This window comes from Rhinopithecus roxellana, chromosome 17 (assembly GCF_007565055.1).
Source record: "Rhinopithecus roxellana isolate Shanxi Qingling chromosome 17, ASM756505v1, whole genome shotgun sequence".
Classification (NCBI taxonomy): domain Eukaryota; kingdom Metazoa; phylum Chordata; class Mammalia; order Primates; family Cercopithecidae; genus Rhinopithecus; species Rhinopithecus roxellana.
This window is the reverse complement of record NC_044565.1, coordinates 111996014-112103891: the sequence shown is the minus strand read 5'-3', so window position 1 is coordinate 112103891 and position 107878 is coordinate 111996014. Positions and strand designations below refer to the sequence as shown.

General features: G+C 47.9%; 3 protein-coding genes and 1 long non-coding RNA gene across 6 annotated transcripts; 2 read left to right on the top strand and 2 right to left on the bottom strand.

The window, feature by feature from the left end:
* Window positions 1–15362: 15362 nt before the first annotated feature.
* On the bottom strand, window positions 15363–39738 carry STARD7 (StAR related lipid transfer domain containing 7). The gene is made up of 8 exons (XM_010362072.2): window positions 38905–39738; window positions 25476–25684; window positions 25103–25152; window positions 22751–22861; window positions 22587–22669; window positions 21905–22004; window positions 18507–18591; window positions 15363–17399 (listed from the first exon to the last, which is right to left on the bottom strand). Exons 1-8 carry the CDS (start codon window positions 39192–39194, stop codon window positions 17215–17217), a joined length of 1113 nt encoding a protein of 370 aa, XP_010360374.1. The 5' UTR covers window positions 39195–39738; the 3' UTR covers window positions 15363–17214.
* Window positions 39626–76409, top strand: LOC104661452. The gene is made up of 6 exons (XR_004054250.1): window positions 39626–39745; window positions 41616–41787; window positions 42032–42112; window positions 70489–71909; window positions 73527–74499; window positions 75670–76409. It is a non-coding gene; the product is annotated as an uncharacterized LOC104661452 (long non-coding RNA).
* Window positions 76410–83934: 7525 nt separating this feature from the next.
* TMEM127 (transmembrane protein 127) lies at window positions 83935–99302 on the bottom strand. 3 transcript variants are annotated; one of them, XM_010362074.2, is made up of 4 exons: window positions 99158–99302; window positions 98423–98797; window positions 88128–88292; window positions 83935–87415 (listed from the first exon to the last, which is right to left on the bottom strand). In XM_010362074.2, the coding sequence occupies exons 2-4, from the start codon at window positions 98664–98666 to the stop codon at window positions 87108–87110; spliced, it is 717 nt and encodes a 238-aa protein (XP_010360376.1). In that variant the 5' UTR covers window positions 98667–98797; window positions 99158–99302; the 3' UTR covers window positions 83935–87107. The 3 variants fall into 3 exon arrangements, with proteins under 3 accessions (XP_010360376.1, XP_010360377.1, XP_030776609.1); XM_010362075.2 differs by having other exon boundaries at window positions 98423–98774; window positions 99158–99293; XM_030920749.1 differs by lacking the exons at window positions 98423–98797; window positions 99158–99302 and adding an exon at window positions 92296–93595.
* Window positions 99303–99394: 92 nt separating this feature from the next.
* On the top strand, window positions 99395–105287 carry CIAO1 (cytosolic iron-sulfur assembly component 1). Its single transcript, XM_010362076.2, has 7 exons — window positions 99395–99779; window positions 100614–100762; window positions 100918–101029; window positions 101132–101220; window positions 101763–101964; window positions 102550–102637; window positions 104629–105287. The coding sequence occupies exons 1-7, from the start codon at window positions 99641–99643 to the stop codon at window positions 104867–104869; spliced, it is 1020 nt and encodes a 339-aa protein (XP_010360378.1). The 5' UTR covers window positions 99395–99640; the 3' UTR covers window positions 104870–105287.
* The last annotated feature ends 2591 nt before the right edge of the window (window positions 105288–107878 follow it).

The window sequence follows — 107878 nt, the reverse complement described above, 5'->3', positions numbered from 1 at the left end:
ATTTTTACAAATTAAGAAGAAAACCAGGGGAGCTATAGAAAAAATATCAACATAAAAATGGTTGTAGTCGACTGGACGCAGTGGCTTATGCTTGTAATCCCAGCACTTTGGGAGGCCAAGGCGAGTAGAACACCTGAGGTCAGGAGTTCAAGACCAGCCTGGCCAACATGGTGAAACCCCGTCTCTACCAAAAATACAAAAAATAAAAATAAAAAATTAACCGGGCATGGTGGCAAGTGCCTGTAGTCACTCCCAGCTATTCGGGAGGCTGAGGCAGGAGATCTGCTTGAACCCGGGAGGCAGAGGTTGCAGTGAGCCAAGATGGGGCCACTGCACTCCAGCCTGGGCAACGGAGTGAGACTTCGTCTCTAAGAAAGAAAAAAGAAAAAAAAAAAGGATTATAGTTATAATAGGCAATTCATGTAAGGGAAATCCCAATGGTTAACAAGTATGACAAGAAATATTTAACTCCCTAGTAATTACAGAAATCAAAATTATAACTGAGATATCCCTTGTATACCATCCAGATTGGAAAAACTAAATAAAAATAAAAAATAAAAGTCAGATAATATTGATCAAGCATGGTGGCTCACTCCTGTATTCACAGCACTTTGGGAGGCCAAGGCAGGCGGATCACATGAGGCCAGGAATTGAAGACTAGCCTGGCCAACATGGCAAAACCGTCTCTTCTAAGAATACAAAAATCAGCTGAAAGTGGTGGCACATGTCTTTAATCCCCTTACTTGGGAGGCTGAGGCAGGAGAATTGCTTGAGCCAGGGAGGCGGAGGTTGCAGTGAGACGAGATGGTGCCACTGCACTCCAGCCTGGGAGACAGAACAAGACTCTATCTGAAAAATAAAAAAAAGTCATGTAGGGAAAGCAACATGACACTATTGAGTAAAAAAGGAGTATACTGGCTACCCCCATATTAGCAAATCTTTCTGTCTCTTTACTCTTAAAAAACAAAACAAAAAAAAAAAACACATTTCCTATAAGGTATATGGAATAAGGCAAGGGAGAAAAAAAATAGGGGAGTGAGACTCCTATTCTGTCTCTTACGAAATAAGAAATAATGCTGGAAACATCCTAAATGTCATCCAAGACCCTTACCTCACACCATATATAAAAATTAACTAACTGGAACAGATCAAAGACCTAAATGTAAAATCTGAAATTATACAATGTATAGAAGAAAAACATAGGAGAAAATATTTATATCTTGAACTGGACGAAGTTTTCTTAGAACACAAAAAAGCACAGGCTGGGCGCGGTGGCTCACGCCTGTAATCCCAGCACTTTGGGAGGCCGAGGTGGGCAGATCATGAGGTCAGAAGATCGAGACCATCCTGGCCAACATGGTGAAACCCTGTCTCTACTAAAAATATAAAAATTAACTGGGTGTAGTGACACGTGCCTGTAATCCCAGCTACTCAGAAGGCTGAGGTACGAGATTTGTTTGAACCCAGGAGGTGGAGGTTGCAGTGAGCTGAGATTGTACCACTGCACTCCAGCCTGGCAATAGAGTGAGACTCCACCTCAAAAAAACAAACAAACAAAAAATCACACACACACAAAACATGAACAATTAATAAGCTGAACTTCATCAAAATTAAAACCTTTTACTCTTTGAAAGACATCATAAAAAAAACAAAAGGCCTGCTGGATGCAGTGACTCACGCCTGTAATCCCAGCACTTTGGGAAACCAAGGCAGTGGATCACGAGGTCAGAAGACCAGACTGGCCAACATAGTGAAACCCCATCTCTACTAAAAATACAAAAATTAGCCAGGCATGGTGGCACACGCCTGTAGTCCCAGCTACTCGGGAAGCTGAGGCGGGACAATCTCTTGAACCCGGAAGGCGGAGGTTGCGTTGAGCGCAGATCATGCCATTGCACTCCAGCCTGGGCAACAGATCGAGACTCCATCTCAAAAACAAAACAAAACAACAACAACAAAAAAAGGCAAGCCACAGACAGGGAAGAAAATACTACCAACACATATATCATACAAAGGACATATATCTACACATCTAAAGTATATAAATACACGATTCAACAATAAAAGGGCAAATAATCTGATTTTTAACTGAGTGAAAGTTTTGAATAACTATTCCCTCAAAGAAGATATGCAAATGGCCAATAAGCACATGAAAAGATGCTCAACATCATTAGTCATTGGAGAAATGCAATTCAAAACCACAATGAGATAATATTTCACACACACAGGGATGGCTAGAATAAAGAACAAGTGTTGTTGAGGATGTGGAGAAGGTGAAACCCTTATAAACTGCTGGTGTGAATGTCAAATGGTGCAGCCGCTTTGGAAAATAGTTTGGTGATTCCTCAAAAAGTTAAACATCCAGTAACCATGTTACAGGTAGTCAGACAGGCGTGAGCCAGGCAGAGAAGACTGCTCCCCCACCCAGTAGGAATGTCGGGTGGTGGTTCGGCAGTTATTGCATTGCCTCTCTAACAGTGATAAATTGGCAGCTGGCACCAGGGAGAGCCCATTTCCTGATGGTCCACACCTATTACACTAACGTATTAATTAAATGCAGGTGCCAGGGATAAGCAACTTCCGAGACATATGCATTAAGAGACAAAATGATGGACCTCCTGGGGGCCCCCCACCAGAAAAGGGAAGAAAGCCTCAGATAGGTATACGCACAGCTTCCTAAACACACTGCACGTGCTCACTTCCCAAGGGTAAGGAGGGCACTGCGCATGCGGGAAGCCGACCTGTGGGAAGAATCGTGGGAAAGGGGCACAAGGCACCAGAAGCGGGCGAGCCTGTAAAGTCCTCGGATAAAGGTTAAACATCACACTTGTTCTTTGAGTTGCCGGCTTGGGCCTCTTCGAAGCTTACTTTACTTTCTTTCCTGTTCTAAAGCCTTTTAAAATAAACTTCCATTCCTGCTCTGAAAATTTGCCTTGATCTCTTTTTTTGACCTCAGTCAGATTATTTCTTCTGAGGAGGCAAGAACTGAGGTTGCTGCAGACCCATATGGATTTGCTGGTAACTCTGATACCTTCCAGCAGTAATAACCACATGACCCAGCAATCCCACTCCTACTTATACCCAAGAGAATTATAAACATATATCTTTACAAAAGTGTGTACATGAGTGTTCATCAACGGTATTATTCATAATAGCCACAAAGTGGAAAACGACCCAAATGCCCAGCAATGAATGAATGGACAAAATGTGGTAATCTAGACAGTAGAATAGTATTCGGCCCAGTGGCTCTCGCCTATGATACCATACACACATACACACACACACACACACACACACACACACACAGAACCCTGGGAGACAGAGACTCCATCTCAAAAACAAAAAAAAAGAAACACACACAACCACAACAAGCTAAACAAATGAAAAGCCAAGTACCGGCTCTAGGAAAACAAAAAGTAGTGCTAGAAGACAGTGTAGGGTCTTGCCTGTGATATTTCCATGCTCATAATACTGTAAATGCTAAATAATGCTGTAACTAATTCAGTATGATCAAGTACTCTGGGAGAAAGAAGGGATAAGGGGTGGGGAGGGGAAGGAAGAGCTAAGTCATTGCGAGGGGCGGGGGTGGGAAGAAAGGGTCTTCATGTAATGCCTAAAATGAAAAAGCAAGGAGGGGCGATATAAGCACATTATTTAGAGACCTGGAGGTAAATATCAATATAATATGCTGGGAGAGGTGAAACTGGCTGTCCCAGGGAGGGGAAATGCTGGGAGGAGTTTTCATAACAAACTTTAAGAATGATATGATTTTTTTTTTTTTTTTTTTGAGACAGAGTCTCACTCTGTTGCCCAGGCAGAGGGAGTGCAATGGAGCCATCTTGGCTCACTGCAACCTCTGCCTCCCTGGTTCAAGCCTCCGGAGTAGCCGGGATTACAGGTGCCCACCACCACGCCCAGCTAATTTTTTCTATTTTTAGTAGAGACGGGTTTCACCATGTTGACCAGGCTGGTCTCAAACTCCAGACCTCAAGTGATCCACCTGCCCCAGCCTTCCAAAGTGCTGCAATTACAGGCATAAGCCATAGTGCCCGGCCATGACTTTTCAAACTACGTGCACAAATACTTGGATAAAAATGCAAGGAAGGAGAAAAAATATTTTTTAAGTTTTTTGGGTTTTTTTGAGATGGAGTCTTGCTCTGTTGCCCAGGCTGGAGTGCAATGGTGCGATCTCGGCTCACTATTATCTCTGCCTCCCAGGTTCAAGCAATTCTCGTGCCTCAGCCTCCCAAGTAGCTGGGATTACAGACGTGCACCACCACACCCAGCTTATTTTTGTATTTTTAGTAGAGAATACTAAGGAGTGCTGAGATTACAGGTGTGAGCCAACATGCCCAGCCAGAAAAAATGTTACATACAAATACAAGTGGAGAAAAATACACTGATGCTCTGGGTTGTACAGAGTACATAATTTTTCTTTATATTTTTATGTGTAAAAGAAATGCATAAGTCAGGCCAGGTGCAGTGGCTCATGCCTGTAATCCCAAACACTTTGGGAGGCCAAGGTGGGTGGATCACCTGAGGTCAGGAGTTCAAGACCAGACTGGCCAACATGGTGAAATGTCTGTACTAAAAATACAAAAATTAGCCGGGCCTAGTGGTGTGCACCTGCAGTCCCAGCTACTGGCAGGGGGCTGAGGCATGAGAGTTGCTTGAATCTGGTAGGTGAAGGTTGCAGTGAGCCGAGATTGTGCCACTGCACTCCATTCTGGGCGATGGAGTGAGAGTCTGTCTCAAAAAAAAAAAAAGAAAGAAAGAAATACATAAGTGCATTACCTTTTAGTCTCTTAATTCATACTGCAGAAAACAAAAGAATATGAAGGCAAGATCCAAAGGAGTATCCAGAACATTCTGGGCGATGAACCAGCAGGCCGCTGGTGTAACTATGTTCGAGACGGTTGGTCTCAGGAACAGAGTCACGGCTCACCCAGCCCTGCTCTGTCCCTGCTACACAGGACTGAGGCTTCGCCGGTTCTCGATGCCAGGCTGTGCAATTCTGTCTAGGCCGGGTCATCTCCCCAGCTGCTTTATAACTCCTTTGAAAGTCCTAAGGCACGCAGTGGGCCCTCAGTAAGTCCTTGCTGGTTATCACCTCATCACACCTTCTTTCCTAGGCACAGAAATACAGGAAGCAATCATGAGCTGTCATAAGAAGTGGAGGAGTCATAACAGGAGCATTGGAACATCAGGCAGCTGGGTCCTCCAAGTGGCCTGGCAGTCCTGGCTCATTCCGGAGTGACCAACCCACCTTCCTAGGCTGAACACTGGACTGGCCTCCAGGAGCAGGAGGGCGACGAGGAAAAAGGCAGCTCATCCAAGCTGCTGTCTAGTTATCTCCATCTGTCCATCTGTCTCCTCAGCAAACACATTCTTAGTCATCACCTGGAGCCTGTGACTCTCCCAGTTGTCTAAAGGGACAAAGCCTTGGCCTCCTCTTCCCACCGGTGCACTGCGATGCACACTGCACCGGCAGTGGTCGTCTGATCCGCTTCCTCCTTTCATTCATAGGACTTGGTGCAAATCAAGGCTCTGAGGGGATGATGGTGTCCATCTAGACCCACACTGAACTGTCAGTTGTCAGGAGCTGTAAAATCCTTCCAGCAGCCACCCGCAGGCTAAGACTCCTGGTGGGTGGCACAGCCCTGCCCCCTGCTGCTCACCACGGAAGCTGCAGGATAGGGCACACCAGATGGGCTGGGAGTCTTTCTGGACTCCACTGGGACAGCGGCCTCCAGACACTGATTTTGAAAATTCATCTCTTAAATTGAGTTCTCTGCAGATCTCCCCTTGTTCTAGATTGAATTGTATCCCTCTAAAATTCATGTGTGGAAGGTCTCATCCCCAGTATCTCAGAATGTGACCCTATTTGAAGATAGGGCGTTGCAGATATAGTTAAGATCAAGTCATAATGAAGGAGTGTGGTCCCTAATGCAATGTGACTGGTGTCCTTATCAAAAGGAAATGTGGGCAAGATGTGCACGCAGGGAACACAAAGGCAGGGACTGCGGTGATGCAGCTCACACGCCAGCAACCACGAAAAGCTGGGACAGAGTCCTAGAACCTTTTCCCTCACTGCCCTCAGAAGGGGCCAGCCCTGCTCACACCTTGCTCTGGGACTTCCAGCCTCCAAAAATGTGGGACAATAAATTTCTGTTGTTCAAGCCACTCAGTTTCTGGTACTTTGTTACAGCAGCTGATTATGACCAAACGAATACACTCCTCGTCCAGGGTGTTCTCAGGGTAGTTGGGAGTGGTTTTAAGGCTTTACAGCATGTGTAGGATCAATTCTAAAGATTTCTCCAAAAACTTCGTCAAGAAATTACACAGTGAAATGGAAAATGCATTGGATCCCAGAAGACCAAGGTTTTAGACCAGGGAAGACCTGTGTGACTTGGAAGAAATGCTCAGCTCTGAACATCATTGATAAATGAAAGATCTGTACCTGATGCCCTCTAAAGTGCCTTTCAGCATTAAACTACCTTTGTTTAAATATTGGGTTCAATCCTGTGTAGGAAAATGCAAACTGAAATATACACATACACCCTGAACAGTCCCAAGTCCCCAAAAGCAGAGAACATTTTAAGAAAAAAAAAAAAAAAAAAAAAAGGGCCAGGTGCTGTGGCTCACACCCGTAATCCCAGCACTTTGGGAGGCTGAGGCAGGCGGATCACCTGAGGTCAGGAGTTCGAGACCAGCCTGGACAATGTGGTGAAACCCCCATCTCTACCAAAAATATAAACATTAGCTGGGCGTGGTGGCAGGCGCCTGTAATCTCAGCTACTCAGGAGGCTGAGGCAGGAGCATTGCTTGAACCTGGGAGTCAGAACTTGCAGTGAGCCAAGATCATGCCATTGCACTCCAGCCTAGGCGACAGAGCAAGACTCCATCTCAAAAAAAGAAACAAAACAAAACAAAAACACCGGGCTGCCCAGGAGCTTGCTGACGAGCTCAGAAGGTGGTAGTGGGACAAATAGAGCCAAGCGAATGCCCACCTGCCTGCGTGATCACCTCGACACCCTGTGAGTGGGCTTCCCGTGTGTTTTGCTTACAGCGGAGATGACCCTGGTCAGGCTAGCAAGGCCTGACTCATCCTGCTGGCATGTATTTCTTGGAACGCTAAATGTGTCTTTCTCTTGGGAGCCTTGTTAGACACTGAGTTCAACCAACTCTGGTCTCTGACATGGTGGAGTTCCCCGGCCCACAGAACGGAGGTGCAGCTCCTGGGACACAGAAATGCACACAGCTGACCACTCTGGAGTCACCTGGGAACACCCCAACCCGCACCCACATAGTTTCCCACTTCTGTATCTTTTTTTTTTTTTTTGAGACGGAGTCTCACTCTGTCACCCAGGCTGGAGTGCAGTGGCGTGATCTCGGCTCACTGCAACCTCCACCTTCCGGGTTCAAGCGATTCTCCTGCCTCAGTCTCCCCAGTAGCTGGGACTACAGGGGTGCACCACCAAGCCCAGCTAATTTTTGTATTTTTGGTAGAGACAGGGTTTCACCATGTTGGCCAGGCTTGTTTTGAACTGCTGACCTCAGGTGATCCACCTGCCTCGGCCTCCCAAAGTGCTGGGATTACAGGTGTGAGCACCACGCCTGGCCCACTTCTATATCTCCTGATGGAAAGGGAAGATTGAACACATCGGAACAAAAGGAAACTGGATACCAAAATAGTACTTTCTTCCTCTCCCATCACCTAAACTTTCCAAATGAATCCTGACCTCCAGATGTAGAACCACAGCCCAAGCAACTACAATCACTTGCATATGGGAATGGGAAGTGTGCCAGATACTTGTGTTAACCTAGACAATACTTGTGTTCCAAGAGAGAAGCAAGTTAGACAACAAAAATATCAGACACAAGATGTTTAGAAAGTAGAAACAGAAAGATATAAGAAAAAAAAAAAAAAACCAAAACACACAAATAAGGGCAGGGACAGAAAGCGGATCTAGAAATGAAGAAAAATACAAGTGCAGCAAGGTGCTGCGGCTCACGCCTGTAATCCCAGCACTTTGGGAGGCCGAGGGGGGCGGATCACGAGGTCAGGAGATCAAGACCATCCTGGCCAACATGGGGAAACCCCGTCTCTACTAAAAATACAAAAATTAGCTGGATGTGGTGGCACACACCTGTATTTCCAGCTACTTGGGAGGCTGAGTCAGGAGAATCGCTTGAACCCAGGAGGTGGAGGTTGCAGTGCACCGAGATCACACCACTGCACTTCTAGCCTGGCAACACAGCAAGACTCTGTCTCAAAAAAAAAAAAAAAAAGCAAGCCTGAGAGTCCTATTCTGGACACTGAGGCCAAGTAGATTTCTTCAGAGGGTCCTCAACAAGAACTACATGTCTAAATTCCTGAGGAAAGAGGCACCACTGATTGGAGATGGGCAAAGGTTATTAGGGTTTTCAAAAAGGGGATGAATTACAGACCGATTGGCTTGATGTTGATGCCAAGTAAATTCTACATCTACTGAGTTCTAGACTAGTGAAAGTTCTAAAACATCGACTGGCAATTCTTTCCTTTTCAACTGAACTGTTTGGTCCTTTGAACAAGTGATTCATTTAAAGTTATTTTCGTCTGTAATTTGGCAAAGACTCCCAGCTGTCCTCCATTTCCATTCTCCCTGTCTTGTCCAGCAAATCACCTCTGAATTTTAACTGGGCATATAGCTGCTTAAAATCGAGACTATTGGGCCGGGCGCGGTGGCTCAAGCCTGTAATCCCAGCACTTTGGGAGGCCGAGACGGGCGGATCACGAGGTCAGGAGAAACCTCGTCTCTACTAAAAAATACAAAAACTAGCCGGGCGAGGTGGTGGGCGCCTATAGTCCCAGCTACTTGGGAGGCTGAGGCAGGAGAATGGCGGGAACCCAGGAGGCGGAGCTTGCAGTGAGCTGAGATCCGGCCACTGCACTCCAGCCCAGGGGACAGAACCAGACTCCGTCTCAAAAAAAAAGAAAAACAAAAAAAATCGAGACTATTTCCCAGCAGCTGGTGTTCTTTCAAAGTGTGGCCATTGGCTATAGGTAGAAATTGAAAGTGTCTTCAAAGGCAGAGGCCATCCTCTTCTCCCCTTGTTCCTTCCCAAGGGGAACATGATAGCTGGAGGTGAAGCCGGGCCCGCTGGGGCACTGGGAACACAGACACGGTCCCTTCCCCGGGGAGGCCTACCTCCCAGGGAACAGAATGGGGTCTAGCCCTGGGCTCTACATTTTAGGAAGGGCATTGACAAACTCTACTATTTCCAGAAACGTAATCAGGAGAAAAGACCATGAAAATGTACTGAATGCTATGTCTCAGACACCAGTCTAAGTACTTTCCATCTATTATGTAATCTTCACAGTAACCATACAAGGTAGGTACTCATTTTCCTTTTACAGATGAGGTCCAAAGTCACACAGCCTTTGACTCTAGCTACAGAGTCCTTATTTTGAAGCGCTTCACCAGTGCTTCTCAAACTTTACTGCACAGGAGGATCCCTGAAAACTTTAAAAAAAACAGGATGCTTGGGTTCCACCCTCAGATTCTGATGGAACTGTAATTCCACCTTGGTGGAGGCCATATGGAGAAGATAGCAGGAGCCTGGGACCAGCAGGACTGCAGAGCTGTCTGTCATAACAGTCCTGGACTGGCTACACTCACAAGAATCGAGGGTAAATTTGTTTCAGCCGCATGGTAGCCTCTATTCCTCGAGGCTGAACATAATCCTAAACTCCCATACACAGCAGAATTTTCAGATATGACAAAATGCATTTATTGAAAAACATCTACACATTATACTTTTTTTCTTTTTCTTTTTTTGAGACGGAGTTTAGCTGTTGTTGACAGGCTGGAGTGCAATGGTGCAATCTCAGCTCCCCGCAACCTCCACCCAACAAGTTCAGGCAATTCTACTGCCTCAGCCTCCCAAGCACCTGGGACTACTGGCATGCACCCACCACGCCCGGCTACATTTTGTATTTTTAATAGAGACGGGGTTTTGCTATGTTGGCCAGGCTGGTCTCAAACTCCTGACCTCAGGTGATCTGCCCGCCTTGGCCTCCCAAAATGCTGGAATTACAGGCGTGAGCCACCGCGCCCGGCCCACATATTCACTCAGCCTACCTTTTTAGGTACGGTTAGGCTCTTTAGAAGTGGATAACAGGCCAGGTGCGGTGGTTAACGCCTGTAATCTCAGCACTTTGGGAGGCTGAGGCAGGTAGATCATGAGTTCAGTTCAAGACCGGCGTGACCAAGATGATAAAACCCCGTCTCTACTAAAAATACAAAAATTAGCTGGGCGTGGTGGCAGGTGCCTGTCATCCCAGCTACTCGGGAGGCTGAGGCAGAGAATTGCTTGAACCCAGGAAGCAGAAGATGCAGTGAGCTGAGATCCAGCCATTGCACGCCAGCCTGGGCGGCAGAGAGACTCTGTGTTACCACCCCCCCGCAAAAAAAAGTGGGTAATCAAGTTGTCATTTATAAATTGTCTGTTTAAAAATGTTTTAAAGTGTATTTGTGGGCCACAATCAACGCTGAGGTTATTAAAGCAGCCGTGACAGTGGACAGCCTGGGGGCGCTATCTGAATAATGCCCTAACAAGTACCCACTGAGGCTTGTAGGGATGGTACCTTTGCATTAAGATGACTTTCATCCACACGTCACTGCTTGATTTTTAAAAGGTTTTCAAGTTTATTCATTAGAAATCATAGTGCTCAGATTTTATTGCTATTTTCACTTTGAGAAAAATATTTAGACTTCGGTCCTATCATGGTGGGTTCAGAGACTGGTAACCTTGAAATTAAATACCTTTAGAAGACGTTATTTCAAGATGTCCCTGCCCCCACTCCTTCATTACACAGTGTGGTACTGGGAGTGGTGTATATTCTGAAGTTTTCCAGAAAAAAATGATTCCAGATACTCATAGAAACAGAACTCAATTAGTGAAAGAGATAAAGTTCAAGCAACTGGCTATTATACTGGATGGAACTAGAGGGTAAGAAGTGTAAACCACATAAAATTTAACACAGAAAGCAAGCCTAGGCCAGGCACAGTGGCTCACGCCTGTAATTCCAGTGCTTTGGGAGGCCAAGGTGGGAAGATCACTTGAGGCCAGGAGTTCTGAGACCAGCCTGGGCAACATGGTGAAAGCCCACCTATACAATAAATAAATTATCCAGGTGTGGTGGCTTGCACCTGTAGTCCCAGCAGAGGCAGGAGGATGGCCTGAGCCCAGGGAGTTCAAGGCTGCAGTAAGCTGCTACCGTGCCACTGCAATCCAGCCTGGGTGACACAGTGGGACTCTCTGAGAAAACAAAAAGCAAGCAAGCAAGCCAGCCTAGGCCAGGCACAGTGGCTTACATCTGTAACTCCAATACTTTGGGAGATCTAGGCGGGAGGATCACTTGAGGTCAGGAGTCTGAGACCAGCCCGGGCAACACAGTGAGACCCCATCTCCACAAAATATTAGATGGGAATGGCAGTGCATGCCTGTGGTTAGTCCCAGCTACTCGGGAGGCTGATGTGGGAGTTCACTTGAGTCCAGGAGTTCAAAGCTGCAGTGAGATCTGATGGCACCACAACACTCCAGCCTGGGCGCCAGCGAGACTATCTCAAAAAATAAAATTTTTAAAACCCAAGCTCTGCCGGGCGCGGTGGCTCAAGCCTGTAATCCCAGCACTTTGGGAGGCCGAGACGGGTGGATCACGAGGTCAGGAGATCGAGACCATCCTGGCTAACATGGTGAAACCCCGTCTCTACTAAAAATACAAAAAACTAGCCGGGCGAGGTGGCGGGCGCCTGTAGTCCCAGCTACTTCGGAGGCTGAGGCAGGAGAATAGCGTAAGCCCAGGAGGCGGAGCTTGCAGTGAGCTGAGGTCCAGCCACTGCACTCCAGCCCGGGCGACAGAGCAAGACTCTGTCTCAAAAAAAAAAAAAAAAAAAAAAAACCAAGCTCATGGGACACATATTCTCAAGATTTCCTGAGGGCTGCGTCACCAGCCAAAAAATAAAAATAATAATAAAAAATAAAAAAATCAAGCAAGCTATGATCCAAGCTTCCAAACAAATCAACTACCCCCAGGGGTAAGAATCTGGCAGTATTTATAAACATTAAGCTTTAGGGGGAAAATAAAAATTTTTTAAAAACATAAGTTTTAAGCCAAGCTGCCAGCCGTCTCTGGAGATGTTAGAGCTAGGTCTGTATCCTGGCTGTCACTTCCTGTGTGACCCTGAGCAAGAAAATTACTTAACCTCTAAAGCCATCTCTTCATTTTGTAGCTGAGGCGCTAGCTATAGAATTAGATGAAGGCATGAAGCGTGGTGCCTGGCACAGATGCTCAGTAATGATGGCTATTATTGGCTAATCCCAAACTCAGCAGAAGCCAACAGTACAAGACTTACATCAGTAGTAGCGGATCTAGGGAGACTGTTACCTCTCTAGCCTATTTTGTCTCCCTTTGATCACATTCAACATTTGACACTTGTGGCCGGGCGCAGTGGCTCAAGCCTGTAATCCCAGCACTTTGGGAGGCCAAGGAGGGCGGATCACGAGGTCAGGAGATCGAGACCATCCTGGCTAACATGGTGAAACCCTGTCTCTACTAAAAATACAAAAAACTAGCCGGGCGTGGTGGCGGCGCCTGTAGTCCCAGCTACTCGGAGGCTGAGGCGGGAGAATGGCGTGAACCCGGGAGGCGGAGCTTGCGGTGAGCCGAGATCGCGCCACTGCACTCCAGCCTGGGTGACAGAGCCAGATTCCGTCTCAAAAAAAAAAACCAAAAAAACAAAAAAACATTTGACACTTGTTCATGTACACATAACGCTCGCCCCTAGAGGTTTCAACAGTCCGGGGGAGCGGGGGTCAGGGGCCAAAGCTTCCCAAGCGCAGCCAAGCTTGAAGACCACTGCTCTACTTCTGTTATATGAAGCACAGGTGAAGTTACAAAAGGCAGACGACTGTTCTAGACGAAAAGTGGCCACAGAAAGCCGGGCACAGTGGCTCACGCCTGTAATCCCGGCAGTTTGGGAGGCCAAGACAAGTGGATCACTTGAGGTCAAGCATTTGAGACCAGCCTGGCCAACATGGTGAAACACCATCTCTATTAAAAATATAAAAATTAGCTGGGTGTGGGGTAGGGAGGTGGTACGCACCTATAATCCCAGCTACTTGGGAGGCTGAGGCAGGAGGATTGCTTGAACCTGGGAGACGGAGGTTGCGGTGAGCTGAGATTGCATCAATGCACTCCAGCCTGGGTGACAGACCAACACTCTGTCTCAAAAAAAAAAAAAAAAAAAAAAAAGTGGCCAAAGAGACAAATGAAACACATGATAGTTAATTAATCTTGGGTTGGGGAGGCTATAAAAGTCATTTTGGAAATTTTAATATGAACTACATTATTAGATATTGTGACATTGTTATTTATCTTGTGTGCTCACGTATTGTGGCTACACAGAACATCTGTACTATAAAACGCATGCTCAACTATTTAGGGGTGAAATATCATGACGCTTGCATCTTTTTTTTTTTTTTTTTTTTTTTGAGATGGAGTCTTGCTCTGTTGCCCAGGCTGGAGTGCAGTGGCCGAATCTCAGCTCACTGTAAGCTCCGCCTCCCAGGTTACGCCATTCTCCTGCCTCAGCCTCCCGAGTAGCTGGGACTACGGACGCCCGCCACCTCGCCCGGCTAGCTTTTTGTATTTTTTAGTAGAGATGGGGTTTCACCATGTTAGCCAGGATGGTCTTGATCTCCTGACCTCGTGATCTGCCCGTCTCGGCCTCCCGAAGTGCTGGGATTACAGGTTTGAGCCACCGTGCCTGGCCGTATCCTACTTTCAAATGATCATGACACTGTGTATACAGTAAGAGAAAGCACACACAGCAGATGTTAAACACCAGCAAAGGGTATACAAAACAGTTGCTTACTCTTTTAACTTTTACATATATAGATATGTGTGTGTATATATATACACACTCACACACACATATATATTTTAAATAAAAACCTCATACTAACACTCAGCCCGCAGTCACCACGCTGTGAATTATGTGATGGCTAAGCCCACACTAGCTATTAAAGCATCACTACTTTCCTATTGTACGGTTCTCCTGTTCATAGAACACTCAGTGCTGTTGTCTCACAACATGTGTCTACACAAAACCACACAATAAAAACTGCAAGGCCTATAGAAAAAGGGGTTTAGGTGTTCAACACTCAAAATCTTTGTGACACATAAAAAGGCAGCAGTTTCACATACATCAATGGTTAAGAAATAAAGCAGTCTACCTTGACCTGCACTTTGCAGGCAGAAACCCACTGGACAGCCTACCCAGCTCCCACACCTACCACCCTGTGTGAAGAGGAAGAGAACAGAAGACAAAGTGAGATAAAAGACAGAGAAAACGAAAAAAGGTGAGGTTGGGCGCGAGGTTCATGCCTATCATCCCAGCACTTCGGGAGGCTGAGGCAGGCGGATCCCTTAAGGTCAGGAGTTCAAGACCAGCCTGGCTAACATGGTGAGAGCCCATCTCTACTAAAAATACAAAAATTAGCCAGGCTTGGTGGCACACACCTGTATGTAGTCCCAGATACTAGAGAGGCTGAGACAGGAGAATTGCTTGAACCCGGGAGGTAGAGGTTGCAGTGAGCCAAGGTCTCGTCACTGGACTCCAGCCTGGGCGAGAGTGAGACTCCTGTCTCAAAGAAGAAAAAAAAAATTAGAGAGGTAAAATACAAATGAGGTTGAAAGAGAATAAAGAGCAGAGTGTGAGGCAGAGCCAGGATGGCCAATGGAAGGGCTGCAGCTGGCAACCATGAGATGAGGTGCGCTGTTCTCTGGAATCAGATGGGGGAACACCACACAGGGACGCGTGCCTCGTGTTCCTATGCAGCTCAGTTCAACTGCGGTGCTTCTGTGTTCGCCTAGTGCTTCCCACAGGCAAAATTACACATAAATTCATGTTACACTCAGAGCATGCTAGCAGAACTGCCCCTCGGCCAAGGGCGCCGACTTGGCCCTCTCCTCAACCTTAGACCGCAGGCCTGCTTCTGTCCCGATTTCTACCACCTGCTAAGCTCTAGCACTGCTCCCTCCCAAGTGATCCTTCTTTAAAGGGAAAGGATATGGATCAGTGTATCAAGCTAAGGAAGCGGATATAGGTGGTTTATTTTCAGGTGCCAAGCAGGTCACCTGGAAAGGGCTCATGCTCCAGGCAAACTGTGCCAGCCACTATCTACCAAGAATGAACAAGCCCTGCCACTGCCACCTCCCAACTCTCAGAGTAAAAATTCTTTTCGACCTTGTGATCAGAAAGAAATAAGCCCAATATGCAAGATTCTTCCACCATTTGTCCAAAGACAAACACTTTTGTACCAATCTTTATGTATTATTTATTCACACATTTGGTAAAAATGTCACAGTTAGGAGTGAAATCATTACAATGACATGAGTAACTGTACAGACCCCAAGTGCAGAATCAAATTGCCGTTAAGTCAGAACATGGAGCAACTGCAACTCCTTTGTACCTGTGCATGTGTGCGCACACGCGGATGGACACACACACACATTCTCTCTCTTACGCACACATCCATCCACATCCCAACAATTGCAAGTGCTAAGTTTGGACACAACCCAGGGACTCTGCCCTGGCTTGTCAGGTCCTGGGGAAAAAACAGAAGTAATGAATGAAAAGCAGCTGGAACTGCTCGATGCATTTCTCTTCCCTTCCAACAATGATGCGGAGAAGTCAAGACACACGCTGGGGCAACCACTTCCTTGGCACAAAAATGAACAGTCAACAAGGTCAAGGAAGCGTTTAAGTTAGTCTCAGGTTTAAATCACTTCTCAACACCACAAAACAGTAGCAAGCAGGGGGAAAAAAAAACAAATAACTCTGGCCATCAAGACTCCAGAAAAAAGGGAGGGAGGAGGATTTAAAACTTGATCCCTATTATCCTAACAAATTGCAGCATGACCATCAGCGAAACCAGCTCAGTAAAACTGACAGCATCGGACTGTGACCTTATCTGAACAGTGTAGTCCACTTTTATTTTGGCTCTGAAGAGAGAAAGAAAAACTTTTTAGAGGAACATAATGGTAACATAAACCAAATCTCCACTGTATTAGTATCTGTGGCAAGATTACATCTATGCATCCACACAGCTTGTCTACAGATCTGAGAGCTCCAAGGGAGTGGCCCAGCCCCCATTCCTCTGCCTTTAGCCTTCTGAAAAGAACAAGTCAAACCTGAAATGTGAAAAATAATACCTGAATCAAAATCGTGTTTTCTATACAATGGGACTAAGGTAGAATCCTCAATTCCTCAACTGCTTCTGTTTGACACAAAAGTTAAAAATTTTTTAAACTAAATTTAAATGTGATGTTTTGAGCATCAAAAAGCTACTATGTAAAAGGATTAGTCTCCCAGTGTTCTTGGTTAAGTGGGGAAGGTTAGGAAGGAGGCAATGATCCAATGAATACAGAAGAACTGGCCGATTCAAAGGAAACTTGCTCTGGATAAGGTGAATAAATGGGTGCTATTGTGCAGGCAGGGAGGGAAATTTCTTGGTACAAATTTCATGTCCCTGGCCAGGTATGGCCCAGGAGTTCAAGACCAGTCTGGGAAACAGAGTGAAACTCCATCTCTACTTAAAACAAAAAAAAAATTAATAATAATTTCATGTCCCTAGAGATAAAAGCAAGGTGCGGACAAGGCACTTAACACAACCAAGTAGCGTTCACACCTATTCACAACATGATTGTTACCAAGAGCACTCCCAGCGGCCCCTCATCTGAGAGACTCAACCGGCCAACTACACTTTCCAGGTGGACCTGGAGAACTGAAGGAAATCCAAAGCGCTGCACAATCGATGGTGGGATTTGGAATGTCAGCAGAGGAAACTACTCAGAGAAGCAAATGGAGGTCATCCCCTTCTGGCCTGAGGTTAGCGGTTTGTTCCAGATTAGCTCAGTGAGACACCGAATTTCAAAGGAGTTGGCCTGAGAATATGACAACACTCGCACAAATGTAGCCTTCTTCTGTTTTGATAAGAGCAATAAGGGCTCTGAATGAAATGGGATATCAGTTATTGAATTATCTTGCACTGAAGTTACAGCAGACGCCTCCTAACACATGGGGCACGTCCCCCTTCTGGAGCAGAGTGGTAAAGGACTGAGACGGGGCTAGAAGCGCCGGTCCCTTCTTCTCCCAAAGCCTGTCAGGCATACTCAATCTGAGCAGGGCCACAGCTGCCCTCCTTCTTCCGCTCAGAGGACTGGCTGGTGGCCTTGGCTTCACTACTCATTTCCAGAGGTTGAGCCGAGATGTAGTCCTTTACTTTAATCTCCATATTCTTGGCTTTCAGAGTGGCCATGTGCAGCTTCTCCAGGAAATCTGGCATGCCTGTCAGGAAACGAGAATCAGGTGAAGCTGACATACAAACCAACAGTAGGCTCGAAATGAGAAGGTCCTATTTCTTGGATGGTAGGGAACCAGTTCTTCCTTACAAAGATCACAACCTGATTGACAGCCTGTGAACAGCTGCCTCCCAGAATGTGTTCCCAAACCATGATCTTTGCTCCTTCTTCGAAAGGGGGTACTAATCAGGCCACTTAAGTCCCAAAAAGGATCTTTTAATCTAAATATCACTCATCAGTGGCATGGCTGAAATACCTGCCAATTTTATTTAGATAAATGTCAAACAGAAATACCTAATCTTCTCTCTATTCTCCCCCTGAAGCAGGTAAGGAGCCGCCTATAGAGAACCAGAAGAGAGAAAATCACAAGGATGCTTTCTCAGACAAGAAGGTGGAAGGGAAAGCTGCAGTTACAGCCATGATGTGTAACTTGGTTAAGACAAATGCCCCTTTCCCCAGGTGACTGCCCTATAATCACCATATTTTCTATGTCAGATCTTATGGCCTTCAACTATTCAAGAAGCAAATACAAATACGTTAATCTACACAGTCCATATTTAAGGCATTGAAGCTAATGTTTTTAAAGCTCTCCTCTGGATACAAGTTCCTTTCTGGGACGCTATAATTCTCATCCCTTCAATCTCCACCTGGAGTCTCTGGTATCTTCATAGTAATTCAAGAATGAACCAGAAAAGGGTTGGGCGCGGTGGCTCATGCCTGTAATCCCAGCACTTTGGGAGGCTGAGGTGGGTGGATCACTTGAGGTCAGGAGTTCGAGACCAGCTTGGCCAACATGATGAAACCCTCTCTCTACTAAAAATACAAAGATTAGCCAGGCGTGGTGGGGGTGCCTGTAATCCCAGCTACTCAGGAGCCCGAGGCAGGAGAATGGGTTGAACCTGGGAGGTGGAGGTTGCAGTGACCCAAGATCATGCTGCTGAACTCCAGCCTAGGCGACAGTGAGACTGTCTCGGGGGAAAAATAAAAAAAAAAAAAAGGAACCAGAAGAGACGTTTTATTTCCCCAATAGGAAATAGAGAAAAACAAAATGCTCAACCCAAGTTCCAGGCCCTGTATACTTGCCCCTACTTACCACTGGAAACCATCCAACTAACACAGTAGCGAGGAAACACGGTCTGGGGATTGTCGCTGTATGTCAGTAAGTAGTCAAAGCCATTCTGGAAAAGAAAAACAGCAAAAATGAAGATCCCTAGATCACCCACCACGACCTCCATATCCAGCACCACAGAGTAACCATGATCTGATTCTGGAGCAGGGGGTGTCATTTTCTTTTTTCACCCTGTGCAGAAAAGAGTTAACACTGAAGGCCTGGGCTGGGCGCGGTGGCTCACGCCTGTAATCCCAGCACTTTGGGAGGCCGAGACGGGCGGATCACGAGGTCAGGAGATCGAGACCATCCCGGCTAACACGGTGAAACCCCGTCTCTACTAAAAAAATACAAAAAACTAGCAGGGCGAGGTGGCGGGCGCCTGTAGTCCCAGCTACTTGGGAAGCTGAGGCAGGAGAATGGCGTAAGCCCGGGAGGCGGAGCTTGCAGTGAGCTGAGATCCGGCCACTGGACTCCAGCCTGGGCGACAGAGCGAGACTGTCTCAACAACAACAACAAAAAAAACAAACACTGAAGGCCTGAGAGACTACTATCCATAGAAAGGCCTCCTTGCAATGTTGACCCTTGGTCAACTTGACTCCCAGTCAACAGTTAGCTGATAAGGGTGGCTCCCTGCGCGTAGACTATGCTAACAACGTGGTTTATGCTGAACACAGGCTTTGCTTTTAGGGGTTTGAAAATCTGGTATGTGCTAAGCAGACAGCACTAAGTGACCAGCTCCCAAGAAAAAGTTTGCGTGTTAGGCCGGGCATGGTGGCTCACGCCTATAATCCCAGCACTCTGGGAGGCCGAGGCAGGCAGATCACCTGAGGTCTAAGAGTTCAAGACAAGCCTGGCCAACCTGGTGAAACCCCATCTCTACCAAAAATACAAAAATTAGCCCGCCATGGTGGTATACACCTGTATACAGCTACTCGTGAGGTTGAGGCACAAGAATTGCTTGAACCTGGGAGGCAAAGGTTGCAGTGAGCCAAGATCAAGCCACTGCACTCCAACCTGGGCAACAGAGCGAGATTCCGTCTCAAAAAAAAAAAAAAAAAAAATTGGGTGTTGGCTGGGCACTGTGGCTCATGCCTTATCATCCCAGCACATTGGGAGCCCAAGGCAGGCAGATTACTTGAGGACCGGAATTCGAGACCAGCCTGGCCAGCACAGTGAAATCCCATCTCTACTAAAAGTTAAAAAAAATTAGCTGGGTGGTGGTGGTACGCGCCTGTAATCCCAGTTACTTGGGAGTCTGAGGCAGGAGAATCGTTTGAACCGGGAGGCAGAGGCTGCACTGAACACAGATGACGTTGCAGTGAGCACAGATTGAGCCACTGTACTCCAGACTGGGTGAGAGAGCAAGACCTTTTTTTTCCTTTTTTTTTCTTGAGATGGAGTTTCACTCTTGTCGCCCAGGCTGGAGTGCAATGGCGCAATCTCGGCTCACCACAACCTCCACCTCCCGGGTTCAAGCAATTCTCCTGCCTCAGCCTCCCAAGTGGCTGGGATTACAGACACGTGACACAATGCCTGAATAAAAATTTGTACTTTTAGTAGAGACAGGGTTTCACCATGTTGGCCAGGCTGGTCTTGAAATCCTGACCTCAAATAATCCGCACGCTTCAGCCTCCCAAAGTGCTGGGACTACAGGTGTAAGCCACTGCACCTAGCTGCTTTTTTTTTTTTGAGAAGGGTCTCACACTGTTGCCCAGGCTGGCGTGCTGTGGCACAAGCACAGCTTAATGCAGCCTTGACCTCCTGGGCTCAAGTGATTCTCCCAACCTCAGCTCCCCAAACAGCTAGGACTACAGGCACATGTCATCGTTTTTATTTTCTGTAGAGACCGGGTCTCTCCATGTTGCCTGGCCCAGAGCTGTTTTAAAAATTCCTTATTTGGGCTGGGCACGGTGGCTCACGCCTGTAATCCCAGCATTTTGGGAGGCTGACGTGGGAGGATCGCTTGAGCCCAGGAGTTCAAGACCAGCCTGGGCAGCATGGTGAGACCTCATCTCTACAAAAAATACAAAAATTAGCCAGACATGGTGCCACATGCCTATAATCTCAGCTACTTGGGAGGCTGAGGCAGGAGGATCACCTGAGCCCAGGAAGTCAAGGCTGCAGTGAGTTGTGACTGCGTCACTGCACACTAGCCTGGGTAACAGTGCGAGACCCTGTTTCCAAAAAAACCCAAAACCCTTATTTGAGATAAATACTGAAATATATAATAGAATAATTGGGTTCTCTTACAGTAAAGCTAGAATTTGCTTCAAAATAATCAGGGGAGTGGGAAAGGAAATGGGAAAGGGTATGGATAAAACAATTTTGGCCATGAGGTGATAACTGGAGCTGGAGACGGATACATAGGGTTCATTATACTCGTCTACTTCTGTATCTTTTGTATGTATTTCAAATTTTCCATGATAAAAACCCCCTACCTTGGATCAAAGATTTAGTTCCCATTTGGCAAATCCAAACGCAGCTACATGGTTTTTGAGTACCCTCAGTACACAGTCAATGCAATTTATCACTTCTCCCTAACTTCTACCTTCCTTTCTAAGCATGTGAGTCTCTGAGTGCATACCTGGCTCATTCCTATCTTTGTTTTTGCTTGAATCATGTCTTCTAACCCCAGTGCCCTTCCTGCTTTCCTCTCTCTATCATCTCCATTTTTTTTTTTTTTTTTTTAACAAGGACCAACTCAAGTCCTGGAGGTGGTATAAATAAAACAACCTGATGAGAATGAGAAAACTACACAAAAGAACACAGTCCATATAGCTCTAAATCAAACACAAGCAACAGGGAGAAACAGAGCCATCATAAAGTGAAGTGGAACTAAAACCAGAAGCTACTAGCATCAGTATCTATACTCTCAATGGAGATTTAGTTTAAAAAGATCAAAAATAAATACAAAACACCTCATTAGGCTGAAATAAATATTCTTTTCAAATAAAGTCACAGAATTTTAAAGAAGACAGACAGCAGAATCCAACCTTCCCATTTCTCTGGCAAGGAAGCAGAAATCCAGAGAAGCTTCCATCCAGTGCTCTGCCCACTGTGGTGAAATGCTGACAGAAGGTACTCACTCTAGTTCCTGAAGAATGCTGCTGATACAGGCTAACGCGTCAGTGGTTATGATTATTTTAACTGTCTCTCAGATACGAGGGAACCAATGGATTGCCACTACCTTGTCCTTGGGGATCTTCCAGGTACATCACCTACATCGGGAGTTCCCAAAAAATGGTTTCCAGACCACTAGCATCAGACTCCCCTGAGAACTGTTCCTGGGCCACACCCCCTCCTCCCTAGTTCAGGTAAGACATCGCTTGAGAATATTCCACAGTCATGACATATTATCTCTGGGATGAGGTAAAACTCACCTCGTCAAATGACTTGTGGGGACGGATAACCATTTGGGATTCATATGATCTGACCCTGACGAATTCTGGAGACTCTGGCACACTCGGATGCTCCACAGCACTGGTAAGCAGGAAAGGAGAAGCACTCTTAGTAATGTCTCCATATTAGAACAACAGGGGAGCTGTCTCCGATTTTTTTAAATACACAAAACAAAGGAGTCACTAAGACGAATAAATACCAACTAAGTTCTAAAAATGAAGTCAAGGCCAGACGTGGTGGCTCATGCCTGTAATCCCAACACTGGGAGGCCAAGACAGGAAGATCACTTGAGGCCAGGAGTCCACGACCAGCCTGGACCACATTGTGAAACCCTGCCTCTAAAATAAACAAATGAATTAATTAAAAATGAAGTGAGTTCCTTTGGTAATTTATGGCTCACTAGGCTGTGGGTCAAAAACAACAGCACTTCTTTTAATCACCAACATTAAAGAACCCAAAAACAGTTTAACTAAAAGCTTGTATCTCTCCATTCTTCCTAGACAGTCAGAGCCCCCTCATCTTCCAGCTGGGTGGAAGGGGCACTGGCTGCAGGGAAGCCTGTGGGAGACTCATCAGGGCACTAAGAATATGCAAACTCAGGTACGTAGGAATGAAGGCCACAGCTAAAGGAGCTCAGCAAGAGTCATAGGCAGCCATACATACCGCGACACCAACACCATCATGTTGTTTTCCTGATCCACACTATACCGCCGAACATAAACATAATCCCGTGAGTACATTGGATACTAAAGAAATGGAGGGGCAGGATTAGTGTTCTGCATCATACATACCTGGACAGAAATAAAATCAGAAGTAAAAATACTCACAGGAAAATGGGTTACCCAGTGAAGAACCTCGGAACCACTAACCACATCCCTCTCAATCACCTCCAGCTTGATCACCAGGGCATCCCATTTTTTTCTATACTCTGTGTCCAGCTGTAGAAAGAGAAAAGACCGTGAAGACCTAAGAAGACCCAAAACAAAAATGCAGAAAGCTTTCCAGATGCTTTGGTTTCTGATCCAGTAACCTTATTACAAGGAGAGGGTAATCTGACCTAACAGAGAGTGCCAGAGTGTGAGAGACATGGTTCTTATTACAGATGATTCTTTCAAAATCACTTTATACAGGCTAATGTCATTACACTGAATGTAAACCTTTTTTCTTTTTTTTTTTTTTTTTTGAGACGGAGTTTTGCTCTGTCGCCCAGGCTGGAGTGCAGTGGCCGGATCTCAACTCACTGCAAGCTCCGCCTCCCGGGTTCACGCCATTCTCCCGCCTCAGCCTCCCAAGTAGCTGGGACTACAGGTGCCCGCCACCTCGCCCGGCTAGTTTTTTGTATTTTTTAGTAGAGACGGGGTTTCACCGTGTTAGCCAGGATGGTCTCGATCTCCTGACCTCATGATCCGCCCGCCTCGGCCTCCCAAAGTGCTGGGATTACAGGCTTGAGCCACTGCACCCGGCCTGAATGTGAATCTTAAAAAGACAAACCGGCCGGGCGCAGTGGCTCAAGCCTGTAATCCCGGCACTTTGGGAGGCCGAGGCGGGCGGATCACGAGGTCAGGAGATCGAGACCATCCTGGCTAACACGGTGAAACCCCGTCTCTACTAAAAATACAAAAAATTAGCCGGGCGTGGTGGCGGGCACCTGTAGTCCCAGCTACTCGGAGGCTGAGGCGGGAGAATGGCGTGAACCCGGGAGGTGGAGCTTGCAGTGAGCCGAGATCGCGCCACTGCACTCCAGCCTGGGCGACACAGCCAGACTCCGTCTCAAAAAAAAAAAAAAAAGACAAACCAAGGAAAAGTGTAACAAAATATTTTAATAGACAATCTGGGGAAAAATAATATATAGTGATATAAATGTATAAAGGTAAGACAATTCTAAAATGTTTTAAACAATAAAAAGTCCAAAAGTGGTAGTAGACACCTCACATACACAAAAATGCAAGTAGCACATTTTTTTAAACTTCTGGCATCACTAGTAACTGAAGAATTTCAAATTAAGACAGATATACCATATGCATAAAACCAACAAAAATTCACTACAAATTAACAAGATCCAGGGTCTCAGGCAAAGTGCACTGGCATGTTAGAGTGAACGTTATAACCAACGAAGTAGTTATTGGAAGTCTGGCAAAACAAATGAAAATTCCAGAAAGAAAAAATTTTTCTTTTAGAACTCTGGGCGATCCCATCTCCCTGCTTCATTTTTAAAAACATCTTCCCCTACAAGGAGGAAAGTAGTCTTTGAACAGATACTCTTCATCTTTATGAAATAAACATTGGGCCAACACAGTGGCTCACACCTGTAATCCCAGCACTTTGGGAGACCAAGGTGGGAGGATCACTTGGGCCCAGGAGCTCAAGCCCAGCCTAGGAAACAAAGGGAGACCCTGTCTCTAGGAAAAAAAAATTTTAATTAGCCAAGTGTGGTGGTGCAAGCCTGTAGGCCTGGAAGCTGAGGTGGGAGGATCACTCAGGTCCAGGAAGCAAAGGCTGCAGCAAGACATGATCACACCACTGCACTCCAGCCTGGGTGACACAGCAGGACCCCGTCTCAGGGAGAGGAAAGGAAGAAAAGAAATTTCCACTGTGGAAATGTTCTTGATTTGAGGTTAAAGAGATGCGACAACTAAATATAATCCTGACTATTTCTGTACTGAAGCGGAAAATGCTATAAAGGACTTTACTGACTCAACTGATAAAACTGGAATACAAACAGAAGACTATATGAAGTGTTGCATCAGTGTTAAATTTACTGATTTCAATAATGGTATCATGGTTAGTTAAGAAAATATGGCATATGGCTAGTTTTAGGAAACACACACTGGAAGAATTTACTAATAAAGGGCTATGATGTATGTAACTTACTCTCAAGTTGTTTGGGGGAAAAACAATAAAGCCTCATAACATACATTAAAGTATTCATATCCATTCCTCTATCTGATATTCCCAATAGTCCTGTGAGAGGGTAAAATTGATCTCATCCCCATGGGCCAGATAAATAAAGTCTAAGTCAAATGTTTACCTAAACGCTATGCAATGTGGGATGACAGGTAGATAGGTAGGTAGATGGATGTATTGAAGCCAATGTCACCTGAGTCAGATAAATTATTCATGTAGACAGTAGCAATTGATATGCCAGGAGGCTCCAAACCTGGAGAGAAAAATTAACTCACCTGAACATTGAAGAACTGCCGAGGTGTCACATCTGTGTAAGTTCCAAAAACTAGAATGACAAGAAAGAATAAGAGATACTTGCCATACTCCAGTCACTTGCCTTGTTTCTATCACCTAGCGGCGTTTCAGTTCTAAAGTACTAAGAGATCTTAAGGCAGGTTCAGAAACTACAAGTCATAGTGGGGCAACAAAGAAAGACAAAGATGATCTAAGCAAAGACAACACTGTCATCTGGGAGAAGAAAAACAATAAACAAAAAACCATGGCAAATTTTCTGAGAAACAACCGGAACAGTTGAGAGAAGTATGAAGAACAGAAGTCTCATGCACCTGGGCAACTATGGAACCCAAAAGACAGCCAAACTGGGCTCACCTCGGTACTGGTAAAGGTGGGTGCCTGGAATTGGGCGCCGCCACAGCTTAAAGTGTTTCTTATCCATCACCATTTCCCAAGGTTGCTCTTTGCCCTCTGAATCTTCACTCCCTTCTGTGTGGGCTTTTGGTTCTGGAGGGTGGTGCTGGACTCCACAGCTCTGAAACATATTTGACATTTCTTCTAACCGCTTCATCTCATTAATGGATCTGGAAAGGGGAAAAAGAGCCATGGAGAGGTGGTTAGTCAGCCCTGTGAAATGAAGTGTCCACAAAAAGGCCTGTGCAAGAAGGCTATACAGTAAACCACAGTATGTAGTATATAAACAGGACACAGTACAGTGAATAAAAACTGAGTTCCTGAGTTTGAATCTTAGTCCAATGCTCACTAACTAGATTATTTAACCAGTTCCTATTTCTAAATCTATAAAATGGGAACAGTAATAGTATCTATCTCGAGGTTGGCTATAAAGATTCCAAACAAAGTATCAAGTACTGCAGGGCACGGTGGCTCATGCCTGTAATCTCAGCACTTTGGGAGGCTGAGGGTGAATCACGAGGTCAGGAGCTTGAAACCAGCCTGATCAACATGGTGAAATCCCATCTCTACTAAAAATATAAAAATTAGCCGGGCATGGTGGCGCACACCTGTAATCCCAGCTATTCAGGAGAATTGCTTGAACCTGGGAAGCAGAGGTTGTAGTGAGCCGAGATCACACTACTGCATTGGGTGACAAAGTGAGACTCTATCTCAAAAAAAAAAAAAGTAAGTGTCAAGTGCTTAGTATCTATGGCCAGGCACAGAGGCTCACTCCGGTAGTCCCAGCACTTTGGGAGCCCAAGGCAGGAGGATTGCTTGAGGCCAGGTTCAAGACTGGCCTGGGAAACACAGTGAGACCCTATCTCTAAGAAAAAATTTTAAAAATTAGCCAAGCAGGCCGGGCGCAGTGGCTCAAGCCTGTAATCCCAGTACTTTGGGAGGCCGAGACGGGTGGATCACGAGGTCAGGAGATCGAGACCATCCTGGCGAACATGGTGAAACCCCATCTCTACTAAAAAATACAAAAAACTAGCCGGGCGAGGTGGCGGGTGTCTGTAGTCCCAGCTACTGGGGAGGCTGAGGCAGGAGAATGGCGTGAACCCGGGAGGCGGAGCTGGCTGTGAGCTGAGATAGCGCCACTGCACTCCAGCCTGGGTGACAGAGACTCCGTCTCAAAAAAAAAAAAAAATTAGCCAAGCGTAGTGGCACGTGCCTGTACTTGAAGCTATAGGCTGAGGTGGGAAGATCACTTGAGTCCAGGAGTTTGAGGCTATAGTGAGCTACAATTCTGCCACTGTACTCCAGTCTGGGCGATACAGTAAGACTCTTTTTTTTTTTTTTTTTTTGCTTGATTTTTTTTTTTTTTTTTTTTTTTTTGAGACGGAGTCTCGCTCTGTCACCCAGGCTGGAGTGCAGTGGCCGGATCTCAGCTCACTGCAAGCTCCGCCTCCCGGGTTTACGCCATTCTCCTGCCTCAGCCTCCCGAGTAGCTGGGACTACAGGCGCCCGCCACCTCACCCGGCTAGGTTTTTGTATTTTTTAGTAGAGACGGGGTTTCACCGTGTTAGCCAGGATGGTCTCGATCTCCTGACCTCGTGATCCGCCCGTCTCGGCCTCCCAAAGTGCTGGGATTACAGGCTTCAGCCACCGCGCCTGGCTTTTGCTTGATTTTTTGAGACAGAGTCTTACTCTGTCACCCAGGCTGCAGTACAGTGCCGTGATATGGGCTTAACTGCAACCTCCACCTCCCGGGTTCAAGCGATTCTCCTGCCTCAGCCTCCCGAGTAGCTGGGACTACAGGTACGCACTATCACACCGGGCTGATTTTTTGTATTTTTAGTAGAGACACGGTTTCACTGTGTTAGCCAGGATGGTCTCAATCTCCCGACCTCATGATCCGCCCGCCTCGGCCTTCCAAAGTGCTGGGATTACAGGCGTGAACCACCGCACCCAGCGACTCTGTCTCTTAAAGACTAAAATAGACCAGGCGTGGTGGCTCACGCCTGTAATTCCAACACTTTGGGAGGATCAGGCAGGCGATCACCGGAGGTTGGGAGTTTGAGACCAGCCTAACTAACATGGAGAAACCCTGTCTCTACTAAAAATACAAAATTAGCTGGGCATGGTGGCACATACCTGTAACCCCAGCTACTCGGGAGACTGAGGCAGGAGAATCGCTTGAACACGGGAGGCGGAGGTTGCAGTGAGCCAAGATTGTGCCATTGCATTCTAGCCCGGATGTCAAGAGCAAAACTCCATCTCAAAATAAAATAAAATTAAGTTAAAATAAAATAGAGCCAGGCACGGTGGCTCATGCCTGTAATCCCAGACTTTGGGAATCCGAGGTGGGCGGACCACCTGAGGTCAGGAGTTCGAGACCAGCCTGGCCAACATGGTGAAACTCTATCTCTACTAAAAATACAAAAATTAGCTGGACATGGTGGTGGGCACCTGTAATCCCAGCTACTCGGGAGGCTGAGGCAGGAGAATCACTTGAACCCAGGAGGCTGAAGTTGCAGTAAGCCAAGATTGCACCATTGCATTCCAGCCTGGGCGACAGAGTGAGACTCCATCTGTAAAATAAACAAAAAGTAAAATAAAGTGTTATCTGGCACGTAAGTAGCCCTCAAATGTTAACTATGAAGGTTTATGGTTTTAAAATGTCAATTGATCTCTTTCGTCCGTTTTTTATCAGGTTGTCTTATTATAAGTATACACATATTTTCCCCTTTGTTTTTAAATTGATATATTCACATACCATAAGATTCATTCTTTTACAGTGTACAATTCTGTACTTGTAGTATATTCACAAGGTTGTACAACCATCACCCCTATCTAATTGCAGACATTTTTATCACCCCCAAAAGAAACCTCTATCCATCATTAGTCACTTCCCATTCCTGCCTTCTCCCAGTCCTAGACAGTCATAATCTACTTTCTGTCTCTATGGAGTTGCCAATTCTGGACATTTCAAGTAAATGGAATCATATGATATGTAACTTATTGTGTCTGGCTGCTTCCACTTAGCATACTTTCAAGTTCAGCCATGCTATACTTTATTCCTTTTTATAGCTGAGTAATATTCCATTGTATGGATAGATCCCATTTTGTTTATCCATTCATCAAACAAAATTTGTTTCCACTTTCTGGCTATGATAATACTGCTGGCTGGACGCAGTGGCTCACGCCTATAATCCTAGCACTTCGGGAGGCCAAGGCGGGTGGATCAATCACTCTGAGGTCAGGAGTTTGAGACCCAGCCTGGCCAACATGGCAAAACCCCATCTCTACTAAAAATACAAAAATTAGCCAGGTGTGATGGCGGGAGCCTGAAATCCCAGCTACTTGGGAGGTTGAGGCAGGAGAATCGCTTGAACCCAGGAGGCGGCGGTTGCAGTGAGCCAAGATTGTACCACTTCACTCCAGCCTGGGCAAAAAGGCAAAACTGTCAAAAAAAAAAAAAAAAAAAAAAAAAAGAAAAGAAAAAAGAAAGAAAGAAAAAGAATACTGCTATGGACATTTGTGTACAACTCTTCATATAGACATGTTTTCAGTTCTCTAGGGTAGATTCCTAGGAGCAAATTTGCTGGGTCATGGTAATTATGCTTAACTTTTTAAGCAACTGCCAAACTGTTTTCCAAACAATTGTACTATTTTATATTCACATCAGCAATGTTTGAGGATTCCAACTGCTCCACATCCTTGGTTCCAATTGCCCCACTTGTTACTGTCCCATCTTTCTTATTCCAGCCATCTTAGTGGGTGTGAAATGGTATCTCATTGCATCTTGACTGGTATTTCCCTAACCTTTTCATGTGCTTATACTATTCTTGATAGTATCCTCTGATGCATAAAAGTTTTTAATGTTGATGTTTTTCTCTGATTGCTTATGTTTTTGGTGATACAGCTAAGAAACCATTGCCTAATCCAAGGTCATAAGAACTTATGCCTATATTTTCTTCTAAGAGTTTTATAATTTTAGCTTACATTAGGTCTTTACCCCATTTTGAGTTAATGTTTGTGTGTGATAATGAGGTAGGAGTCTAAACTCATTCTCTTGCATCTGCTTCTCCAGGTGACCCAGTGCCATTTGTCGAAGACTATTCCTTCCCAGTGAGCTGTCCTGGCGCCCTTGTTGAAAACTGACCAAAAATGTACAGGTTTATTTCTAGACCCTCAATTTTATTCTAACAATCTAGATGTCTATCCTTATGCCACTACCACAGTGTCATTACTGTAGCTTTGTAGTAAGTTTTGAAATTGGGAACAGTGAGTCCTCCAAACTTTGTTTTCTTTTTTCAAGACTGTCTTGGCTATTCTGAGTTCCTTTCATTTCCATGTGAGTATCAGAATTGGCTTGCCAATTTCTGCAAAACTGCCTAGGATTTGGATAAGGACTACACTGAATTTGTAGATCATTTTAAGTGGTATTGCCATCTTAGCAATATTAAGTGTTCTAATCCATGAACACAGGATGTCTTTCCGTTTATTTATGTCTTTTTAAATTTCTTCCAAAGATGTTTTGTTTTTAGTGTTACAGTTTTAGTCATACACTTTTGTTAAATTTATTCCTATGTACTTATTCCTTTTGATGCTACTGTAAATGAAATTGTTCTTAATTTTATTTTCAGATTGTTCACTGTTAGTGTACATAAATATGACTTCCGTGTATTGATCTTGCATCCTGCAAACTTGCTGAACTCATTTATCAGCTCTAATAGTTTTCTGTGGATTCCTTACTATTTTCTATATATGATCGTCAGCTGCAAACAGAGAGTTTTATTTCTTCCTTTCCAATCTAAATGGCTTTCATTTCCTTATGTTGCCTAATTTCATTGGTTATGACCTCCAGTACAATGTTGAACAGAAGTGGTGAGAACAGAATCCTCATCTTGTTCCTGATCTTAGGAGAAAAGCACTAAGTCTTTTGCCATTAACTACGTTGTTAGCTATGTTTTTTGTAGATGCCTTTTATCAGTTGCAAGAAATTTCCTTCTATCCCCAGTCTGCTGAGTGTTTTCTTTTTTAATCACAAAAGGAGATTGGAATTCGTCAAATACTTTTTGTGTTTATTCAGATGATCACGTAGTTTTTGTCCTGTTTTCTATTAATATGGTGTAATAAATTGATTTTTATATGAACAACCAACCTTGGGCTCCTTACATATAAATCCTACTTTTGGTGGCATATAATCCATTTCATATATTGCTGAGTTCAGTTTGTTGGTATTTTGTTCAGGACTATGAAAAGTTGTGTGGTTTTGTTTGTTTTGAGCCCAGGCTAGAGTGCAGTGGCATAATCACAGCTCACTACAGCCATAACTTCCCAAGCTCAGGTGATTCTCCCACGTCAGCTTCCCAAGTAGCTGGGACTACAGACAAGCACCACCACACACAGCTAATTTGTTTTCTGTATTTTTAATAGAGATGGGGTTGCACCATGTTGCCCAGGCTGGTGTTGAACTCCTGGGCTCAAGCGATCCACTAGCCTGGGCCTCCCAAAGTGCTGGGATTATAGGCGGGATTCACTGGCTGCAAAAAGTTTTAAAACATGAAAAACAACCACCATATATTGTACTATCACTATGTATCATTCATGGGTATATACGTATGTATATATAAAAACATAGGGAATTATATACAACAAATTAGGATAATGGTGACATCTTGGAGAAAAATAAGAAAACAACTGGAAAAGGGTACAGATGAAGCCTAAATATACCTGTAATGTCTTATTTCTTAAAACAGCTGTATTTTAAGAAATGACCAACACTCGTGTTATTATTTGTAACATTCGTGTTATTATTTAAACCTTTTTTATATATCTGAAACATTTTATTATAATAATTTTTTTTAATTTGGCTTGTATTTTTCTCATAACCTCTTTTTTTTTGAGACAAAGTCTCACTATGTTGCCTAAACTGGCCTCAAACTCCTGGGCTTAAGAGATCCTTTCATTTCAGCCTCCCAGGTAGCTGGGACAATAGGCGTGTGCTACCATACCCAGCTTCTCCATGCCCCTACTTCACCCTACCTCCTGCAACCTTTAAAGAAAGGTTACAGATGAGAAACAAAATTGCTGGCTGGCTGTCTTGTACACTCTATTGCAATTCAAGACTGAAGAAGACCCAAATTACTGCTACACTGTCTGAAATGCCTTTTCACTCCTCAAGCTTCAAAAAACCACAAGGGTAACTGCTAGGCAGAGTTAACCATATATACTGATTTGTATTCCTTTACACAGGCATATTACACTATAATTAATCTATCTTTATATCTGCTTTCCTTACTAAACTATAAATTCCTTAATAGCCCAGAATCAGTCTCCTTCATATTTGTAGTTCCAGCTCCCAGCATGTACTGGTAAACATTACATGTCCCGGTAAACATTACATGAATAAATTTAGTAAATTAAAAAAAAATAATAAAATGAAAATAGGCTTCAATACTCCAAATTTTTATTAAAAGACTGCATTAAGGCCGGGCACAGTGGTTCACACCTCTAATCCCCAGCACTCTGGAAGGCTAAGGTGAGCAGATCACTTGAGCCCAGGACTTCAAGACTAGCCTGGGCAACACGCAAAACTCCACCTCTACAAAAAAAAAAAAAAAAAAAAAAAAAAAAAAAAAATTACAACAATTAGCTGGGCGTAGTGGCATGCAACTGCAGTCCCAGCTACTGAAGAGGCTGAGGTTGGAGAATCACCTGAGCCCTGGAGGTCGGGGCTGTAGTGAGCCAAAATCACATCACTGCACTCCAGCTTCGGCAACACAGTTAAGACTCTTAAAAAAAAAAAAAAAAGCTGGACGTGGTGGCTCAAGCCTGTAATCCCAGCACTTTGGGAGGCCGAGACGGGTGGATCACAAGGTCAGGAGATCGAGACCATCCTGGCTAACATGGTGAAACCCCGTCTCTACTAAAAAATACAAAAAAAACTAGCTGGGCGAGGTGGCGGGCGCCTATAGTCCCAGCTACACGAGAGGCTGAGGCAGGAGAATGGCGTAAACCTGGGAGGCGGAGCTTGCAGTGAGCTGACATCTGGCCACTGCACTCCAGCCCAGGTGACAGAGCAAGACTCCATCTCCAAAAAAAAAAAATAAAATAAATAAATATATATATATATATACACACATATATATAGCATTAATATATTGCTGCAGAAGCCAAAAATTCAAAGTTATAGTGGAAATCCAAGATTAAAAGTTTACAGCAATTCAAAATAATGATGAGTCTAAATATTTATGTTCTAGTCCTGGCTCTACAGCTGACCAGCTGTGTGATCTTATTTTATTTTACCTTTAAAGTCATTTTACCTTTAAAGTGAGGATGTTATTTCTTGAAGTCCTATTGGTTCTAAAATTGCAATATGCTGAATTTTAAGCTTTGGACTTAGATGAGAATATTTATATAGGGGAATATTTGTCATTATGACTGCCTGAAATCGCTTTCTATTTGGGGAGAACCCAAATAGGTGAATGCAGCCCCCCTCCCGTCCACTAGCAGTTAAAGCACAGCTCCTAATTTACGTGAGTTTAGAGAAGTCTAGAAGGGGCTTTGAATGTTGAAGGTAACACACAAAGGCACAGGATCTTGAGGGAGCTGAGAGTCCAGGAGTACAGTCAATCTGGGGGAAACAATGCCAGCAACACTGTCCTAAGTAGATTACTGCTGTTGCAGGTCTTGGTCAACCTACACCATGGCCTTCTTGTCAATACTGAGTGACCTAATATCCTTTTGATTAATTCCTTTTTGGCTTAAATTAACCAAGACCAGTTTCTTTGTTACGACCAAGAACACTGACCAGCTGTAAAACCATACAGAAATAGAGAAGGAACCTTAGGGTAGGCATTTAGATGTTGCAGAAGAGAAAGCAAAGGCAAAACCACAGCTAGATTTGCTCAGAGAACAATCAGGCACCACAGGGCATCAATTATAGCATTTTTGGGGACTATAAAGCATCCTTGAACAATAACTAAGCACAACTCCTGAGTGTCATTCTTTTAAAAAAAACAATTTTTTTTTTTCACTGCCCAAGCTGGCCTCGAATTCCTGGGCTCAAGTGATCCTCCAGCCTCCCAAGCACAGGCACATGCCACAACACCTGGCCCAAGTATCATTCTTGCCACATAATAAAGGGGAGCATGTTTCCATGGTGGAATGTCTTACTAAAACATCAGAGGCTCATAACAGAATTACATAGTTAAAAAAGTTTTAAGAAAATTATTAACTACAGGCAACATTTTTTCATGGCCTTCCAAGAATCAAGGTGGTTCAGAGTATCTGATCCACTGCTTAATCAAGCTCTCCTATATAATTAAAGGTTGCTAGGTGGCTTTGACTAAAATTATGAAGAGGGACGGAAATGTCTTGTGGAGACACAGTATGAATGCTAGAGCAAGACTGCTTCACAAAAATGTAAATGATTAAGTTATTTTGTCCCAAGGTTTAGGAATCCCTGAAGGGTCTGAACTTATAAATGCTAACATGCCAAGACCCAATTAACACACAGGAGCACAAAGTCACTCAGTATCATATATGTGGAGAAAAGGAAAGCCTCTCATGATACACCTCTTTAGCCTGCTGTGCCAAATCTTGTTTGGATGGGATGGCTGGCTAAACCTTCACATCTTAAGAGACTTAACAGAGCAAAGAAGGACAAAAGAGATTATTCCCAAAATAGTAAAATCAGCAGATTAGAAAAAGGATCAAGAAAAGAGAGACCATGTCTTTCTTTCTCCAAAACGAAAATCATTTCAATATCTGAAAAACGCTGGACTGAAAGCTATAGAAACTGAAGGCATACAACCATGAAAACAAAGTAAGTGCAACAATGGTTCATCTTGGGGTCCTGCCCCCAGCATGGAGTTTGGTATAAGGCTCCAAAATTACTTAAATGAAGCCATCCCCACAATTAGGAATTTCAGTAAGACAACAGCCTCACTTCACATAATCCTCCTCCTCCTCAAATTCCAAGTTATTGTCAAAAGTAGGGTCTACTGATATAGGACACACCTAGAAATAAAAGACATAGGAGTCAGGCGCAGTGGCTTATGCCTGTAATCCCAGCACTTTGGGAGGCCAAGGCAGGCGGATCACTTGAGATCAGGAGTTGGAGATCAGCCTGGCCAACATGGTGAAACCCTGTCTCTTCTAAAAATACACACACACAAAATTAGCTGGGTGTGGTGGGGCACACCTGTAGTCCCAGCTACTTGGGAGGCAGAGGCAGGAGAACTGCCTGAAACCAGGAGGTGGATGCTTCAGTGGACCGAGATCATGCCGCTGCACTCCAGCCTAGGCAACAGAGCGAGACTCCATCCCCCGCCAAAAAAAGACATAGGGCCAGGCGCCTGGCTCAGCCCTTTGTAAGGCCAAGGTATGAGGATTACCTGAGGTCAGGAGTGAGAGACCAGCCTGGCCAACATGGTGAAACCCCGTCTCTACTAAACATACAAAAATTAAACAGGCATGGTGGCGCCCCCGCTGTAGACCCAGCTGCTGGCAAGGATGAGACACGAGAATAGCTGGAACCAGGAAGGCGGAGATTGCAGTGAGGCGAGATCACACCACTGCACTCCAGCCTGGGTGACAGTAAGATTATGTCTCTCTTTGGGAGGCCGAGGCAGGCAGATCATGAAGTCAGGAGTTGGAGACCAGCCTGGCCAACATGATGAAACCCCATCTCTATTAAAGATACAAAAAATTAGCCGGGTGTGGTGGCAGGCACCTGTAATCCCAGCTACTCGGGAGGCTGAGGCAGGAGAATCGCTTGAAGCTGGGAGGTGGAGGTTGCAGTGAGCCGAGATCGCACCAATGCACTCCAGCCTGGGCGACAGAGACTCTGTCTGGGAACGGGGTGGGAGGGGAGCGGAGGGGAGGGGAGGGCAGGGCAGGGCAGGGCATCAATTACCTCACTGCAGTTCTGGGGCAACTAGTTAATGGTAAAATAATGAAGACCACCTCAAAAAACTGAGGTCTAATTTTATGCAGCTCTGAAGATCTAACAAGGGGTTTAAGGGTTTACCAGTAAGATATCCCAAAGTGACAATGGCCCAAAAAAAAAGTTTCTTTAAGATAAAAGGACTTTATGTTGATCATTTACCTAGTAAATAACACACTGGAGTTTAACGTATCCCAAATGCCCTGAAAGACAGAAAAGAGAAAATGGCCAATTTTCTTTATGCATCTTTAACGGCACTTATTTACTCAAATTTCTGGAGCAATGAACCGTAACTTTTAAAAAACTATGAGGAGATTAATGGAACATTTTCCCCTAGCCTTTCATTTCTTAACATCCTTCCTCTCTTTGTTCCTGTAACTTTTTTTTTTAACCGTTCCAAAGCAATCAAAAATATGACTACTGTATTTTTCCATTAGATTCGCCCTGGAATCACAGAATGCCAGCTAGCACCAAAAACAGCAATCCCAATATTGTTTTGTTGATTGTTTAATTTAAAACAACTGGGTACTAGAGCAAGTATTAAAAGATCTGATTTCTACATCTGGCCATAGCAGTCAGTCAAAATCACTTCTCAAATTTTCTTGCTGTTGCTTGATTAATAAGACCTATTTGGTAAGATGTTCTTAAGCACAAAAGACGAGAAGGCAAAGTTATGCTTTGTCATTCTGAATAGGACTCAAATAACGTAAGGAAAACACATGCCACTTTAAGGCACATGTTCAAAAAGACACCCTGCACATTCCACCCGCTTAACCAAAACAGCAATGTCAGAATTAGTTTGTGCCAGGACAAGTTGGTACAGAATCAGCACAGATAAGCCAAAGGCTGTGATTTAGGGGCCACGTGACAATCATGCTCTTCTTCCATTAACAATGAAAGAAACGCACTTGAGACACACTCCAACTGTGCTCCATCATGGAAGCTACCCAAAAATCATCTCACTAGAACAAACGAAATCCAAGACGTTCTAAGCTAGCTATGACAACCTCAGCAGTGCTTACCTTAAAGCAAATAGAATACTTAAACACAAAGCAAGTAAATTAATCTGTACCCAGAATATTTTTACAAAATATAAACATGACAAGCTACCAAAACAAAGACCTAAGGAACCACTGTGCAACCAAGATGTGGTTGTTGAATAGCATTATTTGCCTTCCTATCACATTAACAAATATTTTAAAAAGAAAAAACATCCTCAAGATGAACAACATGATCAAATTTTAATTATATGAAAAACCAAACTCAAGCATGAACCGAACAATGAAATGTTAAATGAGGGCCTTTACTACAACGACCTAAGGAGGGTCAAAGTGCAGCTTGCAAGCGTTCTGGAGTTCATCTGAACTCCTGAAATTCCAAAGCTGGTTAACTCAGAGCAGTCCCTCTTTAGGAGCTGGATTACAACCAAGAGTATTTCAATTGCCTCCAGGTTTCAGGGACAGTCTGACCAGAGAAAAATAGAATGAATACTCCTGGCTCAGTCATGAACTGGTCTGATCTCTCTGCCATGGTAAGTAGCGACTAACTCAAATGCTTACTATGTTCATTTCCTATCTTTTTTCCCCACTAACTCTGCTTAGCAGTGCGAGGCTCCAGGATCTATTAATACCATCCGTAAAAATGCATAAAATAAGCCAAAGAGTGTCATCTACTACGTAAGCCCCAACACTATTCAATCCCACCCCCAGACTCTCCTTTCCTCTTTTTCATACCCAGTAGCCTTTTTCTGGTCTTTCTCTTCTCTTTTTTTTTTTTTTTTTTTTTTGAGGCGGAGTCTGGCTCTGTTGCCCCGACTGGAGTGCAGTGGCCGGATCTCAGCTCACTGCAAGCTCCGCCTCCCAGGTTTATGCCATTCTCCTGCCTCAGCCTCCCCAGTAGCTGGGACTACAGGCGCCCGCCACCTCGCCCGGCTAGTTTTTGTATATTTTTTAGTAGAGAGGGGGGTTTCACCGTGTTAGCCAGGATGGTCTCGATCTCCTGACCTCGTGATCCGCCCGTCTCGGCCTCCCAAAGTGCTGGGATTACAGGCTTGGGCCACCGCCCCCAGCCTCTCTTCTCTTACCCCAGCAATTCCAATTGGAGATTTTCCTCTCAAGCTTAACTGTGTAACACAGATATTTCATCATCAATAACGAAAATTCCAAGTTAATGATAATTTTTCACCTTAAAATTTTTATTCCCATTCTTTTATTTCTCACACCCGAGACTTTGATTATAACCAAAGGCCAAGTAGCAAAAGAATACTAGTAGAAACTAGGCAAAATACATATCATGCTTTGATAGCTTAACTGTTTTTGCGAATAAGGTTGTTTACGGTTATGATTTTAAGTTGCATTTATAAAAGTTATCTTTCCTGCTAGGAAAAGTATTCCCAGTTCTTAAGATAGACCTCCATTTACCCACAATTCATAGTGTGGCACAAATAGCTGCATGGCATCTGGGTGTTACACCTCCCACACAGTCCATGGTATAAACTTTATTGCGGTTATTTCCATTTTTAACCTAACAAAAAATGTGGAATAACAGGTTGTTTCCCTGTGGAGGAAATATCAAGAATAAACAGGCGGGTGTGGAATCTGCGGAGGGAGGGGATTGTTTCTGGTTCCCGAAATCACAGTTTGAGTTTAGACGCAAAGTGCTTTCTGTGCAGGGAGGGCACAGTTTAAGAATATCTGTTGCAAAGAAAATACAGACACAAGGTAAACCAAGAGCCAAAGCAAAGATTCTCCATGACATTACCTGGAAACTATAGTCTCAGAACTACAGATTAACAAATGTAATCAATGGCATTGGGCTTTTTAGTTTTGATGACGACAGCATGACTTCAGAGTCTAATGGGACACTATTCCCAAAGTTCTGGTTAACATCGCAAAACTCTGACCTAATTCTTACAGGTTCAAATGTCTGGGCTGCTGGTTTGTGTAACGTGACAAAATGCCTTCCAGACTCTCATTCTGCCACGAGTCACGAATGACAGAGGGCTCTCCTGGCATTTCACACAGGCCTGAGTCCCACCTGGATCGAAGTCATTTTGCAAATAGCAGCCCACTACCCTCAGGCCAAATTTAAAATCTGTTTTGAATTTGCACCTTTTTGCGTGTGTTAAAGATTACAGATTACGTGAACAAGGGCCTCCATGCCTTCGGTATCTAATTTATTTCTACATTGTTGTTTCTTTACTGCCTTGCTCGCCCCACTCGGTCTCCCTCCTACATACCAGCCTACACTTTCAGTTCTATTTTATAACCCCACACATCAAATTGACACAAAGAAGCAAACAACAACGCGGTTTGCTCAAGCGGGTTCAATGGACTGCACCGACAATTAAAACATCCCGGGGTAAACAAGGGCCACCGACCACAGGGCAGGCCCCAGGGTTCACAAGTCCCCCCACCCCGCGGCCCAGGACGAGCTCGCCGCAGCGCCCACCTCTGCAGCTCCTCCTCCTGGATCCTCTCCTCGTCCCACACGAAGACGCCGGCGAACGCCGCCATCAAGGCAGAGGCATGGCCAGGACGGCCGTGCAGCCGGCGCCAGAGGCGGCCGAGAAGGACGCGGCGTGCGCGCTCGGAGTAGAGGCGGCCGTAGAGCTGCGCGATCTGCTGCGCGCGCCGCACGCGCAGGCCCGTGACGAAGCGGCACTGATTGGCCAGAAGCGCCAGCAGGCCCCCGCCCCGCGCCCCCGCCAACCAGGCGGCCAGCAGCCTCCGCGGGAACATGCCGCCTCCCGCGGGGCCCGCCACGAGTCCCCGGGGCCCTAGGAACCAGCCTGGCCGGGCGCAGGCGGTGGTCCGCAGCGTCCCCCTAACTGGCCGGCCACGAACCCGTCTCACGGTCCGGCGGCCAGGAGCCGCCGCTCGTCTCTCTCTGCAGCCACCGCTGAGGAAGCGTCCCCTCTAAGGGGAGAGTCGGTCATGGCAGCAGACGCCGGGATGGCTCCGCGACCGCTATGCCGCGCCCTCCTGGGCTGGGGCCGCAGACCAGTCGGTCCTCTGGCTCCTCGGCGACCTCCGGCGGGCGCCGGAGGCCGGCATGCAGGACGCGCGACAGAGAGGAGACGGACAGCTCAGGCCCCGCGGCAGGAAGGCTCCCGCGCGTTCCGCGACTGCCACACGCGCCGCCCGCACGCACCCTACCCTGTCTCCGCCGCCTGGGCCTTGATTGGGCGCGACCTGGACTCCTGGGTGCTTATTGGTGGCGCCAAGTGCTCGTCACTGCCACCTCCCGCCCTTGCATGCAACGGCGCGGAGTCCGCCTGCTAGCAAGGTAGGTGGCCCTGCAGCGAGAGCGGTCAAGGGCGCCTTGGAGAGAGTGACCCTCGGACCCCGCCGCCATCTTCCGGTCGTCCCAGTCCCGCCCCGCAGAGAAACGTGGCCGGGTTCCTGTTAGAATCCTGCCAGGTGTTCACTTGTTTGAAGAGGCGGGGGCGCCCGCCCCATTCTCTTATTAGAGTGCGGGTGGGGCGGGGCTCCGCATGTCTCTGCAGGGGCTGGGGGCTCCAGTGGTTACCGCCATTGCAGAATTGTAGCTGGGTGAAAGAGGTCTGACCTAACCAACTCCATCTTGCTTCTATCCCTGTTCATTCCTGAGCTTCTGTGAACTAATTTTGAGAGGAACTTAGTTTATAGTTTAAAACAAAGAGGATAACAGTCCTTTCCCAAAACAATTCTCCTTCTTGTCTGGAAACTAGACTGCCTTTGTAGGACTAATAAGTTAGCCATAAGACTAGAAATTACGGTTTAGGAGACATGCAGCTGGAGGCCACAAGATTATGATCCTCCTTAAACTGCTCTTAACATCAGTGCTTGAGGTATTTTGCTGACCCCACGCACTTGATGGATCCTGACACCACCCAGGTGGATAAAGTGACTTATCTGACCTTGTGGCCCCCACCCAGGGACCAACTCAGTGCAAGAAAACAGCTTCAATTCCTTATGATTTCATCTCCGACCCAAGCAGTCAACACTCTGGACTTACTGGCCTTCCCCCACCCACCAAATTATCCTTAAAAACTCTGATCCCCGAATGCTCAGGGAGGCTGATTTGAGTAATGTTGAAACTCCAGTCTTATAGTGGGCTCTGCGTGAATTACTCTTTATTGCAGTTCCCCTGTCTTGATAAATCAGCTCTGTCTAGGCAGTGGGCAAAATGAATCCATTGTATGGTTACAAAGTCGGGGGATCAGGCCGGGCGCGGTGGCTCAAGCCTGTAATCCCAGCGCTTTGGGAGGCCGAGACGGGCGGATCACGAGGTCAGAAGATCGAGACCATCCTGGCTAACATGGTGAAACCCCGTCTCTACTAAAAAAAAAAAATACAAAAAACTAGCCGGGTGAGGTGACAGCGCCTGTAGTCCCAGCTACTCGGGAGGCTGAGGCAGGAGAATGGCATAAACCCGGGAGGCGGAGCTTGCAGTGAGCTGAGATCCGGCCACTGCACTCCAGCCCGGGCGACAGAGCGAGACTCCGTCTCAAAAAAAAAAAAAAAAAAAAAAACAAAGTCGGGGGATCGTCTGGGATAGCCGTTGTGGCTACCTGTCCATGATTCGATAGCTCCCCCTCTGGTGACAGATCCAGAGGCCAGCCTAAGCGACCACATAGTTCTCTTGGACTAGGGGCTGACTCTGGCACTGTCTCTGCCAGTGGGGCGCTGCTAGCCCAATGTGCATGAACTTAATTGGAATGGAGAAATAGTCTTGGGGAGACATCCCATAACTGTAGCCCTATCACAGGGTGTCTGTAGCCAGGTCATGGAGTGTCTGTAGTTATAGCCCCATCATGGGGTTTCAGGTTGGTGAGTATCCTAGATGCTGCCAATGCCTCCTTCCTTCTCCAGACTGATTCTGTAGCTGCATGGTGGGGTGTCTGTAGCTACACCACGGGGTGTCTGTCTCAGTTTGGCTCCTGGGGCATCTCAGTTGGCTCTCCCTAACTAAGTAGGAAGAGGAGACATGCAGCTGGAGACCACAAGATTATGATCTTGGTTCGGGAGACTTCTCAGTCAGGAAGATTTCAGGGAGATTCGTCAGATGGAGAATAGGAGGATAGTTTGGAAGGGATACTCTTGGAGTTCTTGGTTAGGGATCTTAATTTGGAAGGCCTTGTCTGACTCATCTTTCTGTGTGTGTTTGTATATATGGAGGGGATCTCTGAAGGAATTGCTGATGGAAGTCCAGCAGGCCTAACTTGAAGAACACACCTTGTTTATCTGGTCACATTCAGTGAGACCTGAAAGAAGTTTCACAGGCCTGATTCAAGGTGACTGCTCAGAGACCACCCATTGAATTCAGGATCCGAGGTCACCCCTCCGCACTGTGAGTAGATCAAAGATGGCAGGGACCAACAGGAAAAATTTGAGCCTTGCCAAGTCAATGTTGGGTGCTGAACGAGGTGACTCGTGTTTTGTTATGTGTATTTTGCTTCTATTGGGATGGAAAATGTGAATTCGGCTCCCCATGCAGCCTATTGGGCAGCATCCTGCAAAATTGAGAATATTTTGCGTATGGTTCCATAAAACAGAAAAGACTGATCTTTTATAAAGTGGCTTGACCCCCACAGCTGTGGCACAGCGAGCAGGATCATCTGTTCTGGAAGCTGCAGAGAAAGGGAACCTGGAAACCTAGTATGCTGACAGAAAGGGTAAGAAATTCTTACCATACAGGTTTCTGCTCTGTGTGTGTGTGTGTGTATAAATGATAAATGTCACTGTTTGTCTTCTCTGCTAGAGTTTAATAGAAAAAAGGTATTTGTGAGACTGTTTTTAGGCTGTAGCAAATTTGGTGCACTTTGTGCTAGGAATTTATCTTTCTGTAACGGAGAGAAGGGTACCACAGGATAGAACGTGGGTTTAGGACTTCTATAAGCCCACTTTTCAAGCCAGCCCTGCAGGCTGGTCAGTTCCAAACTTCGCTGCAGGTCCCTGAAACCAATACCAGATGAAATTTCTCTGTCTTGTGTCCTTAAGAGCTTAACCTCGTGACTATGTGGGGATACATTCTCTTGGTCTCCACCATTCAGAGAACAGGAAATTTAGGGTTCATGTCATAGCCTTAAAAATTAACTTGAGCAGTTAAAAGCCTTTGCAAGTTTGAAATTGGCTGCTGTAGACTTCTCCTGGTAAAAGCAGTAGAAACTGATGAGTGCTGTGTAGCTCAGTTAACTAAGGCTTTATCTTTTGACATTATTGACCCGTGTTCAATTCTTGGCTTCGGGAATGATGCCTTTCTGATTTGTTACTTGTGTAACTTTGCCATTTATTGAAATTTTACCCCCCATGGCTGGTTTCTGATTTCCTGTCTTGACTGTCTTGAATTTTCCTTTCTCTGAAGTACCCTTGGAGAGATTCTAAATCTTGTAAAACAAAAAACTGCTCGCCATCTCTTTGAAGCACCTTATGCATCCATGGTTAAATTATAACCTTAGTTAAAACTTACAAATTTCTTGTGGAAAGTTACCTGTGGTAGAATTCAAAAGCCAGAAATATTGGCTGTCCTGGCTAGAGTCTGGTAATAAGAGATTTTAAAGGATTTTTTTTCTGAAACGGAATCTTGCTCTGTCGCTAGGCGGGAGTGCAGTGGCAAATATTGTGTCCGGAATTGTTGGGTTCTTGGTCTCACTGACTTAAAGAATGAAGCCATGGACCCTCATGGTGAGTGTTAGAGTTCTTAAAGATGGTGTGTCCAGAGTTTGTTCCTTCAGATGTTCAGCTGTGTCTGGAGCTTCTTCCTTCTGGTGGGTTCGTGGTCTCACTGTCAGGAGTGAAGCTGCAGACCTCCGTGGTGAGTGTTGCAGCTCTTAAAGGTAGCGTGTCTGGAGTTGTTCATTCTTTCCGGTGGGTTCGTGGTCTTGCTAGCTTCAGGAGTTAGACTGCAGACTTTCACGGTGAGTGTTACAGCTCATGAAGGCGGCGTGGACCCAAAGAGTGAGCAGCAGCAAGATTTATTGCAAAGAGTGAAAGAATAAAGCTTCCACAATGCAGAAGGGTACCCAAGCGGGTTGCTGCTGGCTGGCTCTGGCAGCCTGCTTTTATTCCCTTATCTGGCCCCACCCACGTCCTGCTGATTGGTTCATTGTACAGAGAGCTGATTGGTCTTTTTTACAGAGAGCTGATTGGTCCATTTTGACAGAGTGCTGATTGGTGCATTTACAATCCTTGAACTAGACACAGAGTCACAGAGTGCTAGTTAGCTAGCTACAGAGTTAGCTAGCTACAGAGTACCAATTGGTGTATGTACAAACCTTGAGCTAGATACAGAGTGCTGATTGGTGTATTTACAAACCCTGAGCTAGACACAGAGTGCTGATTGGTGCGTTTACAATCCTTGAGCTAGACACAGAGTCACAGAGTGCTAGTCCTCCAAGTCTCCACTAGGTTAGCTCGATAGAGTACAAATTGGTATATTCACAAACCCTGGGCTAGACACAGAGTGCTGATTGGTGTATTTACAAACCCTGAGCCAGACACAGAGTGCTGATTCGTGCACATACAATCCTCAGGCTAGATATAAAAGTTCTCCAAGTCCCCATCCAGTTTAGGAGAGCAGCTGGCTTCACCCAGTGGATCCTGCACCAGGGCTGCAGGTCGAGCTGCCCGCCAGTCCCAAGCCGTGCCTGCACTCCTCAGTCCTTGGTCTGTGGATGGGACCAGGCGCCAGGGAGCAGGGGGCGGTGCCCACAGGGGAGGCTCAGGGTGCGCTGGAGCCCACTGCAGTAGGGGAGCTCAGACATGGCGGACTGCAGGTCCCAAGCCCTGCCCCACAGGGAGGCAGCTAGGGCCCCGTGAGAATTTGAGTGCAGCACCGGCTGGCAGGCACTGCTGGGGGACCCGGCGCAACCTCCGCAGCTGCTGGCCCAGGTGCTAAGCCCCTCACTGCCCTGGGCCGGTGGCACCGACTGGCGGCTCCATGTGGGGGGCCTCCTGAGCCTGCGGCTGCTGGAACACACACTGGCCCACCAGCGCAGCCCTGGTTCCTGCCCGCGCCTCTACCTCCACACTTCCCTGCAAGCAGAGGGAGGCGGCTCCGGCCTCAGCCAGCCCAGAGAGGGGCTCCCACGGTTCCGTGGCAGGCTGAAGGGCTCCTCAAGCGCCGCCAGAGTGGACACTGAGGCCGAGGAGGCGCTGAGAGTGAGGACTGCTAGCACATTGTCACCTCTCAATATCGGCTCACTGCAACCTCTGCCTCCCAAATTCAAGCGATTCTCCTGCCTCAGCCTCCCAAGTAGCTGGGACTATAGGTATGTGCCACCACACCCAGCTAATTTTTATATTTTTAGTTGAGATGGGGTTTCACCATGTTGGCCAGGATGGTCTGGATCTGACCGCATGATCTGCCCGCCTCGGCCTCCCAAAATGCTGGAATTACAGGTGTGACCCACCGTGCCCAGCCTTAAATAATTTTTTCTTATAAAAAAGAGCTCTGTAGTTAAAATCAGCTTAATTTATATCTATCTATCTATCTATCTATCTATCTATCTATCTATCTATCTATCTATCTATCTATCTATCTGGATATCACCCCAAGCTATACACGTATTTAAAAGGTCTTTATGTTTTTTCTCTTCTTGGATCTTACTTTTCTGAAGAAAAAGGGTTTTCTTCTTCTCTGTCAACTCAATTGTTTTTCTCCGTTTTATGTGCTTGCCACTCTTGATGTCAGCATGAGAGAACCTAAGATAAATTCTTACAACCTGGGAATCCTGGGAAAAAGCAGAGGAGGCACCACAAACCCCATTCTGAGAAAAACCTCTGTTTTTTTTTTTTTTTTTTTTTTTTTTGAGACGGAGTCTCGCTCTGTCGCCCAGGTTGGAGTGCAGTGACCGGATCTCAGCTCACTGCAAGCTCCGCCTCCCGGGTTCACGCCATTCTCCTGCCTCAGCCTCCCGAGTAGCTGGGACTACAGGCGCCCGCCTCGTCGCCCGGCTAGTTTTTTGTATTTTTTTAGTAGAGACGGGGTTTCACCGTATTAGCCAGGATGGTCTCGATCTCCTGACCTCGTGATCCGCCCGTCTCGGCCTCCCAAAGTGCTGGGATTACAGGCTTGAGCCACCGCGCCCGGCCAAACCTCTGTTTTTTTCATGGAATGCCAGAATTGGAAAAAAATAAATAAATTCCTCTCAAAATCTAAGACTCTGTTCTGTTGTGCGTTGTGTTATCTGATGGCTTTTACTTTTGGCGGTATCAAAAATTACTTTGCATTATGGGAGAGCTTTTAGCCTTGCTATGTAATAACTAGGTAGGAAATATACTTTAAGGAATGGCTAATGGCAGTTATGGAGGGATACTGGCTCTTTGAATGCTTGGATCAGCGAAGCATGCTCTTGGCCGCCTGGAAGATATGGAAGCATCCCCACCCCACCCCGCACTGAGAGATGAGACTCCCATAGAGTATGGGCTGATTACAAAATGGGCTGATTGGCTTTGGGTTGCCTTGCAATGAAATGCCTGGTAGGAGCATTGCATGATCTTCTCCCACAGTATTTCCCTCCTTTTGGGGGATCCAGGAACCAGAATAAAATGGCACCCTTAATTTTGGGGATTTGTTTGCCTTCCAGCTGTGCCTGCTTATTAGGCCCTAGAAAGTACAAGTGTTCCTGGCCCTGTTCCTCCAAGGGCTCCATCCTCAAGCCAGTAATCCAATTAAAAAACTAGCAAATGAAAAATCTTAATTACTGGATCTTCTGTCTGTCTGTGTACTGATATGTGTTGTGTGTGTAATATTTATGTATAAAGAGCTCTGATCATTTGGCTTAGAAAAATCGGGGCTTAAATCATATTTTATCAGAAAAAAAGAAACTTTAATGCCTTTTGTTCACAAGACTTTAGTAATCTTTTGGAAACAAAGATTTAAAATTATTGGTAAAAGAAAAATGTCTTACATTTAGGCCGGGTGCCATAGCTCACGCCTGTAATCCCAGCACTTTGGGAGGCCCAGGCGGGCGGATCACGAGGTCAGGAGATTGAGACTATCCTGGCTAATACTGTGAAACCCCATCTCTACTAAAAATACATATATTAGGCCGGGCGTGGTGGCTCAAGCCTGTAATCCCAGCACTTTGGGCGATCGAGGCCGGCGGATCACGAGGTCAGGAGATCGAGACCATCCTGGCTAACACGGGGAAACCCCGTCTCTACTAAAAATACAAAAAATTAGCTGGGCTTGGTGGCGGGCGCCTGTGGTCCCAGCTGCTCCCAAGGCTGAGGCACAAGAATGGCGTGAACCCCGGAGGCGGAGGTTGCATGAGCCGAGATCACGCCACTGCACTGCAGCCTGGGCGACAGAGCAAGACTCCATCTTGGGGGAAAAAAACACAAAAACAGAAAATTAGACAGGCCTGGTGGCGGGCGCCTGTAGTCCCAGCTACTGTGAGGCTGAGGCAGGAGAATGGCATGAACCCGGGAGGCAGAGAGTGCAGTGAGCTGAGATTGCGCCACTACATTCCAGCCCGGGCAACTGAGCAAGACTCCATCTCAATAAAAAAAACTATTGATCCCCAAATGCTCAAGGATACTGATTTGAGTAATGATGAATTACTCAAATAATGTGAATTACTTTCTCTATTGCAATTCTCTTGTCTTGATAAATCAGCTCTGTCTATGCAGCAGGCAAGGCGAACCCACTGGGTGGTTACACCAGGATGGGGTAGGGGGCAGTGAAGACACCATTGGTGAACGGGGACTGTTCAGGCCTTCGACGCCTGCCATCAGAACCTTCCTCAGCCTCCCCTCCTGGCTGTCCCGGAAGCACCCCAAACACTCCTCTCTGCTAACTCTTCAGTCCAAGAATGGACCCGTGTCACAACCTGAGAGCCCAGGACAGTCCAGAGGAAGTCACATGGGCAGGTGACCCATCGCAATCTGCAAATATGTCAACCTTTTGGTAAAAGGGCAACAGAAGAGAGTTTGTTGGGGCAGATGCCCTAGGTCAAGTAGTAACTGTCCTTTTCCTTTTGACCCAAAGGTGACAGTGTTGGAAGGTAAACAGGTTTACTCACCCATGAGCAACCTGGCTAAATGATTTCAAAGTGTATTAAATTACTATTCTGTATTCAACCTCATTAAAACAAAACTGCTAAGTTGTTTCCTTACCTTTTTAAATCTTATACGTAAGCACCTTATTGACAGAAATAAATATTATAAACTGTCTTGGTGTGAAATGAACTGCTGGTTCCAAGGCATTTAGGAATTTTACTGTAGCTAAAGAGTTACGCGATTTTAGACGTTCTTAATAAAAGTAACTGTTTCTCCAAAGAGAGATTATGCTTTCCTGGGAACTGAAATTTAGGTCTCTCCTATCCAGCCTGTCGGATTTTAGTTTGAATGAATGAGGCTTTATTTCATCTGGAAGGCAATGAAAAAGAAATGTGTATGTAACAGAAAGTAGTATTTGACACCATGTTGAGCCAGGGTTTTTTTTTTTTTTTTTTTTTTTTTTTTTTTTTTTGAGACAGAATCTCACTCTGTTGCCCAGGCTGGATCTTGGCTTCCTGCAACCTCTGCTTCCCGGGTTCAAGCAATTCCCATACCTCAGCCTCCTAAGTAGCTGGGATTACAAGCACATGCCACCATGCCCAGCAATTTTTTTGTATTTTAGTAGAGATGGAGTTTTACCATGTTGCCCAGGCTGGTCTCGAACTCCTGACCTCAGGCAATCTGCCTGCCTCGGCCTCCCAAAGTGCTGGGATTGCAGACATGAGCCACTATGCCCTCTGTCTAAAAACATTTTTAAAAGGAGCCAGTGAGGCCTGCGCAAGCCCCAACCCATTGGTGGTTTGGGGTTGCTATCTGCCTCATAGAGTGGAGGGTTTGTCTTCTCTAAAAAAGCCTCCTATATAGTTGATCTTGGCATCTGCCAGGAATAGAAGGGCAGGACTTGAGGCTTCCTGGGTCTGGGTTTTCAGTTGAGGTCGAGGGTGAATACAGTGATTGTAACCAGAAAACCTGGAGTGGGGTGTAGTTGCCTCTGGAACTCATCACTGTTAACTCAGCCTGGACTTTGTGACAGTTAGAGAAGTGGATTTCTTAATAATAATAATTTTTTAAAAGGAGCACTTTGGCCAGGTGCAGTGGCTCACGCCTGTAACCCCAGCACTTTGGGAGGCTGACACAGGCAAATCACCTGAGGTCAGGAGTTCAAGACCAGCCTGGCCAACATGGTGAAATCCTATCTCTACTAAAAATACAAAAATTAGCCAGGTGTGATGGTGCATGCCTGTAATCCCAGCTATTTGGGAGGCTGAGGCAGGAGAATTGCATGAAGTTGGGAGGCGGAGGTTACAATGAGCCGAGATCATGCCATTGAGCTCTAGCCTGGGCTACACAGGGAGACTCTGTCTCAAAAAAAAAAAAAAAAAGTACTTTTTGGGTTTGATTTTATATGTATACATAAATTTTCTACCAATAGCCTATAAACCAAACGAATCCTCAGAAACTCCAGCTGAGCCTCTCTAATGCAGCCATTTTCTCCATCTCTACTGCCTCTTTCCCATCAGTACATAAACACAATCGAGTTCATTTTCAAAAAAGCCTTTGGGGGTAAAAGTCTTTAAAAAGAGGCTTTAACTCTTCCCCTTTCTAGATGCCACTTCTCTTTTCACAGCTAATACTTTTTTTTTTTTTTTTTTTTGAGACGGAGTCTCACTCTGTCGCCCAGGCTGGAGTGCAGTGGCTTGATCTCGGCTCACTGCAAGCTCCGCCTCCCGGGTTCACACCATTCTCCTGCCTCAGCCTCCCGAGTAGCTGGGACCACAGGCGCCCACCACCTCGCCCGGCTAATTTTTTGTATTTTTGGTAGAGACAGGATTTCACAGTGTTAGCCAAGGTGGTCTCGAAATCCTGACCTCGTGGTCCGCCAGCCTCGGCCTCCCAAAGGGCTGGGATTATAGGTGTGAGCCACCGTGCCTGTCCCCACAGCTAAGATTTTTTTAAAAAAATGGTATGTACAGGTGGCCCTTTGTATTTACGGGTTCTGCATCCAGGGATTCAACTAATTGTGGATGGAAAATATTTGGAAAAAGAAAAATTGCATTTAAACTAAACACGTACCCACTTTTTTGTCATTATTCCCTAAACCAGCGGGCCCCAACCATTTTGGCACCAGGGACTGGTTTCATGGGAGACAGGTTTTCCACGGACAGGGTAGGATGGTTTTGGGATGAAACTCCTCACCTCAGAGCATCAGGCATTAGTAAGATTGTCATAGCAACCTAGATCCCTGGCATGCACAGTTCACAATAGGGTTCGCTCTCCTGTGAGAATCCAGTGTCACCACTGATCGGGCAGGAGGCAGAGTTCAGGTGGTAATGCGCTGCGAGCACCCTCCCCTAAACAATACAGTATAACATGGCTCAAGCCTGTAATCCCAGCACTTTGGGAGGCCGAGACGGGCGGATCACGAGGTCAGGAGATCAAGACCATCCTGGCTAACACGGTAAAACCCCATCTCTATTAAAAAATACAAAAAACTAGCCGGGCGAGGTGGCGGGCGCCTGTAGTCCCAGCTACTCGGGAGGCTGAGGCAGGAGAATGGTGTAAACCCGGGAGGCGGAGCTTGCAGTGAGCTGAGATCTGGCCACTGCACTCCAGCCTGGGCGACAGAGCGAGACTCTGTCTCAAAAAAAAAAAAAAAAAAATACAGTATAACAACTGTATAGCATTTACATTGTATTAGTTATAAGGAATCTGGAGATGATTTAAAGTATATGGGAGGATGTACGTAGGTTATGTGCAAATACTATGCCATTTTATATCAGGGACTTGAGCATCCACAGGATGTCCTGGAACAAATCCCCCGCAGATACTGAGGGATGACTGTATGTGTCCTGCCTCTATTTCTGTAGCTCCCTGTCATTTCTTCCTCTTTAGAAGTTAAAAAATAAATTTTTCGACAATTCTCTGTCACTTTTTTTAATAAAAGGCTCTAATAGTACTGTCTCAGATGACCTCCCTTCAATCAACACACTTTTTTTTTTTTTTTTTGGAAACAGGGTCTCACTCTGTCACCCAGGGTGGAGTGCAGTGGCTCGATCTCTGCTCACTGCAACTTCTGCCTCCCGGCTCAAGCAATTCTGCTTCAGCCTCTCGAGTAGCTGGGACTACAGATGCATGCCACCACGCCTGGCTCATTTTTGTATTTTTTTGTAGAGACAGAGTTTTGCCATGTTGACTAGGCTGGTCTCAAACTTCTGGGCTCAAGAAATCCACCTGCCTCAGCCTCCCAAAGTATTGGGATTACAGGTGTGAGCCACAGTGCTCCACCTGTTATCAAAAAACTTTGTTTACTTGTGTATCCCCAGAACAATGTAAAAAAATTATATCCCCTCTTTGCATTTTTTAAGGTGATCCAAGATTATGAGTTTAAATGATTGCAAATTACACCATTTCTGGATTGTCGTAACTATTATTTTAAAATAAAGATGTTACATCATTTTCAAATGTATCCAGTGGAATCTATATCATAGCAATTTAGTCCCTATCATGATTCTTTTTAACTTTTTTTTTTTTCAGTTGCAAGATTTAATAGAGTGAAACAGAGCTCCCATAAAATGGGAGGGGACCCAAAGGGGGTTGCCGCTCCCTGCTCGAATGCCTGGGTGTATATCCCGATCATTCTCCCTCCCCCTGTGCTCTCAGGCGATATATGATTTGACTGTTTCTTTACCTCCTGCTTTAGCCTAGTTTGTATTTTAGTGAGCCCTCTTTACTACCTGATGGGTCGGGTGTGAGCTGAGTTACAAGCCCCGTGTTTAAAGGTGGGTGCGGTCACCTTTCCCAGCTAGGCTTAGGAACTCGTAGTCGGCCTAGGAAATCCAGTTAGTCCTGTCTCTCAGTTCCCCCTCTCGACAGGAAAACCCAAGTGCTATTGGGGAGGTTGGCCGACAACTGCTCTTAACTGTTTCCCGCTGAACTGGGGCGTAGTAGGGGTCGTGCCGTTGAGATTTCCTCGCGGGGGTGCCTTCAATGTCGTTAACATCGGAGCATGGGCTAGCAGGCCGGTCCGGGGGTCCGCGGTAGATCTTAGTGATGGACTGCATCTGGGGCTCCATTTGAAGAATACAGCTTTGATTCTGGAACAGACAAACTTAACAAGGAGGTTAAAGATACAGGGATTGAAATGTATGGCCTGCAGTGCAGGGGCATATGGGTGTGGGCGGTGAAAGTGGGGTTTCCTTTAGAAAAACCCCTGTAAGATGGGGCATCGATATTTCCGAGAAGCCACATTCTCCATAGAAGCTCTTGGTAAGGGGAGCTAACAGCGGCTTGGAGGAGGTGCAGTGAGAGTGAAAGGTTTGGTGAAGGGCTTTAAGTAATTTCCGTTGGTTAGCTGCAGGCAAAAGTATTTTTCCTTCTTCAGTGGCTAGCCATCTGAGGGGAGGAAACTATGTCCTCCTGAGGTTCTCCATTCTGTTTCTTCTGCTGAGTACTGGGGCTTGGTTTCCTGGAGGGGATTACCCCATACTAGGATCCTTCTATAAGTGTTTCTAATAGAGGGTCCTGCCTTGCAGATCTTTGGTTTCAATATCTGCTTGGTGGTTCCCTTATGTTTCCTTTTCCTTCCCTTTCTGATGACCTGGCAGTGTAAGACTGCCACCTCTTTAGGTTTCTGTACAGCCAAGAATAATCTCCTCGTGGCTTCCTGATGTTTGATAGGCTTTCCCTTGGAAGTGAGGAATTCCCTTTCTCTCCATATTGCTGCGTGGGCATGGAGGACGAGGTAAGCAGACTTAGAGTCTATATATACACCCTTTTTTCTTCTAATTCTTGTGCCCGAGTGAGGGCTATTAGTTCTGCCAGCTGAGCTGGTAGAACTCCAGTTCCTGGAGTGAGGGGATTACTTTCAAGTATTCCATTATTACTGACCACTGCATACCCCGCTTTTTGAAGTCCTTTTTCTACAAAGGAATTTCCATTAGTATACAAGTTGAGGTCGGGATCAATCAAGGGAACCATTAGAAGGTCCCTTCGAGTGCCATAGGTTTGAGCAATCACATGTTGACAGTTATGTTCTATCTTTATTGTTTGGAAGAAGTGTGGCTGAGTTAAGAGTTGTACAAGTGCACAGTCGCAGCACTGGTCCTTTAAGTAACAGAGCCTGATATTTAAGCAAACGGTGGTCCGACAGCCACAAGTCTCCTTTAGCAGTGAGTGTGCCATTTACATCATGAGATGTCCATACAGTAAGATCTCTTCCCTGTATTATTTTAACTGCTTCAGATACTAAAACTGCTGCTGCCACCACTACCCGTAAACAATGAGGCCAACCCTTTGCCACTACATCAATTTCCTTACTCAGGTATGCCACGGGTTGCAAGCTGGTCTCTTGGACCTGTGTAAGGGCTCCTAGAGCTATTCCTGTTTTTTTCTGTAACATATAAAGAAAAGTTTTGCCCTGTTGGCAAGCTTAACACTGGGCTTCGGTTAGGGCCTTCTTTGGGGCCCGGAAGCCTCTTCTGCTTCAGGTGTCCATCTTACTAAGTGGGTATTGGCTTTCTGAGTTTCCTTAATTAGTGTATATAATGGCCTGGCTATTTCGCCGTACCTGGGAATCCATATTTGGCAGAAGCCTGTTATGCCAAGGAACGCTCTTAGTTGCTTTAGGGTTTGGGGATGAGGATAAGCCAGGTATAGGCTGGATACGTTCCTCACTGAGGGCCCTGGTGCCTTTAGATAATTTTAACCCTAAGTATTTAACCTGCTGTGAGCAGAGCTGAGCCTTTGGTTTGGAAACCTTGTAGCCACAGGTGGCAAGGACATTTAAGAGCGCTTGGGTGGTTTGATGGCACAAGGTTTCCAAACCGGCAGCTAGAAGCAAATCATCCATGTATCGAAGGACAGAATTGTGCAGGTATGAGAACTGGCCCAAGCCTTGAGCCAATGCCTGGCCAAATGGATGGGGGCTGTCTATGAACACTTGGGGTAAAACAATCCAGGTGAGTTGAGATGTTGGGTTCGAAGGATCTTCAAAGGCAAACAAGAATTGAGAGGATGTACAGGGATGCAGAAAAAGGCATCCTTAAGGTCTGGGACTGTAAACCACTCTGCTTCCTCTGGTATTTGGGAAAGCAGATATAAGGGTTAGGTACAGCTGGGTATAGAGGGACAATGGCCTCACTGATAATCCTGAGATCTTGCACTAACCTCCACTGTCCATTGGGTTTCTGTACTCCTAAAATTGGAATACTGCAGGGGCTACTGTAAGGTTTTACTCGGCCTTGGGCTTTTAGCTCCTTAACATCTTTTGAAGTCCTTATTAGGCCTCGGGTCTGAGGGGGTACTGCCTTTGGTAGGGAAAGGAGGCGGAATCCTTTAGTTTAACTTGAGCAGGACAGGCATTCTTTGCTCGTCCGTATTGTCCTTCTGTTGCCCAGACTTCAGGATTAATTCCGTCCTCAAGCAGGGGAAACAAACGGGTGTTCCTTCTCCTATGTTTGGGTGTATAATGGCCCCTGCTTTTGCTAGAATGTCTCTCCCTAACAAGGGAGTGGGGCTTTCAGGCATAATTAGGAAAGCATGTGAAAAGAGTAAAGTTCCCCAGTCACACCTTAGTGGCTGGGAGAAGTGTCCAGTGACTGGCTGTCCAACACCCCTCAGATAGTGACAGATCTGGAGGACAGTTGTTCGGGACAGGAGAGTAAGACAGAGAAGGCCACACCAGTGTCCAAGAGACAGTTAACCTCCTGGCCCTCAATGGTCAAGCATACCCGGGGCTCTGTGAGGGTGATGGCATGGGCTGGCACTTGTCCTGGGCACCCTCGGTCCTGCTGCTGGATCATTTGCTTAGTGGCTTCTGACTCAGAGAACCTGCATCCTCTGGGGCAGTGGGCTTTCCAGTGATTCCCTTGACATAAGGGGCATGGACGAGGTGGTGACATTTCTTTTCAGACAATCTCCTTTAAAGTTTCCCTGTAGACACTGGAAGCAAGCCTTATTAGGCATTCAATTTGCCCAGCCCCTCTGTGCTCCAGAGCCTCCAGAGTCTGCTTGCCTGCAGGCCATGACTAAAGCGGTGGCCTTTTTCTTATCCTGTTCTACCTGCTCCTCCTGATGTGTATTATAAAAAACCAAGGTTGCCAAGTTCAATAGGGTTTCTAAGTTTTGTTCTGGGCCTAAGGCGGACTTCTGAAGTTTTTTTCTAATGTATGCAGCTGACTGAGTGATAAACTTATCATTTAAGATTAGTTGGCCTTTAGTTGAGTCAGGTGACAGAGGTATGCTTCCTCAATGCCTCCCTTTGTCTCTCCAGAAAGGCAGTAGGATTTTCTTCCTTTCCCTGTGTTATAGTGGACATCATTGAATAATCTGTAGGCTTCTTCCTGGTTTTCTTAGTCCTTCTAGCATGCAAGGTAGTACATGTCTGTGGCACCAATCTACATGTTCTGATTCTGTGTTCCAATGAGGGTTTACACCGGGAACTCCCTGCTGGCCTGTGGGGAATTGTTCTCTTTCCTCTGTTGTCATCCTGTCATTGACCTGACTGAGATACCAGAGATCGCCAGATTTCTCAGGCTGCAGTTATGGTGGCTCTTATCTCATTTGGGGTTAGTGTCTGATCTAGCAGTAACATCATATCTCTCCATGTCAGATTCAAGGGTTGCCCTAACGCTTGTAAAACATCAATATAGCCATCAAGGTTATCTGAGAATTTACCTAGGTCTATTTTAATTTGCTTTAATTCTGACAGGGAAAAAGGTACATACACTCTGACTGGGCTGAATTCTCCAGAATACATTTTAGGGGCGTTTTTGCCTTGGGGGGAACGTTTCCCATCTGAAAAAAGAACACAGGGATGCCGGCACCCCTAGTCATTTTCCAGTGAGCATTAGTCCTAGAGCATCCTCTATGGTCCTAATGCTTATCCTTTCCAGGGTGCATAACCACCCATGGACCTCTGCTTATCGGATTAGTTACACTCACCGATGTAGCAGTCCTGCGTCTGTTTTCCTGCCTTTCTTGACCACAAAGAAAGGGGTCCGGGCTACTGGATTCTAGTGGTCCTTTACCAGCGTGCCCAACATTGCCTTTGTGCTCAGAGGTGAGTTCTAGAGCTGGGCTGGGTTCCTGAGTATTTCATAACAACCCAGCCGCCCCATCAAGATGCATTCCCATAAACAACAGTTCTTATGCAAATTCATTTCAGAGAGGGTGTAGGTAACATTTCGAGTAAGGATTGAGATAGAATTTTTTGATTCTGTAAGTACTTTAAGGCTTGGCTGAGAACAAACAGCTTGCAACTTTGAGCAGACCAATTATTAGGCAATTTTCCTAACGCTGTCAATTACTGAATACCCATTGTGGTTTTTTTCTCAGTCACCTGGGAGGAGCTGTCTACAGTCCTGTCCTGAAAGGAGTTCCTGCTAGGTCTGGTGAGACCTTTGTATGATAATTAAGATTTAAATCCCCTATTAGGAAATCTGCTGGGTTAAGGTAATTTTCAGTAGTTAATATTAAATCACCTTTTTCTATTAAAGAATAGCCCCATACTTTAAGATTTTTGAATTAGTAAGCTACCTTTTTGCTTTTTTGACTTAGAATAATTCTGAATTGGTGAGGTGTGCTCACAGCGAGGTTTCCTTTAAAAGTTACTTTTCTGCTTTCTTCTGTTAGCAAAGCAGTTACCACTACAGAGTGAATGCATTTGGGCCATCCGTGGGTCCCTGGGTTAAGTAAGGATTTTTGATAGGAAGCCTACTGGTTGTCAGCGGTCTCAGTGTTTTCAGGCTATGCCTTTGTTTACACTGACAACAAGGTAGTAATGGAGTGTTATAGGGTCACAGAGAAGACCTTCAGTTAACAATTATAGGTTTTAAATTTACCCTGACTTTAAAGGAATAAGGCACACTGTTTTTTCTTTACTACTCTCTTTTTCTCTCTCTCCCTCTCTTCTCTCTTTTCTCTCTCTCTTTCTCTCTGTCTCTTCTCTCCTTGACTTACTCAATTTGCTTTCATTCTGATCTATTATGTTGTCGTAGACCCAGTTCCAGTTGTTAAAGTACTGGGTCATCAGTTCTAAGGCCCCGGCCGAGGAGCCAAGGCTTGGAGATTGTATTGCAGAGGGGTAAGCTGGGTAGAAACCGGGGGAGGAGAGCATCTTACGCAATGGGAGTGCAATCCTCCTAGCCATTTACAAACCTGGGGCCCTGGCAAGGGTAGTAGGGAATGGGTCCCACATAACTGCCTATGTTGGAACTGTATGCCTAAATTGGGAGGGACGCCAGGGACAAGACTCCCTGGGTTCATGGCCTAGATGCCTAAGGACACAGCGTAGAGCTTCCTTAGATCCCTTTGGAGATACAACTTGCTCTAATACTTGGGAGAGGAAAGGAAAGTCTGAACCATTAGTCCCTAGGAGGCAGGGATCAGAGGAAGTAGATTCAGAGGTAAGGAGAATTTTGGGGCTCCACTTTTAACAAAGTCGTGGTCGGGACCCAGGAGATATGGGTCAGAAGGAAAGGTAGGGGTGCACGAATGGGCGACTGTTGAGTAGAGACTTCTGGCTGTGCTGTGAACTCAACCAGCTAATGCTGGGAGTTTGGGACAACAGCTTTCTGCCTCTACTAGGCCCTCAGCTTCCCCGGGAAAATTGAAAGTGGAAGCTGGTTCCAGGCAGACCAATGCTCCCAACCCAGAAGAGTTGGGGGTTGTTAGAAAGCCCTTTCCCAGGCAGCCTCACACCTGAGTCTTAAGTCCGGTGGCCACGCTAATCGTTTTTAACCGGCTGACAGGTGCCTGGTATTTTCCTCCAATTCTAAGGAAGGATAGAACAGAATTGTCAGTGAAAGGGTCCAATATTACTCTCTGCTTTGGAGATCCCTTTGTGGTCACCAAAATATTACCGGGTGGGGGTCCTTTTTTTTTTTTTTTTTTTGAGGTGGAATTTCACTCTTGTTGCCCAGGCTGGATGGAGTGCAATGGCACGATCTTGGCTCACCGCAACCTCCGCCTCCCAGGTTCAAGCAATTCTCCTGCCTCAGCCTCCCTAGTAGCTGGGATTATAGGCATGTGCCACTATGCCCAGCTAATTTTGTATTTTTAGTAGAGATGGGGTTTCTCCATGTTGGTCAGGCTGGTCTTGAACTCCCAACCTCAGGTGATCCACCCGCCTCGGCCTCCCAAAGTGCTGGGATTACAGGCGTGAGCCACCGCGCCTGGCCTGGGGTCCTTGTTCTTAGAGCTCCCAAGATGGTGGCGGGCCGCTTCCAAGGTGGTGGCAAGCCTGTTGTTCTGTGACCTGGGGATCTTGGCCTCACGGATTCCAAGGAATGGAACCTTGGGCCATGCAGTGAGTGTTATAGCTCTATTCAAAGCCGTGGGTCACGGAAGAGAACCGTGGAACCCAGTAACTAGTGTTCAGCTCGATTAGGATGAACCCGGGCACTTAGCTGTGTAGGAACAATGGCGAGCTGTTAGCCCAGTCAGGAGTGGCAATGGGCGCCTCGCTGGATCGGGAGCGCAGCGGACACCCTGCTGGATCTGGAGGGGTGGGAGTCAGCAGCAGGTCTGCAATGGCGGCAAACAGCAGTGGTGGACGGCGAGCGAGAGCTCAGCTCAAGCCCTAACAAACACGGACCAGAAGAGTGTGTGGTTACAAGATTTAATAGGGTGAAAACAAATCTCCCATAAAATGGGAGGGGACCCAAAGGGGGTTGCCCTTTTTAAACTCTTTAAGAGACAGCGTCTCACTATGTTGCCCAGGCTGGTCTTAAGCTCCTGGGCTCAAGCAGTCCTCCTGCCTTCGCTTCCCAAAGTGCTGGGATTACAAACGTGAGCCACCACACCCAACCCTCATCATTATTCTTTTTTTAAGAGTTGCTGATTTTACTTTTCCCCTTCATCTGCTTACCCCACAGAATTTTATCCTAATGAAGTATATGCACAGCGTAAATTCTTTTGTTGTTGTTGTTGAGATGGAGTTTCGCTCTTGTTGCCCAGGCTGGAGTGCCATGGTGCGACCTCGCCTCACCACAACCTCCGCCTCCTAGATTCAAGTAATTCTCCTCCCTCAGCCTCCCGAAGCTGGGATCCATTACAGGCATGCACCACCATGCCCGGCTAATTTTTCATATTTTTAGTAGAGACAGGGTTTCTCCATGTTGGTCAGGCTGCTTTTGAACTCCCGACCTCAGGTGATCTGCCCGCCTCGGCCTCCCAAAGTGCTGGGATTACAGGCGTGAGCCACCACACCTGACCGACATGGTCTTGGCTCACTGCAGCCTCCACCTCCCGGGTTCAAGTGATTCTCCTGCCTCAACCTCCTGAGTAGCTAGGACTACGGGCATGCACCATCATGCCCGGCTGATTTTGGTAATTATAGTAGAGATGAGGTTTCACCATGTTGGCCAGAGTGATCTCAAACTCCTGACCTCAGGTGATCTGCCTGCCTTGGCCTTAAAGTGCTAGAATTACAGGTGTGAGCCACCATGCCCATCCATAAATTATTTTTTGACCCCCATCATATGCTCCTGTCTCTCACACACAAAATAGAAATTAAATTTTTTAAAAAATTTCTTAAAGTCTCTAAGGGTTCATTATTTTTCTGGACTGAATTTTTATTTCTATTATTAGCATACAAGATTAAAACAAGCCGGGCACAGTGGCTCATGCCTGTAATCTCAGCACTTTGGGAGGCCGAGGTGGGCGGATCACAAGGTCAGGAGCTCAAGACCAGCCTGACCAACATGGTGAAACTCCGTCTCTACTAAAAAATACAAAAATTAGCCAGGGGTGGTGGTGCACGCCTGTAGTCCCAGCTACTCAGGAGGCTGAGGCAGGAGAATCACTTGAACCCGGGAGGTGGAGGTCGCAGTAAGCTGAGATCGTGCCACTGCACTCCAGCCTGGGTGACAGAGCAGGACTCTATCTCAAAAAAAAAAAAAAAAAAAAAAAATTAAAACAACATGTATCTCAAATGTCATTAAAAATCATAAAAATGTGGCCAGGTGCAGTGGCTCATGCCTGTAATCCTAGCATTTTGGGAGGCCAAGGTGGGCGGATCACAAAGTCAGGAGATCAAGACCATCCTGGCTAACACGGTGAAACCCCATCTGTCCAAAAAATATAAAAAATTAGCTGGGTGTGGTGGCAGTCTCCTGTAATCCCAGGTACTCAGGAGGCTGAGGCAGGAGAATCGCTTGAACCCGGGAGGCGGAGGTTGCAGTGAGCCGAGATCATACCCCTGCACTCCAGCTTAGGCAACAGAGTGAGACTCCATCTCAAAAAAAAAAAAAAAAATTATAAAAATATGTTGGACACTTCTTATAATGAGATAGGTAAAACTAATAATTCTTTTCAATTAGTATTATTAATTGAATATTATTAGGCTGGAAAATACAGTGTTGATCATCACATCTCCTATTTTTCATTTTTATTGAGATAACACTAAGAAAAATTACATAAGTAACTACTTGGTAATGAAGAATGGTTCTTTAAATTCTGTGTGTGGATGCCGTATTGTTCTGTTGTCAGCTTGGTCAAGCTAGGTATTTCCCAGAATTCTCCACAAATAGAGTTGGCCACACAGAAACTTGTGTGGAAAGCAGAAGTGAAACAGGGCCATTATACTTTTGGAAACTCTGCAGTCAGATGGAGTGATAAATAAAGGCAGAGGTAACTGGCTCATTCGAGCTTGTGCTGACTCATCTCTGCTTTACTTCCAGGACTTCTTCCTGTATTCCGAGCCTAGTGACCAGTAAGGGCCTCAGACCCACAAAGGCAACAGCTTCTCAAACTTCTGTATGACTTTCCAACTCCTTGTCCTTAACTCAAGGAGTCGGTTGGCCTTCACTTGGGTTCTCTCTCCCTATGCTGCAAAAGGGAAACTCTCCAGGCAGGCAAGGGGGTAATCGTAGATTCACTACCACAATTATGCTGTGAAACATTATGTTACCATTATTCTGAAAACTTCCCTGTGCCCCTTTGCAGCCAGTGCCTTTCCCCAACCCCCGGCCTTTGACAGCCATAATCTGCTTTCTATCACTATGGCTTTGCCTTTTCTAGAATTTCGTATGAATGAAATCAGATAGTATGTAGTATCTGGCTTCTTTCCATTAGTGTAATGGTTTTGAGATTCATCTATTTTGTTGTATCAGTAGTTTGTTGCTTATTATCCCATTGTATAAATATACTGACATTTGTTTATCCATTTGATGGACATTTGGATTGTTTCCAAGTTGGGCTGCTATGAATATTTGCATGCAACTCTTTAAGATAAATACCTAGACAAGGAATTGCTAGGTTGTGTGGTGGTAAGTGTTTCACCTTTTAAGACATTGCTAACCTGTTTCCAAAGTAGTTTTACCATTTTGTATTCCCACCAGCAGTGTGCAGGAGTTCTGATTATTCTGCATCCTTGCCAGTACTCCATATTGTCAGTTTTTAAATTTATGTATGTATTTATTTAGAGACTGAGTTTTGCTTTTGTTGCCGAGACTGGAGTGCAATGGTGCAATCTTGGCTCACTGCAACCTCCGCCTCCTGGGTTTAAGTGACTCTCCTGTCTCAGCCTTCCAAGTAGCTGGGATTACAGGCGCCTGCCACCACGCCCAGCTGATTTTTTGTATTTTTAGTAGAGACGAGGCTTCACCATGTTGGCCAGGCTGGTCTCAAACTCCTGACCTCAGGTGATCCGCCCACCTTGGCCTCCCAAAGTACTGGGATTACAGGTGTGAGCCACCGCACCCGGACTTATAGTAATATTTCATTTTGGTTTTTCTTTTGGTTGTTTTTGTTTTGTTTTGTTTTGTTTTGTTTTTTTGAGATGGAGTCTTGCTCTGTCGCCCAGGCTGGAGTGCAATGGTACGATCTCAGCTCACTGCAACCTCTGACTCCCGAGAGAAAATATTTGTTTCTTATAGTTATGGAGGCTCAGAAGTCCAGCGTTGAGGGTGCATATCTGGTGAGAGCCTTCTTGCTGATGGAGACTACCGAGTCCTGAGGTGGCCACAGGGTGTCCCATGGTGAGGGACTAAACATACTAATGTGCTATGCTCAGGTCTCCCTTCCTCTTATAAAGCCACTTGTTTCACTCTGATGATAACCCATTACTTCATTAACCCTTTAATATATTGATCTATGAATTCATCTATTCATGGGGATAGAACCCTCTTGATCCAATCACCCCCAAAGGCCCCACCTCTCAACACTGCCACATTGGGGATCAAGTTTCAACATGGGTTTTGGAGAGGACATTCAAGCCATAGCACTGTACTTGTTTCTTTTTCTTGCTTTATTTCACTCACTGGAACCTTCAGTACAATGTTGGATAGAAGCGGTGAGAGCAGACACCCTTCACTTGCCCCCAGTTTTCACGACAAAGCGTTCAAACCTTACCCTTTTCCAGCCATGTTCCTCTAATGTAGAGCCACAGCTCTGACCATCTCCTTCTACCCTTTTCCAGCCTTGTTCCTCTAATGTAGAACTACAGCTCCTCCTACCCTTTTCCAGCCTTGTTCCTCTAACGTAGAACTACAGGTCTATGCCATCTCCTTCTACCCTTTTCCAGCCTTGTTCCTCTAACGTAGAACTACAGCTCTGACCATCTCCTTCTACCCTTTTCCAGCCTTGTTCCTCTAATGTAGAACTACAGGTCTGACCATCTCCTTCTACCCTTTTCCAGCCATGTTCCTCTAACGTAGAGCCACAGCTCTGACCATCTCCTTCTAGGTAAAATAAGCAACTGGATGCACCACTCAAAGTTTTGCCCACTCGGAAGATTTCCTTTGACCACTGTTCTCAGGACCACCTTGAGTGGGATTATAGCAGTATGTGATGCAGAAACATCTGTAGCAAGGAACCAGACTTGATTTTTTTTTTTTCTGAGGCAGGGTCTCACTGTTGCCCAGGCTGGAGTGCAGTGGAATAATCACCACTCACTTCAGCCTCAACCTCCCAGGCCCCAGTGGTCCTCCCACTTCAGCCTCCCAAGTAGCTGGGACCACAGGTGCATTCCACCGCACCTGGCTATTATTATTTTATTATTATTATTATTATTGTTTTGTATAGACAGGGTCTTACGATGTTGCTCAGTCTGTTCTCAAACTAGTGGCTCAAGCAATCCTCCCGGCTCGGCCTCCCAAAGTGCTGGGATTACAGATGTAAGCCACCGTGCCCAGCCAGACTTGAATTTTTTTTTTTTAAATTTTTTCCTCCTTGGTGAAGTGGTGATAGAGGATTCCCCATGAGGCCATAGATGTGGGCTGAGAGAGAACAGGCAATGTAGCAGAAGTAGTTACTCAGAGAACTCGCTTCAGCATTTAGGACCTGTCAGACCCCATCTCATTTATACCATTTCCATTTCATAATGAGTCCATCATGAAGTAGATGGAGTGCAACTTTCTGACTCTATGAGTCATGTAATACCCAATTTAATTTATTAATAAATAATGATATTTATGCTCAGCTCAGGACACTTGATAATTTGGTGGCCCACAGCCGAGGGCTTCAGTGTCCACTAGGGCAAGTGACACGCTCAAAGCTGTATCTCAAAAGGAGAATAGTTACCTGCAGAAGACAGTATTGTGTTTCTTCTGATTTCATCTCGAGGCCTCTTTCTGGATAGTGGCTGTAAATTCTAGCCCTGCCCTGACTCCAGGGCCCCAGGAGAGTTGGCCATGGATGTTTGCAGTGCACCATTGACAGGATACTTCATCATCTGGCAGATGGCCTAATTCCTAAGTGTGTGACCCATGACCAGGTGTCCGCCTCACAGGAAACTTGTTGATACCGGCAGACACCTGTGTGGCTCTTGTCTGACTTGTGTCCAGTTTATTCCTACCAAGATAGCCACTCTGCAGGAGAACCTCACTGGAAGGAGAGTTGGGTTCAGGTGTGACGGTCAGGTGAGTTGCAGAGGAGGCAACACAGCAAAACACATGAAGTAACAGAAGCAGTGTACTGCTTACAGATCTCTTACAGAGAAGAGGGCAGCACGCCTCTCAGGGCCAGTGGGGAGAGGAGAGCCAGCCTGGACATGCCTGCTCAGCTGGGGAGTGAGGAGAGGAGAGCCAGCCAGGACACACGTGCTTAGCTGGGGAGCAGGAAGTGAGAGAGAAAGCAAGGGGCCTGAGGCCTAATGTCTGCATTGGGTCCAGGCCATTACCCAAGCAGGTTTCCTGAGAGGAGGTTTTTGTTTTGTTTTGTTCTGTGGCGGCGGGGGGCGGGGCTTGGTTTTTGGTTTTGTTTCTTTTTTTTTGAGACGGATTCTCACCCTGCCACCTAGGCTGGAATGCAGTGGTGCAATCTTGGCTCACTGCAACCTCCGCCTTGCGGATTCAAGAGATTCTCATGCCTCAGCCTCCCGAGTAGCTGGGATTACAGGTGCCTGCCACCACACCTGGCTAATTTCTGTATTTTTAGTAGAGAGAGGGTTTTGCCATGTTCCCCAGGCTGGTCTCAAACTCCTAACCTCAGGTGATCCTCCTGCCTCAGCCTCCCAAAGTGCTGGGATTCCAGGCATGAGCTGCCACGCCCAGCGGGTTTTTGGTTTTTTGAAACAGGATCTCATTCTGTTGCCCAGGCTGGAGTGCACTGGCACTATCACAGCTCACTGCACCCTCTACCTCTCAGGCTCAAGCAGTCCTCTCACTTCAGCCTCCTAAATATCTGGGATCACAGGAGTGTACCACCATGCCTAGCTATTTTTTTTTTTTTTTTTTTTTTTTGAGACGGAGTCTTGCTCTGTTTCCCAGGCTGGAATGCAGTGATGCGATCTTGGCTCACTGCAAGCTCCACCTCCCGGGTTCACGCCATTCTCCTGCCTCAGCCTCCCGAGTAGCTGGGACTACAGGCGCCCGCCACCTTGCCCGTCTAATTTTTTTGTATTTTTACTAGAGGCGGGCCTTCACCGTGTTAACCAGGATAGTCTTGATCTCCTGACCTCATGATCCGCCTCAGCCTCCCAAAGTGCTGAGATTACAGGCTTGAGCCACCTCACCCGGCAACCTAGCTAATTTTTAAATTATTTTTGGTAGAGACAAGGTCTCGCTATGTTGCCCAGGCTGTCTCGAACTCCTTGCCTCAAGCAGTCCTCCCATCTTGGCCACTCACACTGTTGGGATTGCAGGCCTGAGCCACTGAGTCCACTAGGAGTTCTAATTGGTAAGCTTAGAACAAGCAGGCACAAGTACCATGGGGTCATGCTGTGACTCAGAGGTGGTCACCGCAGCACGTCTGTGCAGTCCGTGTGGGGCGAGGGGGTTGGTGGAGCAAGTCACTTAGGTGGTATCTAGGTATCCACTGGGAAATGGTCATCAGGAGGTGGTTGTACAAGGCAGGTATCTAGACTGATCACATTGAGGAACCAGGAGGAGGTGGAGAGCTGGAAACTGTGTCAAGGGTGACTGAGTCCTGCTTTTTATATGAGAAAGGCTAACCTATATTTAATACGGATGCTGAGGCAACATACAATTGTAAAAATTTCACCAGGTGCAATGGCTCATGCCTCTAATCCCCACACTTTGGGAGGCCGAAGCTGGAGGATCACTTGAGCCCAGAAGTGTGAGACCAGCCGGGGCAACATAGCAAGACACTGTCTCTACAAAAAAAAAAAAAATTAGCCAGTCATGGAGGCACATGCCTGTGGTCCCAGCTATGTGGGAGGCTGAGGTGGGAGAATGGCTTGAGCCCAGGAGATCGAGGGTGCAGAGAGCCGTGCTTGCACCACTGCAGTCCAGCCTGGTGAGACAGAGTGAGACCCTACCTCAGAAAAAGAAAAGAAAATATCCTGAGTCACAAATGCTCTGAATACACCTAACTACAGGACATCATAGCTTAGCCTAGCCTACCTTACACATTCCCAGAACACTTCCACTGGCCTACAGCTGGGTAAAGTGACCTGTCCATATGGCCCACCGTACAGCACTGGTCATCCAGCCTAGTGGCCCTGTGGCTGGTATTGGTCATCCAGCCTAGTGGCCCTGTGGCTGGCAGAGCTACACTGATCTGTCCATACCGCCCACTATATAGTATTGGTCGTCCAGCCTAGTGACCCTGTGGCTGGCAAAGCTGCACTTACTGCTGCTGCCCAGCATCACGAGAGAGCCTCCCACCACGTATCACTCACCCAGGGAAAGATCAAAATCCAGCATTCCAAATACAGCTTCTACTGAATGCACATCGCTTTCACATCATTGGTAAAGTAAAAACATTTAAGTTGAACCTTCATAAGTCAGGGACTGTCATGACAATGTCATCTTTTGTTCTGGGCCCCACTCAAAACTAATAGCCTTTTAAGTTATTCAGAAAATGGGTCAGAGAAGAACATTCAAATGAGGTATACGTTGCCTCCAAAATCCAAACCCACTGGGCATTGTACCTCTTTCTTAGTGGTAGTAGGGCACAGCTTAACATGCCCCAGACAATTAGGCCCCTCAGAAGTTTCACTGAATGTTTGTGTGATTTGTCACCCTCTGGCACACATATGTCTCGTCAAGATGGCTAGAATAGTTACTACTTCTAATCAACATATTATCAACATATTAGATGAGTGTGATGTCCTATGGAATAGAGAAGACGACAAGGTCTCCACAAACTAGATGACGACAGATGACTGCGAATTGATACAGTCCTGAGTTTGGATGACGAGTAGGTATTGCTAGCCCTGTCAGCTCAAAGCAAACTGCTTTTGATGGTCTTTACTAAAAAGTACTGAGGATAAAAGCATTCATCAGATCAACAGCTGCATGCTTTGCTCCAAGGGATGCACTGACTTGCTTCATGAATGAAGGCACACCTAGATTAGCAGCTGCAATTGGAGTCACAACCTAACAGAGTTTACAATAATCCACGCCGTTCTCTTGGATCCATCTTGGATCTGCACAGGCTAGAGAGCTAAGCTGAAGGGAAATCATCAGCTCTGTGTCTTTCAAATCATTGATTAGTGGTGGCACTGATTTCTGCAATCTCTCCAGGAATGCAGTGCTGCTGCTTTTGGCTTACTGCTTTTATAGGTAGAGGCTAATATTTATATGGTTTGTCTTTTTTTTTTTTTTTTTTTTTTTTTTTTTTTTTTGAGACGGAGTCTCGCTCTGTCGCCCAGGCTGGAGTGCAGGGGCCAGATCTCAGCTCACTACAAGCTCCGCCTCCCGGGTTTACACCATTCTCCTGCCTCAGCCTCCCGAGTAGCTGGGACTACAGGCGCCCGCCACCTCGCCCGGCTAGTTTTTTGTATTTTCTTTTTAGTAGAGACGGGGTTTCACCGTGTTAGCCAGGATGGTCTCGATCTCCTGACCTCGTGATCCGCCCGTCTCGGCCTCCCAAAGTGCTGGGATTACAGGCTTGAGCCACCGCGCCCGGCCTTTTTTTTTTTTTTTTTTTTTTTTTTGAGTGGAGTTTTGCTCTTTTTGCCCAGGCTAGAGTGCAACGGCACTATCTCAGCTCATCGCAACCTCCGCCTCCTGGATTCAAGCGATTCTCCTGCCTCAGCCTCCCGAGTAGCTGGGATTACAGGCATGCACCACCACGCCCGGCTAATTTTGTGTTTTTAGTAGAGACGGGGGTTTCTCCACGTTGGTCAGGCTGGTCTCGAACTCCCGACCTCAGGTGATCTGCCCGCCTCAGCCTCCCAAAATGCTGGGATTACAGGCCTGAGCCACCGCGCCCGGCCTTCATTTTTTTTTCAATTCAGCGTAGTTTGTATTATCTCTGAAATTTAGCTTCCTCATCTGAAATGCAGATAATGATGCCGGCCTTACTTGTGTTCAGAGGTTGCTGTAAGGCTCAAATGAGATTGTGTAAGTTAAAATACAAACTGTAGAACCCTCCACGGGGTATAAGGAATAAGCACTAGAATTATTATTTCCTCCTTGCATCCCCTCTTGTATAGAAAATTTAGGCCAGGCACGGTGGCTCACGCCTGTAATCCCAGCCCTTGGGGAGGCCGAGGCGGGCGGATCACGAGGTCAGGAGATCGACACCATCCTGCCTAACACGGTGAAATCCCGTCTCTACTAAAAAAGTACAAAAATCTAGCCGGGCGAGGTGGCGGCGCCTGTAGTCCCAGCTCTCCGGAGGCTGAGGCAGGAGAATGGCGTGAACCCGAGAGGCGGAGCTTGCAGTGAGCCGAGATCATGTATCACTGCACTCCAGCCTGGGTGACAGAGCGAGACTCCGTCTCAAAAAAAAAGAAAAATGAAAATTTAGATTATAATCCCCTTGCTACGATTTCAATCTATGTTTTTTGTTGTTGTTTTTGTTACAAGTACTTGGAATCCACTCAGAGTAGTTTAAGCATAAATGGGGAATCAAATTTGAAAGATCCAGGAGTGTCTCAAGAAGCTCAGAATTCATGGGCAGGAAAGGCACTTGTGCATCATGAGGTCGTAGAAAAAGGAACTGAAAAGGCACTGGGAGCTGTGGCCATGAGAGTGCGCTGCTCACCTCTCTGCAGGGAGCGTAACATGGCCCCCTGCTGCTGGGCCATGAAATTCTGTCATTGCATTTGCACTGAGGCCGCCCTTCCTGTGAGCTGCTCCCACCCGGTGCCTGAGTGCAGCCCTGCCATGCTTAGGCAGGCCCATTTGTGGGAGATGGGGGACTCCTCTGACAGGTGGCTTTGGCACAAGCACACCTCATCAGCTCTGCCAGAGCTTGCTTAGAACTACATTCCATTCTAAGCTGGGCATGGTTATGCACGTGTAGTCCCAGCTGCTCAAGAGACTGAGGCAGGAGAATTGCTTGAGCTCAGGAGTTTGAGGCCAGCCTGGACAACAAAGGGAGACTGTCTCTGAAAAAGAAAGAACTATACACTGCGTTCTAACACCTCCTCAAGCCAGCCCTCCTCCCTTCCTGTCTCCTCGCAGGGGCTGCACCTGCATCGCAGCTCTCCCAGGCTCTCCCGGCTTCCTCCTATTCCCTTCACAAGTGTTTTCCCAGCACATCACTTGCACATTTAGTCCTATCTGGGCATCTTCTCAGAGGACTCGAACCTTAGGACAGGAACCTAAGTAACTCCTTTTGCAACTCCAAGTCTATGTGGACTCTTACTTTCTTTCTACTTTTCTACTTCCTTTCTGCTTTACTCTTCTTTCACCAAACCCCTACCTAATCTTGTCAGCTTTATCATTTATATGAAGAAAAATGTCTGCCCCACAGTTTCTGAATTTACAGATCCTTCCAGTTTGAGCACTAATTGACACTGATGTCTTTGAATTGTCGCTTCAAGCTCCCAAAAGAAAGAATCGAATGCCTTCACTTGGATTAGGAGCCCATCCCTGGTCCAGTTGTGGCGATTACGGCCAAGGAGACAGTTCTCATGATACAGACAGTATTACTGAGATTCACATCTCAGCTGATGACCTGCTTTGTTTAATGAGAAAATGGAAACAGTTCAGGCCAGGTGCAGTGGCTCATGCTTGTCATCCCAGGACTTTGGGAGGCCAAGGCGGGAGGATCACTTGAGCCCAGGAGTTTGAGACCAGCCTAGGCAACATGACAAAACCCTGTCTCTACCAAAAATAATTTAAAAATCAGCCAGGCAGGGTGGAGCACTCCTGTGATCCCAGCTATTTGGGAGGCTGAGGTGGGAGGATCACTTGAGCCCAGGAGATGGAGGCAGTAGTGAGTTAGTGAGCCATGATCTCGCCACTGCCCTGGGCAACCTGTCTTGGAAAAAAAGAAAAGAAAAAAGAAACAATTACAATTAGACCAGAACTGCCTCGTTTTCCCACCACCAAATCTACCAGCCCATACCTGGACACACACTCCTTTGTTCCTTTTAATATGAAAGCCCACCAAATGAGTATGCTCCCTGGGGTGATTTGCTGTTCTACAGTAGATAACTAATGCAACCAGCCAACATAAGAAAGACAAAGCAGACTGGGTACAGTGGCTCACGCCTGTAATCTTAGTACTTTGGGAGGCCAAGGCAGATGGATCACTTGAGGCCAAGAGTTCGAGCTAGCCTGGCCAACAGGCTAAAAATACAAAATGTTTAGCCAGGCATGGTGGAGCACACCTGTGGTTCCAGATACTCGGGAGGCTGAGGCAGGAGAGTCATTGAACCCGGGAAGCGAAGGTTGCAGTGAGCCAAGAGCGCATCACTGCACTCTAGCCTGGGCAACAGAGCGAGACTCTGTCTCTAAATAAATAAAAATACTGCATCCCAGGCGAATGGCAGAAATTAATGCCACCTTAAAGAACAAAGGGTGCAAGGATAGTGTCCCCCCTCAAATCTCCACTTAATTCGCCCATCTGGATCCTACGAGATCCAGGTATGTCCTGTAGTGTGAAAGCAGACTACACCAAACGAACCCAGTATCCCCAATTACAACTACTGTGCCTGATGCGTCCATGCTAGAGTGGATTCACAGAGTCTACACAGTGTAAGATAACTGACCACTGATCTGGCCAATGCACGATTTATCCCCACCAAAAGGAAGATCAGAAACCGTAGATTCACTTGGAATTGATAAAAGTGTATATTTATGGTTTTCCTACAGGGCTGCGTTAACTCTGTCAAAATATGGTCTAAAGACATGAGAACTGTCTGAATATTTCTTAGAACTTCATATTCGTTCCTATGTTGATGATATCATATGCATCACGCTAATGAGGCCAGATGAGCAAGAAGTGTCAGGTACTTTGGGTGAGACACATACACTCTAGAAAGTGGGAGAAACATCCTGTGATATACAAGACCTTGCCTCATCAGTGAACTTTTTAGGAGTCCAGTGGTCTAAGCATGCTGGAACATTCTAAAGCAAGGAACACATTACTGCAACTCATACCTACCACAAGGAAGAGGGAAGCACAACTTCTAGTAAATGTATTCATGTTTTAGAGGCAGCATATTCCACAACTGGGAATACCGCTTAACCTAATATCTGGTAACACAGGAGGCTGCCATCTTTGAGTGGGAGGCCCAGAATAGGAGAGAGCTCTGCACAGGTCCAGTTGCTACAAGTGGCAGACCCTACAGTCTTGGTATTTCAATTGATCATCATTTCTCTTCCTCTACTGTCCATTTTAGATTCCCCTCAACCTCAGGACGCACCTCTGCTGAGCCTCTGCTCATTCCATTATATTACAGGTATCCAAGGTGGAGTTTCTAGCAAGCCCCAGGAGGACAATCACAATATAGGTCTACAGGGTTCTGGAGCAAGACCATACTATCCGCAGCAGGGAATTAGACACCTTTTGAAAAGTAGCTCCTGGAGGGCTACTAGACCCTGGCAGAGACGGAATACTTCACCAACGGGCACCAAGTGACCACGTGTCTAGAACCGTTCGTTATTCGTTAGGTTCTGCCTTTCAGACTCACCAAGACATAAAGTCAAATGGGCTTAGCAATAATCCATAGTAAGATGGAAATGGTATGTCCAGAACTGGGCATGAACAGAGCTACACAGTCAGGTGGCCCAGACACATGTCACCTGCCATTGTGGCACCAGGGTTTCTCCCTCAGCTCACGCCTGTGGCTGCACAGGGGGCAAAGTCCCTTGTGATCCGCTGACAGAAGAGGAAAGGCTTTGCTTTGTCTTGATTCACAGACGGGTCAGACTGGTACGTGGGTGCAAGCCAAAAATGAACTGTGACTACAGTACAGCCCACCACAGGCTGCTCTTGACAAACAGTGGCAAGGGAAGTTCCCCCAGTGGATTAATCCTCTCAGTGGTACATGTGTTCGTCTGCTTTGTACGGAAAGACATGTAGCCAAGGGTACACTTTGTATTCATTCATGGCTACTAGCAGCTGCCTTGATGTGTGGATCAGGGGTCTGGAAGGAGAAGGATGAGATGATCACGGACAAGGATGTTGGGGACAGAGGCATGTGGATGGACTATTTGAGTAGCTGAGAAGTGTGAAGAGGACCACCAGAGAGCATCTACCATGAAAGAAGCACCAAACAACCAGATAGACAGAATGGTTTCGCCAATTGGATGTCACAGATGCCATCAGCCACCCCAGAACTGACACAGTGGCTACAGAAGGAGCAGCTATGGTGGCAGGGATGGGGACAAACACACGGACCAAATAGCATGGGCTGTCACTCACAAGGGCTGATGTAGCTACCGCCACTGCTGAATGTCCAGCCTGCCAGCAAGGCATCAGTGCTGATCCTCGGAAATGGCAATGGCTCTCAAAGTGAATAAGTAGCCACTTGATAGTAAGTTGACTACAGTGGATCCCTTCCATTCTAGAAATGGCAGAAATTTATTTTGACTAGAATGGACACATGCTTACCTTTTCTGCCGGCAGGGCCTCAGCCAACACCACTATCTGAGGGCTTACTGAGTGTTTTACCCGCTGACATAGGATCCCACATCACATCACATCGGACCCAAGGACCCATTCATTGCATAGCCAAGGAGGCATGACAACGGCATGTGACCATGGGATCACCGGTCCTGTCACATTCTGCACCACCCAGAAGATACTGGCGTGAACGAAGAGAAGAAATGGGCTGTTGAAGGCATAGCTGAGATGCCAGCTCAGAGATGATGATACCAAGTAAGGAGGGGACACCACCTTCCAGGGCACAGTGTACACTCTAATCAACAACCAGTAAGGCGCTATGTCCCACTGGAAGGAATATATAGGTCCAGGAACCAAGGGGTAGATAGAGATAGGAGTGGCTCCACTTTGCATTAATCCCGTTGGGGTATTTCTGTTACCACAACTCTAAGCTTTGAGGATTTTAGATTCTGGTTCCCAGTGAGGAAATGTCTCCATCAGGGGATACAGTGAAAGCACACCAAGGAACCAGTAGGCAAGAAGCAGGAGCCACCATCCTGGCAGGAGTAGTGGACCCTGCCCACCAGGAAGAGATGGGCTGCAGTTGCACAGTGGGAGCCAGAAGGAATATGTCCCTGTCCGCTCTTGCCCCTTGTTGATGGGAAATGCACAGGTGCAGCAACCATGGCCTGAAGAAGGTGTGATGGGCCAGGGGCTCAGCTGAGGTGCCTCCTGCAGGGAGGGGCATCTAAAATGGATAGAAGCTGAGGCAGGCGCAGTGGCTCACGCCTATAATCTCAGCACTTTGGGGGGCCGAGGCGGGAGGATCACTTGAGGTCGGAGTTTGAGACCAGCCTGGCTAACATGGTGAAACCCTGTCTCTACTAAAAAAAATTACGAAAATTAGCCAGGCGTGGTGGCGCATGGTTGTAATCCCAGCTACTCAGGAGACTGAGGCAGGAGAACTGCTTGAACCTGGGAGGCGGAGGTTGCAGTGAGCCGAGATCATGTCATTGCATTCCAGCCTGGGCAAGAGAGTGAGACTCGGTCTCAAAAAAAAAAAAGTAAAGTAAAATAAAATGGATAGAAGTCCGAGTGCAGTGCTTCACACCTGTAATCCTAGCACTTTGGGAGCCTGAGGCAGGAGGATCACTCAAGTTCAGAAATTCAGCATCAACCTGGGCAACATAGTGAGACCTCATCTCTTAAAAAAAAAAAAAAAAATTTAATGAGTTGAGTCCAGTGGCGCACACCTGTAGATCCAGCTACTCAGGTGGCTGAGGCAGGAGGATCACTTGAGCTTGGGAAGTGGAGGCTGCAGTGAGCTGTGATCACACCACTGCACTCCAGCCTGGGCCACAGAACCAGACTGTCTCTAAATAAATAAACAAAGGATAGAAGAGGGAGATGGGGAGTATCACAGACCTGAGCACAGCTGCAGTGCTGGGGGCTGTGGTCATCTGATAAACCGTTAGTTTGTTGCAGAGAAAGACAAACTGCCCCAGAACGTAGCCGGAGGAGTGGATCTGAGTGGCACGAGAGGCTGTGGATGCCCTGATACACAATCCAGATCCCCCTCAAGACAGAGGCTCTGCCCCAGCTGCTGGGAGGATTGCTGGCTCACCGCCCTCCTCAGGAATTACCCCAAGTGAAGAGAGCTTCCCCACCCAGTGTCCCACCTCCTCTCTGAGGACAGTATGCACCCAGTGACTGGCTGAAGCTGGGGTACAAAGGTCTGGCCCCTCAGCTCGGTGGGGATGGGGGCATTTGAAGCTGGGATGGCCATGAGACTTTTCTAAGGCTTCAGAACCCTCCATGGGTTCAGCTGAGGGGACTGCCTTGCAGCCCAGCTTCTCCCTCTGAGCAAGTCGGCTTCCTTCCCTTCTCCTGTAGGTGCGGAACCTGAGAGCAGCCCCAGTACACTCCCTGCCTGCAAATCTCCATCTCAAAGTCAGCCTCCAGGGAGCCCGCCCTGAAACAGAGTCTGTCGTGAGCTCTACAGAGTATCCCTGTGCAGACAACCAGCGCTGGGCGTTAAAGCAGGGCTCTCTCCACCTGCACGGCGCTGGGGCTCTGCACACCCCTCTGCAGCCATCCTCGCTGGTGTCCCTTAGCTGACACCCTTGCCCTCTCTGTGTCCTTCCTCATGGCCTGCAGGTTTCAGATCCCAAGCTACAGATCGTGTCTTCTAGTTTGGGCTCTGGCAGAGAGTTCGGAAGCACCTGTTCGTTATCTTAGCCGCAGCACGTGTGGAAATCATTTCTCATGACCGCGGAGGGCAGGCATTGTGCAGAGGGTTACGTGGGCCTGCTCGACGTTGGTGGTTGTTAACTCTCATGTCTATGCCTTGGTCCCTTTGCCTGCAGGACTTGGGGAGCAAGCTGTTTGAATCTGATGCAACCCCTGGGCTTCGACTATCATGCCAAAAGGCAGCAAATAAGTGCCTTTTCTTCCCTTCAGAATGCATGGACAATCCAAAGCTCTATTAGTCTATTATTCAGAATGAAAAGTGTTTACAATATTCATCCTCTTACTCCTCAGTATGTGAGACTGTTCCTCATAGCAGGTAATTTCTTCCTAATTCAAAAACTCCTCATGGAAGCATCTGTTTTTGTCATCAAGGAGGGGCTGTATGTGGAATTGCAAGGCCAAAGACACCGCGGCTCAACTCTTCTCAGGACCAGATCCAAGTCGCCAGTGAGAACACACGTTCAGGCAGCCGCCACCAGCGCCCCGCCTCAGGAACGAGGCTCTCTGCTTCATGTGGGCAAGAGTTGCCCCTGTTTTCCCAGCAGGCAGTCGGGGGTCTGGAGCCTAGGGAGCAACGTGAAACATACACTCCTGCTTCCTTCCTTCCCTGCACTTGGTGAGTTTCTGGCTCAGCTTAGATTAATATCATCTCTTCAGCCTGGCCCAGTTTACCACTATGGGAAGGAGCCCAGCAGCCAGGGCTGCCAGACCTGGAAATAGACCCGCTTATTGCAGTGTGGCAGGTGCAGAGGAACACAGCCAGCCATAGCTGGAAGAGAATCTTAGGGCACAGAGATGCACAAACACATAGGAGCAAGTCGAGACCCAAGTACCAAGCTGTAGAGTTACTGCACCATAGCAACCCAGGCGAGGAGGCAAGGTAAGAGGGCTCTCTTATTACAGAGAGCCACTGGGCAAGAGTGGAGCCACCTTGACAGTGGGGGTGACCAGAAGCCACATCTAGGAGTGTTGACCCAGAGTCTGCATTTCCTCCTGCTCAGGACTGTAGGAGAGGCCCATCTTAAATGCCACTGTCTCCGTGAGCTTTTGGAAACCTTACCGGCTTCCTCCCATGTTCAGGGAGCTCCGCTAAGGTGACCTTCCTGCCTTGTCTCCACCCCTCTATTACTTTGCCCCAGGGAAAATAAAAGATGACCGCTTGGATAGGTAGGTGGGGAGGGGAAACTGGTCCTGCGTAGGCCGGTTGGCCCCTCCATCACCTTGGGAGTGAGCACATGCAGGGTACAAAATCCCACCGCTCTCGCTGAGGGGGCTGCACCCCTGCAGGACTAAAGGAGCCTTTCCTAGTCCAGGGCTGCCATGGCTGGGCGGGTGAGCCTGCCTCCTAGTGGGATTTGCATTAGCAGCTTACTTAGTTCACAGGTCTAAAGCTGTGTCCTCCAGTCCAGCCCTCTAGCAGTAATAAAGAGGGTATTTGGGTTCCTGTTGCCATTCCTTTGTTTTATTTCTCAGGGCCCTCAAAGACACCCCAGAATAGGTTTCCCGTCCCCTTCAATCCTGCCCTTCTTTGAGTCCCCATTGCATTTTGTGGTATGTTCCTAGCATGAACTTTCATTCTTTCAGTAGTTACCTCCTTATTTCCTTCCCCTCTGCATTTAAACATAATTTTTATAGACGAGGTCTCACTCTGTCACCAGGCTGGAGTGCAGTGGTGCAATCATAGCTTGCTGGGCTCAAGCACTCTGCCTGCCTCTGCCTCCCAAGTAGCTGGGACCACAGGTGCACATGACTATGCCCAGCTAACTTTTGTTTCTCTTTTTCCTAGAGACAGGAGTCTTACTTTGTTGCCCAGGCTGGTCTCAAACTCCTGGCTTCAAACAATCCTTCTGCCTCGGCCTTCCAAAGTGCTGGGATTACAGGCATGAGCCACCGTGCCCAGCCTCCTTCCCTTACTAGCTGAGAACTAAGAGAAGACACTGGAGACAGAGGAGGAAATAATGGCGACGCCACGCGATGAATACATCATGGAGGATGAAGACAAGGCTCCGTCAGGGGCACCAGCGAGGGAAGCCCAGTTCTGTGGGGAAGGTATGGGGCGGCTTCACAAGCCCAGTGTCTGCTCTCTTTGTGGGAGATGTGTTGTTTTGGCATCCATTCCCCCTTCTTTTAGGAAAAGTGCTTGAATTTCCTTTTTAGGAACCACCCACCATCCTCTCATCCATGCATTCTGTTCCTGGCATCAGGGGTAGACAAGTGACTGCAGGCCTGGCCAGTTAGGGTTCTGACTCCTGGTCAAATCGGAGTGAATCCTGAGTCATTTGTAAACTCCAAGGAAAGGGCTTGCTTTGTTTTCTGTTGAATGCAGTGCTGTGAGATAACCGGAAATGAAGCTGCTTTCTTGCCACAGTGAAGGCAACAAAAGGGCCTGGCCGGCAAATGATGCCAGTGATCGGGGTGGAGCTGGAAGAGGGGGAGCGAGGAGGCCCAGACATCTTGGGGGCCCCAAATTCACCTCAGGATTTAACTTCTCTGCTGCTCAGCCAATTAACTCCTTTCTTCCATGACTAGTTTGAGTTGAGTTTTTAGTTTTTGCAACTAAAACAGCACTGACTAATACACCCTTAGGTAAGATTAGAGCAAGAATTTCAATAGCTGTTTTCTTCATCCTGAAATTTGGTGAGGATCTCTAAGGTTCTTTTGTCTTTTAAAAGAATTCTGTTGCAATGGAAAGTATCAACCCATATTTTTCCATTTCTCCAAAATGTTTTAGTGTATATCTACAGGGCACAAACTTCTCTCTGTAGGCCCTCTGCCATAGTTGCTCTGTGCCACTTGTTAAGGGGCTGGTATCTAGAATATATAAAGAACTCTTAAAACTCAGCCGGGCGCGGTGGCTCACGCCTGTAATCCCAGCTCTTTGGGAGGCCGAGGCAGGCGGATCACCTGAGGTCAGGAGTTTGAGACCAGCCTGGCCAACATGGCGAAACTCTAGCTCTCTAAAAATACAAAAATTAGCCAGGCGTGGTGGCTCACTCAAGACTGAGGCAGAAGAACTGCTTGAACCCAGGAGTTGGAGGTTTCAGTGAGCCCAGATGGCACCACGGCACTCCATCCTGTGTGACAGAGTGACACAGGATGGCAAAAACAAAAGCTCTTAAAACTCAACAATAAAAGACAAATAACCCAATTTAAAAATGAGAAAAGGGCCAAGTGTGGTGGTACTCCCAGCACTTTGGGAAGTTGAGGTGGGTAGATTGCTTGAGCCCAGGAGTTTGAGACCAGCCTGGACAGCATGGCAAAACCACATCTCTATAAATACAGAAAAGAAAAAAAAAATTAGTTGGGTGTGGTATTGCGCACCTGTAGTCCCAGCAACCTGGAGGCTGAAGTGGGAGGATCACTTAAACCTAAGGAGATAGAGGCTGCAATGAGCTGTGATAGTGCCACTGCACTCTACCCTGGGCAACAGAGTGAGACCCTGTCTCAAAAAATAATAATAAAGAAAGAAAGACGAGAAAAGCATTTATTTCTTTCCTTCTTTTTTTTTTTTTTTTTTTTTTTTTTTTGAGACAGGGTCTGACTGCGTCCCCCAGGCTGGAGTGCAGTGGTGCAATCTTGGCTCACTGCAACCTCTGCCTCCCGGGTACAAGTGATTCTCCTGCCTCAACCTCCCGAATAGCTGGGACTACAGGCGCACGCCACCACACCCAGCTGATTTTTGTATTTTTAGTAGAGATGGAGTTTCACCATATCGGCCAGGCTGGTCTCGAACTCCTGACCTCAAGTGATCTGCCCACCTCAGCCTCCCAAAGTGCTGGGATTACAGGTGTGAGCCACTGTGCCTGGCCATTTTTTGCTGTTGTTGTTTTTGTGTTGTTTTTGAGACAGAGTCTCGCTTTGTCGCCCAGGCTGGAGTGCAGTGGCTCAATTTTGGCTGACTGCAACCTCTGCCTCCTGGGTTCCAGGGATCCTCCTGCCTCAGCCTGCTGAGTAGCTGAGATTACGGCCGAGGCACCACCATGCCTGGCTAATTTTTTTTTTTTTTTTTTTTTTTTTTAAGTAGAGATGGGGTTTCATCATGTTGGCCAGGCTGATCGTGAACTCCTGACCTCAAGTGATCTGCCCACTTTGGCCTCTCAAAGTGCTGGAATTACAAGCATGAGCCACACTGCACCTGATCGTTTTTTTGTTTTGTTTTGTTTTTTTTGAGAGATGAGTACAAGGTAGGGACTCAGAGGAAAGGGGGGAAAGGGGGTGAGGGATAAAAGACTGCACATTGGATACAGTGTGCACTGTGTAGGTGGTAGGTGCACCAGAATCTCAGAAATCACCACTAAACGACTTATTCCTATAACCAAACACCACCTGTTCCCCAAAAACCTATTGGGAAAATAAAAAAAGAAAACTCACATAAGTAAATAAATACAGGCCAGGCACAGTGGCTCATACCTGTAATCCCAGCACTTTGGGATGCCAAAGTGGGCAGATCACCTGAGGTCAGGAGTTTGAGACCAGCCTGGCCAACACGGAGACATCCTGTCTCTACTAATAATACAAAAATTAGGTGGGCGTGGTGGCGGGCGCCTGTAATCCCAGCTACTTGGGAGGCTGAGGCAGGAGAATCACTTGAACCTGGGAGATGGAGGTTGCAGTGAGCCAAGGTCGCACCACTGCACTCCAGCCTGGGTGACGAGCACAGCTCTGTCGAAAGAAGAAAAGAAAGAAAGGAAAGAAAGATGCCGTCTGGCTGTGTTGCCCAGGCTGGAGTGCAGTGGCTATTCATGGTATAATCATAGTGCACTGCAGCCTCAAAACTCTTGGGTTCCAGTGGTCCTCCTGCCTCAGCCTCCTGTGTAGCTGGTACTACAGGCTACAGCTAAACGGCTCAGCTTCTCAGTCCTTCTTCATCTCCCACAGTGGATACAGAGCATGGCAGCCCCTCCCAGGACGTCACAGATCTTTATGGCTGCAGGGAGTGTAAAGTCACCCAGTTCAGCCCTTCATTTATATATAAGGAAACAGTCCTATAGAGAAGGCGTGCCTTTTTAAGTCACACATTTGAGCAAATAAATAATTATCTCCTCACACATTTAAGATTGCTATTACATCCTTTTCTCTAGACCTTTTCTTTTAACCTTTTATCCACTCAGAATGCTCGCCTGGACCCTCTCCAATTTCTCAACATCTTTCTTTTTTTTTGGAGACGGAGGCTTGCTCTGTCACCCAGGCTGGAGTGCAGTGGCATGATCTTGGCTCACTGCAACCTCTACCTCCCGGGTTCAAGCAGTTCTCCTACCTCAACCTCCCAAGTAGCTGGGATTACAGGTGCCCACCACCACGCCCAGCTAATTTTTGTATTCTTTTTTTTTTTTTTTTTTTTTTTTTTTTGAGACGGAGTCTCGCTCTGTCACCCAGGCTGGAGTGCAGTGGCTGGATCTCAGCTCACTGCAAGCTCCTCCTCCCGGGTTCATGCCATTCTCCTGCCTCAGCCTCCCAAGTAGCTGGGACTACAGGCGCCCGCCACCTCACCTGGCTAGTTTTTTGTATTTTTTAGTAGAGACGGGATTTCACTGTATTAGCCCGGATGGTCTCGATCTCCTGACCTCGTGATCCGCCCGTCTCGGCCTCCCGAAGTGCTGGGATTACAGGCTTGAGCCACCACGCCCGGCCTAATTTTTGTATTCTTAATGGAGATGGGGTTTCACCATGTTGGCCAGGCTGGTCTCAAACTCCTAACCTCAAGTGATCTACCCACCTCAGCCTCCCAAAGTGCTGGAATTACAGGCGTGAGCCACCATGCCCAACTCAACATCTTTCTTAAGTGGGCCCGAGGTTGGGGGAAAATCTCACCATAGAGATATTTGTTAGATATTGACCATGTGTAAAGAAGGCATCTGTGATGGTTAATTTTATGTGTCAGTTGGACTGGGCCGTGGGGTGCCCACATATCTGCTTGAACATTACTCTGGGTCCATCTGTGAGGGTGTAGGGTAGGATTGGCATTTAGGTTGATGGAGCAAGTAAAGCAGGCTGCCTCCCTAACACGGGGGTCCTCATCCATCAGCTGAGGGTCCAAATAGAACAAAAGGCTGAGTTGGAGGGCGCCCCTCCTGCATGACCAACTTTCAAGTGGTGACATCAGCTTTCTTCCTGCTTTTGGACTTGAACTGAAACATCACCTCTTCCTGGATCTTGAGCCTGCTGGCCTTCAGACTAGAACTATACCTTCGGCTCTCCTGGGTCTCGGCTTGCTGACTCACCCTGCAGAACTTAAGACTCGTCAGCCTCTACATTTGTATGAGCCAATTCCTTATAGTGTCTCTTTCTCCATATATACATGTATCTCCACATCTTATTGTTCTGCTTCTCTCGAGAACCCTGAATCATACGGTATCATTCCAAGATCAGCAGAAATGTTAGTGCTTCTGGGGAATTACTGCGAAGGGCACCTGAATAGCAGCACATGCTCTCAGTGCCCCCGCCTTCTGTTGTCTGCTGTGGTCTGCTCCCTCCCTACCCTTTGGGTTGATTTCAGGATAGAGGTATGGGGATGGCACTGGGGTGGGGTGTGCAGTTACCCAGAACAGCCAGGATGTGTGCACGCTGTGTACCAGGAGCAGGAGCATCGAGCACTGCTCACGCTGCTTGGAAAAGAAAACGAAGTCAAGAAAGTGAGGAGATGGGTGGGCGCTGGAATGGAGCAGGAAGAAAGGGGCAGGAGAGAAGCAGAAGAAACAATCCCCGAGACAGAGCTGGTGTAACCAAGGCTCTGTTTGCCCCACCGTTTGAGGGAGCGGGTGAGCTGATGTCAAGGCCCAGCTCTGTTCAAAGGTAGGACACTGATTGTCTTCAAGAAAGCAGAGCTGGTGAGTGGCCTCATGTCTTATCATCACGGAAAGGGGAGGGCTGGGGGAGAGAGAAGGGGCAGCCAGGGCCTCCGAGTGGTGTAGGCCTCACCCTTGTGCTCACATGTCCCAGCCACTGCCAGTGGTGCCACCCCTGCATCCCAGACCCCATGTGTAACCATCTACCTGGACCACAGGAGGAAGCTCCACGTTCTTTGTCACGGTTCAGGGTAAAGGCATGATCTAAGATGGGCAAAAGAGAGTCATCCTGGTACCTTAAAAAGGAGTCTAGGGTGAGCCCCAGTCTGCTGGTGGCCGTCTTCACCACCTTTGAGGAGAGACGACCTGAGCAGACACACAAAGGAAAGAGGTGGAGAGAAACCGTGTCTTTGTGTCACTGTTTGAGTCCCTGGACCCAGTCAAGCCCCCTGGACTATGCTGAACTTTCCAGTTGTGGAAAGCAATAAAGTCCATTTAGTTAAGAAAGTCTCAGTTCTGTTTCTTGCAGCCGTGAGCATTCCGACAACCTTGATGCTCCAGGCCCCCTTGGGCTAGGTCCATGAGCTCATTGCTTGCCACGCACCTCACGGCATCAACTCAGTGTTCCCCAAAGCCACGCCCTTCCTCTCCTGCTTTCACACCATGCTCTCATGAAAGCCTGCCCCTTCTCCAAGGCCCAGATCAAGTCTCTCCTTTAGGAAGTGTTCCCTGGCTGTCAGGTTTGGGTGTTATCAGGTTTCCTTTTTCCTGGTGGCTGGATTACAAGGCCTTAGAGGGCAAGGATCATGTGTTAGAATCTCTGCATCCTCCACAAGGCACTTGTGTTCAGTGTAGTTGCTGAATGAATGTCACATAAAAAAGCATGACCCGGTCGGGCACAGTGGCTCACCCCTGTAACCCCAGGACTTTGGGAGGCCGAGGCGGGCGGATCACCTGAGGTCAGGAGTTGGAGACCAGCCTGGCCAACATGGCAAAAACCCCATCTCTACTAAAAATACAAAAATTAGCTGGGTGTGGTGGCGCACACCTGTAATCCTAACTACTTGGGAGGCTGAAGTTGGAGAACTGTTTGAATTGGGGAGGTGGAGGTTGCAGTGAGCCAAGATCTCGCCACTGCACTCCAGCCTAGGCAACAAAGTGAGACTCCGTCTCAAAAAATAAATAAGTAAAAATGAATAAGAGAACTTCTTCCTTTATTAAAATAAAACCCGTCCACCACCCCAAGGTTACTCCAGAAGGAAACTCTCCACCAGTAGTGGTGGCACTAGACATACACTGAGAGATCCCCAAGACGGAAGGGAAGCCCTGGGGGCATCTCGGGCTACAGGGTTTACCTCGCCAGACAGGGAGGCCCTTTACAGGGCTAGCTGCCATTTTCTACCAAGACAGAGGCAGGAACCTTCCAGACAGGGCAGCCTGCAGGCCCTGCACCCTTCAGGCCCCTTTCTCAGACACCTCTACAACCCCTTAAGCCAGATGGACTCACAGCTGTCTCTGGAAAGTTCTTCGTTACCTGACTGTAGACACAGGGTTGGCTGGAGGGGTCTCTGCCTCACCTCCAACATCTTATGAAGCTGCTTGCCACCGACTGTGTTGCTGTCCCACTCAGCTGAAGGGGGCTGGCCAGTCCCGCATCAACCCTCCGGCTCTGAGATCAGCCAGTCCTCCCTGGACACTGCTCTCTCCCCCAGCAAAAAAGCCAAGAATTTTCCCCAAAGCTTATGGGTGAGGGACCGGGTGTGTGTGTGTGTGTGTGTGTGTGTGTGTGTGTGTGTGTGTGTGTTCTGACATGGGTCTTACTCCGTCATCAGGCCGGAGTGCAATGGTGCGATTTCGGCTCACTGCAACCGCTGCCTCCCGGGTTCAAGCGATTCTCCTGCCTCAGCCTCCTGAGTAGCTGGGACTCCAGATGCCCGTCACCACGCCTGGTTAATTTTTGTATTTTTAGTAGAGACGGGGTTTCGCCATGTTGGCCAGAATGGTCTCGATCTCCTGACCTTGTGATCCGCCCACTTGGCCTCCCAATGTGCTGGGATTACAGGCGTGAGCCACCGCATCCAGCCAGAACTGATCTTAATTCTCAAACCAGTGACCCTAATAAACTGTCTTCATTTCAGGTGGGCTCATTCAAAATGCCATTTTCAGGCTCAGTGCAGTGGCTCATGCCTGTAATCCCGACACTTTGGGAAGGGAGGCAGAAGGATTGCCTGAAGCCAGTAGTTTGAGACCAGCCTGGGCAACATGGTGAGACTCTGTCTCTACTCACACCCACAAAAAAGACATTTTCTCTTCTCCGCAAACCTCCCGCCTACCATTAAAATGTCACCCTCCCTAAAAAATGCAGAGGAAGAGGTAAGATTGCAGGCTATTTGAAAACAGGGACATGAAGTTTGTCAGTTCCCTTATGTCTCCCCACAGCATCTGTGTTCCATTAGTGTAGTGGCTGAGACTGGATACCGCAGGCAAGATGCCAGTTGAAGATTCTCTAGTCATCTTGGGAAAGCCGCCCTGCCCCAAATGCACCACCTCTTCCTGTGTCCCAGGGTCCTCTCCTTGTGGCCCTTCACATCCCATGGCTTCTCGTGTGCGGGCCCCTCTTCGCCTGTGTGGCTGATGCCACCTTCTAGCTGCCGTGTGACAGGTAGGCAGGGACTGGGGCTCCTGCATTCCCAACTCCAGCACCTGGCTGAGACACTGGGCCCTGGGACCGACTGTGACTGCCCTCTTCCCCTTTGGCAGGTCCTGTCTCCCACTTCTGACACCCTCACTTAAGGCCAGGCAGACCCCTTCCCACTGTCACCAGTCATTAAAATAAGGCTGCATCCCTCCCTTCCCTTCTCAAAATCCTTCCAGGGCTCCTTCTGCTGTTAGTGCCCTAGATGAGTGCCCCTCACCTTTCTAACCTCAGCTCTCACCACGTCCTGGCCACCAGTGTGCTTTTGCTCTTGCCATTCGCTCAGCAGCAGTGTCCCTACCCCAGTTCACTCCCACGTCAAGTGTGGCTCAAGCTGCGTCCTCCAGGAAGCCTTTCATTATCACTGAGGTCAGAACTGGCTCCCTTCTGGGCACAGCACTTTTCCAAGCGGGCCGCCCACTTCACTCTGCCTTTCTGTGGACAAGTCCATCTCCTGAACTTAGGACATAAAATCCTTGCAGACGGGGTCCTGCCAGTCACTGTATTTTTCATGCTGCCTAATGGTGCTTTGTCTGAATGGACATGAAATGAGAGAGAACACGCTCCCGGCTTCCAAGAAAGACATGTATTCTCCCCAGCAACAACAACAGAGACCTAAATGGGCTGCTCCCTGAAGGGAGCCCTCGGCTCTTACCGTGATGCACACGTGGGGCTGTGGGACCGAATGTATGAAGGAAGGAAAGAAGGAACGGAGAGAATGTGGGCAATCAAGGCCTGGCACTGCCCTCCAGCAGGCTTACAGGCCACACTCCCAGGACTGTCTCTAGCCCCACACCTCTCCCAGTAAGATTCACTGCCTATGATTTCAAAGAAAGTGCAGTTTCTAGGGAGTGAAGGAAAACATGAAACATAGAAAATAAAAAGAGAAAAACACACAAATTATTAAATAAAATTTAAAAATAGAGGGAAAAAAAGTGGAGTTTGTTCTGCAAGCCACAGCCCAAAGAAGTCTATTTCCTCCCACAGGATGGCCAGAGTTTAGGAGCCGCGTTCTCTTCTATAGCTCACCAGAGGACGCAGTGTGAAGAGCTCAGGTTTGAAGGCTGGGCCTGGGGCAGGGGTCAGCTACTGTTCCTAGCTGTTCTAGAAAGACCTAGAAGCTTCCTGTGTGAAAACAGGATTAGGAGGCTCTGGGGGTGAAAATGCCATGCACGGAGCTGGCCCACGCCAAGTCCCTTCTAACCATTTTAAATTACATCTTTGGCCAGGCACAGTGGCTCATGCTTGTAATCCCAGCACTTTGAGAGGCCGAGGTGGGTGGATAACCTGAGGTCGGGAGTTCAGCCTGGCCAACATGGTAAAACCCCTCTCTACTAAAAATACAAAAAAAGTATCCGGGCACAGTGGCACATGCCTGTAATCCCAGCTACTTGGGAGGCTGAGGCAGGAGAATTGCTTGAACCCAGGAGGCAGAGGTTGCAGTGAGCTGAGATCACGCCACTGCAGTCCAACCTGGGCGACAGAGCGAGACTCTTGTCTCAAAAAAAAGAAAAAGAAAAAAAATTACAGCCTCATCGATGTCTCCTGCTTCTTTGAGATGAAGGGAACAAACCAAATCAGGAAAATTGTGACAAAAATGACAGGCAGCCATTGGCATTTCCATTCTTATTTGTGGTTTCTGGTTTTTTGGTTTTGTTTTCCTTTTTAATTTTTTCCTAGAAAAAAAACACAACCGGGGGATTTATATGACAAACTATCAGTGTCAGGATGGCAGAGGGAAAGAGAAAGAGGAGGAAGGCTCAGAGACATGGGGAGTGAGTAAAAAGTGGGTTCCGGATTGTGCGGAACGGTCCACAGGGTCATGTACAGGTCCGCAGGAGATGACCGGTCCCTTTGGCATGCATGTCCGGTGCCTGGTCTTCTGGTCTGCCTGCTCAGACGCCCATGGGCAGAGCGAGCTGGCCACAAGTAAACCTGCCAACGACAAACTCAGGACTCAACAGAAAGACTCAGTGCAGTTCCTTGGCTTTGTGCTCAGGCAGCCGGCAGCCTTTCTTGCCTGAGAGAAGAGTCCAGAAGAGCAGGAGAGTCGCCTTTGAACACACTCTGGCATCACAGCAGTGAACTGCAAGCAGCTGCCCGCTCGCGTGCAGGTGTGGCCCTCGCCACCCGCGCAGGCATCTGTCCGGACATCCCCAGTCAATCCGGCCAAAGGATGGGACATGACAGCCCCTTTCTAGCCACAGCGTCGTCGTGTTGTCCACTCTCCAGTCTTGCTCAAACTATCGATCACCGTAAAGGTTCGAAGAGATTGTGATCCATTTCCTTTTCAGCTCAGCAGTGGACACTGAGTCCCAAGAAGCAAGTAACTTAACAAGGACAGGTTGGCCATCTGGATCTACACTGAAGGTCTTTCAAGTTTCATCCACTTTATGCCCAGATCTCAGGGCAGAAAATTCAGCCAGACCCAGAGCAAACAGGGTGGCCGAGTGATGGCTGAGCAAGAAAGGCCCAGCAGCGCACTGCAAGACCAGAGTACATTCAAGAGGGGGAGAGGGGCGCATGGCAGGCTGGAGCCCCGAGTCAGAGTCTAGGGCAGCACTGGGTCTGAAGGACACAGCCCGGCCTGCTGGGCTGACGGGGTGGGTCTGACGCCTCACGTGACGGGGCCCTACTGGTTGTATTCCTATGTGGAGGGTGGTAGGTTCCTGCCCTGTTGTGGCCCCTGTTCCTAAACTGAGGCCAGGTTCCATCTCAGTGCCGCAGTCCTGAGGAGCACCACGCTGGCCCGCCAGCCAGGCCACAGTCCTCAGCCCCTCTGGGTTCCACAAGAAGGCCCCAGGGAGCCACAGTCACTGGGAGGGAAGGGGCCCGGGAAGGGAGGCTGCATTCTACTGGGAGAGACTCGGGAGGGGCTGCCACGGGCTTGGAAGGAGCTACAGCCCAATATTGCAGAGCCAAAAGGAATGGGATACATTGTCTAAAAAGGGACAACAGTCTTGTCCCTATTTTAAAAACAGAATATTGTTGCTATTGCCTGGTTTCGTTTTTTTCCTTTTAAAACCACTCACATTTAAAAGGTGAAGGGCTGGGAGACGTAGTCCCCTTCACTCTGGTCCTCGACAGGCACCAGGGCCTCAGTCTCACGCTGGCTCCTACTCTCTCTGCCTGGGCTCCAGCCACAGGAAGCAGAGAGGGCAGCAACGGCTCTGCCTTCCCAACAGCAATTCCCTCTCCCCATAAACCAGGGCACATGTGAGGAGAAGTCCAAAGAGTAAAGTGCACAGAACTCTCGGGAGCAGGTGGCCTGGGGGTGGGTCACTCCGAGAAGGAAGGGGTCTGGGGGGCGTCAGCCCAGAGCTGCAGCTGTGGAGCAAACACTGACCCCTGTGAGGTGAGCCTGCAGGGCACAGTCCCCTTTCCCTTGGGCCCTCTGACACTTCTTTCTGGGACTGTCCACGCTCAGCAGCTCTCCAAGGAAAGATACGGCCCATGCTGGAGGAAACTTGGATGACCTTCCCTGGCTGGTAATGACTCATGAACGTGAAGGGGGCAGGATGCGGCAGGAGGGAAAGAATACATTATAGAAAACCAGTGGACCTCCGCTTCTAAGAGCAGGGATACTTGGATGACCCTAAAGGCAGAGTCTCTCCTGGGGAAGGTTTGGAGAAGATGGTCAGGATCCTACCAGTGAGGCCAGCTGGGGAAAAGAGCTCCTCTGGGTGCGAGAGGAGCTGCAGAGTTGGGGGAGGGGCTGCCGAGGAAGAGAGCCCAAGGCTGGCATTAGGGTGTGTAGGCAGGGGGTGGCTGGAACTGGTTGATGACCTCATATTCCGCCGGGTAGGGCTCGTTCTCCTCCATCTCGGAGAGCAGCTCCAGAGCCTGCTCCTCTTCCTCTGTGGGGTAGTGGCGCAGGAGGTTGGCTGCCGTGGCCAGGATTGAGGCTCCACCAGCTCCTGCCACCAGGTAGAAGCTAACGGCGAAGGTGACATAGACCTGGGATCCATGGTACTTCTTATGCTGCTGCTGCTGGGCCAGGATGAGTTCAGAAGCCCAATAAGAAAAGCCAATGACGGTGGCACACTGCAGGACTAGGGGACAGAGGGACAGCACGGAAGGGGAATTAGTGAGCACGCCATAGCCAGGATGCTTGAGGACCCAATCACAGCCTCTCTACCCAAACCCCATTCTCAGAGAACCTGCCTGGCCTGACTCTGCAAGGAGCTCTCCTGGCCATGGGATTCCTGGCCTGAGGCTGGGGACAGCAGTCCGACCTGATCTAGGCCAGTCAGATTCTCTCTGTCTTAAGGAGCAAACAGGGTCATGCAGGTTGGGAGCTGGAGTAGGCACACCACAATTGGAACCAACACAGCAGTGCAGGCATGAGGGAGGAGAGCAGCTGCATACAAGAAAAGGCGGGTCTGCAGGGAAGCAGGAAGGTGGAGAGGAGAGAATCTGACCAGGAGCTCCAGGTGAGACATGGGAGATTGCCTGGTTCCTTCTTCACTCGTGCCAGGTCTGAGCTTCAAATGCCATTTTAGAGAGCTGTGAGCTTCTTTGTGGAATTTCTAGCAACATTTCCCCTCTACAGCTGGGCTGAGTGGGTTTGTGATCCTGGCAAGTTAGCAGCTAGACTGGAGCAGGCTGCTGACACCCTGACACTCTGGGAAAGACTGGAGCTTGGCACATGAGCTCCTGGAAGGGTGTTTGCTCAGAGAAACCGGAGCCCTCACCGGCAACTCAGACAGGATGCCCCTGCCCCATAGCAGTTCCTCCCCCACTACGAGCGGGCCCTCAGCTCACCCGTGAGGATATGGGCGAAGGCATAGCGACGGGTGATCTTCAGGGCGGGATGCTTGGGCCCAAAGACATCCAGAAGGAAGGCGGAGAGACTGCACAGGATGCCCAGGAAACAGAAGGCGGCGATGACCCGCAGGAGCAGCACTGTCTGGGGATTCATGCAGAAATCTGTAGGGGGAGAACCAAATTTTCAGGGCCCCAAGTAACGCCTGGTGCAGGAAGCCCCCACCTAGAAGGAGTCTGATCCCCTCACCACAGTCCCGGGAGCCAGGGCAGTTCTGGAGGACACTGTCTTAGCTCCTGCTCCTGGGTCGTCTGCAGGGAGCTGGAACAAATTCCACAGTAGCAAACAGAAGTCCTCTGGGCCACTACTCTCCTGTACCTCAAGTCCTTCTCTCTCCAACAAGAGTCGCCTGAGTGCATGATTCTGCTTCACTGTCTATGCCATGCCCTTCTAACCATTTTTAAAGACCTGACATGTTAATGCTAGAGGATACTTTGAGCTGGCAGGAAAAGCCTGACTTTGGAGCTGAGACAGCCAGAGAGGCTAAGACCACACAGGTCAATTCATACCGATTCTCCATTTACTCACTCATTCATTCCTTTTGTTCCAAAAAGAAGTTGAACTTGAAGACACTATGCTAAGTGAAATCAACCAAATGTAGGACAAATATTTTATAATTCCACTCATATGAGATACTTAGAATAGTCAATTTATGGAGACAGAAAATATAATGGTGGTTGCCAGCGGGTAGGAGAGGGGAGAACAGGAAGTTATCATGTAACGTGCACAGAGGTTCAGTTTGAAATGATTAAAAAGTTTTGGAAATGGATAGTCATGATGCTTGCACAACAATGTTAATGTGCTTAATATCAATGAACTCAACACTTAAAATGGTTAATACTGGGTGGCTGAGGCAGGAGGATTGCTCGAGGCCAAGAGTTTGAGATCAGCCTGGGCAACACAGTGAGACCCCGTCTCTTTGAGAAAAAAAAAAAAATTAGCTGAGCATCATGGTCTTAGCTCCTTAGGAGGCTGAGGCAAGAGGACTGCTTGCGCCCAGGAGTTACAGTAAGCTATAATCACACCACTGCACTCCAGCTTGGATGACAGAAAGAGACCCTGTCTCTTAAAAAAACAAAATATTGGCCAGACGCGGTAGCTCACGCCTGTAATCCCAGCACTTTGGGAGGCCGAGGCAGGCAGATCACAAGGTCAGAAGATCAAGACCATCCTAGCCAACATGGTGAAACCCTGTCTCTACTAAAAATACAAAAAGTAGCTGGGCGTGGTGGCACGCACCTGTAGCCCCAGCTATTGGGGAGACTGAGGCAGGAGAATCGCTTGCGCCCAGCAGGTGGAGGTTGCAGTGAGCCGAGATCTAGCCTGGTGACAGAGTGAGACTCTTTTTTTTTTTTTTTTTTTTTAAAGGTTGGCAGGGCACAGTGGTTCACGCCTGTAATCCCAACACTTTGGGAGGCCAAGGCAGGTGGAACATCTGAGGTCAGGAGTTCGAGACCAGCCTGACCAACATGGTGAAACCCTGTCTCTACTAAAAATACAAAATTAGCCGGGCATGCTGGTGCATGCCTGTAATCCCAGCTACTTGGGAGACTGAGGCAGAAGAAGCGCTTGAACCGGGGAGGTGGAGGCTGTGGTGAGCCAAGATCGCGCCTTCACACTCCAGCCTGGGCAACAAGAGTGAAACCCCATCTCAAAAAAAAAAAAAAAAAAAAAGGTTAAAATGCTAAGTTTAATGTTATGTATATTTTACCACAATAAAAAAAAAAGTAAAATAAAGAAAAGAGGAAGAAAGAAGTTGCAGCAGTTTAGAGAAATGTGCAGCTACAAGAAAGCATTACGTAGATTGTAAAGTTGGTAGACTACATCATCGCATTTAGTTTTGCTCCCTCCCTGAACTCTAGGAGAACAAAAGAATTCTTTTAAAGGGCAACCCACACAAAAAGAAAGGGAGGTGTAAAACAAGGCTCCAAAAACTGGAAAGTAAAGGGACACAGACCTACCTAAATGGGACTCAGCAGACTCAGCAGAGCTGGGGACAAGCCGTCAACAGGAAAAGCTAGAAAGCAACCACATGTATGCCACAAAAGCCACAGAAGGTTTGGACAGTGCCAGTGTGCACACATCAAGGGCATAAATGAAGGAAAAGGAAGAGGCTGAAAGAAAAGACGCAGTACTCAAGGGGTTCCTGGGGGTCATGGTGCAGGGAGAGCCCATGACAACAACCACGCACCAGACACACAGAGCGACTTGTACTTCCCTCCGGTACGTCAGCCATTCTTCAAAAAACATTTCAACTAGACGACACTGTCTGTTTCCTTTGATAACTATGCAAACTGCAAAAGCTCCCAGAAGCATAGGGTAGAATAAAGGCTGAACCAAAAAGAAACCAGGCCATGATTAAGTATTTTAAGCTTTAATAAAAAGTAGGAAATGGGGCCGGGCACAGTGGCTCACGCCTGTAATTCCAGCACTTTAGAAGGCTAAGGTGGGTGGATCACCTGAGGTCAGGAGTTTGAGACCAGCCTGACCAATATGGTGAAACCCTGTCTCTACTAAAAATTAAAAAAATTAGCCAGGTATGGTGGCGTGCACCTGTAGTCCCAGCTACTCAGGATGCTGAGACAGGAGAACTGCTTGAACCTGGGAGGTGGAGGTTGCAGTGAGCCAAGATCACATCACTGCACTCCAGCCTTGGTGACAGAGTGACTCTGTCTCAAAAAAAAAAAAGCAGGAAATGGGCCTTAACTTCCTCTCCTTCCTCTGTTACAGTCACTAGCAAGTTCTTCTTTTATTTAGGTCATGGGTCACCAAGTGACTTAGGAAAATTTGGAAAGGGCTGGCAAGACTCAGGCTATATAGCGTCCTTTCCTGAACTTGATCTCAGGCGGAGAGGGTGTGGGATGTGATCATCAATCTCTAGGACACACCCAAATCACTGGGGCACTAGCTGAAAGCATGTTCCCAGGTCCCCAGAGAGTCCGAGTTCTAGGTCTGGAGCAGGGTCTAGAAATCTGGATTGTAACAAGCAGCCTAGGTAATCCCCATGCAGGTGATCCAAGCCCCACACTTCAAGAAGCACTGGTTCCAGACCTCAGAGGAAGGTGGACTGATGAGGGAAAGTCCAGGAACCTGGGGACGGGACCTAAACCCAGCAAAGCTGACTTAGCCCAACAGATGCCAGCGTCACAGGTTCTGGGTAGAGGGAAGCCCTGGGCCTTTGGGATTGAGCATGCAAACCCTGCCTCAGGCTCAGAGTTCGCCCGGCAGAGGCTGGCTGGGCCCAGACAAGGCTCATAGGCCTCTGTCTGGCTTTGGGTCACCCACCAAGAAGCCCTCAGAGCTATCTGTCACAATCTCTTATACCTTGCAGCTACAAGGAAGTATTACATAGATTAGGAAAGTCGGTAGACTGTATCATCACATTTAGTTTTGCTCCCTCCCTGAACTCTACGAGAACAAAAGAATTCTTTTGTCTGCTGACCATCTGTTTTGGGCCCAAGCATCCAGTCTGGGTAGCTGTCTACTGCCAAAAAGCCTGCCTGTGTGTGAGCCCTGCCTGCAACTGGGACCAGCCTTCATTGAACCCGCCCTGCAGTGCTGTAGTGCACAGGGCCTCACTGAAAGAAAAGCTCTAGGAGACAGGGGCTATCTCCAGGCTTTATTTTAAATATTATTAAGAGCTGGGAGAGTTCTTCTTGGGGTCCACGTGGCATGTGGCAGGGATGGGGCAGTGTTCTTATAGTTAACCCGCCAGAGGCCACACGCCGCTCTGCCGCAGGCCGTGTCAGATTCCACTCTCATTACTAATGAGGCCAGGCACTTAGGAGTAAGAAAAGTAATACGTGGGGGCTTCAAGGAGCCTGTATTGTTTCTTCGGCTGGATGGTGAGCACAAGGATGTTCATTTGATTATCCTTAAAAATGTACATCCATGACATATACTCCTATTGCCTTATGTTTCATTATACATGAGTTTTAGGAGTAAGGAGACATGAACACGATAAAAAGCTTCCGCGAGGACGTCCCTTCCCTTGTGGATGTCCACCTGCTCCTCCCCAAAGGCAAATATTGTTGGAGGGGCCTTGTACACCCCTCCTGGAACAGCCTGGGCACACAGAGGGTCAAGTGCCCCCCCCGGGGGATTTACCACAGCTCGGATGAGGAGTTGGGGGCTCCAGGAGGTGAAGTGGCTTCCTCCAGGCCACACGCTGCAGAGCTAGATTCCAAACTATGGTCAGGCTCCCCTGCACTGTGCTGCTCGGAATCACCAAGTACCAGAGTCCGCGACTGTATTTTTGCCTGGAGATCATCAATCAATTCCTAAGGAGCTGTGCGTGAATGAGGGATCAGAAGCCAACAGGAATACCGTCGGAGCCATCCTCGGAGCCAGCTGCTAAGCTCACTAGAGGAACAGCTTGAAGCAATGAAATCTCTCACAGAAGCAAAAAAGGTTTGGGTTATTAAGTCCTCACATGGGGAATTATTGGGCAAAGCCTGCCAGGCATGGTGTCCAAGCTCCTGCAGCACTGCCACCATCAGAGCCTGCTCCAGGAAGCGGTCAGGACACCAGGGAGGCTCGGGACCCGTGCCGAATCCTAGCTCTAGCAGAGACTGTGTTACTCTGGGCAAGTCCCTGGACTGCGCTGGTCCCCTGCTCTCCCATCTATCCACGAAAACAGGAACATCTGCCCCACCCACCACCAGGGCCTGCTGGGTCAGCCCGTGAACGAGCAGCCGCCTGGACTGTTCCTAACCAGAGGCTGCCTCAGCTGGGCCAGTGTGTCCCCTCGGCAGGCCTTTCCCTCTTCTACCAAGACCTCCCCAACCACACGTCAGCCTGTGTGGACCAAAGCCTACTAAAGCCAGACTCAGGGCCTACCCTACAAGTGAGACACCATGATAGCGAGAAGAGACTTCTGACCTCACACTCCAACAGGTTTTGTTTCAATGTAACTGCCTTTCTCCACTCCAAAGCTGTGAGTCAACCCTCACGGTCAGTAGAAAACCAAGTGTAAACTTCCCACTGGGTAACGATAACAGACACCCCAGGGGCCTGCCCCATGTAACAGGCAGGCTTTCCTCAGAGGGTCTCAGAGCACAGCGGAAGAACAGGCGGTTATCCTAGGCAGGCTTGGAGCCCAGCTCAGAGGCTCTTCTGGAGTCAGTATCTCAGTGTTTCTCTCCTCCCTCCCTAGACATCGGGACAGCGGGGAAGGCGACAAGCACCTGCTCCCACGAGGGATTGCTAAAGAAAAGCCCTGAAGGTTATGGACGTAGGATTTTATTTGAGAGAGAAATGGCACGCAAGGCAGGACCCTAACTTGAAATTCAAGCCAGTGGTGTAGCCCACGATGCCCTGGCTAGACACAGAACACCTCCTCTCGGCCGGGCGCGGTGGCTCAAGCCTGTAATCCCAGCACTTTGGGAGGCCGAGACGGGCGGATCACGAGGTCAGGAGATCGAGACCATCCTGGCTAATACGGTGAAACCCCGTCTCTACTAAAAAATACAAAAAACTAGCCGGGCGACGAGGCGGGCGCCTGTAGTCCCAGCTACTCGGGAGGCTGAGACAGGAGAATGGCGTGAACCCGGGAGGCGGAGCTTGCAGTGAGCTGAGAGCCGGCCACTGCACTCCAGCCTGGGCGGCAGAGCAAGACTCCGTCTCAAAAAAAAAAAAAAAAAAAAAGAACACCTCCTCTCCTCCAGCTGTGCTCTGGCCTGCTGATTTTGGTAAACACTGCTTGGCGGTGCCCTCTAGTCATCAGGGAAGTAGGCAGCTGTAACAGGATCCCATGAACTCACTTTGCTCAAGGTCACTGGTGAGTCACCAGGCTAGATTTGTTTTGAAGGTCCTGCCTCTTCCTGCCTATCTCCCCATTGCTCTAACCACTCCTGACCCAAACAGTTTGCAGGCAGAAAGGCTAAAGGGACTCCTGTCCTACCCCGCTCCCTCCTTGCTGGAGTCCCTGTGAATTAGAGACACTTCCCCAACGCCCCAATCCCTCTTTATGCATCTGTGCAACCTGCTCAGCCTCTTCCCACTGTGATATTTCTTAGCTTCCAGACAGGCCTGTGCACAGGCCTCTAACACAGCCTTCTAGTGCCCAGCCAGGTTATCCCACAGAAACCAACAGGCCCCACGGGACCTGGCAGTGTCAGCTGCCCGGGTCACCACCTGTCAGGCACACAGGCTCTCCCTGGAAGGCCTTTGAGCTTCCACTGGCTGCTGCCAATTGAGATTCACCTGACTTCTACTCCCCAACTTCCTCATTCTCCAAAGATGCTTCCTGGGGCTGTTGCCAGTGCTCTTTGGTGGCCACACTTGAGAGGCACAAAGTCTCAGAAGAAAGGACTACCTGGGGCCCCTCTTTCTGGAGCCATTAGAGGTCTGAGTCTGTCTCCACCCAGGCCCAGGTTGAGAGCTGTGTGAGAAGTAGGCACCGCTTGCTGGAGCACTGGAGAAAACCCATGATGAGGTCTTTTTTTTTTTTTTTTTTTTTTTTTTTTTTTTTTAGAAAAAGGGTCTCACTCTGTCACCCAGGCTAGAGTATGGGCCACAATGATAGCTCACTGCGGCCTCGAACTCCCGGACACAATAGATCCTCCTGGCCTCCTGCTTCAGCCTCCCAAAGTGCTGAGATTACAGGAGTGAGCCACCACACCCAGCCCAGGATGGGGTCTTTGGAGCCAGCTTTCATGGCTAAAGCCTCTGAAGCTTTGTGAATGACTAACGGGAGAGTGGCTTTGCCCTGGGATCACCAACTAGAGCCTCAGCACTGAGGTGATGAAGTTATGACAAAAAGCACAGCTTTGGCTGGGCTTGTGATAAAACTCAACTAGAACAGGAAGGTGATAAGCCTCGGGCAGCTTTGATGGAAGTAAACTCGGAGCTCACTAAGGTGTTGCGGTAAGAGTATGGACTTTGGAGTAAATGTCCACTCGGATTAGCTGAGCAAACCACCCAGCCTCCCGGAACTGGGAGCTTTGTGAAGTGGGGCTGATGACAGTACCAAACAGAGATGCTGTTTAGGAGGAAAACGCAGGTCTGGCGTGTGCTTAGTGTAAAGTCAAAGTGTGGCACTCGGGCAGGGGCTGAGAAAGGGTAAGGCTGCTCCAGGGCCTGCTGGCTGCCTGACTCCCATCACCTGCAGACACCTGCAGGGCCTGTTCTCGCTCTGGAAGTATCTATACGCGTCCGGGAGCCGTGGCTCACGCCTGTAATCTCAGCACTTCAGGAAGCCAAGGCGGGTGGATCACTTGAGGTCAGGAGTTTAAGATCAGCCAGGTCAACAAGATGAAACCTTATCTCTACTAAAAATACAAAAATTAGCCGGGTGTGGTGGAGCACCTGTAATTCCAGCTACTCGTGAGGCTGAGACAGGAGAATCGCTTGAACCCAGGAGGCGGAGGTTGCAGTGAGCCGAGATGGCGCCACTGCACTCCAGCCTGGGCGACAGAGCAAGATTCTGTCTCAAAAAAAAAAAAAAAAATCTATATGCACCACATCTGCGTTTGACAGTTCTGCTCCCTCCTGAGATGTGGAATACTCCAGGCTCCCAGGTCAGGACATCTATTAGGCCCACTGGGTATCAAAAAAACAGTAGGTACAAAGACAAGGAAGAGAAGATGCAATCAGGGGCCTCCGTGATTCTTCTGTGATAGCTCATGAGGTGTCACTGCCAACTCTCCTATTCATGGGCACAAAGTGCTCCTAGGAGACGTCCACAGGCAAACGAGTGGAAACTACACACAGATCTCTAAATATGTGAGCAAACATAACGAAAAGGTTAAGAAAACATGCTTTGCAAAAGACAAAACGGAGCCTGAGTAATTTCTTTCTTTTTTCTTTTTTTTTGAGATGGAGTCTCACTCTGTAGCCCAGGCTGGAGTGCAGTAGTGTGATCTGGGCTCACTGCAACATCACGTCCCAGGTTCAAGCGATTCTCTTGCCACAGCCTCCTGAGTAGTTGAGGCACCAGCCACCAGGCCTAGCTAATTTTTGTATTTTTGGTTGTGATGGGGTTTTACCATGTTGGCCAGGCTGATCTTGAACTCCTGACCTCATGCGATCCGTCCGCCTCGGCCTCCCAAAGTAGTGGGATTCCAGGTGTTAGCCACCATGCCTGGCCTGGCCTGAATAATTTCTTAGAAAGGGTAAATACACATGTGAACAAAGAAGAACCTGCACCAAGAATGTACTTCTTTTTTCTTTTTTCTTTTTGAGATGGAGTCTTGCTCTGCTCTGTTGCCCAGGCTGGAGTGCAGTGGTGTGATCTCGGGCTCATTGCAACTCTTCCGCTTCCAGGGTTCAAGCGATTCTCCTGCCTCAGCCTTCAGAGTATCTGGGACTACAGGCGTGCGCCACCACACTCGGCTCATTTTTGTATTTTTAGTAGAGACAGGGTTCCTTTCACCATGTTAGCCAGGCTGGTCTCGAACTCTTGACCTCAGGCAATGAACCCACCTCGGCCTCCCAAAGTGCTGGGATCAGAAGCACCAGCCACCGCGCCTGGCCTTTTTTTTTTTTTTTTTTTTGAGATGGAGTTTTGCTCTTGTTGCCCAGGCTGGAGTGCCATGGCGTGATCTCAGCTCACTGCAACCTCTGACTCCCGAGTTCAAGCGATTCTCCTGCTTCAGCCTCCCGAGCAGCTGGGATTACAGATGCCTGCGACCACGCCCGGCTCAAAAATTTACTTTTATTTTTAACATGCCTTCCACAAGGATACACACCAAAGTGAAATAATTATGAGATTCTTTCTTATGACAGCTGAAGTAAAACAAAGGATAAAAACCATACATGACACAGCATCATTTTATATTGGCATCAACAGATGTGGGGTAGTCCCAGCTCTGCCACCCCCAACTGGGTAGCCTTGGGGAGATCATTCATTTTTCTGAGCCACAGCTAAACACACCCCATGCGGTGCTAGATTTCAGAGATCTAGCTTTCTAGATCCGATGGGTCTAGTGGTGGGAAGGTGGTATGTGTGCTTCAAAGAAAACAAGTACAGGGCAATGTGCTAAAAGGAAAACCACCAAGACTCACTCAAGCTTAACGCTCTTTGTACCATTAGCAACATGACACAGAAAAGGCTGCATATAAGGCCTCTGTCGTGTGCATAACTTTGGCTTTAATGAGCCACCCCAGCAAAGAGTACCATGAAGGTGAAATCCGGAAACAACCAGAAGCCCCCAACCTTCTACAAAATCACCCTACAGCTTCTCAAACTCAAGAGAGATGGAAAACAGTAAGAGAACACTCAGAGAAAGGCAACATTTGGCCACAAGGATGAGGCTTTTCAGCCTAGACCTGCAGTAGCAGAGTACGGTCCAATGCACAGCGGGGAACTTGGACCTTTTCACGGAATCCTGGTGCCTGAATCCTTCAGGAGGGAACATGAAGATATCTAACAGGAGGTGCTTCTGATAGGCGGTGCAATAAACATCTGGAATGCATCACAGCCAGGGAATAGCACAGAGAGGATATAAGACCTTCAAGATGCCTCAAAAGACCTTGGGGTTGATGAACTATGCTGTTACTAAGGACTGTTTGGGGTACATTGATCATTGTTAGGGTAAAAAGCAAGTGATACAGTCCAGTCCTGTCCTCACACTACACAAATTTTACTGGAGACAAGACTGGGCAGGATAAACTACGGGGCCCATAGGACCCTCCCATAGTCTGCTGTCTATCTGGCTGGAAAGCACGATGATGAACAAAGCAACCTTGCCTTTGTCAGGCACACTTATAATGGTTCCAAGAGCCAAATTCCAACTGTTGTACTGAGGGTGGCAATGGGACGGTCTTCCGATGACCTAAAATGCCACAGATGCCCTTCTTCTCCAATACACATCCGATTACCACAGAACTCTAAAATACCTTTTAAATCCTAGTCATATGAAAAGTTCCTTTTTCTCCATTAATCAGTCTGCCCCGAAGAAGCTTTTCCGTATCTCATAGACTCTCAGAAGGGGCCAGCTGTGATACCTAGCACCCTTATCTTTTCTCGATACACAGCGTCCTTCCTCCAGCAGAATCCGAAAATAGCAGCAGTCCGGATTAACATGGCTGTGAGGAGTAGGTGCTTAGCTGAATAACATCAGAATTAATGAGGGGCCGGACCCCAAACAGAGCCACCTGGTGGGCATGAACTCCAGGCAGCTATGGGGCCATTTCCTTCAAGCAAGTGTCTGGTCCCTGGCTATCTCTGCTTCAGCCAGAACACATTCCGCCCCCCACCGAGGCCTGAAGGGCCAGCGCGCAGCGCCCTCACCTTTCAGCAGATCCGGGTGCACATAGCCCAACACGTCGGAGACCCCCAGCTCCTGGCGCGAACAGGTGCCTCCGTGGATGTGCAACCAGGCAGGCTCGGCGAGGGCAGTGCACAGCGCCGTGATGGACAGGGCGCCAGGCAGGGCCGAGGCCAGGCTACGCTCCGGCTGCTTGGGCAGAGCGCTGCCTCCCGGACTCCTCCGCCGGCGCCCGCCGGGCAGCCCTGCGCCTCCGGGGGCGTACATGCCCGGGGCCGCCCGCCGTCGCTCCGCAGTCGCTGCTGGTCGCCACCGACCTCCGCGGGGCGCGCAGAGCCTGACAGTCCGGTGGAGGAGAGCAACGCTCCGGGCTCGCTGCAGGTGAGACCGGCACTGGGCTGTCAGGGTTGACACCAGAGGATAGGGGGGTGGGACCCAGTGCTGACGGAGACGGGGAGGGCTGCGGGGATTCGGGGGACAGAGACAGGAGACTCCGGAATGGGATTGCGGGACGAAAACTGGACAGGGCCGGGGGCCAGATGGGGTCTGGGCAGACTCGAGTCTCCAGGGGACGGAGGGATCGGGGATCGGCTACCGCGGGAGCAAAGACCCGGACTCAGGGTCTCGGCCAAAGGGTGCCGAGGGGCGGAGGACCGGGCTGGGCCGCGGGGATCAGGGAACGGTGATCTGGGACCGGCGGTTTGGAATGTGACCTGTGCGGAGAAAAGACCCTCCCCACGCCGCCCATTGTTCCTCACCAGTCAGCAGGCCACAGGGCTGGGATGGCGCCGCTCAGCCCAGTCACGGGCTTCTCGGCTGCCGGGGGCCGAGCGTTCCCAGGCCCCAATCCCGCAACGCCCGTACAGACCCGGGTTCGATGCACTTCCGGCTTCCTCCTCCTCTGCCTCCGCCTCCTCCGGCTCCCCGCCCCGTCCCCCGTGCGCGTCACAGCCTGGGCGCGCCGCCGGGCTCTGCGCAGGGCCTCACGGGACTGGTAGTTCGAGGCGGTCCCGCGATGCTTTCCCTGCCGAAGTGTGGGGAGCGACTACAACTCCCAGAGGGTATCGCGGCCGCAGCAGTGAGCAGCTGAGTTCCCGGGGCGACTCCGGTCCTCCGGCGGAAGCGGGATCCTCAGTTGGCCGCGGAAGCCTGGAGTGGGCGGTACGCAGACGCGCGCGGTGAGACCCGCTGTCTGCGCCGGGGACCCTGCCCGCCCCCACCTCCCCGTGCGTCGGGCCGCCATGAAGGACTCGCTGGTGCTGCTGGGCCGTGTCCCGGCGCACCCGGACTCCCGCTGCTGGTTCCTGGCTTGGAACCCCGCGGGGACCCTGCTGGCCTCGTGCGGCGGCGACCGGAGAATCCGCATCTGGGGCACGGAGGGTAAGGCCCAGCCTGGCTGCGCGGCCCTCGGCGCTGAGGGCTCCGCTTGCGCGTCGTGCGGGCGCTCAGCCTGCGGGGGAGGCTGACCCTGTTCCTGGCGGAGGGAGGGTCGGATGTTAGCCACCCACAGAAAGGCTTTATAGGCAAAGAAGTCTGCGACTGCTGGGAGGAAAAACGTCAGCAGACAAGCTGAAATGTCGAGGGAATTGTGGTAGCTGCTGAGGAAGGAAAATGGGAAAAGGAGGGTGTTAGGAAATTGGCTTTCAGAGTAACTTGCGACTGGATTGTCACATTTTATCCCGAGGGCATTGGGGAACCAATAGCAATTTTAGATTAGATTTGTTTTAGAAAGATGCCTCCAGAGGCTGGGCGCGGTGGCTCACGCCTGTATTCCTAGCAGTTTGGGAAGCAGAGGCGGGTAGATCGCCTGAGGTCAAGAGGTCGAGACCAGGTTGGGCAACATGGTGAAACCCCGTCTCCACTACAAATACAAAATTAGCGGGGCGTGGTGGCGGGCACCTGTAACCCCAGCTACTCTGGAGGCTGAGGCAGGAGAATCCCTTGAACCCGGGAGGCGAAGGTTGCAGTGAGCCAGGATTGTGCCATCGCACTCCAGCCTGGGCATCAGAGCAAAAACTCGGTCTCAAAAAAAAAAAAAAAAAAGCCTCCAGAGGAAGTAGAGTCAGTTGCATCTTTGTAAAAGCTGTGAAAGACACTCCCTGAGCTTTCCCCCACTAGCTTGACTCCAGTGCTAGCCCCCAGTATGCCCCCAATATCGAATGTCTTCATGGTGCTGCACCCAGCTCCAGAGCCTGGCCTGCGCTCCACCTTTAGGTGACAGCTGGATCTGCAAGTCTGTCCTTTCTGAAGGCCACCAGCGCACCGTGCGGAAGGTGGCCTGGTCCCCCTGCGGTAATTACCTGGCCTCTGCCAGCTTTGATGCTACCACTTGCATTTGGAAGAAGAACCACGATGACTTTGAGGTACCCAGGCTGGTTGGAACCAGAATTATTGCCTGTTTCCTCCCCAGAGCTGGTTCAGGAACCTGAGCCAACGTGCGCCAGTTGGGCTGTACCCATGGGAAGGGCCTTAGCGGTGTTAGCTGCTGTTAATTCTCATTTTCCTTCTCCTTTCACAGTGTGTAACCACGCTCGAGGGCCATGAAAATGAGGTCAAGTCAGTGGCTTGGGCCCCATCTGGCAACCTCCTGGCCACTTGCAGCCGAGATAAGAGTGTTTGGGTCTGGGAAGGTGAGTCCAGGTCCCTCCAGGTGGATTGGGAACCACCTGACACCCCCCTCCGTGTCCGTGACAGGGTCCGCTCTTGGGTTCCCTTCTTTTTCTCTCCCACAGTTGATGAAGAGGATGAGTATGAATGTGTCAGTGTTCTCAACTCCCACACACAGGATGTCAAGCATGTGGTTTGGCACCCAAGTCAGGAGGTAAGTGTCAGGCAGGGTCTCTTGTGGGAAGGGCTCTGGTGTGCAGGCTTGTGCTCAGCCTTCCTCTGCTTTTCAGCCTTAATCTAGCTTTTACAGGGACCTCCATCTGTGAACAAAAAACATTAGTCCCTTTATAAAAACAGATCCAGCTGGGCGTGATGGCTCACACCTGTAATCTCAGCACTTTGGGAGGCCACAGTGGGTCTATCATCTGAGGTCAGAAATTCAAGACTAGCCTGGCCAACTTGGTAAAACTCCGTCTCTACTAAAAATACAAAATTAGCTGGGCATGATGGTGCATTCCTGTAATCCCAGCTACTCAGGAGGCTGAGGCAGGAGAATTGCTTGAACCTGGGAGATGGGGGTTACAGTGAGCCGAGATCGTGCTATTGCACTCCAGCCTGGGCAACAAGAGCGAAACGTCGTCTCAAATAAATAATAAAATGAAATAAAAACATAAAAGCAGATCCCTGGGACTGACCGGTCCTGCACTTCCTGGGCCACACAGACACGTGTTGGGTCTCCTTTCCCTCTTCCCCCAGCTCTTAGCTTCTGCCAGCTACGATGACACAGTGAAGCTGTACCGGGAGGAAGAGGATGACTGGGTATGCTGTGCCACCCTTGAGGGCCATGAGTCCACTGTGTGGAGCTTGGCCTTTGACCCGAGTGGCCAGCGCTTGGCATCTTGTAGTGATGACCGCACTGTGCGCATCTGGCGTCAGTATCTACCAGGCAACGAACAAGGTGAGGGTCCATTAGTAGATCTAAAGAAGACCCATCTCTCAAGGGGTTCACAGTCTGCTAAGACACATACATGAGTCGGAGCAAATGGGGGTAAAAGGTAAGATGTGCCATAAAAGGGCTCGGGATAGAGTACTGGAACAATCAGGAAAGCTTTGTGGAACAGGGGCCGTTGCATCTGAATTTGAAAGGGTATGTAGGATTTTAACATGAGAATTTCACGTGAGAATTCCAAGTGGAAACTCAACAGCGTGAGTAAAGATAACAATGGCGGGAATGCTCAGACTTAGTGAGGCGTGGTAATTCATTTAAATGGGGCATAGGACATCTAGGGTTTGGAGAGGAATAAAGTGGGTTGGGTTGGCTGGTGGGTGGCAGCAGAACAGGGACGTTTCCTTCTCGGAATTCTGCTTGAGAAAGGCCAGTCTGGCCAGAGTGTGTAAGGCAGATCAGCGGGGATAGGTACAGGAATGGAGACGTGGACTCATAATCAGTTGAAGATGAGGGTGAGGGAAGCTAAGTTAGGTTCTCCTTTGAGGCGCCTGGGACATAGGAACGTCTTAAGTGTAAGAGAAGTCTGTCTTGCAGGGGTGGCATGCAGCGGCTCTGACCCCAGTTGGAAATGTATCTGTACTTTGTCGGGCTTCCACTCAAGGACCATTTATGACGTTGCTTGGTAAGACTCCATCCCGCACCCCCATCCCATCATGCCCCATGCAGTCCTCTGCAACCCTGGGGGAGTGCTTAGGAATTGAGGGCAGCCACCCCCATTCCCTATCAGGCCTGACTCTAGCATGCTGCTTTACAGCTGGCTGGGCTGGCATTCACAGGAGCAGGGAACAGTCCCAGGCTGTGAGGGCAGCACCAGCACTCGGGGTTCACACAGCTTGTGCCATCCAGAAGTTACCGAATCTGTGCATTCATGATGGGTTGTTATTTATTTATTTATTTATTTTGAGACAGAGTCTCGCTCTGTCGCCCAGGCTGGAGTGCAGTGGCGTGATCTTGGCTCACTGCAAGCTCCACCTCCCGGGTTCACGCCATTCTCCTGCCTCAGCCTCCTGAGTAGCTGGGATTGTAGCGCCCACCACCATGCCCGCCTAATTTTTTTTTTTTTTGGTAGAGATAGGGTTTCACCGTGTTAGCCAGGATGGTCTCGATCTCCTGACCTTGTGATCCGCCCGCCTTGGCCTCCCAAAGTGCTGGGATTACAGGCATGAGCCACCGCACCCGGCAGTGGCTGGGGTTTTTATGGGTAACGCTGACTGTGCCCTTGCAGAAGCTGGAAAAGCTGCACCATTCATATAGGAGAGTAGGTCAGAGGGTAGTTCTGGCCCTGAGAATTGATCCCTAGGAAATAATCCAAAACAGTGAAAAAAACTGAGTACTCAAGCTTGCTTTATATTAGCAAACATTTGGGAATCACCTATTTAACAAAAGTGAACTTAAGTAAATTATGGTAGAACTTAGCTTGTTATATCACTGTTTAAAGAAATGGGTTAAGAATACTTTACGGCCGGGCGCGGTGGCTCAAGCCTGTAATCCCAGCACTTTGGGAGGCCGAGACGGGCGGATCACGAGGTCAGGAGATCGAGACCATCCTGGCTAACACAGTGAAACCCCGTCTCTACTAAAAAAATACAAAAACTAGCCGGGCGAGGTGGCGGGCGCCTGTAGTCCCAGCTACTCGGGAGGCTGAGGTGGGAGAATGGCGCAAACCCGGGAGGCGGAGCTTGCAGTGAGCTGAGATCTGGCCACTGCACTCCAGTCCGGGCGACAGAGCGAGACTCCGCCTCAAAAAAAAAAAAAAAAAAAAAAAAAAAAAAGAATACTTTACGATGGGGTGGGGAGCGGTGGGTCACGCCTGTAATCCCAACACTTTAGGAGGCCGAGGTAGGCGAATCATGATGTCAGGAGTTCAAGACCAGCCTGACCAATGTGGTGAAACCCTGTCTCTGCTAAAAATACAAAAATTAGCTGGGCGTGGTGGTGCGCGCCTGTAATCCCAGCTACTCGGAGGCTGAGGCAGGAGAATCGCTTGAACCTGAGAGGCAGAGGTTGCAGTGAGCCGAGATTGCGCCACTGCACTCCAGCCTGGTGATAGAGCAAGACTCCATCTAAAAAAAATAAATAAATACTTTATGATGGCTGGGCCCAGTGACTCATGCCTGTCATCCCAGCACTTTGGGAGGCTGAGGTGGGTAGATCACTTGAGGTCAGGAGTTTGAGACCAGCCTGGCCAATGTGATGAAACCCTGTCTCTGCTGAAAATACAAAACTTAGCCGGACATGGTGGCACATGACTGTAGTCCCAGCTACTTGGGAGGCTGAGGCAGGAGAATCGCTTGAACCTGGGAGGCGGAGGTTGCAGTGAACCATCTCAAAAAAAAAACCTTTATGACATGGGAAACTGCTTATGCCAAGTGAGAAAAGTGCAGTTCATAATTGCATGTTGTTTTTTAGGGTAATCATAGTAGGGGAAAAAACTAGATTGCAGCATCTGCGGATATAAGTGGGTGATATTTGTGACTCCTTATTAGTTAAGGAAACATTTTAATAAGAGGTTTTTAGCCGAGGCCTGAAGTTAGGGAAGAGAACAGGCCAGGAACCATGGACCAAGCCTGGCCTGATCTGTCAGGTGTACCACTGATGTCACTTTCCTCCCAGGTGTCAGCTGACAGGGGCTCTGGCTACAGCTTGTGGGGACGACGCAATCCGCGTGTTTCAGGAGGATCCCAACTCGGATCCACAACAGCCCACCTTCTCCCTGACAGCCCACTTGCACCAGGCCCATTCCCAGGATGTCAACTGTGTGGCCTGGAACCCCAAGGAGCCAGGGCTGCTGGCCTCCTGCAGTGATGATGGGGAGGTGGCCTTCTGGAAGTACCAGCGGCCTGAAGACCTCTGAGCTACCTCGACTTCGGACAGAGTAATGACTCCCCAGAAAATGTCGTAAGACTTTCCCAGCCCCTGAGAGGACCAGGAGGAGCATCCTTGACCTTCATTTAACTTGGCTCACTTCTCTTCAGACTTGGGTAGAAGTACGGAGCCACAGAATTGCTCTCCTTCCCCTCCTTTGACGTGAGGCCTTTAGTAAAAAGCTACAGAACATCAGTACCTTGTTATACCACAGATTTTTCTTGCATTAGGGCACAGTGTTAAATTCTTTGGAGGTAAATATACTATTTATAATCACTATATATAGTAGGAGGGGGTGTGTCTCAGGCCTTTCTGAAGTTGTAAGACTTAAATAATCCATCTGCATCCCAAGTCCTATTTTATAAGGATATTCATAAAAGAATTCCATGGTGAATCCTTGTCTGAAATAGGTCCTGCCTTCCCAGTTTGTGTAAATCTTTGCATTTAAGACATTCAGTCAATACTGAAGGAAATTTTTTTTCTGAATGTAGGTTTGAGTGAGGGGCACCTCTGCTTTCCCTTAGAAACCCTTTTATACCTCCTGTACCGTTAAGCTGTGATGGCAACGGGGGATAGAAAAAAATGGGGAAAGACAAGAAAAGGGAGAGTTATTACTGGCCACAAGCCCTATATTCTCAAAGGGATGCAAATTGGTTCTTCAGTAGGGATAAAAAAAAATCAGTTTGTGGCCCTCCTAAGGCCCACAGCACATATAGTGTGGCTGTGACATTCCATTTTCATGGCAGGGAGTGATCAGGAAGAAGGCTCCCTAGGGGACTAGCGATGAAAACCAGTCGAGAAACACTGCCATCGGCAGGCAGTTTTCAGGCACACTCAAGTCGTCTCTTGACAGTTCTACATGGACGTGACAGTGGTCTCCAAAGCTACAGCCTTCCCCTAAGTTTAAGCCGTGACCTTAGATTTTAGAAAGACAGTGGGGCGATACCTAGAGTAGTGGTTCTCGAAGAAGGTGGTCTGCAGATCCTGGGAGTCCCCAGACCCTTTCAGGGAGGATCTCTGAGGTCAACTGTTGGCACTGCGGCGTGAATCAAGGTGGTGGCAGCAAACTTCTAGTAGTTTTGACATGTCCTGGTTAGAACAAATATCAGTGATTAACTATACTAAATGTTGACTTAGCCAGCGCTGTGGCTCACACCTGTAATCCCAGCGCTTTGGGAGGCTGAGGTGGGTGGGTCACCTGAGGTCAGGAGTTCGAGACCAGCCTGACCAACATGGAGAAACCCTGTCTCTACTAAAAATACAAAATTAGCTGGGCGTGGTGGTGCATGCCTGTAATTCCAGCTACTTAGGAGGCCGAGGCAAGAGAATCACTTGAAGCCAGTAGGTGGAGGTTGCAGTGAGCCAAGATCGCACCATTGCACTCCAGCCGGGGCAACGAGCAAAACCCTGTCTCAGAAAAAAAAAAAAAAAAGTTGACCTTGAGAACACTTAGACTCTGAGACGACTGAAATAATGCATAAAGCCCCTCTGCTGTGCACTGAAGTATGGATGCTTTGAGGAAAAGCAGTGGTACCATTGAGTTGCAAGCTGAATTGGCTGTGTTCAAGGCATGCCCTTTAGAGTTGAAAGAACTAGCAGATTATGGTATTTAGACTTGAATATTTGGCTGACATTTTCTGGGAAATGAATGGAATGAGCCTCTCACTTCAAGGGAAACAACTGATAGTGTTGCCAATGATAAAAGAAAGCTTTCAAGCAAAAATCAGAATTTCTGAAAATCTGTACTCTACCATGAGCTTTATTGTTGGGGATATTAACAAATGTGATTTGTATAATGAAATGCATTTCATTTGGAAGAATTCAGTGAACCAGTTTTCCAAAACCAGTACGTGATGTTACAAAATCATACGTGGCTCGAAGATTCATTCAAAAGTGTAAGACAGGCCAGTGGATTTTAATGTATTAACAATATAAGAGTGAATCAAGTTTTCAGAGTCCACATTGCCTTTAAGAAACTATCACTTGTAGTAAGCCGGGCGCGGTGGCTCACGCCTGTAATCCCAGCACTTTGGGAGGCCGAGGTGAGTGGGTCACAAAGTCAGGAGTTCAAGACCAGCCTGGCCAATATGGTGAAAGCCCATCTCTACTAAAATTACAAAAATTAGCTGGGCGTGGTGGCAGACCCCTTGTAGTCCCAGCTACTCGGGAGCCTGAGGCAGGAGAATCGTGTGAACCCAGGAGGTGGAGGCTGCAGTGAGCCCAGATCATGCCATTGCACTCCAGCCTGGGTGGCACCGTGAGACTCTGTTTCAAAAAAAACAAAAAACAGTATCACTTGTCTTGGCATCAGAGAACAGCCACAATTCACTGAAGAGGCTGTTTAGAACCCGTCTTCCACCTGTGCGTCTGTGTGGAGTCAGCTTATTGCAATGAAAACCAGTTTGGATGTAGAAGCAGCTGTAAGAATTCAAGTGTTTCTTATAACAAGAGACTAAAGATATTGTAAGACGCCACTCTTCTCCTTGGATTGTTTTGGAAGTTATTCTTCACAAAAAATGTTAACATGGACGGGGCATGGTGGCTCATGCCTGTAATCCCAGCACTTCTGGGAGGCTGAGGTGGGGAGATCACTTGCGCTCAGGAATTCAAGATCAGCCTGGGCAACATGCTAAACCCTGTCTGTATTTAAAAAAAAAAAAAAGTTAACATGATGATTTAAAAGTGCGTTAACCTAGAAGAAAAGCTTTTTGGGGCAACCTCCGGAACTGTGAAAAATAGATTTGTTATTTAAAAAGAAAAAAAAAGCTCTTTGAGGTTCTTAGCTTTTAGTAGCGTAAAGAGGTCCTACCACCAAATCATTTGAAAACTGCTACCCTGAGGAAACTGCCCCTCAGACTCGTCTTTCAGTTTTGTGTGCATTTAGTGTAAAGAACAGAAGGTAAGAATTTGGAGACAATCAGATCTGGATTAGAAAACCTGTTTATTAAGACTGGGTCACATCCAGCTGGTACATTTCAGTGTCCTTTCTGGTGCTGCC

What these genes read in the sequence shown, in the direction of transcription:
- STARD7 (XM_010362072.2), bottom strand. Translation starts at nt 39,194, where the DNA reads ATGTTCCCGCGGAGGCTGCTGGCCGCCTGGTTGGCGGGGGCGCGGGGC. An exon ending in CCACCTTTACCAGTACCGAG is followed by an intron (nt 25,153 to 25,475) that starts GTGAGCCCAGTT and finishes TTGTCATTCTAG; the next exon opens with TTTTTGGAACTTACACAGAT. An exon ending in CCCACAAGTCATTTGACGAG is followed by an intron (nt 18,592 to 21,904) that starts GTGAGTTTTACC and finishes TTTCTTTTCCAG; the next exon opens with AATGGCTTTGACTACTTACT.
- TMEM127 (XM_010362074.2), bottom strand. Translation starts at nt 98,666, where the DNA reads ATGTACGCCCCCGGAGGCGCAGGGCTGCCCGGCGGGCGCCGGCGGAGG. An exon ending in GCACCCGGATCTGCTGAAAG is followed by an intron (nt 88,293 to 98,422) that starts GTGAGGGCGCTG and finishes CTCCCCCTACAG; the next exon opens with ATTTCTGCATGAATCCCCAG. An exon ending in CTTCGCCCATATCCTCACGG is followed by an intron (nt 87,416 to 88,127) that starts GTGAGCTGAGGG and finishes TCTGTCCCCTAG; the next exon opens with TCCTGCAGTGTGCCACCGTC.
- CIAO1 (XM_010362076.2), top strand. Translation starts at nt 99,641, where the DNA reads ATGAAGGACTCGCTGGTGCTGCTGGGCCGTGTCCCGGCGCACCCGGAC. An exon ending in TTTGGCACCCAAGTCAGGAG is followed by an intron (nt 101,221 to 101,762) that starts GTAAGTGTCAGG and finishes CTCTTCCCCCAG; the next exon opens with CTCTTAGCTTCTGCCAGCTA. An exon ending in TCTACCAGGCAACGAACAAG is followed by an intron (nt 101,965 to 102,549) that starts GTGAGGGTCCAT and finishes TCTGTCTTGCAG; the next exon opens with GGGTGGCATGCAGCGGCTCT.